This window comes from Anguilla rostrata, chromosome 9 (assembly GCF_018555375.3).
Source record: "Anguilla rostrata isolate EN2019 chromosome 9, ASM1855537v3, whole genome shotgun sequence".
In the NCBI taxonomy this organism is placed as follows: Eukaryota; Metazoa; Chordata; class Actinopteri; order Anguilliformes; family Anguillidae; genus Anguilla; species Anguilla rostrata.
This window is the reverse complement of record NC_057941.1, coordinates 26,716,288-26,817,861: the sequence shown is the minus strand read 5'-3', so window position 1 is coordinate 26,817,861 and position 101,574 is coordinate 26,716,288. Positions and strand designations below refer to the sequence as shown.

Below are 101,574 nucleotides of genomic sequence, written 5' to 3'. Positions count from 1 at the left end.
TTACAATTGCCCATATTTTCTCAAGTATTTTGTTTATGTAAATAAAACCCTGCAGTATATATATATATGCATATTTCAGTTGAAACAATCAGAATTCAGACAGATGAATGACTGTAGTTGACAAATGGGACATACCTTTTTCTTTTAACATTTTTAATGTTTTTCGCAGTCCAATTAAGGTAACCAAAAATCCGCAGAATTTAGAGGCTGATTTCAAAACTGTGTCGAGCCTGCATAGCCTAACAACTCATTTGCACCACGGTCTCTACAAACCTGAAAGTCTCCAAAAAAAGAAGTTCCCACCTCTATACCAAAGGTGTAGAAAGAGAGCACTGGAGGATTGCTGGCAGAGAGACAGGTGATAGAGGATGGAAAGTGGAGGATAAAGCGTACTGGAGGTGAAAGCTGAGGCTGAAGGAAGACAGTGAATGGGGAGGTAAGAACAGAGGGGAGGACAGGGGAGATGCAACAGGCACCGGGTATTATGGAGGAGAGGGTAGGGAGAAGGAAGGCTAAACGACCAGTTAAGGCAGATTGACCGAGAGAAAAAAATGGCAACATTTTACTGGGAGAGTGAGATTTGTAAACGAAAGTGAATAATGACAGGAGAAAGTGTGTGTGTGTGTTAGTGAAAGAAAAAGAGAGATGTATACAGTGCCGTCCATAAGTATTTATACACAATTTTTTACTGTTTTGGCTCTGTGCTCCTGCACTATTCACCGACTATTCACTTTAATTTAAGCGTATTTACATCCATACTGGGTAAACCATGTAGGAATCGCAGCCCTGTTCATACATAGCAGCACCCTCCCCCAATTTCATGGGACCAAAATTAATTGGACAATTGGCTGCGCAGCTGTTTCTTTGCCAGCTGTGAGTCCCTGCATTATTAGTTTATGCACAAGAAAGCTAGCAAAAGGTCTAGATTTGACTCCAGGTCTGGCATTTGCTTTTGGAGTCTGTTGCTCTCGTCTTTCAGCATGAGGGCCAAAGGCGTGTCAATGCCAGTAAAGCAGGCCGTCACAGGGTGGAACAATCAGAATAATCCGTATGTATGTATGCGCATACCAACATAAAATTGTTTACGCCACTTAAATTTGTGTGTTTGTTAACTTTATTAATGTATTTTGTCAATTAAAATGTACTTGAATTTGTGAGAGGAAAGGATTGAGAGAGGAGAATGGAAAGAGAAGTGGGGGACAATGGCATTAAAGGGAGGAGACACCATAGATAAGGGAGAGAATAGAAAAAGAGGGAAGAGGAAACGCCAGCTGTTACAGAGAACCTCCCTCCCAATAGCACAGCTATTTATACCTCATACTAACGCTCTCTCACACACGCAACTTGGTGAGTTTTAGATGCATTATTGATATTTTTGTCCATCTTTAGTATCGGGCCTGTCTCCACTGTGCCTGGGTTAATGGTCCCTGTTATCGCAAAGCTCCCCCAATCTTTCACAGATAAATGTGACTGTGTGTGTCTGCATGCGTCCCCATGCGAGGGTGTGCTTGGACGCATGCATTTGTGCTTGTGTACGTGTGCACGCATTTGCCTTTGTGTGTGGTCCACGCTCGCTCATAGACACCATTAGCCTATCTCTATGCGAGCCTGTAGTACTCACACATGCATGTCATGCGTCAGTTTGTTTATGTGCAGTGACAGATGTAGCCAAGAACCTTCTGGACAAAAAGACTGAGCTCTGAACAGAGAAACATAAATTCTTTAAATAACTCTGCAGTGGTCAGCAACCCTGACACTTCTGACTGCGAACACCACAAGGCAGGGTCAGTGTAGGTCTTACTATCAAGTATAAATACTGTGCGCGCAATGCATTAAACTGACATTATTCCAAAATGACTGACACTATAAAACCAAAGTCAGAAACCATTTAAAATGACTGGATCCATTAATCACATGGGGACTTCACCATATGCACAATTGTACAGCTGTCACGAACTGTAATAAAACAAACCCAGAATTCCATATTTTATTTGAATTAAATCAAATGAATGTCAATTAACACAATTAACACTGCATGTCATGTAAATTACTTTCAAATGAATAGCTACTAATGCTATTAAGGGAAAATTAAACCAGTTTATCAAGGCTCATTAAACGAGCCAAGGGACACAATGTTTTTGGACAAAATAATGGATTTATATATAGACCATAAGGCCTGTAAATGTGATAAACTGAAGTCATTTGCTGAGGTGTGAACAGAAGAGAGTTTCCAAAGATATTGTTCAGTTATTTTTCCTGTTGGAAAATCACAGAATGTGATGATGGTGCATGGCTCATCCCAATCCAGAGGAACAATATATGAGAAACATGAAGATCTAGAGATTAGAGAAGATCTGTTCTCAGGCTGAATATGTGAGTGAGAGGGTGAGTCTTCTGTTGATTGTTTCTTCTGAGAGGGAATGTCAAAGCAAGCAGTGTAAGCAAGAGGTGCTAGACGGGGCCGAGTAAACAGGACAGTGTTTTTGTATTTGTTTAATAACAGCCTGTTAAAAACCTGCTGCCCCCTTTGGCTCTCCTTCTGTCTCCTGCCTCCTTTTTCTCTCTCTCTCTCTCTCTCCCTCCCTCAGGACACCGCCCTCTTTTCACTGCCCCATAGGCTCTCTGCTCCATCTAAAGATGCGGCCATTTCAGGTTGAAAATGCGTTTTGCTTCTATTTTCCCCATGGCTGTTTCTCCGCTTTATTTTGAGGTTGCCTCTCTCTTCTTTAACTGTTACTTCACTTTTTCCTTCATTCTTGTCCTGTTCTTGCGCTGAATTTCACTACAATTCGCTCACACTCAAACTTGCACTGCTCCTCCATGTCTCACAGCCCATAGGAAAGCAAAATCCAAGATGAGATCTCATAGTTGTTTCATTTCATTTCATTTCTCCTAGACACAAATGAGCTATTTTTAATACTAAGGTGAGACCAAAGGCTTTTTCTCCTACTTCTCAAATTCAACTCAGGAGAAACAACCATATATAATCTCATTTATGTCTTACTCTGATCAAAACAAGAGATCTCTAAATTATCTTAAATAAGACTAATTTAGGTCTCCTGAACATGGGACCATGAGATCAGAGAAAGAGCTCAAAGAAAACTCAGCTATGACACCTAAGATCTCATGATTCTTCTCAAATATGTCTCAGTTTTCTCATAGTGACCTCATGAGAAACAACCGCATCTCAATTCAATATCCATTCGTCTTACTGAAGTCTCAAATTCATCCTCTCATTATCTCATCTTCTCTCCTAAGGGGGTTTTAGGAGCAACAATTCAGATTGAAGCGATCCCAAAAAGATGTACAATTGAGATCTTACTACTTTCTCAAGAGTTAAAGAAAAGACTATCCTGAGCAAAAGATTTTTCCTCTGGGAGTACTTACCCACTGCAGGCCTAGACCTTGGCGGCACATAGTCGTCGTTATGATCATGTTTGACAAAGCCCCATGATTCCTCCTGCAACACTCACAAGGGCTGGTGATGAACTCATCACTCAAAACTAGCAGTGAAGGCGCATAGCACCTAGGAGCTAATAACTGTGTGGGATAGCTGTGAACCGAAGAGAGTGACTCCTGATCACCAGGATTCCACCCAGATTACCTGATAAGAGCTCTGGTTTGAATTGCAGGCTTTTATCAGCTTGTGGTTCTAGAAGATGAGCTGGATAATAAAAGTATGTTTTAAACCTGAAACAGTCCTTGCCGGTTTCTCTCCCACGCGGAGACTGGTGCCAAAAGCGGACAGTCTCATTCCAATACTGCAGGAACGTGTGCCTGCACGTACTGCAACACCCAGCGGTAGCATCAAAATCATCGGCAAGCTGTTCTATTAGTCTGCGATTCATCGCTAGCTTAAATATATTTCCATGTTTTATTTTAAAACCACCTGCACTTCCAGCAGACAGAGCAAGGCTTTGGTTGCTGTATGTTTTTACCAATTGGCTGTGTTGCCTATGGCTAGGAATCTACACCAGCACGGGACAGGGGGGTGTGTTCTGTGATGCATTAAAAACAAGTTACTCACTGGAATGCTGCTACTCCATAGGATTGTGTGTCTGCTATTTTACTCTCCCTGTTGGAATTTTGTCCATCCTTGTCTCTACCTGGTGTCCTCTGCCATTCACTCAGTCCGGGTCCACTTGTATCATCAAAATTATCAGGAAGAGCTGCAGCTTCTAAAATTATCAATCTATAATATAATGTAATAGAAATGCTTACATTTTACAATTCACCTTCTTTGCAATACAACACTACCTTTTTTATTTTCATGTTTTCAGAATACCCATGTAAAACGGTACGCTTTAGTATAATTCAAGTAATTACACGTAGGCTAATGAAAAATACTCATTTTGGCAGCTCCCAGAAAAACCAGATTTCACTTGCTAATTTAAGATCCAGGACATATTTTCGTAACTAAAGGGGTTTTGTGTGAGAAGCACTAGTTGGCCAATGAGCACATGCCGCTTTTCCGTTTATCACCAGTTTCGCCTGTGGTGGAAGGAAAAAATCAGAACAGCATTAGTCACCTTCGACGTAGTTCACTTATCCGCCAATTTAATGATCAATCAAACTTTAATCTAGTTGACATCAGTCACATTGATTTCGTACTACTGATTTTCTTAGTACAATTCGTACAGGGTTCAGCAGCGGAATACTATTATGAGTAAACCACTGAGATAAACTATAATCGCAAGTATCTATTGTGTTCCGGAGACAGAAGCAACTAATTGGAAAAGAACGGGGTGTATTGAGTTCCTGGAATAATCGGGTAATATCTGTGCTGCTCCAACCCCCTGCCATAGGATTGTACATCGACCAAGAGCAAGATACCGCGAGGGAGGAAGGAGAGGGGGAACTGTAGGGCACCGCGTCCATGACAATTTCAAATTGCTAGGTAGAGCTAGCTAGCTACCTGCTATCTAGCTAGCTGCACATCGACATAAAGAAATCCTGGAAATGGGATTTTTCTTACCTCCTTTAAAAATAAGCTGACCCTCAAATAACAATAAATGCAATATTATCTCAACCAATGGTTCCGTTTTCGCTATAGTTTATCGACGAGGACTGGAAATTTTGCTGCAGCTTTGGACGGGCAGAAGAGAGAAGGGGGTGACAGCCGGAGAACTGGAACACATCGCCGGCTTCCGGGGATTCGGAGCGGCTTCAGGGAACCGCATACGTCGCGAAATCTGGAAAGACGAATTTGAACACTCAAACGTAGCTCGGGATACTTGCGATCCAGGAAATCGGGGAATTCCAAAATGTCCAGGAAAGTACAGAGAAGCGAGGTGTGCGCTGACTGTAGTGCACCAGGTAAGAAGCTAGCTAACTAACACAGTCTGCTACGAAATAAGGCGTTGTTTGGGACGAGATTGGGTGGATTGGCGGACTGGATGTGTTTGGAGAGTCCGACGCGTGAGGTCACTGTACCGCATCTGGGAAGCAGGAAAATGGCCGAGACGCCCTGGCAGAGATTCGGCCTAAATGTGTCTTGAGTTTTATCGTTACTTGTATTTACTTTCTCTGCAATGGGCAATCACGGGTTAGCGCTACACGAACGTTATCCATTTCATATTTCACAATGTATTTCAGTCGGTTTCAGTACACTCGCGTGTAAGTTTTCGTCATTCGTTTGTTAGCACTAGCTAACTAGTCGATTAGTTACTTGAATGTGATTCCATTTGGAGTAATGTCGCTTATGAGCTTGGAGTAAGCTGCTCATTTATTGATAGATGTTTGGCCAACCAGATGCCCATTTGTTTAATTTCCGTGCAGATCTAGGTACGTTAGCAATCTTAACGTCGTTAGTCTAGTCAAGGAGCTACCGATAGTTGGCTTGGTAGCAAGCTTGATCTTCCAGAAACGTAGCTAGGCAGCACTACACTATAGAATAGCTAACGTTGACTACTACTGCAGAATTAGCTACAGCCTTGCTAACGTTTAGCTCTGTTGGTGAACAATTCGCATAGCTGGCACAGTACAGTATAGACCTACAGAATGAGTGAGCGAAAACGCATATTACCTAGCTAGCGCTGCATGGACACATTCTTGACTCGAGCTGAAATATCATTGTCGCTTATAGCTAGTTAGTGTGTGTTTTCTCTTTGGCGTTCAGATTGAAAAGATTTGTTAGCTGGCTTGCTACCCGTCTTTCATCTAGTTCGTTGTAACTAGTAACAAAGTAAAATCAGAGTTTGGGCTGTGTTGTGCTTCTATTGCGGGGTTGAACTTGACTCCTGTGCTCTAAGGACACAGGCGAAACAGCGGACTTTGTTAACTTCAAACAAATTCGGAAAATATGTTATAAAAATTGCGTGTGAACACTATTGGCGCATCAAGAACAGTGTCAAGGCACTGTTTTGGACTCGCGACCACAGGGTGATTTGGTTAGAATCCTTTACAGTGCTGCTTCTTTACTTCGGAATCCTCCGCCAGAATGGGACAGAGATCATTTCGAAGAGACTGAAACGTTCTGTCTGTCTGAATGGCTAAGGCAGTGGTTCTCAAACTCGGTCCTATGAACCCCTGTTTATGCTGGGTTTTTTTTTCAACCACAATTGTAATCCCAGAATTTAACAAACTGTTCAGTTTTAACAAGCCTAATATGCTTTTCGTGTTTTGAGAGATTACCTTCGTAAGCCACATTGTCAGAAATAGCTATGCATGCAATGAAGAATAGAAGTCCCATATGTACATTGTGTTTATTGTTCTGTATTGCCAATAATTGCATAAAAAGTGGTTGAACATTTGTAACTGGTCTAAAGACTAAGGTGAATAAAAACTGGTGAATCCGTAGGCTCCCAATTGGTGAAAGTATTGACACATGGTCACGAGAACTAACCATTAGATAGACTAATGTAAAATTCAAAGCCAAATGAAATTACAGTGAACCAAAACTTGCATTGTTGTAACAAGTTTTATGAAAAATGAAACAACTTGTGCTCAACTGCCTTAATTGAGCAAGAGATTGGCTGTAACAAAACCACAGGGGTTTCCAGGACAGAGTTTGAGAACCAGTGGGCTCGGGTTTATGAGGATTCTGCCCATGACCAAGTAACTGTTGGTCCCACATTTATTAGAGCAGCTAAGAGCCAAAGAGGATCAATTTCAGTGCAAATTGACTCTTTAGTCCTGATGTTGAACTAAGGCTCTGTATACGCATACCATTTATATTCTTGGCCAAGAATTGACCAGTAGAGTTAAAACAACTGATGTACCAGACAAAGGGACAGGATGCAAAGACAATGTGCTAGACAATATATTAATATTTTTTTTGTTTTTCCCCGTGTGCTCATTATCTTCTATGCAAAGGTCTTTCTGGCAATGTCAGGTTCACAGATGGAAGCCAAAACTGCAGCAAAAAGAACGGCTAAAGACCCCACACCACTGTGCTCTTGGTGTCATTTGTTTCAGTGCCGCTCCCCAACTTTCAGGCCCGCTATCTTCCGCCCCACCCTGTCCCACCCCGCCGACCTTGACTGCTACACGCAATCTCCGTTCCTCCTTGCCCGTTCCCTGTGCGTTCTCTAGGCTGTTCCCTTTCTCCCCGACCTCCTGTGAGAGTGCCACCCCCTCTCTCTGACACGCTAGCCCGCTGTGTGCGCCATTTCCCCACCAGGGCCGCTTCTCTCGACTCCGGCAGCGGCTCCCGCCAGGAGCTCCTCGCTCCCCGTTAATGGCAGGCAGCGCCGTCGCTGAACGCGTTCTTACGGGCGGACAAGTTGGGTCCTGGAGAGCCTCGGGGGTGTTTCTCGTTTCCATTTCGCTCGCTGCACTGCACCTGATGGGAGGTGAAGTCCGGAGCGAGGCTCCGCCGGGGGACGTTCAGACTCCTTCAGGACTTCATCTCCCAGCAGCCCCCGCTGGTTCAATACTTCTTGTTACGTGCCAACACAGAAAGTGCGTGCTGCATCTATCCGAGGTGCCTGATCAGCGGCCGACTGAGAGACACCTTTTAAAATCCCCCGGTATCTGTATGGCCTGGGCTGTTTATGGTCTATTCCCAGCCGGCCCAGCTGGTACATGAAGTTTGTTTTGGGAAGATGGCAGGAATCTGCAGGTGGGGCCTTAAAATGGACTCTTAGGGGTCAGGAGCTGCCTGTGTTCTTGGTGATTGAGTGCGGTGCGTAGAGCGTGCAAGGCCACCATTTGTATGGAGAGGGCCGCTGGATCACACTTCCCGTGTGTGTGTGTGTGTCTGCGCAAGCGTGTGACATCGCATTAGTCACACACAAAGTGGAACTGAGCAGAGGCGCATGGAGGGGGACGAAGCGGCTCCTGTGACACGTGAATAATCGCCATTCCCGACTCCGTGCTGCGGAATGAAAGGAACCGGATCCGGCTAATTAAAGAGCCGGCCTCTTCCTCGGCTCAGCGCTCGACGCCCTCCCGCTGCGCCAGCTGCCTCGGCTGCGCAGGGCTCCCCCGGCCCACCCCCCCACCCCCCGGCTCCTTCGTACACGCAGATGTTAACTGAGCACAGCTGATGCTGCGTCGGCCTTAGCATTGACAGGCTTCCTGCTTCCTGTGTTTAGAAACGAAGAGGTCTTTTTTTAGCTGGATGCTATTATTTTGCCCTCATTCTAAAACTTAACCGTGTCTATCCCGTACTGCTTTTCCAGCCAAAAACGTGCAGCCTGTCCTGTCACCAAAGTGGCCATGTCACGTCACTGTGCCTGCAGGCTATTCAGTTTGGTCGTGGGAAAGCAAGCATGTAAGAAATATATAGTTATAGTTATGGTTCTGATTAATTCACTTGTGGTTCTGAGAAGTTTACTCATTCCCACTTGGTTCCTGGACGCTGTTGTTACAAAACGTTTCTGGACTCTGCTGGCGTCATTAGGGTGTTGTCTCTGCGGTCTCAGTATACACAAACATCATCTGTGTGTTCACTGACCGAATGTCATGTTTTGTATACATACGAAAATGTCAGCGTCAGTGCTGTGCGTGCGATGCGTGTGCACGCACAAGCGTGCGTTTGTGAGCATAGTTAACGTGCGTCTGTGGGCTGTGCATGCAAACTGACTGCGCTGTGCTGGTGTCCAATGGGAGTCCAGCTTTCATTTGCCGTTCCCCACAGGAAGCCGCACTGAGCGTGCCCAGAGCCTCGTTTGCCCTGCGGGAGGGAGAGCCGGCAGCCGGATTATTCCGGGCGTGAATTGGGCTTTAGTTTCAGCGCTGGCAGCCGGAGGCACCGTTCTGTCGCTGAGGGCCGCTGTCAGGGGTCCTCTCTACCTGAGAGAGCCCTTCACCCTGGGCCTGGTTACCCCTGGCAACCTCTACCTGTCACGGGGAGTCGCTGTCTCCTGGGGCCAGAGGAGGGAGGAAGGGGGAGGGGTTGTGTTGAAGCCCCTCTGTTTGCAAGGATGATGTCATCGATCCTGTCGCTCTCATAACAGCAGAGGCTGCAGTTCCACTTACTGATTACCTGTACTGTGATACTTGGTTGTTTTTTTGTTTTTTTTTGGTTAAATGTCTGTGGCAGGATAGAGTTTGGGTTGGTGGGAGTAAGGTCAGCTCTGTGTGTTCCCTGCCTGTGTCTGCTGGGTTCATCTCCTGGCCTCTGCTTTGAGAATGTTTCTCCCCAGTTGCCTGTGTCTCTACAGAGAGCCAAGTGGGTTTTGGTATGGCTGTACCGTTTCACTGAGTGCACCTCTGCTCCAGTGATGAAGGTGTTCGTTGGGAAGTGCTTATGATGAGTCTGTGAAATGTATCGCTCGCTTTCTCTCACATTCTCTCACACGTCTGTGTACCTTGCATCATGTGCTTGCTGTTGAAAAGGGGGGACTGGGTAGATTGTTTAATACTTGATAGCACTATGGTGACTGTATATCCACTGATATGTGGCACCCCCTTATTTTTGCATTTGAAATTCACTTCCCCTCTCTCCCTGGCTCTTCACCTCTCTCTCCCCCACCCTCCCTCTCTTTCTCCCCCCCCCCCCCCATGCCTGATCAGACCCAGGGTGGAGCAGCATTAACAGGGGGGTGCTGATCTGTGATGAGTGCTGCTCTGTGCACCGCAGTTTGGGCCGGCACATCTCCGTGGTGAAGCACCTGCGCCACAGCGGCTGGCCCCCCGCGCTGCTGCAGGTAAGACCGGGGAGGGGCGGGGCCAGGCTGGGGAGGGGCGGGGCCCAAACTGCCGTTACCCCAGTGAGGGCTACTCCACAGGCCTGGGGTGCGGCTCAGAGGGGCTGGGGAGGGAGGGTGGGGAGGGGAGGGGCCAGGGATGGGTGGGGCGGGGCCTAGAGTACTGTTACACTGGGGAAGCAGTGGAGGGATGAGGGTGCTCCACTGCCCTGGTGCTGTGGAGGTGGGGGTGGGGTGGGCCTCAGGGGGGCAAGGTGTCATAGGGGGCTGGAGTAGCAGTCTGGGTCAGAAGGACGTGGTGGGGGCGGGGCCCGGATCAGCATCACACTGATCAGGTGGGGCGTGAGGTGTCAGAACGTGCGATGGCTCACGGCTGTGTTGTGCTGTCTCAGATGGTGCAGACCCTGGCCAGCAACGGGGCGAACTCCATCTGGGAGCACTCCCTCCTGGACCCGGCTCAGGTGCAGAGCGGACGGAGAAAACCCAACCCACAGGACAAAGTCCAGTAAGAGCGCACTCAGACGGGTCCCAAACACAGTCCCAAACACAGCACGCCACACTGCTGCAGATAATGCTGGCTGCTTTACACTGCAGTCGCTGCTTACACTTTTGTAGAATTTAATGGTAAACCTCTGTTATTTTAAATGTGTCAGAGATGTGATTTTTCTGTACCCCTGAGAAATTCAGAATTCAGACCTGAAAAGTCTGTCGGAAGCAGAGGACTTGGTTATGCATAAACATGAAGAGTTTATGTACTCTTTAAAACCAGAGGAGAGAGTGCTCAGCAATAAAGCCAAATTCTAGATGCCCCAGTAGAGATATTTAGAATCTGAAAATCAGCATTTCCAATTTAAACATAAAAAATTCTGATTTATCACATTTTATTTTATTTTTAGCTCACAGATTGTTATTAGTGAAAATCATGTACCATAAAGTAACTCAGACCATCTTTCTTAGGCATTGAGCTTTTGAGCTACTTTAACTTTTTTCTCTCGCTCTCTCTCTCTCTCTCTCTCCCTCCCTCTCTTCTTTCCTGCAGCCCCACCAAGTCAGAATTCATACGGGCGAAGTATCAGATGCTGGCGTTTGTACACAAGCTTCCGTGCCGCGACGATGACGGCGTCACCACCAAGGACCTCAGCAAGGTCAGAGTTCACGGGCGGTCAGGGCGGGGTCAGAGGCAGCTGTGCAGCGAGAGCCTTCCCAGGGTGCCCTGGTTTAGCGCTCTCCTCTGGGCTGGCTGTTAAAAGCGAAGCGATGACGTCATCGCTAATGCGCGGCTAGGTGCTTGTGCGTGGTAATACTGGCGGAGTCCTCTGACCGATGGTCCGTGTCTTTCTCAGCAACTGCACTCGAGCGTTCGAACCGGCAGCCTGGAGACCTGTCTGCGGCTGCTCTCACTGGGGGCCCAGGCCAACTTCTTCCATCCGGTGAGAGGCTGCCCAACACAATCGACGCTGCATTCTCTCTCTCTCTCTCTCTCTCTCTCGCTTTCTCTGTTTCTGTCTCTGCCTGTCTATCTCTCTATTTCTGACTGTCTCTTGGTCTCTGTCTCTGTCTATCTATCTATCTCTGTCTCTATCTCTCTCTCTCTCTCTCTCTCTCTCTCTCTCTCTCTCTCTCTGTCTCTCCATCTCTATATCTCTGTGTCTCGGTTTCTCTGTATTATGTCTATCTATGTTTGTCTCTCTGTATTTCTGTATGTATGTATCTATCTATACATCTATCTACCTCACTATCTTTCTCTGTATCTAGCTCTCTGTTTCTCACTGTCTATCTCTATCTTTCCATATTTCTATATATATCTCTATCTCTCTGTCTCTCCCTCCCGTTCTCTCATTCCTTCTCTCTGTCTCTCGCCCCCTCTTTCTCTGGGCTCCTCTGACTCACCCTGGCTGTGGCCCGGGCCCTGAACAGCATCCTCTGGCTGTCACTTAGTGTGCAATTAGAGCGCTAAACTGAGCAACTGCACGGGGGGGTGTGGGGGGGCGTTACAGCCGGGCCAGGCGCTTTCTCCCAAAACACCTGCAGCACAATCGATGCCGTCACCCGGGCAGTTTGAGTTGACCCCGCCCCCTTTCCCTTCTCTGGCCCCGCCCACAGGAGAAAGGGACCACCCCCTTGCACGTGGCGGCGAAGGCGGGGCAGGTCCTGCAGGCGGAGCTGCTGGTCGTGTACGGGGCGGATCCTGGAGCCCCCGACATCAACGGGCGCACGCCCCTGGACTACGCCAGGTACCCCCCCCCCCCCCACGTCTTAATCTTTATCCTTCTGGCTCTCATTCTACTGAACTGTCACTGACATAGCGCCATCCACGGCGACCGCTGGCTGCTGGCGCCTCGTCTTGGTCCAGACAGCGTCTCCAAGTTAACCGGCCTGACATTTGTAGCACAGTCAGCCAGATATTGTGATGGCTAGCCTGCTAGTTTGTGCTCGGTAGCTTGGTAGTTTTTGAACACTGAATAAAGGTAACAGTGAGTTACAGTGAGTTACAGTGAGTTACAGTGTGGGAGAAGCAGGTAAGGCTCAGCTGACGCTAAAGCACATGCAGCAGTCATAGTGACGCAGGCACTTTGATGGCAGGTGTCATAATAGGCTGCTGTGATTGAATCTTAATACTGTGTGGATCTCTGTGCAGATCTCTGTGCTGTGTAAAGCTCTGAGTTTGATTCTGTGCTGTGTGAATCTCTGTGCAGATTTCTGTGCTGTGTAAAGATCTGTGTTTGATTCTTTGCTGTGTGGATCTCTGTGCAGATTTCTGTGCTGTGTAAAGCTCTGTGTTTGATTCTGTGCTGTGTGGATCTCTGTACAGATCTCTGTGCTGTGTAAAGCTGTGTTTGATTCTGTGCTGTGTGGATCTCTGTGCAGATCTCTTGCTGTGTAAAGCTCTGAGTTTGATTCTGTGCTGTGTGGATCTCTGCAGATTTCTGTGCTGTGTAAAGCTCTGTGTTTGATTCTGTGCTGTGTGGATCTCTGTGCAGATCTCTGTGCTGTGTAAAACTCTGTTTGGCTCTGTGGATCTCTGTGCAGATCTCGGTGCTGTGTAATACTCTGTGTTTGGCTGTGTGGGTTGCTGTGTCTGTGTTTCTCTGTGTGGGTGACGCTGTTCTTCCTGTGTCTCAGACAAGCAGGGCAGGTGGAGCTAGCCGAGCGCCTGGTGGAGTGTCAGTACGAGCTGACGGACAGGCTAGCCTTCTACCTGTGCGGCCGACGCCCAGGTGAGCGTTCCCTCCGCCCGCGTCGCCCGCGGCAACCAGCTGCGGTTCACATTGTTCTGCACTGAGATCCTGGTCCGTCAAATGTATTCACCGTATGCTACTGTCCTGCAGATCACAAGAACGGCCATTACATCATCCCCCAGATGGCTGACAGGTAGGGCTGGGGTTTTCAGGTGTGTGTGTGTGTGTGACTAGAATGACACAGAGTGACAAGGGAGTGTGGGGGAGGGTTGACTTTGTTTCTGTTTTCTAATTTCTAATTTCAACACATTAATGTTGTAGAATAACACATCTTCCTATTCTAATTCTTTAGAATTTTTAACAAAACCTGCCATAACTTCCTGAAAGGAAAGGGGAAAACAAAAAAAAAAGGAGTCAGGTCCATAAACCAGCAGGTGCACTGTTCCACTAAATGTCAGTGTCCAGGTCTGTAAACCAGCAGGTGCACTGTTCCACTAAATGTCAGTGTCCAGGTCTGTAAACCGAAGGTGCACTGTTCCAAATACAGTGTTCTCGTGTCTGTGCGACCAGCAGGTGCTCTGTCTCACACATTAGTGTTTATTTAGAAACCCTGCAAAAGGTGCACTGTTCCACTAAATGTCAGTGTCCAGGTCTGTAAACCAGCAGGTGCAATGTTCCACTAAATATCAGTGTCCAGGTCTGTAAACCAGCAGGTGCACTGTTCCACTAAATGTCAGTGTCCAGGTCTGTAAACCAGCAGGTGCACTGTTCCACTAAATGTCAGTGTCCAGGTCTGTAAACCAGCAGGTGCACTGTTCCACTAAATGTCAGTGTCCAGGTCTGTAAACCAGCAGGTGCACTGTTCCACTAAATGTCAGTGTCCAGGTCTGTAAACCAGCAGGTGCAATGTTCCACTAAATGTCAGTGTCCAGGTCTGTAAACCAGCAGGTGCACTGTTCCACTAAATGTCGGTGTCCAGGTCCGGAAACCGGAAGGTGCACTGTTCTGCTACAGATGCAGCAGTACGTTCTGTCTGTTGATCTTCAGTTCTTCTGCTGGCCAGTAGGTGGCTCTGTCTCACACATTAGTGTTTATTTTAGGAAGTGGGACATGTTGAAATCTGCACCCAGGCGCTGTGCTGCCTGCACAGTGTGAATGTTCTGTGCGTCTCACTGTATGTTGGGGGTTGGGGGGGGGGGTAGGTAGGGGACATGATGTCTCCAAATAGAAATTAATATGGGATCTGTCCCTCACTCTAGCTTGCTGTCTTTTTCTTTCTTTGTCTCTCTCTCTCTCTCTGTCTTGCTGTATTTGTCTTTCATGTCTCTGCCCTTGTCTCATCTCTCTCTCTGTCTTTGTCTCTCTATCTCTTGCTCTGTCTTTGTCTCTCTTTCTCTCCCTCTCGCTCACTCGTTTTTTTTGTTTCCTCCACCTCGCTGCGCTTGTGGAGGCAGAGCTCGTCCTAAGTGCCCAACACAGAGGTATCTCTCTTTCTCTCTCTTTCTATTCTCCCCCCACCACACCTTCCTCTCTCATCTTTCATGTGCTCCCTCCATTTTTGCTTCCTCATCGTACCCTCCTCCCCTATCCTTCGCTCACCCCCATCCTTCCTCCATCCTGTCATCAGTATTGGGGGGAAAAGGGGCGGAGCTCTGAAATTGACCGAATGCATTGATTGATTGTAAAAGCAGCGGCGTACTGGCCTGTGTGTTGAGTTGAGGCGTAGCTGTGTGGGGAAGGCGGTCCTGCTGCCTGTGTAGGCTTCCCACTCTCTGTGCTCATGTTTTTCACTGTTAGCCTCTCGCACAGGGTCCGTAGGTCGCTTTGTGTGACGAATCAGAAGCGTGAGGGGTGGGGTAGGGGGCGGGGTTAAAGGGATGGGTGGAGGGAGGAGTTACGGGGGTGGGGGGGAGAGATGTGCTGTTCTGTGCTAGCGTGATAGTGTCCACTCCTCACCCCTCAACAAACATCTCTCCTCCCCATCCTTCACGGATAGACAGTTGTGTTCACTGGCCTTCTTTTCTCTCCTCCTCCATATCTCTCCATGTCCCTCTTTTTTCTCTCTCTCCTTTCGATGTCTTTTCAGCCTTGACCTGTCAGAACTGGCCAAGGCAGCCAAGAAGAAACTCCAAGCGGTGAGCATCTTTAAAAAAAAATTTGAACCATGTCCATCAGGCCTGGCAACAGGCTATGATATCCCTGTAGCGCTAGGGTCTCTCAGTGCAGTTCCTGCTGTACTTCAGTTAGCTAATCAGGTGACTGTGATGTCACAGGATATTTTAGGGGGGGAGCAGGCATAGTCGTGGTCCAGGCATGTCTGATGAATCTGTGGGGTTTGTCTATGGGGACCTGCATTGAGTCCCTGCTGCGCTCGCTAATGGACCCTTGCGCTTGTCTTTGGCTGGTCTTTGCGTTTCCTCTGTGGGTTTGCTGCTCGGCTGCGTTCGCGGGGCGGGGTCGTGTGCGGCAGCTGAACAACCGTCTATTTGAGGACCTGGCCATGGACGTGTATGACGAGGTGGACCGCAGAGAGAACGATGCGGGTGAGCTTTTCCCCCTCCTCCTCCTCCTCCTCCTCCTCCTCCTCTCCTCCTCCTCTCTGGCGTTGCGTATGCGTCTCCGTCTGCACGCTCTTCCAGGTCCAGCTCCCTCAGGTTTATTCGGACTCCTTCAGTTCGAAGGAGGACTCCGACAGGGTTAACAACACCGAGTGAGGGAGTGGGGAAGAGACAGAGCTGGAGAGAAGAAGGGAGGCAGAGAGAAAGAGGGACTGAGACGCTAAAGCACAGCTTCCCCAAGCTGAAGTGTGCTCTGCTGCAGCTCTTAAATCCAGAGTTTAGAGCTGGATATTTCAGTATACCAGTATACATAGACTACAATACAATAGACTAATTCAGCCTCAGTGACTACTGAGGCATCAGTGTGAACTGTTATCTGGGGAAGGTTTTCTGCAGGGTACTGCGCCCAAATACTGACCTTATCCTTATCCAACACAATTTAGGAGTTTGATCAGAGTTTTATTCCAAATTCCCATGCATTTAACCATATTTGCACCCTGATGAACAAACATGTCCACCGAACAAATAAAAGAATAATATTTGCTAGCCGTATAGATTTTAAAAAGGCATTTGATTCTGTTTGGCACGCAGGGCTATTTCTCAGACTTCCTCATAGTGGTGCCGATTGCAAAATGTCCGGTGTCATATAATCAATGTGTTCAGGAAACAAATGTGGTGTAAAAATTGGAAATGAAAGAAGGGAATTGTTCAGCCGAGGGGGCGGGGCGAGTCCAGCGCTCTTCAGCGTCTGCATGAAGGAGCTGGCCAATAGGCTGGAGCCCCCTGCAGGCCCTGCCCTCACCCTGCAGCATGCTGGGGTGGAATTCCTGCTCTTGCCCACAGAACAGGCTCTCCAGCCTGTGTGATCTCTGTGAAAACAGAGGGGTTGAGGTTCACTTATTTTTATTTTTACATTTTTTGGCAATCAATTATGTATTTTCTTGGTTGTCAATTATTTATTTTTTATTTTTTTGGTGATGAATTATTTAATTTTCAAAAAACACGCACGCACAAACCAAAACAAGACAGCACGGATGGTTGTTGCGGGTGCATATAAATATTTTAAATATGGTGTGGTGTGTATATGAAATACATCTCCCGTAATTCAGGAAATTGCGCATCTGAGAAGATAAATTGCATGTAAATTCTAGTCCTGCAGATTTAGCTCTTATAATGATAAAAGTCAGTTGAACCAAACTACTTGTCGCACACAAGGAATATTTTTATATTCGCACTACATTTTTTAAAATATTGCAAATGCGACCATATTGGCACACTTACAGCCCTGTACCATGATTGTCCTACCAGTGAAGCACCATTAAATTCAGAGACAGAAAAAGGAAATTAATATCTGTAGCTGGTGGAACCTTCCATACAGCTATACTCCCTGGTTTTCTGTGGGTATTGGCATGGAAGTAGCCAGAAAGTATCCACCAATCACTGTCACTGTTATTGGTTGTTACCAGCATGTTCTGCGATTGGTAGATCTTGTCCGGTATTTTTTCCCAGTTAGTGAAATGACATCACGGCCCTGCTGTCCTGTGTTAATCCTTTTTGGCTGATTGTCCCTTCCTCCTCTGTCCCTGCAGTGTGGCTGACCACTCAGAACCACAGCACCTTGGTTACGGAGCGCAGCGCTGTCCCCTTCCTGCCTGTCAACCCCGAGTACTCTGCCACGCGCAACCAGGTAACCCAGCGCGAGCGCAACCTGGTAACCCAGCGCGAGCGCAACCAGGTAACCCAGCGCGAGCGCAACCAGGTAACCCAGCGCGAGCGCAACCTGGTAACCCAGCGCGAGCGCAACCTGGTAACCCAGCGCGAGCGCAACCAGGTAACCCAGCGCGAGCGCAACCAGGTAACCCAGCGCGAGCGCAGCCAGGTAACCCAGCGCGAGCGCAGCCAGGTAACCCAGCGCGAGCACAACCAGGTAACCCAGCACGAGCGCATCCAGGTAACCCAGCGCGAGCGCATCCAGGTAACCCAGCGCGAGCGCATCCAGGTAACCCAGCGCGAGCGCAACCAGGTAACCCAGCGCGAGCGCTCAAACAGCTGACGCACGGCACTGTGGTGAGGTCAGAGGGGATAAATTTGGAGGTTATGTATTGATGTATAACATGTCAGCATCTATATAATGCTGCGTTCTGGGTGAGGAGTAAATATAATCCAGTTAAATAGTCAGTCTATATCATTAATCAAAGAGAGGAGTCTGTAGAAATTCGACTAACTAGTTAGCTACACTGCCTGTCCATCTTGCCATCAAATCATTGAATGTTTGCAGCCAGCTAGCTAGCACGTTGTAGTGTTCCCTTATGAAGTATCAGTGCGGACAACGCGTGAACATTGTGCCTAACATTATATATTTTCCATGTGAGTACTAATTTCTGCTCGATGGCTTACAAACCTGGCTAGCTAATGTTACCTGGGAAGGCTGTGGCGCCGGAACAAATACAAAATGTTTAAATGAAAATGTTTTTATCTAATGTTTTTCATAAATGCAGCTTCCTCACCTTACAGTTAGGTGAAAATTCCCTGCGCGTCCCACTTCTAATGAAGGGCTCGACGGTTTGCTCTCACCTCAGCTGTGCGAGCGGACTGCGCACGCTCCACTTCACACTCTTTCTTTTCTTTTTTTCTTTTTTGTTTGGTCCTAGCACCGCTTCTGCTGCAGCTTTGTAGCGCAAGTTATTTTCTGAAGACTTTTTACAGAAAATAAAATTTAAGTGCTGGGGATGAAATTGGCCTCAAAACATTGCAGGGGTTATGTCCCTAGTCTCCACAGCGAAAGGTATGCTCAGGGGATGAGGACCCGCGCACAGTGATGAGGTCAGAGGAACACTGATGAGGTCATAACCAAAGTCATGAGGTTATGAGGGAATGAGGCCTTAGGAAAAGTAAGGTCAGAGATGCAGTGAGGACTGATTCAAAATAGGAAGTTAGTTAGCTTTTCACTCATTTTGGTGGAAGCATTTCTGAAGCAGAGAGAGGGAGTAAAACTTTCCAAAACCTCCAAATACTCTCTCCCTTCAGCTTGACCTCTTGCTCATTTCAAACAACATCCTTCAAGTGTGTCCCTTCTGCCGTCCTTGTTTGTGATTGGTCAGAATCCCAGCATAAGCTATTTTTCTGAGCTGCAGTTGATTAACTGGAGCAACATTCTGGCCCTGACAGTTTGTTTATAGGATACTTTTTTGTGGGTGAGAGAAGGAGCTGAAGGCAGTTGACATAACAGTCTATATATCTGTGTGTGTGTGTGTGTGTCTGTGTGTGTGTTTGCTTTCTCATGTCTGAGCGTGTGTGGAGCCTCAGACTGGGGAACTCTGTTATTATAAATCGCAGCTGCTGTGACAGTGGTTTTTCCACTGTGCACTGCCAGCAGAGAGAGAGAGAGTGGACTGAGCAGAGAGAGAGAGAGGGGATGGAGCAGAGAGAGAGAGAGATGTGGACGGTGGTTACTGGACGGGCAGAGAGAGAGATGGTTAGCAGAGAGAGGAGACTGAGCAGAGAGAGAGAGAGAGGTGGATGAGAGAGAGAGAGAGAGAGAGAGTAGACTGAGCAGAGAGAGAGAGAGTGGACTGAGCAGAGAGAGAGAGAGAGTGTGGACTGAGCAGAGAGAGAGAGTAGACTGAGCAGAGAGAGAGAGTAGACTGAGCAGAGAGAGAGAGTAGACTGAGCAGAGAGAGAGAGTAGACTGAGTAGAGAGAGAGAGAGTACACTGAGCAGAGAGAGAGAGAGAGAGAGTGTGGACTGAGCAGAGAGAGAGAGAGTGGACTGAGCAGGAGAGAGATGGGTTGAGCAGAGAGAGAGAGATAGGGCTGAGCAGAGAGAGAGAGAGAGAGAGTGTGGACTGAGCAGAGAGAGAGAGTAGACTGAGCAGAGAGAGAGAGAGGACTGAGTGAGCGAGCGGATCAGCTCCTGCTGTGGTCCGTTCTCTCCCCCGGGAGCTCCTGTAAGACCTCATGAGTGACCGTCTCTCTCTCCTCTCTCTCAGGGCCGGCAGAAGCTGGCTCGCTTCAACGCTCGGGAGTTCGCCACCCTCATAATCGACATCCTGAGCGACGCCAAGAGGAGGCAGCACGGCAAGGGCCTCACCAGCCCCACCGGTGAGAGGGGAGAGGGGCGCAGAGGGGAGGAGAGGGGCTGGGGGTGCTGGAGGGAGACTGGGAGGGTGAAAGGGCAAGGGGTAGGGGGGGTTAGGGTTAGGGGGGTGAGAGACAGAGGGAGTGGGGGGAGAGACGGCGTGTGGAGGGTAGGGGAGGAGTGAGAGAGGGGAAGGGTAGCAGAGGGAAAAAAGGAGGCAGTGGGGGAGGTAAGTGTAGAGAGCTTTTAAAGGGATGGAGGAGAGAGAGGAGGCACATGCGAGGCAGTCTGACTGTTTCTGAGGGAGAAGGAGGAGGGAGGACCAGGAGGAGGTCTACGGGGGGAGGAGGAGAGGACGCGAGACAGCAGTGGGGGGGGTGTGTATGAAAAAACACGCTAAGCACACGGGTTAACAGACAGACAGACAGACAGACTGACGGACTGAAGCGCTGCAGAGGGGAAAGCGCTGATGACCGAATCAGATGAAAGGTAATGGAAGCGTAGCCTGGACAGCCGTCACCAACGAGGAGCGCCTGATCGCTGAAGCATGTCCATGGCATGAGGCATTAGCAGCGTTGCCGTGGTAACGTGCCATGCCCCTCCCTGCCCGCTGTAGACCCCCTGCAGCTGGGCCTGAGCAACGATGACGACCAGCACGACTACGACAGCGTAGCTTCGGACGAGGAGTCTGACGGCGAGCTGACCACACAGAACAACAACACTCAGCGTAACAACAGAGCCAAGGTAAGAGGGGCTCACACACGTGCGCAGATACACACACACACACACTCAAGCCAGGAAGTCTAGCGTATGCGTATGTATACACAGGAAGCCACTGAAATCTAAACAGAGCAGTTGCAGAGGGAGCAGAACATATGATGAAGCCCTTTAAGCGCGCACACACACGCACGCACGCACGCACGCACACACACACACACACACACACACACACACACGCACAGGATATGCGTATACACACAGAGTGCAGTTACCCATGGTGTTCCTCTCAGCCTGTCCCAGCATGCCGTGCAGCGGCAGCGCGGCTGCTGCATATCCTCTGAATGACATCACCGCTATTCTGGGTGAGGGTGCCGAGAGCGTGTCCACAGCAAACAGCATTCCAGTCCGTGCCCCGGAGGAGCCGGTCTCAGACACACCGCACGCAGGGCTGCTCAGACACACCGCACGCAGGGCTGCTCAGAGAACACCGCACGCAGGGCTGCTCAGACACACCGCACGCAGGGCTGCTCAGACACACCGCACGAAGGGCTGCTCAGAGAACACCGCACGCAGGGCTGCTCATACACACCGCACACAGGGCTGCTCAGAGAACACCGCACGCAGGGCTGCTCAGACACACCGCACGCAGGGCTGCTCAGAGAACACCGCACGCAGGGCTGCTCAGAGAACACCGCACGCAGGGCTGCTCAGACACACCGCACGCAGGGCTGCTCAGAGAACACCGCACGCAGGGCTGCTCAGAGAACACCGCACGCAGGGCTGCTCAGAGAACACCGCACGCAGGGCTGCTCAGACACACCGCACGCAGGGCTGCTCAGAGAACACCGCACGCAGGGCTGCTCAGACACACCGCACGCAGGGCTGCTCAGAGAACACCGCACGCAGGGCTGCTCAGAGAACACCGCACGCAGGGCTGCTCAGAGAACACCGCACGCAGGGCTGCTCAGAGAACACCGCACGCAGGGCTGCTCAGAGAACACCGCACGCAGGGCTGCTCAGAGAACACCGCACGCAGGGCTGCTCAGAGAACACCGCACGCAGGGCTGCTCAGAGAACACCGCACGCAGGGCTGCTCAGAGAACACCGCACGCAGGGCTGCTCAGAGAACACCGCACCCAGGGCTGCTCAGAACACCGCACGCAGGGCTGCTCAGACACACCGCACGCAGGGCTGCTCAGAGAACACCGCACGCAGGGCTGCTCAGAGAATACCGCACGCAGGGCTGCTAAGAGAACACCGCACGCAGGGCTGCTCAGAGAACACCGCACGCAGGGCTGCTCAGAGAACACCGCACGCAGGACTGCTCAGAGAACACCGCACGCAGGGCTGCTCAGACACACCGCACGCAGGGCTGCTCAGAGAACACCGCACGCAGGGCTGCTCAGAGAACACCGCACGCAGGGCTGCTCAGAGAACACCGCACGCAGGGCTGCTCAGAGAACACCGCACGCAGGGCTGCTCAGAGAACACCGCACGCAGGGCTGCTCAGAGAACACCGCACGCAGGGCTGCTCAGAGAACACTCCGGGCCTCAGTCACAGAACCGTCTGAAACTGTGCGCAAGAACTGCTCCACAAACATTTCTACGTTCATCTTCTTTGTGTGTGTGTGTGTGTGTGTGTGTGTGTGTGTCTGAATTTGTTCTTTGGTGCGATCAAAATCTGTGTGTGTATGGAAACGTGTAAAGAGCATATATACAGAAGAGCTTTCTATTTAGAATGCTTTAAATAGGGGGCGACAGCTCAGGAGATAAGACCGATTGTCTGGCAGTCGGAGGGTTGCTGGTTCAAACCCCACCCTGGGCATGTCAAAGTGTCCTTGAGCAAGACACCTAACCCCTAACTGCTCTGGCGAATGAGAGGCATCAATTGTAAAGCGCTTTGGATAAAAGCGCTATATAAATGCAGTCCATTTACCATTTACCAATTATTTATGCAAAGTCAATTTTAGTTAGACCTATTAACGTGTTCGTATTAACAACCGAGTGTTTATCAGTGCAATTATAGGCCTAAATAGGCTATTGATTTTAAATACATTTACTAAACTATCTGAATAATTTTTGACTAGTTTTTCTTTTCGTTTTCAGTGTTGATTTCATTTTCAGTTTGGTTTTAGTTTGTTCTAAGAGCGGGTTTGCCAGTTTCGGTTTAGTTTTTGTTTTTTCAAAAACAAATTTTTATTCTTATTCCAGTTTACGGAAACGGGTTTTCCTGTGCAATAATAACCTTGTTGGGAACATACGTAATTAATTAATTTCATTGATGAAGGTTGCTGGTGATAGTAATTGATGGCTGTTCACAAAAACCCACAGGCATGCAGTCAAAGCCAACACGTTACAGTGCCATATTTGCTGCTTTTGATTACTTGGCCAATCGTACCTTTGGGAGAGAGCGCATCTTTTAGGACTGCAAAGATATGTTTGCAGAGAGCGATGATTGGCTGATTTTGCACACGACCCTCTATGCGGCAAGCTTTTATGGGTTTGCTAGGGTGTTTCTTTATGCTAATGACATGAACTGGCACGTGCATTGAATTTATGAACCGTTGGTATTCATTATCTGATACTCTTGGGATACGCACAGAACTGAAGGTCTGCGCATGCTTCATGAATCCCGTGTTGGTTTTTCAAAGGAACTTTTCTTAAGGAAGGAAAGTAAGAGTTAGATTTGAATGATTGATGAACGGATGCAACAATGAAAGCGTCGCAGTGAAGTGTAGAATGCAAAAACGTTAGCCTTAGCCTTAGCCTCAGCCACAGTTCCTGTATCAGGCATTACTGTGGCATTAGTGATTCCACAAGCTGTTCCAGGAGCACTGTGAGCATCATGTCATGCGTCATGGATGCAGTCTGCGAAGCTGCTCTTTTGTTCACAATGGCATTGCAGTTCGCTGTCCGGACTCCCAAAGTCTGTTGGTTCGAATTCTGAGGGAAACACTGTGGTGACAACATGGAGCTGGAAGTGCAGTGCGGATTGTTGATGGCTCAGTTTCCTGGGGAACACTGCTACCGTACACTTGAATTTTCTCTGGAAATATTCAGCTGTATAAATGTGTAATGCGTAAAAATGCTGAGTATTCCTGTCGGCCCTGATACTTGCGCCTGCTTCAGTGAATGAAGGGTCCTGTTGTTCTGTTGAGTTGGGGCCTTCTCCAGGACCGACTCGGTTTAATGGCCATGCGTTTGGTGGCGGTGATTAACGGTGCGCGTGGAGGAGTAATTAACCATGCTTGTGTTAACCGTGCATGCGGTGGTCTCTGTTTACAGATGCTCATCTCCTGACTGAGCGTCTGCATGTTTACTTAATTTACGGCACAGGCTTGCTGCGATCTGATTGGTGGGGGCAGATATCTGCAGCTTAATGTGATTGGCTGGGGCTCTTCATGGCTTCACGCCTCGCCCTGATTTGTGCTTCCTCTGCTCTGTCGTATCGATCGCCCCTCTCAGCCCTTCCGCGTGAAACAGTCAGCACTTCAGGGGCTGAAACATGAATTATCTCACTGTTACAGAAGTGAATTGGCGAGGTCATTTGACTAATTGTGAAATCTGCGTGTGATTTGTGACTTGCTAATGTGAACCAGCAGTACTTGGCTGGCTCGTTGGCTAGCTTGCCAGGCAACGTTGCCGTCTAGCTAGATAGCACCTGTTAGAACCGGTTTCGGTAACTTGCGGTCAAATTTCAATCAGTTGTTCAAACCAGGCATTTATATTGTCTGTTCGGGGCCACAAACCAGATCTGTAGAAATAATGTGAAAACCAGTTATTCTGGTCCAGAACCGGGCGTCTGGCAAGCTTATATTGTCCCCCCTGTAGATTAGTTGGATGATGATTAATGATATGTGTGTTGAGGTGTGCGGTAAGGATGGTTAATGATGTGCAGGGTTAACAATGTAATGATGTGTGGGGTTAACGATGGTAATGATGTGTGTGCTAATGATACATGTGGTAACGATGATTAGCTATGCAGGTGTTAATGCTGCCTGTGGTAATGATGACTAATGATGCTTGGGTTAATAATGCGTGTGGTAACTATACGTGCTCATGATGCGTGTAGTAATGATGATCAGTGATGTGTGTGTTAAAGGGGAATTGCACTTTATAACACTTCTGCTTCTCATGGCTGATATTGTCCTTCTAATGAATGTGTCGCCCTTCATTTTTCAATTAGTTATTTCATTTTAAATGTCTAACGTTAGAAACAAAGACCTATTTTTTTTGCGTAAGTCCACATAGTAGTATGGTTTCCGGTTTTTTCTTCTTCTTCGATTTTTTTTTTGCGGCAATTCGAGAAGAAGCAAAGCAAAACATTCTGTTAACTTGTTGAAATCGAACAAACTAACGTCTGCTAGCTTTTGTTTGATGCGATATCGGTGTAATAATGAGGTGCATTGTACCAGGTTGTTATAATGCCCCTGTTAAACTTTCCTTGAAAGCACATTTTCATAGTTTTACACACAATACAACTTTGTACAAGACATGGCTGGATGTAATCAGACACCCCAACATAACAGCCACACAACAATCCCATGATCAAAAACAAAATCTCCTTTGTCCTCAGACATTTTCAGTTTCGCTAGCTAGTAGTCATGCAATACTATTACTACGACCAACCTGATGTTATTGTCTGCAGGTACGCCCACATCAGAAGTCGCTCAATGATATGCATCCTCGAGTTCGACACTAAACTGCCTGGGTCTACTTCCTGCATTTGTAAAGGAAAACAACAAAACAGCCTAAAATATTAACATAATGAAATAACAAATTGAAAAATGAAGGGCGACACATTCATTAGAAGGACAATATCAGTCATGAGAAGCAGTGTTATAAAGTGCAATTCCCCTTTAATTCTGTGTGTGGCAGTGATGCGTGTCAGTGACACGTGTGGTGGTGATTGACGTGTTCATTCTGCGCGTCTCGGTGGCGGTGATTCATCCCTCCCAGAGCATGGACTCCTCCGACCTGTCGGACGGACCCATCACCCTGCAGGAGTACCTGGAGGTGAAGAAGGCGCTGGCCGCCTCCGAGGCCAAGGTGCAGCAGCTGATGAAGGTCAACAGCAACCTGAGCGAGGAGCTGAGACGTCTGCAGAAAGAGGTAGAGCCTGGGAGGAGAGGGAGAGAGGGGGAGAGAGGGAGGGAGGGAGGGGAGGGAGGAGGAGAGAGGAAGGAGGGAGAGGGGGAGAGGGAGGGAGGAGGAGGAGGGGGGAGGGAGGGAGGAGGAGAGGAGAGGGAGGGAGGAGGAGAGGGAGGGAGGGAGGGAGAGGAGGAGGAGGAGGGAGAGGGAGGGAGGAGGGAGGGGAGGGAGGAGAGGGGAGGAGGGAGGAGGAGAGGGAGGAGGGGGAGGAGAGGAGGAGAGAGGGAGGGAGGAGGAGAGGGAGAGAGAGAGAGGCAGGGAGGGAGGGAGGAGGAGAGGGGGAGAGAGAGGTAGGGAGGGAGGAGGAGAGTTAAGGAGGAAATGAACAGAGAGAAGGGAATAAGAAAGGTTTGGGAACAGACAAGAGGAGGGTAGAAGAGAGGGAACAGGGGAAGGAAGAAGGTAGAAGCTAGGGTTTTGTTGGTTGGATGTTTTATTTGTAAGGAAACCAGGTGTGTCTGTGTGTGTGTTCAGAATGTGCAGATATATATTCAGTGTCCAGGCTCTGTGTTTCTATTGTGTTCAGTCTTGGTCTACAGCCTTTTGTCTGTGTTGGTTTTCAAAAACTCCATTTTAAACCCCCTCACATTTTTGTTAACATTGTGTTTGTTTACATTAAATTTAGACTCACCCAGCATCTCATTTTGGAATAGTGTCTCACCACTTTCAACCCTTTCAGAACCATCAGACATGTCCCACAATTCATTGTGGTTCCCCTGCTTATGTAGACTGTGAGGTCTGTCAGATCTGCGCTTGTAGTGCTGTCCCACGAGAATAAGCCTTGCAGTTTTGCACTACGTTTCCCACAATCCTCTACGGCAGCAGTAAAGAACACTGGCAGTGACAGCCTAGGCTAAAGCCAACAGCTTCGGCAGACAGTTCACGCACGTTGCACACACTACTTACCAGTTGGCCTGCGGAGACCGATGTGTAATTGTCCTATGCCTGTTGTGCTGTACAGTATGTGTGTTTTCCGGTGTGAAATACACAATCAGGTGATGTCAACCCCCCCTCCCCCCCCACTTCTCCTGTAGATCTCGCGGATGCAGATGGAGAACAGTGTGTTGCGGGGGGGGCAGGCAGGGAGGTCTGGAGTGTCGGGAGGGGGTGGCGGGCCGGGGCTGGGGTCTGGCGGGGTGCGAGGAGTTGGAGCGGGAGGAGGTGGCGGAGGAGGAGGAGTTGGAGTGGGGGGGCCTGGCGGGATGCTTTCCACAGGCCCCTCCCACAGGCGGGACAGGCAGGCCTTCTCCATGTACGAGCCCGGCGCCGCCCCCCACAAGACCCTCTCCCCAGCTCTGGACTCCCTCGCCGGCCGCCTGCACCCCAGTGTAAGTGGAAACCACAGCAACGGCGTTGCTGATATATCTACCCCACTTCACTGCTTGTGCAACTGTTCTGCTGCCCTGACCCCCCACACAAGGCGGAACCCTACTGCTCACAGTACTGCCCTAGCACACACACTACTGCCCCCTACTGCTCACAGTACTGCCCTAGCACACACACTACTGCCCCCTACTGCTCACACTACTGCCCTAGCACACACACTACTGCCCCCTACTGCTCACAGTACTGCCCTAGCACACACACTACTGCCCCCTACTGCTCACACTACTGCCCTAGCACACACACTACTGCCCCCTACTGCTCACAGTACTGCCCTAGCACACACACTACTGCCCCCTACTGCTCACACTATTGCCCTAGCACACACACTACTGCCATAACACAATCACTACTGCCTTAACACACTACTGCTCTAACACACACACTACTGCTTCTACTGCCCCCACTACTGCCTTGACACACACACTACTGCCCTAACACACTACTGCCATAACACACACACTACTGCCCCCACTACTGCCCTAACACACTACTGCCATAACACACACGCTACTGCCCCCACTACTGCCCTAACACACTACTGCCATAACACACACGCTACTGCCCTAACACACTACTGCCATAACACACACACTACTGCCCCCACTACTGCCCTAACCTACGCACTACTGTCCTAACACACACACTTGTGCCCTCACACACACACTACCCCCTTCCGCTCACACTACCACCCTAACACACATACTACTGCCTTAACACACACGCTACTGCCCCCACTACTGCCCTAACACACTACTGCCATAACACACACGCTACTGCCCCCACTACTGCCCTAACACACTACTGCCATAACACACACGCTACTGCCCCCACTACTGCCCTAACCTACGCACTACTGTCCTAACACACACACTTGTGCCCTCACACACACACTACCCCCTTCCGCTCACACTACCACCCTAACACACATACTACTGCCTTAACACACACTACTTCCCCTTCCCCCTGCCCTAACACACACTACTTCCCCCTTCCTCACTTTATTGCTCTCCCATTGCCTACTCTACTGCCCCCTACTGCTCACTGCGTGATACTAATATTATATTCCAAGTGTTGGTATTTGAGACTGGCTGTTGGTTGCACTGCCTGTACCATTAAAAGCACTCTCTCTCTGCCTGTGCACTGTAACTCACCACAGCTAGAGGGCGCACTCTCTCCTGCTGCTTTTAGGCACTAGTCTCAAGGGAAACTGCGCTGCAGTCTACGCCTGTCCGTCTGTCCGTCTGTTTGTCTGTACTGACAGCATAGCCGGCCAACCATTGGAGCATATGTATTCTTAATTTCCTCATTTTTATTTGCTAAAACATTCCATATGTCATGTGGATTATTTTTAAAAATGTGGTTTATATGTGTTGTGTTGGGTCCCATTCATTTTGTGTGTTTGTGTGTGTTATACAATAGTCAGATACAGTATGATCTGTGCTGTGATTTATGACAGTCTGTGATACACGACCTTAACCACTAGGCGTAATTTAAAATTGTCAGTAGGAACTAGTGAAACACACGCTTGATGTTGCTGGAGGCAATTTTAGTTTGGGACCCAAGGTCGGCAGGAAATGTTTGCGTAATGGAGTAATGGAGTATGTTGCCATGACGTTCGCCCGTGTTACTCACTGGGACAGGGCATTGCTAGTGAATGAGTTGGTGCCGTGCTGGGTGTGCTTTTAAAAACAAATTAGTGGCATGGCATGATGGCCTCAGCAATCTCTGTGGCCTGTGGGTGTGGTGGTGAGTCTCCCCTCTTAGCACTGACTGACCACAGAGCTCTGAACACTGAAATCCAAATATTAACTGACCACAGAGCTCTGAACACTGACTTACCACAGAGCTCTGAACACTGACTAACCCCAGAGCTCTGAACACTGACTAACCACAGAGCTCTGAACACTGACTAACCACAGAGCTCTGAACACTGACTAACCACAGAGCTCTGAACACTGACTAACCCCAGAGCTCTGAACACTGACTTACCCCAGAGCTCTGAACACTGACTAACCCCAGAGCTCTGAACACTGACTAACCACAGAACTCTGAACACTGACTTACCCCAGAGCTCTGAACACTTGACTTACCCCAGAGCTCTGAACACTGACTAACCCCAGAGCTCTGAACACTGACTAACCCCAGAGCTCTGAACACTGACTAACCCCAGAGCTCTGAACACTGACTTACCCCAGAGCTCTGAACACTGACTTACCCCAGAGCTCTGAACACTGACTAACCCCAGAGCTCTGAACACTGACTTACCCCAGACCTCTGAACACTGACTAACCCCAGAGCTCTGAACACTGACTGACCACAGAGCTCTGAACACTGACTTACCACAGAGCTCTGAACACTGACTAACCACAGAGCTCTGAAGCTAGCTGATGAAACCGAGCTCTGAACACTGACTAACCCAGACTCTGAACACTGACTTACCCAGAACTCTGAACACTGACTTACCCCAGAGCTCTGAACACTGACTTACCCCAGAGCTCTGAACACTGACTCACCACAGAGCTCTGAACACTGACTTACCCCAGAGCTCTGAACACTGACTAACCCCAGAGCTCTGAATACTGACTTACCCCAGAGCTCTGAACACTGACTAACCACAGAGCTCTGAATACTGACTTACCCCAGAGCTCTGAACACTGACTTACCACAGAGCTCTGAACGCTGACTAACCCCAGAGCTCTGAACACTGACTTACCCCAGAGTGACCTGAACGCTGACTAACCCAGAGCTCTGAACACTGACTTACCCCAGAGCTCTGAACACTGACTATACCCAGAGCTCTGAACACTGACTTACCCCAGAGCTCTGAACACTGACTTACCCCAGAGCTCTGAACACTGACTAACCCCAGAGCTCTGAACACTGACTTACCCCAGAGCTCTGAACACTGACTTACCCCAGAGCTCTGAACACTGACTAACCCCAGAGCTCTGAACACTGACTTACCCCAAAGCTCTGAACACTGCAGTCTGAACAGCTGGACTGATTGCTCTAAGCATCAGCTGACACGATAGCAGACGAAATTAGAAACATTAAAACTTTTAAATGTTTTGAACGCTGTATGCATTCTTATCTATTCTGTTCATACAGTTCACTCTAATTGGCTAATTTTTATTGTATTTAGTGGCACTGAAAAAGGCACGTATTTGCATTGGGAAATTGGTTTGGTAAAAAACCATAGGAATTGCTGATAGATACTGCTGTTTGTCTGGGATAGATTGCCTGCAGCTGTCCGTTTGGCTGCGAGTTTAAATGGGGGAGACCCTGATGGCCTGTGACTCAGAACCATCAAGATGTCTTTTCTCCTCACTCTCTTCCCCCCAACCCCCATAACACCTGTTCTCCCGCACCCCACACACGCCCTATACTCCACACCCCCTCCCCCATACCCACCTTGAGTCCACCTACACTCATGGATCCCCCCCTCCCCTCTATGTCTTTGTTCCCCCCAAACCCCCTCCCTCCTGTCTTACCTTGCCCCTTGCTCCCCCCCCCCCATGCTCTCAGGTGCAGAAGGGGGTGTCCACAGGCCTCTCCTCCTATGGTGGCCTGCACCTCTCTGGCTCCACAGAGGTGGGGAGATACACGGTGAGACATCCACCCCTCCCTCTCTCCCTCCTTCCTTCCCTCTCTGCCTCCCCTTCCTTCCATCTCACGGCCTTACTTTCCTACTATCCTTTTATGCCTTCCCCACCTCCCTGTGCTCGCCTGTATTCTGGTGTTCCTTTCGTCCTCCTTTCTCCATTCTCCCCCTCTTATTCCCTCTCCTTCTCCTTCTCTGTCTCTCTCTCTCTGACACAAAGCAGTAGGCTACGCTTGGAGTGATTTGGGTAAGGCTTGGCGTTGCGGAAGTGATTGTGGGGGCTTAGGCAGGCGTACCCCTGTGAGGGCTCAAACCTGTGGCGGTGATGATGATGATGGTGGCTCTGCTGTCGTCCTCTTTGTGCACAGACCCCGAAAGGAGAGAAGCCTGGCAGCAGCACAGACAGCGACTACGACAACACTCAGACATATGAGCTGTCGCTCAGGTCAGTCGCTCCGCTGCAGTTTCTCTTCTATTTATCGCTTTTATTATTGTCAATGCCCGGAGGTTCTTAGTTTTTTTTTTCCCCCCTCTGCATTTGTGTGTCTGTGCCCGTATGTGTGTGTTTGTGTGCGTTTGTGTGCGTGCATGTGTTTGTGCACGTGTGTGTGTGCGCGTGTATGTATGTGCGAGTATGTGTATGTGTGTGTTTGTATGTGCGTGTTTGCGTGTGTGCATGTGTTTGTGTGCATGTATGTTTGTGTGCATTCATGTATCTGTGTGTGTGTCTGCACGCGTGTGTGTGTGTCTGCACGTGTGTGTGTGTGTGTGTGTGTGTGTGTGTGTGTGTGCGTACAGTGTGATGCGCAGCAGCGAGGATGACAGCCGTGGAGAGCTGGAGGAGGCGGGGGGTGGAGACGGGGGGGAGCCGGACCCCACCCTGCCCTGCACAGAAGACGTCATTCTGAAGACTGAACAGGTGACCAAGAACATCCAGGAGCTGCTGAGGGCTGCACAGGAGTTTAAACACGACAGGTAAGGCCAGGACTCTCTAAAACTCTAAAAACCCTAAAAACACACTCCCTATACTCGGAAAAACAACACTTCCCATACTCTCCCAAAGAGCTGTCTCAATACTCTCAGAAAGGGCACTCCCAACACTCTCAAAAAACAAACTCTTAATGCACTCCCGGTACTCTCTAAAGCCATCTGCTGTTAGGGTGTTTGTGTGTCTCAGCTTGCGTTCCAGTGCACGTGAGGATGCAGCCCAAATCATCGTTTTGTGGGAAAAAAAAAAGATATATATATTTGACACACGTGTGCACATGGGTGGTCCTCAGCTCAGGTGATTGTGTGTGCACATGGGTGATCCTCAGCTCAGGTGATTGTGTGTGCACATGGGTGGTCCTCAGCTCAGGTGATTGTGTGTGCACATGGGTGGTCCTCAGCTCAGGTGATTGTGTGTGCACATGGGTGGTCCTCAGCTCAGGTGATTGTGTGTGCACATTGGTGGTCCTCAGCTCAGGTGATTGTGTGTGCATCTGTGTCCTCAGCTTTGTGCCCTGCTCTGAGAAGATCCACACTGCTGTCTCTGAGATGGCCTCCTTCCCCAAGGTAAGGCCTTACAAATCTGTCTGCTACACAAAAGCCCTCCTCTGTCTCTTCCCTCTGCCTGTCTCTCTCAAACACTCGTCCCTCTCTCTCTCTCTCTTCTCCTCAGTGCTCTTCTCTGTCTCTCCAATCTCCTCTCCTCTCTGTCTGTCTCTCTCAAACACTCGTCCCTCTCTCTCTCTCTCTCTCTCTCTCTTTCTCTCTCTCTCTTTTAAACACTCGTCCCTTTCTCCTGTCAAAAACACCCTGTATTGCTCTGCTGCATTAACACTGTCTGCTTATCACTCAATCTCTCTCTCTCTCTCTCTCCTCCCTCCCCTCTCGCTCCAACCCCTCCTCCTCTCTTATCTCTCGCTCCCTCTCCACCCTGTCTGCTTCATTCCAAACCCCTCCTCCCTCTCTATAATGCGCTGGCGCGGTGCGCTGCCCTCCTGCTCTCCCTGCTCCGCCCCTCCCGAGGCGCGCTGACGCGGGCTCCGCGCCTGGCGCCAGTGCCGCAGGGGAGTGCCGCAGGCGTGCCACGGACCCGGGCGCCGCCCCCGTGGACTACCAGCTCCTCACCCAGCAGGTCATCCAGTGCGCCTACGACATCGCCAAGGCCGCTAAGCAACTGGTCACCATCACAACCCGCGAGAAGAAGCAGTGAGAGGGGAGAGGGAAGGAGAGGGGAGGTGAGAGAGAGAGAGAGAGAGGGAAAGGTAGTGTAGGAGATAAGGGAGGAGAGAGAGAGAGAGAGAGAGAGAGAGAGAGAGGGAGGGAGGGAGGGGAGGAGGAAGTGTTCCAGGAGATAGGAGAGGGGGGGGGGCAGTGGGATAGAGCAGAAAAAAGAAGAGGAAGAGTGGAAATGGAAGGAAAGAGAAAGGATAAAGGAGAGAGAAATTGAGAAATAAAAGAAAATAAATAGCACTATGTTAAAGAAACACGATAGAGGTATCACTACCAGTGAGTTTAAATATATTATATATATTAAATATATTAAATATATAAATATATTTCAGAACTGAACACACTAAAGAGAAAGCACTAAGATGGGCAGTGGACTACAAGGAAGGACAGTGATTTATTTCTTTATTTCTCTCTCTCCATGTTGAAATCCCCTCTGAACTTCTACCCCTTTCTGAAATGTACAGACATGTGGAGGTAATGTAGAGACAGACAGACAGACTAACCGCCTGATTGGGCCTTGAGGATGCCTGGGCGTGGCCAGGACCCTGGTCTTCATGGCCCAGATCTCAAAGGGTCGATAGCATTGCCAACTGAACTGAGAATCTTTCCCTCTTTCTTTCGATTTAATCTTAATTTTTTTCCATTTTACTTTCTGTGTGCATTTCTGTTGGCCTATACCTCTTGGGACTAAAGTACTGACTTAAAAAAAGAAAACAAACACTGGAATTATTATAGTTTTTATTATTGTTTCGCTTCATTATCGTCATTTTGTTATATTATTTTATTATGTATTATCCGTTAGTTCTCGTTGGCTTTTTTTGTTACGCCGTGCTTGTCGGTTGTCGTCGAGGGGATGAAAGGTCTGCTCCAGCTGTACAGCGTTGCCGAGGGGCCGCCCTGCCTCTCTCAGGCCCCCTGTTTTAACTGGACGGGTCTTATTCCTCCAGCACTGGGATTGGGTGCCCAAGGCTACAAGCTATCCCCTCCCACCAATGGACTTGTAAAGTTTTGTTTTTAACCAGTGGGCAAAGGCCAGCCTCCGGATGACCGCTCTGATCCGCCAGCGAAAAGCCGCATGACTGGAGAAAGGGAAGGGGGGAGTGAACGACGGAGAGGGGGATGGAGAATGACCCTTGTTTTTAGTGGAGCTGATTGGTGGCACCCTCATTACCCCCCCCCCCCCATCCTCTACACAAAGCCCCTGGATCTGGGTGGGAGGGGGTTGGGAAAGGATGTTCCAGCCACATGACCTCGAAAGCGCTCAGTCGAACAAACAAACTTGATCAGGCCCCAGGAAGACTCTCCTCCCCGTAGAGTCGAGCTGAGGAGAGTAGCGTGCCCTGTGGTTTCAGCCCAGGGATGGGAGCGGGGTCTGAAAGATGGCGGGCTGGATGGGACGATGCCTGGAGGGGTGCGCTCAGAAACGAGGCGATGGGATACGTGGCCCGCGGAACGCTCCGCCTGTGGGATCTCCGCACACACGCACGCACGCACGTCATTGGTCGAACGAAGAGTCGGCTCAAGTGACGTGCCTCACTACAGCGCTGTGTGTGACTCTGCTTCTTAAGTCCGTTTGTGACGGAACACTGATTTGGGAGAGTCGTCTGGCAGAATGAGGGAAAAGGCCAGTTCTGTGAGCCAGTGCTGTTTAGCGCGTAGCCCTGCCCCTCTGCTAGCATTAGCGCTGGAGCTCACAAACGCTCAGCGGCTTCCTCTTCAGAATCGCCCCGGTTTACATGATGCTTCCGTAACCAAGTCTTATCCACGTTGCTGCCAGTTTTCGTGGTTCTTTTTTTTTCTACATTCGTTTTTTTTTTCCCCCAAAGGGTGGGGGTGTGGGTGTGGGTGGGGTTGGTTTTTGTAGACTGTGTCAAAGTGGTGAGAGCTGGTTTGTAGTGGTAATGATCAATATTGCTTTTACACACGTCCTGCAAAAACTAGCTTAGATACTGTAGTTTGAGTGAACACATGGACAGCACCCCCTCTCCTCCTCCCCCCCCTACAAACTCAGTGCCAATAATGCCCCTGCCCTCCCCATCCCCCCCTCATACTACCCCACACCAGCCATGCCTGTCTATCATAGTCTGTTCGTCATGGAAAAAAAAGAAATCGAACAGAAGAGTAAATTTGCATATATGCTGTATTTTCATTATACATTATTTTTATAAGCTATGGGTTATGAAAAACTGTTTTTGTTAGCCATCCCCTCCAAATAATCCATGTGTGCCCGCTGTGGTTTGTCTCGAGGAAGAGGAGGAGGTGGTTTCCTGGCACAGACCGTCGGGGCGGCCGAGGTCCCAGGCCTGGCTCAGACTGCCGTGGGATGCTTTGTTAGCCAGTGGTGCCCTGTAGAGGCACATTCGTCCACTCATAGCTTCCTCCAGCCAACAAGTAGAGTTCCTTTTCCGCGTGGACTTCCCCCGAAGCTGCAGTGCCTGCCTTGTTAGACGTCATGTCGTGGATACGTACGCATAGCACTGATAAAACAGCCGTTCAGACCACACTGTTTAGTGAATAAGGTTTGTGAATAAATGAGTTTTGCGCGCGCGCGCACACACACACACACACGCAGAACCCCAAACCCCTGCTCAGACCGCTGTGACACTGCAGGCTATGGCGGTGTTTTCGTACAGTACGTATCCTGCTATTCTACATGGGAGATTATGGGGGGGGAGGAGACTATGTCTTGGAAGACAGTTTGAGTTAACCTGTACAAAATAGATTTAAAAGTGTTAGAATAAAAGTTATGGACACAATTGTACATTTGTAATAAATAAATAACCTGTTAATTGTCTGAAAGCTCTGTGTTTGTTTTGATTGTGGCTATCTAAATGTGCAAAGAAATATGTGGTCACATTTTTTTTCTCTCACAAATCAGATCAAAGTTTATTTATATAGTGCATTTCACGAACAATTGTCACAATACGCTTCACAGATAACCCTGGCCTAAACCCCCACAGGAGCAAGCCTAAAGCAACAGTGGAAAGGAAGAATTCCCTGTGGCAGATGGGAAGAAACCTCGGAAGGAACCAGGCTGGGGGGGGGACCCATCCTCCTCTGCTCGAGCTGAGGTGTAGCTTGGTGACCAACATGGTCAGTCTGTCAGTTGCCTGCTCACAGACTGTCTGCACTAGTGAATTACACAAGCTGTTGCCTAATTTGTGTATTTTTGCATTTCTACTAGGCTTCCTGGAAATGTTCAGCAAAAATTAATTGCATCTCTAAAATTCACACTTAAGCTTTCAGTAACATGAAGTGCAAATGTGAACGGGTACATGTGCAGTGTGATACAGGTAACCACGCAAAGGAAATGAGTAAATGAGGAATTAAATGTATATTGACTGCCAGCTATTCCACACACGTGTGGTTCCTGAGTTAGGCAATTAACATGCAGGCTGCTGGGGCTTAGAGGGCAGCTGGGCTGGCCCAGCAGTGTTATACACCTTGGCAACCATGGGTAGAGGAAGAGGTGTAAGTGACTTTGGAAGAAGGGTAGTTCTGGTACATTTGGCAGGAGCTTCAGTGACTTCTGAACTTAGTGATGTTTCACAGTGGCCTAGGCGATATTGGTGTGGAAGCCAGCGAGGAAATACACCAACGCGGGGTAACTGGTCAGAAGTGCATACTTATGGCCGTACGTGTGCATTTGGTTGGGGATGCAAGGCAAAACAGATGAGCAACTCTCGCTCGGTTGACAGCGAATATCAAAGGCATGAACAGGTAGTATAATAAAGAGCAGCCCTTTGAGAACTTTACAGAGAACTAGGATTGGAGTTTTCTTTATGCACTTGCCTAAATTATTTGGAGAACACAAAGAGCAAGCCTGAAGTTGTTATAGCAAACAGTTTGTTACTGCTACATGTTTTTGACTATTTTTATCACACATACAAATGAACAAAAGTGATGTCAAAATCCAACTGCTCATGGTAAAATAACAAAAACATACAGGGTGATAATACCTCCGATCTTTAATTAACTTTAATAATGATTTCCTATCACCGGCTGTTCCATTTTGTTTACCACCTCTATGCAATGAGCTCTCTGAAAACCCAACATCGGGCTTCATGTCTTTTTCCAGAGCAGCTGGCACAGGCAGTAAGCTGGCACCTGATTGGCCAGAAGAGTTGCTGTTGCATGAGAGGTGGCAGGGGGTGGGAACACTTCTGACCAAAGCTCTCCCTCTGTGGAAGATGCCAAAGTCAATACTACAGAGTGGCTGGCAGAGTTGGGATTTGAATGCAGACCATGGTACTTAAAGGCTCAATCTTTAACTGGACAAGGCACCAACAGCTCCACAACTGCGTCCATCAAACATGACTGTCGCACAAATAATACATCAGTAAAATTCAAAAACGGAAATGAGAAAATGACCTTTACCATCATATGCTCAAGTGTCGGTGAACTGGGGCTGTGGTTACAGGTTAATCCATTGTGTGCGTTGCAAATTTGACCTGTTAACGTCACAGATAGTGGTACTGGAGCTTATGCTTCGGAGTTATTAAAAGAGTATGATCACAGTTCTGTGGTGGCAAGATGAACAACACCCAAGCAAAGTGCCTTAGGTTAATGTATAGTTCATAGTATATAATGTACATATATACATTCATGCATGCACTGTATAGTTCTTTTGGTATTACATATACAGGTACGTTTCTGAAGTGCTGATATAACCACAAATACATTTGACTATTTCTGGTGAGGCTTACAACACGGCACTGAATTCATTCTCAATGATACATGTTAAGCATTTTGAGGAGATGGTAGAAGGCACAGTTCATGCATTTGAAGTTCAGTTTTATTTGATCATGTTGCAACATAGGGGCGGGGGAACGGGGTTGGGGTAGGAGAGAAGAGAGCGTTCGATCGCTGGTGGGCACTGCTAATGATTGATGGAGGCAGTGAGATTGGGTGATTGGGGGTGGGCTGGGTTGAGGAGGAGGAGATGCATTCAGCGTACCTCAGAGGGACAGATTCTACGGGGCAAAAGGACAGAAGTGGCTAGCGTCTGGTCTAGTGTGCCACATTTTTCCATTTGCTCCAGTGCTGAAACCCCACTGACCCGATTGGATGGGGAAAAGGGAGGGAGGACTGAGGGGCACTGAAACAGGGTTCTGCGGAGCTGTGCGACGGTTCGGATTAAACCCTTTCCCTCAGCGATGACCACCCCGCCGATGCTTCCCGTCATGTGGGACCTGGTGCTGTGCCTGCTGCCCTCTCTGGTCCTGCTCCTCACCGCCCTGCTTTTCCGTTGGCCCCCAGTGCGGGCTTGCACAGGGCAACTGGTTCGGCGAGCTGGCCGGTTGCTGTGGGCGTGGTTGTGCTGGTTTCTGGAGCTCCCATTGGTCCCTGATGGAAGGATGGACAGCGAGGGGCCCCAGCTGGTTTGCAAGCCCACGGCCCTGGCCCAGTTCCTGCTCCGGCATTGTGGGTCCCTGGCCCGGCCTAGCCTGGCCTCCTGGCCCTGGGGGGACCCAAACATACAGACGCTCTGGAGCCTGGCTGGACCCCTGGGAGCAGGCGGAGGGATACGGTTTGCCAGGGACTACCTGCAGGTGAAGGACGGCGGTGTGGTGGCCTTGGATTGGGCAGTAGGACCAAGGGAGGAGGCAGAACCGTGGAGGCTAGGTGGGGCAAAGCAAGAGCAGGGGGCAGGAGGAGGTGTTGGGCGAGGGAGGGCCCTGAGCTGCCACACATCCTGCCCCCCCATCCTCATCCTCATTCCCAACTCCTGGGGCAGGGTAACCCCCCACCTGCTCCGGCTGTGTGCCCTGGCCCTCCGACAGGGGTACTACCCCGTCGTGTTCCACCGTCGCGGTCAAGGTGGCTGCCCCCTGGTCACCCCCAGGTTCCAGGAGTTCGGGGACCCCTCCGACCTGGTCCAGGCCGTGGCCTACCTCCGTTACCGCTACCAGTCGTCCGCTCTGCTAGCAGTGAGCGAAGGCTCGGGGTCCGGCCTGCTCCTGTCCTACCTGGGGGAGTGTGGGTCCTCCTCTTACCTGATGGCCGCCGCCTGCCTGTCACCCGTCCTGCAGGGCCAGCTGTGGTTCGAGACGCCCCTGAGACCCCTGTACCGCTGGGGCGTGCTGCTCTACCAAAAGCTGCAGCTCAGCAGGTAAGTGCCCCCCCAGCATTCTGGGGCTCAGTGTCAACATTGTTTTACCAACGTTGACCCTGTGGCCCCGAGAAGACTGGCATGCTTTGGTTGACACTTTGCAAAAATCTGTTTGGTAGAAAGTAGTGAAAAAGTGCACAATGTCCGTGGATGTTTGTGAGTAACCATGCAGTTAAATTAGGAGAGGAACGTTGCTGTTTAGTTTTACAAATGTAAATTTTTGGCACTTTGCATGGGATATCTAGAAAACTCAAAATCTCAGCAAAACTATCTGCATGGATAGGTTGCACTCCAGGTAAGTAGAAACATAGCTTGATTTATTTTTTGGGTGAACTGCCCCTTTAAATTGACATGCTATTTAAAATAGCCAAGATGTGCTTTTAAAAACAAAGTTGCAAAAGCAGCCACAGAGCAAAGTTCAAATGTGAATACTGAGGCTTATGTAAGAGCGGAAATCATGGAAAAGCGCCATATGATGGATAGTACAGAACGATAGGGTGCTTGCTTGTCATTGAAAGTCACTATAGAGTCACTGTAGAGTGTTTGTAGCCTATAAGATTTAGCAGTGTTCCAGTGCTGTCGGAGTACATTAGCTCAGTTCCCTGCAAAGTTTTGACTTATTTTTCTGAAATGTGCTCAAAAGACCAAATGTCACTTTTCTCTTCCGTTCTTGGCACAGCATTTTGGGAAACATCAGTTAGATTTTAACTGCATGCGCAAGCGGGATGCTTATATAACCACTTGAGAGCTGAACATTTTTCCCATGTCCATATCACCTCACTCAGTTGTCAAAACTATTACTTAATGACTTGAGCCTACGACAATCACAGTGAGAATAGGCCACTGTAAAAGGAAATGGTTATAAATGGTTTTAATGTTGGCACTGTAAAAAAAGAAAACGTATATTATCATTTAGGTTTTTCTAATAAGACATTGTGTTTCCACAGCTAGTGCTTTGTGCTTTCCCTCATAGGTATGCTAGTGCTCTGAGCGCAGTGATGGACGTGGAGCGGCTGCTCACCTGCTCCTCACAGAGGGAGCTGGAGGCGGCCATGTTCTGCTCTGGGGGAGGCAGCAGGGTGGCAGGGCAGAGCGGGGGCAGGGAGGAGGTGGCCTGGGGCGACTACTGGGAGCGCAACGAGCCGCTGCGGGACGCGGACGAGGTGGCGGTGCCCGTCCTGTGCGTCTGCAGCCGCGACGACCCCCTCCTGCCCCCCGCCTCCGCCCTGCCCACGCAGCTGTTCCGGAACAGTCCCTACTTCCTGCTGGCGCTCACCGCCCGCGGCGGGCACTGCGGCTTCGCCTCGCGGGACAGCGACGGCGGCGCTCCCTGCTGGAGCCACGAGGTGGCGCTGGAGTACTTCCGGGCCGTGGCGGAGTTCCTGCGGGCGGAGGAGAGGAAGGCCAGCGGGACGAGGGGGGCGGCGGCGAGGGGAAGCCCGGCACCGCAGTGGAGGACGGGCGCCGCGGCGACGGCCCGCAGGCGAAGGGCTATGGTCCTGAGGAGAGCGAGGCCGCCCGCCCGCCCGCCGGTCTGCTTCACCGTGGGCTCGGAGGGGCGGGGGGACGGGGGCAGCTCTGGGGAAGAGCAGGACATGTTCACCTGGCACAGGTCATACACACGCTGACCAGACTCAGCTGAGCTCGGCCAGACTTTCCATTAATCTGAAAATACTGATTTTAAGACCCTCAAATGTCTCAACCACAGGCCGGGAACTTTGGTTTGTCGTAAGCGTACGGGCAAAATGCAATGTGATCGTAAGACCGTTCTGTAAATGAGGCCCCTGGTGACTGAAAGAGGGTGTTTCTGAGAAATTTACACCTGAGGAAGCAAACCCTGCTCGTCCAGTTTTGCTGGAGATAACCTTCAGTGCCAATTATGCTGTCGCCCCCTGGAAGAGTTCAGGAAGTGCAGACTAAGAGTAGAGCCGGCCGGCCTCAGAAAAGGGGAAGACGGGAGGGGAAATGCGATCATGCAGCGCGCCGAGGCGAAAATCACCAGACGACAAGATCACCAGACGAAACAGACGAAAGCGGGACAACCCATGTCCCTTTCGTAAGCACTTTTGACATCGAGACAAAGCAAAATGGGGACCTCCTGCAGCGAAAATAGCAAACGGGACTGCACGTGCGAACATGCACATTCATCAAAAAAGGGGCACTCAAAAATAGATCGCATTGGTTTGCTGACTGGGAGCAAAATGAAATGTATGTGCTGAAAATAATGGGCAGTCCACAGCGCGGTACAGCTGGCCAGGGCCTGGTGGGCAGTCAGAGCTGGGAATAGCACCCGCTCGATTCCAAACGCGCTGATTTTTTTGTTTACCGGCAGTTCCGAGCGCAAGCTAATCACGGAGGAAGCGCAAGGTTTCGATCGCCACTGTGGGGAGGCGGCACACGGGCACGGGGGACCATATCCGAAAAACAGCCCTTTCAGTTAGCTGTTTTTTTTCATTTAAAGCTTGGGTTGTTGTTTCTTCTTTACTGTTTAAGAGGGAAAATAAACAAACGCGTTTGGAACAGAACATGACCAGATGGGAGACGGTCTGCTGCGCTCCTGAGGTGTTTACGAAGCTCACACGCACAAATACATCACTCATTACTGACCTGTGCCCGGAAAAACAGCATTTTAACTGCCCGGATGAGCCTTGTTTACATTTGTATTTAAATAACTTTATTTGTATTTTAATCAGGCAATTATATATTTTAAAAAAAACAAAAACAGTTCTGTTATATTATTCAAGTATATCCATTTGATATTCACTCTACCAGCACTTATAATACTGGGGTCAGTCACTTGGTTGTCGCTAAGGAGACACACTGACAATGAATGAAGAGGCAGAACTCGAGATGTACTAAAATTACTTTATTACAGTTGATTCTTTGTCCAGTATCCCTCTGCCAACACAAGGAGTAATTACAAACAAAATATTACATTAGACCCTTAAGTCTTTTTTCTTTTCTTCTAATTTCTGAAACCTCTTTTATACATTTTCAATTCACTTTGTTTTTGTCATTTTATGAATAATCTTTCTTTTATGTAATCTTTCAGACATTCAGTAACAGGTTTTTCACAATCTATACATTTTAATACAGGTTATATATGGGTTGTAATGGTAATGCTGAACCAGGTCAAATATGATCTTCAAAGAAAAATAAAAACAAAAAAAAGAATACTGACAAATACACTGTACAGAGACGCTCCTCCAACTTTCATTGACCCCGCCCACAACCACCCTCACTGCTATCCGCATTTGCCGGGACTGAGACTGACAAAAGTTGTTCAGCCAATCACAACCGGTCTACTCACGCATCAAAAAAAAAAGAAAAAAAGTTCAGAGTTCCGTAGATGGAACCAATGCAGTGGATGTGTTCATTGGCAGCTCAGTTATGGCACAGTGTCTGACCAGAGGGGCGGACATCCGTTCCTTTTTTTAATTATTCTTTTTTAAAAATCAGGTTATACATTCATCTGCTAAATTTCTCACCTCCCCCTTTGCCATGGTCTCAGTCAGCAGGACACAAGGGAATGTTAATAAAAAAAATAAAACGATAGTAGTTTTTTTAAAACAAAGAAATTTGGCTACAGAATAAAATGAGTGAAGATCAATATTTAAATACGGTCTCTCAATCTAAAAATGTAGACTTAAAAAAACAACGCGGGGGGTGAGGGAGGGCCCATAAATTTTGGTAAGGATTGGGCAAACCCTCCCAACCTCTGGACCCGTGAACTTGAAAAGGTACCCAATAACATCAGAGAAGATATGGAGGATAAGGCTGGGGATTTCTTATTGATTTCTCTTGGGGGAGGGGGGTATATCTGGGGAAATTTTCGATGATTGACATTTCAGGAAGATCCTCAAACAATTCAGAACGGTCCTTCACCCAACAAAGTGAACCGTCCTCTCTCTCCTTTATGCCCCGTCTTGCACTTACACAATTATTTCGCTTCTAGGGGCGCAATGATAACCACAGATTCTTTGCTTGAATTCAAACTCAAATTCAGAAACTTGTGGACATAGTAAGTACTCATTTGACCTGTGGTCGATGCTCTGCTGAAGCATTTCAGATGATTATGTTTCACTATGGGCAGTCCTTTCGTTTATTAGCGCTGCGCTGAGGCGGGAAGCAAGTGCGCGGGAGAAGGCCGACGGCAACGCGCCGCGGGGGGGATCTCAGCCACCCCGCCGGCGGTGGGACCGCTAACGGAGTCGCTCGGACTAGCATTTCGCGGTAAAAACCCACAAGCGAATGCAGAAGTTACGTCCGGAACATTCGTATGGCTTAAAGCACCTCGGGGGGGGGGGGGGGGGGGGGTGAAAGGGTGAACGGAGCGAGCAGCACGAAGAGGAGTGCTGAACGGCAGGAGGGCCAGTGGGACTGGCGAACGGTCGGGGGAGAGGTGAAGAGCGAGAGGGCCGACTGTGGAATGACGCAGTGATCTGCGAGAGGGGTTAGTGTGAGGTGACAGTACTGCACGCCGGTCAGCAAGAAGGAAAAAAAAACCGCTTCGGAGAGACCCAGGACCAGTCCCCCTGCTCATACCTAATTTTACACCACAGGGAAGAGCTTGCCTGCTTTTGGTTAAATTCCCTCCTTAATATATGCGTGTGTGTGCGTGCCTGTGTTTTTAATTATTTTTTAAATATTAATGTTAGAAACCAAGTAATTATCTTTTTTTTGTCTTCACAATACAAGCAAATTTTTCAGTTTATTTTTTACTTTTGCTTTTTTTTAATTCCACTTTTTAAATTCTAAATATACAATATAAACATTTTTCCTATACACCCCACTCAAAACTAACTGTATATCCACATCTTTTCCCACTTTTCAATTCCTTACTCTGAATTTTCTTTAGTCTTCTGAATGTTTATATATAGCTACATATACACAACTATATATATATATGTATATACATATAGCTGTGTATACACATTTTGAAGTCTGGTGTTTGAAGGTAGTTGCCCTGTGCCAGGGTGTGAGAGGAAGAAGGCAGATGGGTAGTGGGCAGGACTGGCAGGGGCACTGCAGGGGTAGCCACACACAGCCACCCACCCACCCAGAACAACATTCAGCGGTCACAACCTGCCCCCCCACCAGAGGGCCTGAGAGAGGGAAGGCCACAGGGGACAGACGGGGGGAGAGACAGAGAGAATGAGAGAGAAAGGGAGGGAGGAGAGGGGGATTTGGGGATGTTATCAATGTCTCTTTTGGGGGTTTTTTTCTTTTGCAAATCATTGGTTAAAAAGTGCACACTAACCATCCCCACAGTAGACAGCCCAGATATGTTCGCAGGTAAACCTCTCGGCATTTTACAGAGATGATGCTAGATACAGTTGCATGGGTAAAAACAGAATCCAGCCAATGTTGTTCATTCAAATGTATATTTTTGGCATCAACTAGATTGCAATAAAAACCTTTTAGTTCCTTACTTTGGCATCTTGACATTTTGCGCAGATTAGAGATTTAGAGATTTAGAGAAGTGTCTTTCTGGTCACTGTGTCTGAATCGGGTCTCGCCGGTCACCACAGGAAGTGTGGAGGCTGAAAGACAGCTCACTGTGCATCAGGCCTGCTGTGCCCGCCCTGCCCTGCCCTGCCCTGCCCTGCCCTCAACTGCACATCAAGTGAACAACGCACATCAACACAATGAAAATGAATGTCCCACATTACTGCTCTGAGACAGACAGACGCACACACGCACGTACGCACGTGCGCTACACTCACACACAGCCATACAATTCCTAGCACACAGTGGTCTGAACGGCAGTGGATGAGGACAGCAGCAGTACTGGCCCTCCGCATGCAGCTCACAGCTCCTGCTCATTTCACATGCATTTTGCAGACATGTTCATGTGCCTGATTTGACTGAGAGCCTTTTTGCATCGTACTAACCCTGAGATCCACAACATTTCTCTCTGGCCTGCAACTCCACCTTATATACCCTGCTCTGTGCTGGTATGGAAACCACGCAAGCAAACTTTACACAGATCACATTTTCCAGTTCCTACTTCCTTCTACATCCTGCTACATCATCCTGAATACATCGCTTTCTCTCAAGGACATGATTTTTTTTTCTGCTTAATCAGCAAATGGACTTTCAAACCCAACTATGTATCTGGAGCCAGTATTTGGCTTTACAGCTCAACAGTCTCTCCTACTACCAGCTGTCAAGGAGAACAGAAGCTCTTGATGAGTCTAAGTTTGAGATATGCCCAAGTCCTCTGCCTCTGGCTGAGACATGTAAGGTCTGAAAGGAACAGCATTTCCTGATGAATCAGAAAAGAAGCACATGCTCTGCCTACTCCTCACACAGGAGGCAGGGTTTCACAGCCTCCTCCTGGACTCTCCAGGCCCTGGGCTCTGCTCTAGCTCTATGTGCGGCTCTGGCCTTCTGCTCCTCATCTGCAGTGCTGCTGTGCGGACACGGCTCGTGGAGGAGTCACCGCTGCGCTGCTCCACACCTCTGTAACCGTGCGGAATTAAACACTCTGTCAGGCGCGTTTACGCCCCACCTGTGTGTAAGCGAAACACGACTCCATACGCACCATAAGCACCAGGTATACTAGACATTCTAAAACCCCCTTTGAACAAAACTAAGAATAGTACCTCAAAACAATAATCAAATAAAAAATAAGTGCCAGTTTTTCCACACAAACATTCTAATTCCCTGAATATCCGACAGGGCAGTCCAGCCTTAAGCATCGTCACCTAACACCGCTCAACAAACAAATCAACCTTGTGCGGTCTGAAGCTCACACTGCCGACTGCCCACACATCTTTCGCTGCAACACCTGCACTCCCACTTCCTGCTACGCTTCCTTCCATTGCACTCCTTTCTAAACGCTGCTGGGGTATCCCAAATCATCAAGGTTCAAGCAACTGCCATTCACTGAGCTGAGACCACAGCTGATCACAGATGCCTAATTAGTGTGTTAAATTAGTAGTGTATGAATTAATCATGAGTCAGGTGTGAACTGAAGGGCTGTACCCATGGCAGCAAAGCGCATTGCACACTGCCCCCTCTGGTGATGCAGTGAACTGCAGTAAATGACCTTCTATCATTTATGCATTTTGGCCTCTAATACAGCCCTAAAGGCATGTTATGCCTGAGCAGCATACTGTCCAGACAGGCTGGATACCAATGTGTTGGTGTTCTTTTTCTAAAAGTCTAAATGTTCCGCCAAGTAAATGTAATTAAGTGCTGTACGTGGGCCATGTACTCCAAACCGTGAGCGACTGGCATTCCTCGCCCATCCCCACTCTCACTCTCCAGGCCATCAGCTCCACAGCGACATTCAACCGACATCACGTCTTTATCAACAAACAATAAACTAAGTTTAAGGGCTTCAGAAAGAGCTGACGCAAAACAGTGGCCTGAGATTTTGAGTCATCATGGGGAAACGAGCTCCAGATGACTCAGAGAGTTCAGTTAGCAGGGCTGTTCTGTGTGAGGAGGGGCTGGACTGAATGCAGCGGAAGGTCACACGCGGTGCATGTGGTGCGAACGTGGCGCTAAGTGAAACTGCGTCTTATCGCTTTGTGCCCAGGGAAACACTGCGGCTTTCGCCACTCTCCCTCCAGCCTAGCTTTGCTTCCGGCGCTTTCCCTCGTCTGCGAAAATAAAACCCTGGGACTGGGCGGCCGCCCCGCGTTCTGTGTGCAGACGCGGTTTTAGTGTTCTGGAACCTCAGCCCGTCTCATGGACACGGGCTCCTCCAGTGTCCTCTCCTGCTTTGGCATGTGCTTTGGCACACAGTCCTTGTGTTTTGGCTACCGATTTGTGAAATGTAATGAGGCGGTTTGGTTTCCATGACACCCACGATGGTGACCTCACGATGGCAATGATGTCATTAGCAACTCCTACCTCCGCTGGAGATGTACAGTACATAAAAAAACAACTATCAACTAAGATACTTAAATTTATGGCTCCTTTATAAAAGTGTGTTTCCAGTTTAAAACAAGTAAAAACTTAAAATGTAAAAATTAGTATTCATCCAAAACATGTTTCATAAACCAAGCTTTGAAACACAAAGAATTCAAGCTGAGCAATTAGTGTTTATAAATCTAAAAAAAAGTTAAATCTCACTATTGGCACTCCATGCCTCTCAGCCCGCTAACTGGGCTAACGCAGCGTGCGCTGGACTCTTAGTGACGCTAAGCAGGCGCACCTGAGCTACATCAGTTAAAGAGCTAAGTTGTAACAGTTGCAGCTGAGCTGTTAACAGTTGTTGATGCAATCTCTTAGAGGGGTTAGCAAGGTTATTTCAGTGAAGAACCCTGACCCTAAAACATCCAGGTGATGTATAAAAGTCAGTGCAGGGTAGGGCTTTTTTGGGGCCCATATAGATTACGTAGTATCGTCACATTATCTCTATAACTGCACTCATCTCACTACCGTTCATGTGGATATTGCTAGTAAATGAGGCTGTTGTGAGACATTCATGCTTTTGTATATTCACGTGTGTATTTTGCCTACATTACTTGACTACCGAAAAAACAAAAAGTACCAAAATAGGAAATCTCGAATTTTGATGACCACCAAAATCATGGAGCGGGCATGTGCGTGCTCCACGGGGAGTCGGCCGCACCGCTCTCCCCCGGACAGGGCAGAGAAGTGCACGACTCCGGAGTGCACTCAGGCCTGAGTGAGACCTGACCAGGGCACGACACAGGAGACGATCCAAAAACCCCAACTGCCCTGCTTCACAGCCAGCAGACACACGGCGAAGACCTGCTCACAAACACAGCTTCTCACTGCCTCTGCGTTCCGACTCCGTCACCTTTCCCTCCGGCTGCTTAAAGCCCTCTCGCTTCAGATGCCACAAAACCAGCCACGGGGCTTAAGAAAGTACTCATCTGAACTAATAAGCGGGTAAGGGCATTTTTTTGGATGCAGAATTCTAGTTTGGATGCAGAATTCTGATTTGGATTCAAAATTCTGGGTTGGATGCAGAATTCTGGTTTGGAAGCTGGGTTTTGAATCTAAATCAGAAGGACAGAATATGGCGGTTTGGATGGGCCCTAGCGCTGTGAAAAGGGGTACCCTGCCTGGTGGGGCTGCAGGCTGGGCTGAGACCGTGCTGCTGTGGGCTTCCTTACAGCTGTGGGGAACACAGGGAGACTTGTGCATTTCACACAGCGGCTCGGAGCGCGCTCACACACACTGCTGTCCCTGTGGGAGGCATGACTGGCTGCCCCTCTGCATGTCTCTGCATGTCACACAGGGGCTGCTGTGTAACACGAGAGAGGGCGGGCAGGTGGGGAGGGATGAGAGAGAGAGAGAGAGGAACAGGAGAATGGGAAAGAGAGAGAGAGAGAGGTGCGTGGGGAGGGGGGGGGAGCGAGAGCTGGGCCCGCCGTCGCCCCCCCTTCTCCAGGCCCCGGCGGTCCCCCTGCCCTGCTCTGGAGCTGTGGGCGTGTCTACGTGTAGGACAGGTGTGACCCGTTGGATATCTGCGAGGCGATGCTAGTGCTCCTGCTCATCCCCTGCTCACTGCGGCCCCCGGAGGCCGTCCTCCTGAGCGCCTGGGGGCTGTTCCGGGCCGCCCCCGACGCCCTCGGCCCCGCCCCCATGGGCCCCGACGAGGAGTGGCCCCAGGGCTGGGGGCCCCCGCCCGGCATGCCGTGGCCCCAGGCCTGCTGCGAGGGCCCTCCCTGACTGGGGTGGTGGTGGTGGTGGTGGCTGCCGTGGTGGCCCCCGCCCCCGCCTCCTCCTCCTCCGGCCCCGCCTCCCCCGCCCCAGTGCGGCCCCTGGGAGCCGCCCGAGTGGTGGTGCGCCCAGCTGCCGGGGGCCCCGGGGAAGCTGTGGCTGAAGGCCTCAGAGGAGAGGTTGGACAGCACCATGTTGCTGAAGCCCAGACGCATGCTCTCCGAGTCGAAGGCCTCGATCTCCCGCGCCTGGCGCTCCAGCAGGCTGCGGATGCGCTCCGAGCGCTCGTTCTGCAGAGCCATCATCTCCTCCTCAATCTGCGCAGCAGCAGGGCAGGCATTAGCACTGACACTCTCATCCTACATTAACAGTGCTACAACTGTCACATGAGCAACTTACTCTAACTCTCAATTACTGTCACTGTAAATCACCCATGAGTGACTATTACTACAAGATTAACTTAATCTAATCCTTCATTGTTACCTGTCCCATGAGAGACTATTACTACAGGAGTAACTTAGTCTAATCCTCCATTAATTCTAACGTTAACCCTTGCTGGAATCCTAACCCTAACCCTAGCTGTAACTCTAACCCTAACCCTAGCTGTAACCCTAACCCTAACCGTAACCCTAACCCTAGCTGTAACCCAAACCCTAACCCTAGCCCTAACCCTAGCTGTAACCCACGACACACTAATCCTACCGCTTTGTTAATCCTAACCTGTAAACCTAGCCCACCAGCTACCTAGCTTAACACGACACACTGAATCCTGCTTTTTTAGCGTAATAACCGCCGCCACTAGGCAATCCTCTTCCAGGAAAAGAACACGGTCAGTAGATCTGAGAGCCCGCCCACCTTCTGCTCCAGCAGGGCCCGGCGCAGGGACACCCTCTGCTCCAGCTCCTTCCTCTCGCGCTCGTGCTGGGCGTCTGTCTGCATCTTGATCTTGCTCTGGTAGGCGTTGAGCAGCTCCAGCTCCTGCTGCAGCTGCATCTTCAGAACCTGGCATTCGGCCTCCTGTGCCTCGTCCAATCGCAGCTGAGGGGCGGGGCGAGGGGGGGCAGAGGAAGGGCGTGAAGAGAGAAGGAAAGGGTAGAGGGAGAAAGAAAGAGTGCGAGGGGGAAACAAGACAAACGAGGTTGAGTTAAGTGGTCGTGCCTTGCGCTGTAGTCCAAAAAGTGCTGTATGAGGTAAGACCAGATGGCTTCTCTGTTGCCCTGGCTTGACTGTGCTTCTGCACCCCTCCCCCAGCCCCTCCCTGTCACTCACAGCCTGTGTGGACAGCATCTCGTTGATGGAGTGGTCGTACTGCTCGGCCAGGATGGCCAGCTTGCGGGTCTGCTCCTCCTTCAGCCTCTTCAGCACGGCCTTGTGGTCCGATTTGGGCGTGGTCTCCAGCAGGTGGTTCCGCAGGGCCTTGTACTGCCGGGTCTGGATCTTGCAGGTGTCCTGGAACTGCTTCTTGATCTGCAGCTCTTTGGACTGAGAGTGCGGGGGGGAAGAGAGGGGGGGGACACAGAAGAGATGCAGGGAAGAGGGGGGGTAATGTTTAGATTAAAGCCTCTCTTACATCATGAAATGCACAGAGAACACTAAACTGGCCAAAGAGGATACAGACGTATTACTTCCACTGCTCCATGACCCGTACAGTTCTATGAGTGGATACTACTGACCCATGACTCTTAATATTAATGCCACACGTTATTAATACTAATAATAAACTACTGCAGTTCCATGACTGAGCAAAAAATGGGAAAAGGCTGAGTAACTATATAAAACTAGGCTTGGGCCCAAGTGCACTGGAGCCAGGGAGAGGGAGGGGAGGGAGAAGAAGAGAGAGGGAAAGAGGGAGGATGGGAGGGAGAGAGTGAGAGAGGGAGAGAGGGAGAGAGGAGAGAAGAGGGAGGGACTGAAGGAGAGAGAAAGGAGTAAGAAAAAGAGGGAGAGAGGGTGGGAGAGGGAAAGTGTGAGGAGGGAGGTGGTGAGGGAGGCGAGCACCTTGAGGCTCTTGGGCTGCTGTCGGACTTCCATCACGTGCTTGCGCCGGAGCTCCCTCTCGCGCCGCTTGTTGTACTCCAGCTGGTTGGTGAGCTCGGTCTGGTGCTGCAGGCGGATCAGCTCCGCACGCATCTTCTGGATGGTTCCCAGCTGCCGGAACTCCAGCTCCTGCATGGACTCGTGGTGCCGCAGGAGCATGGCGTGCTCCAGGTCCTTCTGCGTCTGCCGCTTGTTCAGCTCCTGGAGGGGGAGGGGGGGGTGAATCACACTCTGGTCTGCTTCAGAAAAGGAAAGTGCCCATTCCTGGCCACTGGACATCTACGCTCAGACCCTTCAGTTATGGAAGAGCTTTAAGTAATGAGAAACGTTCCATTTGTTTCGCTTTTGACTGTGAGGTTAATGTGTTTTTTGGCTACTTTCCGTATTCAGCAGCACTAGAGCAACAAAGAAAGAAAGTTCCTTGTGACAGGAAAAGTCAGCTGACCCACAGATTCATCCATGTCAATTCACCAATTTTGTACTTAGGGATAAATCAGGACGAGAGAGCCAGAAGGGTTTGAGCGGAAGGATAGGTGATGAAAGGATTTCCGTGTTTCAGAGGTCGTGGGCAGCAGTTATGAGGTCATCAATATGCGACTGCGCACAAAGAAGCAGAAACCTACCTACGTAATTGACAGCCCACAGAGCCAATGGCGGTTATTTAATAGTCGCTTTGTGTGGTGCGCATCTCAAAATCTCTAACAAAGATTACTCTCCCCTCCCCCCCAAAAAAGAATGAAAATAAAACCTTGCGGTGAGATCAGAAACTAGAGAATGGGGGCATCCGTGAAGCCCTTCCGTCCCCTGCGAACAGCGGGCGAAGGGGCGAGCCCCCAGGGGGCGCCGTGCTCACCTCGCGCACCAGGTCCTGCTCCACGTTGTGGCGGGCGATGAGGATGCGTCTCTTGAAGCGGCGGCACTCCAGCTCCAGGTACTGGCGCTGGCGCCGCTGCAGGTTGGCCTCCTCCTCCGCCTGGAAGTGCTGGAAGTTCTCCTTCTGCTTCGACAGCCACTCCTGCTTCTCCTTCTTGGGCGTCGACTGGTTCTCATTCAGCTCCTGGGGAGGGGGGGGGGGGCAGAGATAAACAGTGGATCAGGAAACCTGATGTTTTTTGTTCCAGATTTTTCCAAAATTTCCCATTCCCGAAATACCAATTCTCATCTTCCTCCACTAATCAGGAAAAGCGCAGGCAGATGGCTTTGGTATAGCATAAGATCATACATAAAGAGATTTCGTAGTAAGATATCTGTTTACAGGAGAGGATTCACAGCCGTAATGCTGGTGGCCCACAGTGACTTTCAGCAACTGAAAATCTATCAGAATTTGTTGATAATTCAAACAAAAAGACAGGAATATCGCATACCTCAGGAAACACAGGAACAACAACGCAGCTTCCTTTCACTTCCTCTAAGCATTATCCTACACACCCCAGAGTGCTCTGTTCTGCTTTCTGTCATCGGCTCTGCTCGATGTCTACAGCTCGAGTTCAACCAACTACAACACCCAAATCTCTTTCGCACTGCACCCCATCCCAGCACACTCTCTCCTGACACCAGTTATTGGCTATGTGCGGCACTTCAAGTGCAATAATGTGCCCGCTGGATTAAATCCGTGTGATGAGCTCAGAGGTCGGGGCGGGAGGCTCGTACCTCTTTCAGCTGCTCCTTGCGCAGTTTGTACTCCCGCTTCTGAGACTCCAGGAAGCTGCTCAGCTCCTTCTTCTGCTGGACCTGGATGTGCTGCTGGAACTTCTTCTCGTCGTTGGCGAAGGTCTTGGCCTGCAGACAGAGACACCCCCGCAAAGACGCGAGACACGAGCGGAGGCACACAGAGTTGAGACAGACACAGGTTAGAGAGAGAGGAGGGACAGCGTTAATGAACCGGGCCCAATCAAACGTCTCTCCTAGCGGCTAGAACGGTATGCACTGAATGGCTTGGCTGGCATCTCGAGTTAGCTGTCACACGCTCAACAAATGAGCACCGTTAAGCTGACTGGCACAAACATCTTTGATCTACGTGGATTACAAAGAAATGGTGTCCCAATTAATTTCAAAAATGGCCGCCAACAACACAATACATTTGCAGCTCTTGTGAATAGAAACAGGGCGAAATTGTCACGGTGTTGGGTCATTAGCTGCACTGACGCTTGCTGCATGTAAACTGAAGGCCAAGCCAAACTGCGAATGAGCATTATGTACATGCAGGTTAAAAACAGGCCAACGCGGGCACGCAAATGAGACAGAAAGAGGGGCTACGCTACGTCTTTCTCCATGGTGGCCTGGTGCTTCTTCACCAGCTTCTCCATCTCGGCGGCGAAGCTGTTCCTCTGGGTCTCCAGCTCCTTGTCCAGGCGGAGCCGGTGCTCGTCCATCTCGGCCTTCAGCTTGTTCTCCAGCGCCATCAGGTGCTTCTGGTGCTGCCGCCGCATGCGCTTGTAGCCCGACATCTGCTCCCGCAGCTCCGAGTCCTGCTCGTGCTCCTGCATCTGCCGCGTCACCTGGGGGGGGAGGTGGGGTCAGCCAGTGGCCTGTTCCTGGAGGGCCACTTCAATTTCATGTCTTTGTTTGACCAATTACCCCTGGTTTAAGTGGTGGCTGGTTCACTGGACACAATCAAGCAGGTTTCGTACAGGGACACAAGAGCAGTCTTGGGTGGTCATTCAGGAGATTATCAAAAAACATGGCTATATACACACCTGTGATGCATATGTACCATTATATTTTCTAAATAATCCATGTATTTACTATACATTGCAATATAGTCGATTTTAATAGCAAAGATATAAAGGCGAAGTGCCAAAGAAAAAGGGTGAAAGTAATGGGAAGGGAGAGGGGAGGGATGAAAAGGTAGAGGTAACGGTAGAATGAGTGGGGGGAAGAGAGAGAAAGACAGTGGGGCAGCGAGACAGAGAAAGCTAGAGAGCGTGAACGGTTAGCGTGAGAGAAAGAGAGAGAGAGAGAGAGGGAGGGAGCGGCTCTCACCAGCGAGGCCGTCCGGATGGTGGCGAAGTGTTCGCGGTTGCGGTAGTGGGGTTTCTGGCGCGGGGTCTGAGCGGGGGGTGACTGCGGCTCAGAGGGTCTGCTGTGGGGCTCGGGGTCCTCCGGGTAGCTCTCCTCCTCCTCCTGAGGAGCACACACACACACAGCACTCAGCACACTCCAAACACACTGCGCCACCAGAACGACCAGCACACGCTGAGTAAGAAAAGAAAACACTGCACCGTTTCCAGTCCAGTCACTCTTATTACTACGCTGGAACTGTGGAGCCAGTGTGGTGGATATTCTAAGTGTCTCGTCTTGTAACCAGAGGGCTCCAGGTTTGATGATTAATTCACAAGTTGTAATAGCCAGTTATTTCGCTCTAAATTTTTTAAATTATGCAAGTGGACACCATGAAAACTGGGGCACTGAACAGTTGGAGAAAAATGATAGAGTAACTGGACACTGAGTCACAGACCGGTTTGAGATGACTGACTGTGGGACACTGACAGGTTTGAGATGACTGACTGTGGGACACTGACCGGTTTGAGGTGAATGACAGAGCTGTGGGACACTGACTGGTTTGAGGTGACTGACTGTGGGGCACTGACCGGTTTGAGGTGAATGACGGAGCTGTTGGACACTGACCGGTTTGAGGTGAATGACTGTGGGACACTGACCGGTTTGAGGTGAATGACTGTGGGACACTGACCGGTTTGAGATGACTGACTGTGGGACACTGACCGGTTTGAGGTGAATGACTGTGGGACACTGACCGGTTTGAGGTGGATGACTGTGGGACACTGACCGGTTTGAGGTGAATGACGGAGCTGTGGGACACTGACCGGTTTGAGGTGAATGACTGTGGGACACTGACCGGTTTGAGGTGAATGACTGTGGGACACTGACCGGTTTGGGGTGAATGACGGAGCTGTGGGACACTGACTGGTTTGAGGTGAATGGCTGTGGGGCACTGACCGGTTTGAGGTGAATGACTGTGGGGCACTGACCGGTTTGAGGTGAATGACTGTGGGGCACTGACCAGTTTGAGGTGAATGACGGAGCTGTGGGACACTGACCGGTTTGAGGTGAATGACTGTGGGACACTGACCGGTTTGAGGTGAATGACGGAGCTGTGGGGCACTGACCGGTTTGAGGTGAATGACGGAGCTGTGGGACACTGACCGGTTTGAGGTGAATGACGGAGCTGTGGGGCACTGACCGGTTTGAGGTGAATGACGGAGCTGTGGGGCACTGACCGGTTTGAGGTGAATGACTGTGGGGCACTGACCGGTTTGAGGTGAATGACGGAGCTGTGGGGCACTGACCGGTTTGAGGTGAATGACTGTGGGACACTGACCGGTTTGAGGTGAATGACTGACTGTGGGACACTGAGCGGTTTGAGGTGAATGACGGAGCTGTGGGGCACTGACCGGTTTGAGGTGAATGACGGAGCTGTGGGGCACTGAGCGGTTTGAGGAGAATGACTGTGGGACACTGACCGGTTTGAGATGACTGACTGTGGGACACTGACCGGTTTGAGGTGAATGACTGTGGGACACTGACCGGTTTGAGGTGGATGACGGAGCTGTTGGACACTGACCGGTTTGAGGTGAATGACTGTGGGGCACTGACCGGTTTGAGATGACTGACTGTGGGACACTGACCGGTTTGAGGTGAATGACTGTGGGACACTGACCGGTTTGAGGTGGATGACGGAGCTGTTGGACATGACGGTGTGGTCTCCGTCCATCATGTCCAGCTCGCTCTTGTCGTCGGCGGCGTCGGGGAGGCTGTTGACGGAGCTGCTCTGGGAGCTGGCGCTGATGGACATGCTGGGGATGGACTGGTTACTGCCCACACTGCTCACCGTGCCCGTCCGACCCACGCCCTGCTCCGGCTCCTGCAGAGGGGGGCAGTACCAAAAGCACATGCGCGCACACACACGCATACACACATACACACACACGCATGTGCATACACACACACATGCACATACATGCACACACACACACACGCACAAGCACACACATACACGTTGAATACTGCTCTTGCCTAATCTCTCAGTCAACTTGCGTATTTTGTTTAATAAGCAGCTCTGGACAACTGTTTGCTAAATGAATGCACTGTAACCTAACCAGAGGGTGTGGAAGCACAGCTCAAAGTCATATTCTGGGCGGGATGGGGGGGCATAACATTATATAAAGACAGCCCACAAAACTCTGGGTCTGTGGCATAAATGCACGTTATGTATTGTAATGAATATGAGTCACGAGCAGCAGCAGTTTCCTGTGTCATCAGCACACACAGACAGGAGAGCAGGGTTTCATTTCCTTCCGCACACGCGCTTCTGTCCCAGCGCATCAAACCCTAACTGCTGGACCAAGCACCGCCGAGGAGAGAGAGAGAGAGATTTAGAGAGAGAGAGAGAGAGAGAGAGAGAGAGAGAGAGAGAGAGGCGTAACGGGGGCGAGACAGGAGGGAGGGAGAGGAGACGCGCTGATGAAAGAGGGGAGGCGGAGCGCTGGCCCACCTCCTCTCCGTCCGGGGCCTCGGCGGCCGGCCCGTTGTGCGCCTCCTGGAACAGGATCTTCTTCATCTTGCGGTACTGCAGGTTGTCCAGCTCGCGCACGGCGTCCTTGGTCCGCAGGATCAGGTCCATCAGGACCGACTCGGGCCGCTCCCGCTGGACAAAGGCATGCTGGGAGAAGGGGCGGAGGGAGAGAGGGGGAGGTTTTACGTTTCTCACTCGGCCCGGTTTGTTACTCCATCGCATGCCGTGCTGCAGTTACAGGGGCGTTTCATTTCTGTTTGTGTAAAACCATATAGAGTTCATATGGCATGCCCATAAACTATTCTAGAACTGGACAGCACTGAGACAGGGAGAGACAGAGAGACAGAGCAGAATTAAGAGGGCAGGATGGTAGAGGACAGAGATGAGACTGAAAGGCAGTGCAGCACAATGGTTAGAGAAGGTAGTGGGTTCATTTTCCAGCTGGGGAGTTGCCATTATGCCCTTGAACCTGCTTTGCTTCATCAAAATATCCAGCTGTACAACTGGATTGCATGGAAAAATGTCATCTGTGCAAGTTACCCTGGACACCGCCATAATGTAAAAGGGTAAGGACAGCACTGACTGTGGGTTAATCTTCCCACCTCTACTGACTCAGCGCTCACACTATAAACACAGGAGGGGGGGGGGATGACTAGCGAATGAATACAGCACAACTACGAGGGGGGGGGGGGGGCTCCAAACGGACCACACCTTCAGCAGATCCTCAGAGTCCGGCCTGTCCTGGGGGAGTTTCTGAAGGCAAGAATCCACAAAGTTCCTAAAGTAATCGGTCCTGTGGAGAGAGAGGGAGAGAGCAAAGAAGAGAAAGAGAACCTTAGTTCCTCACAACAATGAAAGAGTACGACATGGACTAAATTATTCACAGCAACCACATCAATAACAGGATTACTATAAACCAGAAAGAGGTCTTTTGTGGTTTTCCTGCAGCTAAACATCACTGCTGCAATTACTCAAAGTGCATGTATTTGTCATCTTAAAAACAAACTGAGATGATTTTGTGAAATGAAGGTGCGGTACAAATGAAAGAATGAATGCATTATATTACAACGAAAGTATCAATGAGGAAAAAAAACCCATCATAGCAAATGATGCTCTTATAATTTGCATTCTAACTATCTTTCCATAATGGCCTCGAGCACCATTCTGGATTAAGGGCTTCAGCTGAAGGAATTACCATAACAAAAACGATAACAACTACAGGATGAATGACAACACCACCAGCATCACCATTATGATCACTGATTGATAACAACAGATGTTGACTCACCATTCACTTGACTGCAGTGTTGGGCTCTCATTCTGCGCTATGTGGTATAAGGCACTCATCGCATTCATATTGAACAGCGGCGGTTTCCTCTCAGCTGGAAGCACACAGAGCAGAGGCTCATGGGTTACGCGTGAGGGATGACATCACACGCCAGCTGCGCCGAGCGAGTATCAGGCGAGCTCATCACTCTGCCAAATCCACCGCGTGAGCACCCGGCAGGTCGAGCGCAAAACCAGCTCTACCGATGTGAGTATACCACAAGTTCAGTGCTACACCGCCTCTACCACACACACAGTTAAAATGCTTTTACTCATGAAGCCTGAATACACACACAGGGGAATAACACCTTGAGACGAAGCGTCGCAGGTAAGACACGCCCTCTGAGCTGAACCGAGGCCTCACCTAATTCAATGCAGGTAATTCCCAGAGACCAGACATCCACCTTCCCATCGTACTGGCCCTCATCCATGGCCAGGATCACCTCTGGGGCCATCCTGAGAGAGGGAGCGGGAGAGACAGTGTGAAGTTCTCTGGCACTCCCTATACTCAGTGGTGCTCAGAGACACGAGCAGACACACATACACAGAAGTCTGCTTTGTTTTTTTAAATGTTTAATATGTTCCATATTTCCATACACAATACAACCAAAAGTTAATATTAAACTTGTGAAACACAGGATTGGGGTCAATATAGGAAATGAACTGAAATTAAATGAATGGCCTGAAAAATCCCCATAATGGTCTACGAGAATCATGTTAATGAATTCAGGGAATTTCAGTCATTTCCTGAATTGACTAAACCGAACTGGAAGAAATTCCTGGTAAACTCTGGGGGAAGATAAACCACTGAATGCTATGGGTGACTTTTCGCTGAGAGTATAAGCAGAGACCAGAAGAGGTGGCACATTCCACAACTCATGGTAAGAGTTCATCCAGCACACAGATATACCCTGCACTTAGCAAAAATGCTCGTTTATCATTCTAACAGCACTCCTACAGAGATTCTGCAATGTGCTCACAAGGAGGTGTTTCACACATCACAGTCCTCATAAGTCCACAAAACGTCACTCACCAATATGGCGTCCCCACAAAGGAGTTGGCGGGAGAGGCAATGGAGGCGGAGCCAAAATCGGCCAGCTTCACCTGTCCGGGCTCTGTCAGCAGGATATTTCCAGCCTTGATATCTCTGCAACGTGGGACAGGAGAGATCAGCTAATTAAGAAAACATTTAAATGTAATAGCACTTCCCAGATGCCTAATCTGTGTGGACACTGCCTAAGGAATAGCTAAATAGAGTGTTTAACTCAAACATACAATCCCGGGCTACTGTAACTATATCAGAACAACATTCGTTTAAATGCAGACATTAAATTCATACTGTGATTGTGAATGTAACTGCACTCCCCCTCTCTACCCTGAATCAAACGATCTCTAAAAAAACAAAGTCACAGAGTATTGTACTGTGCTATATGAGCTCTTATATCTGGGACAATCATGTCATTACTCTGTCACCTAGGGAGAAGATGTTTGGCTCCGAAGGTCTGCTGAATGAAATTTTAGCATGTCTCAATGTGGCAACAGGTATGTGAAACCTGCAAAAACACGGCGTGTGGGAGTTCCTTTGATAAGATCCTGTCACCTGGAATTCCTACCCTAGAGATCTCAGCGATGTTCCTACAGCTGCTTTCCACTTCAGTTGTGCAAAACTATGGTGGACCTTCTAGTGCACTACACTTCCCCATCAAAACATGCTACTCCCAATATGTCACAGCAGAGCCAGGAAACACGCATACAACACACACACACACAAGGACACACTCATGCCCACAAGCACACGGCTAACCTGTGAATCATGTTGTGGGAATGAAGGTAGGCCAAGCCCTGCAATGCACCATGGGTAATTGCAGCTATTTCTATTTCCTGGAGTGGTTTTTTATGAACTGAAGGAAAGAGGAACATAAAGACAGCAGTCAGTAAAACAAAAGCATAAAGACAGAACTCCGTGCAAAAAATAAAGATCGCACTCAATACAAGAAAAAGCCCTAGAGACGATCCAAACAATGTACGTCTTATTATCGCACTATTACTGGAAAACTGATTTCTGGGCTCTGAATGAATATCAAAACCCTTCACGGATATGAGCTAATCAGCCAGCGGAGTTATTTAGTGTAAAGCACAGGGGTTGCGATTATTAAAAACAGATTAGACGCTAAATAAAATGGTGGTCACCTTCCAGCAGGTCCGAAGCTGAGCCTAGACAGTATTCCATGACCAGCTGAGGAGAATGGGAGAAAATCAGGGGGAGGGGTTATTTATCCATTCACATTCAATGTTACATAGCTCACATCAACTGAGTGCTTCTGTCTTCTCAAAACAACACTGGAACACTGGTCAACCAGCATTGCAATGCTCTTTCTCTACACTAGGGGGCTCAGTATCCCCCTTTATAAAAATCATGATCTCCACTCCCTTGTGGAAATGGAATATAATGCAGTACATTGTAATTATACACACTTTTTAAAATGAAATGATGAGTACACTTCGCAGCAGTCTATTTAAACAAAAACATATTACAATATGTGTGAGCGCAATAGTTCACAAACTTGCCCATACATTGTGATCAGAATCAGAATATATTTTATTGATATACAGTATTTTCAGTATATTCCATTTTGATGAGGACTTCTGACAGTTTAACCAATAACAACAGAAATAATATTCACCAAAATATGACTGTTTAATTGGCGAATCATCAATTTCAAACAAATTTAAAGACTAGAATCATCCATTTCAAACTAATTTTAATACTGGAGAAACAATTTGCTTGTTTAGAACGTCAGGAAAAGTCTGTGCTCCTAAACGGTACTGTTGAGCTTCTTATCCACCAAACGGTGGCAGTCCGCTGGCTCTCACCCAGGCAGTGTGCTCACGCAGGTAGCATCCTTTGTACTCTATGCTGTTCGGGTGCTGAATTCTCTGTAGGAACTTCACTTCTTTGATTATGTCCTGCCATTTCTGTACAGAGAGAGAAGGAAAGAGGATATTCACATCACAACATAAAATAAAGTGTATAAACATAAAAACTACTACACCCAAATAGCTGGGGCGATTAAAGCTCTATTCTGTGGCCAGTTGAAACAGCAGAAATTTACCAGTGCCCTACATATAATATAGTTCAAAGAAGTACTTAACCACAGAGGTATACATTCATTCATCTGATTTGGACCAAATGGCTAATGAATAATTAGGCCCGATGGAATCAGGGGAAAGGGGTTTAGGAACACACTCCAGGAAGCCTCCTGCATTTTGCAGGCCTCAGCTGATCCCAAGCAGACTCGGGCCCAGCACTGGTCAGGTGATCGCACCCAGAGGGTGAGGCTTTGAGGTTAGCGAGAGCTCTTGCTCTCCCAGATTACATCTAATCTGATTATCTGCTAATCTGAAATTACAAGTAAAGCAGAGCAGCGGACGGCGGCTTAATGACCTCGACCAACTCGGCAGGGGGTTAAATCGCACCTCCGTTTTGCACTTTCATTACGGTCACCTTTCACTGGCAACCAAAACCCATTCCACTTCATTTATTCACCTGTTCACTAATCAAATAACACATCCCAGGGTCCAACTGCATGTGGGTCACCCTTTAACTCTGACCAATCAAATTGCCATCTCAAACTGTTCTAGACGATGGATAATTTATCATCTGTGCTTATCATCGGGGGCGCTGAGAGAGCCTCACCTCGTTGGACTGCTTCCCGCTGTAGGACATCTTCTTAATGGCCACCACCTCTGTGGTCCGGATGTCCCGGGCCTGAGGGGGGTGGACACACACAAACGACACGTCCGTCAGTGTGGTTACTGCGTTAAAGCCAGCACGCATACATTCAAATACTCAGTGGCAAAACTACCTGCTTGAGCAGAGAGCGAACATTAAGAAACATTCCTTGGTAGTGGCCTCATGTGGTGACCTGACGCCATTTTGTTTTTCATGCAGTACACTTGCGTCTTTCTCTGGTGGTAGCCTCATGTAGTGAATTGATATTACTTTGTTTTTCATACATCAGGCACACTTACTTTTGTATCTATTTTCACCTTTCACTGCACAAACTATCTTTACATTTTGAGAAAACTGCTATATAGTTCATGCAGTTATTACTAGGGATGTGGACAAGGACAGACATGATGAAGCTGGGATCTTGAGCGAAGGGGCGCGGCCACAGCAGGGAGGCGCTAATACGTACGAAGTACACAGCCCCGAAGCTGCCATGTCCGATCTCGCGCAGGTCGGAGAACAGCTTCTCGGGGTCCTCCTTGAAGAAGAGGTCCGCGATCTCGGGGTCCTTCAGGCTCCCCGCCCGACTGGTGGAGGGCATGCTGGGAAGGGGGCGCCGCCGCGGCCGCCGGGGACTATCTGGGCCTGCGACTGCGACTGCGCTGCGACAGCCCCCGCCGATGGCTCATCTGCAGGAAGGCGGCCTTGTGCGCATGAGCACCTGCAGGGAGACGGTACATTACACTCTGTTCCGCTCCACTTCATTCCTTTCCCACCTTCATTACGCGCCTCTGCCGAATGCTCGCTTCTGATTGGCCGCTTCAGGCATTGTTATTCAGAAATATCAGACCACTGCTATGGGCAACAGAGGTTTTATCTTAAAATGCTTAAAGTGCATATCACTCCACAGAAAGAAGGGCGGTTAATTTTCTAATTTGCTAACTTGTGACACCTGGAGTCAAGAAGACTATTATTCCATCAGTAACTTGCCTTGTATCATACTACAGTACTCCCATTAGACAATACTAAATAAATATTTTGTGTCAAATTATTGACCGATTTCTTTTGTAAGTTAATTACCCATGTAATAAGTGGGATAACCCACACCAAACTCACGTCTACACGATTTTGACTACACTTACAGTACATTCAATTCTGTTATTTGCACCTGCTTCTCTTCAGAAGAGCCACACAAAGTGAAAAACTTAAGTTAGCATCAGTAATACAAAAGCAGCAGCACAGAAAGGGTACAGTTCAGCTGAAGAGTCCCTCACAGAGCATAGATAGACTCTCATAGGGCACAGTTGAGCTGTAGAGTCTCTCACATGGGACAGTTAGACTCTCATAGAGCACAGTCAGGCTCTCTCATAGGGCACAGTTGGGCACAGTTAGGTTCTCATAGGGCACAGTTAGGCTCTCTCATAGGGCACAGTTAGGCTCTCTCATAGGGCACAGTTAGGCTCTCATACGGCACAGTTAGACTCTCTCATAGAGCACAGTTAGACTCTCTCATAGAGCACAGTTAGGCTCTCTCATAGGGCACAGTTAGGCTCTCTCATAGGGCACAGTTAGGCTCTCTCATAGGGCACAGTTAGGCTCTCACATAGAGCACAGTTAGGCTCTCTCATAGGGCACAGTTAGGCTCTCTCATAGGGCACAGTTAGGCTCTCTCATAGGGCACAGTTAGGCTCTCACATAGAGCACAGTTAGGCTCTCATAGGGCACAGTTAGACTCTCTCATAGAGCACAGTTAGACTCTCTCATAGAGCACAGTTAGGCTCTCTCATAGGGCACAGTTAGGCTCTCACATAGAGCACAGTTAGGCTCTCTCATAGGGCACAGTTAGGCTCTCTCATAGGGCACAGTTAGGCTCTCTCATAGGGCACAGTTAGGCTCTCACATAGAGCACAGTTAGGCTCTCATAGGGCACAGTTAGACTCTCATAGGCACAGTTAGATCTCTCATAGGCACAGTTAGGCTCTCTCATAGGGCACAGTTAGGCTCTCATAGGGCACAGTTAGGCTCTCCATAGGCACAGTTAGGCTCTCTCATAGGGCACAGTTAGGCTCTCACATAGAGCACAGTTAGACTCTCATAGGGCACAGTTAGGCTCTCTCATAGAGCACAGTTAGGCTCTCATAGGGCACAGTTAGGCTCTCTCATAGAGCACAGTTAGACTCTCTCATAGAGCACAGTTAGACTCTCTCATAGGGCACAGTTAGGCTCTCTCATAGGGCACAGTTAGGCTCTCTCATAGGGCACAGTTAGGCTCTCTCATAGAGCACAGTTAGGCTCTCATAGAGCACAGTTAGGCTCTCTCATAGGGCACAGTTAGGCTCTCATAGGGCACAGTTAGGCTCTCTCATAGGGCACAGTTAGGCTCTCTCATAGGGCACAGTTAGGCTCTCACATAGAGCACAGTTAGGCTCTCATAGGGCACAGTTAGGCTCTCTCATAGGGCACAGTTAGGCTCTCTCATAGAGCACAGTTAGGCTCTCACACAGGGCACAGTTAGGCTCTCATAGGGCACAGTTAGGCTCTCTCATAGAGCACAGTTAGGCTCTCTCATAGGGCACAGTTAGGCTCTCTCACAGGGCACAGTTAGGCTCTCATAGGGCACAGTTAGGCTCTCTCATAGAGCACAGTTAGGCTCTCTCATAGGGCACAGTTAGGCTCTCATAGCAGCTAACTGCAGAGCAGTTCTAGTACAGCAGTGGTAACCAACCCTGTTCCTGGAGATCTACCATCCTGTAGATTTTCACTCCAACCCTTACAAAGTGCAATTCATTCAACAGCTAGAGGTCGGTCTTGGTGAGCTACTAATTAGTAGAGTCAGGTGTGCCAAATTAGGGTTGAAATGAATGCCAACCGGACGGTAGATCTCCAGGAACAGGGTTGGGTACCACTGTAGTACAGGGACTGAAAGTAAAGGTCCTGACAGGGCACACAGCAGCGGAGCTGAGTGCAGCGGGACAGGGCACGCAGACGCCTGCGCAGAGGGGTAAAGGGCCTGTCCCGGCTGACCCCGCGCTGACCTGAGGCCTAAACGGGGTGTTTAATCCCACCTGGCCTCGCGTGCAGAGCGAGCGAGCGGTGGCCTCAGAGCGAGCGAGCGAGCGGTGGCCTCAGAGCGAGCGAGCGAGCGGTGGCCTCAGAGCGAGCGAGCGGTGGCCTCAGAGCGAGCGAGCGAGCGGTGGCCTCAGAGCGAGCGAGCGAGCGGTGGCCTCAGAGAGCGAGCGAGCGAGCGGTGGCCTCAGAGCGAGCGAGCGAGCGAGCGAGCGAGCGGTGGCCACGCTAAGCCCAGTCCGTCTGCTGACGAGAGAAACGGCTTCTTCAGCCCTTATGCCCCCCACCAACAAAAAGCACATTGTGTCCAAGCAACCGACGCCCAATGGCGTGCATCTGCCGGGCACTAACGGGGCGGGGCCAGTGAGCCGGTGACTGGTGGCGGCAGTGGGGTGAGCTGAGCTTTCCAAACACCGTGTTTTGGTTTGGAACTGGAGTAGAAACTCCTTTTTAACCGGATGCCACAATGGGTTACTGCTACAATTTCAAGACCACCCTCATAAACAAATGTTACATTCAGACAGAATGATGTATCCAGATTGCCTTCTCCACTAAGCCGTGTTTCTAATAAATAGGGTGACAGAGGAAATGATGACAGAAGGATGCATAGGTCACCATACCAAACAGAGAAGACAGGAACAGAACTATTGCAGTATGGATGTTTGAGGCGTCATTCTGTAATCATTTAAATTACCCCTTTCATTTTTATTGAATGTCGCCAAACATTTTAAAATCCATCAAAAGGCCAATGTCATCACAAAACTGTCAGTTTGTCTGGAAAATAGGACAGGTTGCATTTATGGTAATACAGGCATGCAGGCAAAAAAGCCTCTGAACTCTCTGAAGTGTCTCTGAAGTTCTTCTCATTGATTTACAGGGGTGTGCCACCATCTAAAAAGTCAAAGCAACAAACTTCTAGAATATTCTTTTTACTTTTCTTTTGCTTCAGTAACTTGAGTGGGAGGTCCAGAGGACAACAGATAGAGTTATCGCCAGTCCTGTCTCGCAGTTCAACCAATCAACATGTTGTTAGTGGTCTTCAGACCCCATATATAACAAGCCTTCAAACGTCTTTCTGAAACACTTCTAAGAGGGGGCGAAGCAGGCGAAACAGGACAGTTATCACAGCAAGCGGGGAAATGGTGAGGCTGCTTATTTAAACTAAAACAAAGGTCACATATCCAGCTTCCTTCTCTCTATCATCTCCCTCCCTCTGTCCCCTCTCTCGCTCCCTCCGTCTATCTATTACTCCTTATGGCCGTGTGACGCAGCGTGTGTGTGTGCGTGAGAGGGGAGAGGGGGAAGAGAGAGAGAAGGGAAACGGTAAAAAATCAGCCTAATGCATTGTGGCTGTTCCTTATAAAGAAGGTAATGACCTATAGCTGACAGACTCAATGACAAATTGAGTCTATCAAAAATAGAGTCCAAAACGTTGGAAGTATTGACATCTGGTTGGTTACCAAACCACCATGAGCCTGAGGAGAGTAAACACAATGCAAATGGTAATGAGCCAAACTGCCATTACCTCAAAATCACTCTCCAGACAAGAATCGCAGACCCACTTAAATGCATGTTTTCAATTACCTTGAGGGATTGAGAAATCTGGGTGGAGAGAGCATGAGCGCACACAGTGGATCCCCAGCACAGAGTTCGGACAGCCCTGCTCTGCAGCCTATATAGATACTTGGGATTTCAAAAAATAAATAAATAAAAATAAATGAACAAATACCAGCAGTGGGAAACGCAGTGTCCATTTTTATTGCTCATGCAGGGGGAATGTCACACGCTGACATCACACATTCTTGTGGTAGGAAATGGAGAATTCTCCACTGCGAAACTGGTTCCTCGCTCCTCAGCCCGCTCAACTGCACGGTGTTCTTTCTGTAGTTTTTTGGGGACACGGTGCGCAGCTTTATTCCTCAGCAGTGTTGCTTTAGGGTTTAGTGTGCAGAGGGTAAGGGTGTGAGAACCCCTTTCACCGGGTGTCTCGTGGCGTGGCCTGTGGAGCACTGTGCACGCGCTCATTACGAGCCGCGACGTCGGCGGTTCGAATCCGACCGCGCGACCTTTGTCGCACGTCTCTCCCTCTCTCTTCCCCATGCTTCCTGTCTCTCTACACTGCCCTGTCCAATAAAGCTGAAAAGCCCATAAAAAATTATTAAAAGAACCCCTTTCACAGGGAGAGACCAGGCCCCTTTGGCACCTGAGTCTGATAAGGCCTGAATGCCGGCACGCAGCCAGTCTGATGCCATTCACACTGCGCTACGAAATGCTGAGCTGTTCCCCTGGCAACCTTCAAGCATTTCTGAACACTACAGCCAGCTCTCAGGTGACAATGGAACAAAATGTACAAATCTAAACACAAGGTCAAATAAAACGAAATAAAATCTAGTTTAGTATTCATTTTTGACCCAAAGGGGGGTTTGTTTGATAATGTCTGATTTCATGCACAATCCATGCTGACAACTGGAGGGCAGCACTCCCACTGCAGAAGTGGTCACCACAGAGCGTACGGCAGGACTGCAGAGAGAAGGAGGCTCCACAAAGCTGTGCCCTGAGTCCTTAAAGCACGACTGTGCTGAAGTACTGTGGCCCAGTTTAGCTCGTAATTTCACTCCAGACTTTGCCACAAAGCTTGGCTGAATGACTTTCAAGCGGCTGACAGATATCAAACATTTCTGGAAAACTGTCAAGCTAGAACTGCGCTACCTTTGTGTCACACAGCAGTAATTGGCCAAATCAAAAAAAATAAATAAACAAAAGAAATGCCACAAAATGCTGCAGATAAGGGAGTGTGGGGCGGGGCTTCTGGCTAAGGCGCTCATTCTCAGCGCAGTGAAGCGGGGAGTGGCCCTGGCTGAGTGGGGTCGGCCGTCAGGGGCAGCCCAGCAGGGCGCTGCATAGCTGCAGTTTTAGTCAGTGTTAGTCAGTGTTAGTCAGCGCGGTCCTCCCTGCCTCACTGGTCAGCTGGGCGGTCAAAGTCTGGTCATCCAACACAGTGACCGCCGCTGCTGGACAGCAGGGTGAAAAGAAGCAGCACCCACACAGAGGGCAGAACCTCACCTCCCAATTTCATACAAATTCCCAACAACTTTAATAATATGCATGTGTGTGTGTGTGGGGGAGGGGGGTTGTGCGCGTGCACACACACACACACACACATCTATACACAGACACACACACCCTGTAATATGCATGTGCACAGGCTAGGACTGGCCATTTTCTAAAAGGGAGGCTCATAAGGGGATGTTTGTGGGGGCCATAAATGTTCTTGGGGGAAAATTCTGAAACTAGAATGCTCATCTGACAGCAGAGAAAAGGCTCATGGCATCAATCAACATCAATAAGACTTCATATTAAATTACGCTGCTCTAGGAACGAATGTTAAATCAAGGATCTCCAGCGAAAAACTGCTATTCAACAGTAGCTATTTACAGCCAATATCAAATCAGAAATTATATAAACAAGCTAACATAGGTAGCTAGTAGCTGATTTTAATGCTTAAGTTAACTAGCTGGCTGACATTACTCTGCAAGCTAGCTATAAATATGTCCAGGATAATAGGTGGCAACCATTAGAAGATAACTTATCTCTAGCATTAACCAATTGATACACTGAAGCTATGGTTATTCTACAAATGGTCAATTAGGTAAAACATTTATTAAAACAACAGAACTGCACTCTCAGTGTTACACCAGCTTGCCCACTTCTTCAGAATCGTTCTGAGCAGTCATATAACGCGTTGGGGGTGGGGGGCTGCTATTGTTTACTGGTATGAGAAACACTGCAGGAGACAAGCAGTAGCATGCATGAAAATGCCTGTTTCTGTGTCGTAGTTTTCACGCATGCACTCACAGCACACATGCACTCACCCCACACACACACACACATACACACACACGCATGCACGCACGCACGCACTCCACACACACCCCACACACAGCATGCACACTCATCCTACACGCACACATGCGCACACACACACACACACCACACACATACACACACACAAATCCTCACCCTACATGCACACACACTACTCTCTGTGAACTAGGCATGTGGACTGGCCAAACACTGACATTTCTTGAGCAGATTCAGGCCAGGTATACCTGCACAAATTCCAGTGAAACAAAAGACGCTATTCTGACAGTCCGTGAGTCGGCGCGGTGCGTCTGTCTAACCCTAACTGTGGCAGGGGGAACAAGGCATTAGTCATAAACCAAACACGACTGGCCTCGTTTGTTACCTATAATTCAGGGGAGACGACGGGAAAAACGCAATGAGCATTTTTAGTCAAATGAAGTACCAACTTGCGATAATTCTTTATAACGGACTATAACAGGTGAAAGGTTATTCATTTCATTACTTAACAGACAAGTCTGCAACAGTGGACTTTCAAAGGAAGGTGGACCGCTGAGACAGCCGATGACCTTCGGTGCTCAGCCCAGAGACGGCCGCCGCCTGACCTGAACAAAGACGAGCGGCGCGCTCCACGCGCGGAGGATCGGCCCCACAGCAGGAAGTGCGGAGAGGTAAATACACCCACGGCTGGGAACCTTCGCTAATAATTTTATCTCTGAGATGTAGAACCTGCGGGAATAAACGATAAGAGCGATAAGAAGGCTCGGAGGAAGACGTGCCAGGCGGCTCTGTGAATCTGGTCTTGCAGGCAGCCGTTAAATGTAACCTGAGCGGTGGGAGCAGGACACGCTCTGGTGTGAGCACGCCCGTCGCTTCCCAACGCCGCCACCGCGCTGAGCGCTACGCAAACGGGCCTCAGCTGACTGGTGACACAGCTGCACCTTGAAGGCGTTCCGAGAAACGATCCCATGCATTTTACCAACGGTCTGCCTTCAAAGCACAATGACAATTCAGCACTAAAACAAAGTGCATATGAATCCAACATGAGTAAAAATTCATACTGAGCATTTCACTGTGTGGTTTTAAAGCAGTATACTATTTTATAAAAATAAAAAATGAGAATATTACATGTAAAAAATTTAAAATGATTCGTTTTTTTTACTTTAAGTTAATTGCAGTTAATTAAGTGGACGTATAAGAGATGTACATAATTTATATGTTGATCAGATAACCTTTAAGGGTTGCATTAATGATTACATCCTACCCTAATACTGCTCATAACTATAAACAAACATAAACAAAAAAGATCCTTGTGTATTTAGCAATGCTAAAATTACAGACATTGACTCAGAGTTTTGCTTCAGATGAATGCATGTTAAGCAGGCTTCTTAGAACACATTTATGTTATAAGAATTTAGAGTCCATTTTATAAAAACAGCAAAATCACTGTGAAGGCAGAACTGTGAAAGAACATGTTTTGGTTGCAGAAATAAGTCGGCTTTTGCTCTGCTTCGCTTGAGTCCATAATAGCCGTTTTGTGTGTAAATGTCACATCCGTAAAGGTAGAACAACGACACACATTGCCATTAAAATCATTACTCAAAAGCAAACATTTCATCAGCAGTCAGCTGATGTCCTGACAGGTTTGGAAAAAAAAAACCTTCATCGCAGCTTGAATGCCACCAATCAGAGAAGAGCATCATTCCTAGATGTGCAAACGGCTTCATTTCTCCAGGAAGTGAAACTCAAAATGCTGCAATTTTCACGTGAGAGAGAGGGAGTGAGAGAGAGAGAGCGATAGAGAGAGAGAAAGAGAGAGAGCGAGAGAGAGAGAGAGAGAGAGAGAGAGAAGGAGGCAGAAAAAGAGATAGTCTGCTTATAACAGCTTAGGTAGTAAAACCCAGGATTACAATCCTGATTCAAACAACCAAACCACAATTCCACACATACTCCACAGAACCAGTTTGTATAGCTGTGGATTCTGCATCTACTCACTACAATACTGATAAAGAATCTGCTCTGCTCACGTCATAGGGAGGTAAACTACGCTGGTTGTCAGTTGTAATGAAACATCTTGTCAGCAGTACCTGTATCCAAAAATTCAGACACTTCCCACACACCAGGAACAAGTGTAGTATGTAGAAGTGGCACATAGCAAGGCAATTGTAGAAAAACAGGTTTTCTATTAGTAAATTACAATTTTTTTTCCATGCATGAATGAAAAAGTTACAAAACAGTGCTCATACTGTGGGGGGGGGGGGGAAATCATAGACATATTATTAAAACAAAAGTTAAAAAAAAAAAAAAAAGAACACTGTGACTGTGACATCACCCATTGACTTTCCATGGGCTTGCAAAATATGAACTGCATGTTCTTGCGGGAAAAAATTATTGACTTCATATTTTGACCGCATTGGCACTACTGACTTACACTGTAATGGGAATCTGAAATACCTACACTGCAGCCAACAAGACCAGGTCACCTCGCTTCAAACACAAACCCGGTCTTGGCTCCTTGGGGAAAAATGTGTATACAATGTTCTTTCTTTACACAAGGTGCTGGATCTGGTAAGAAATGAATCCAAAAATGTAAACCTAACTACAACGTTGGAACAAAAAATTTGCATCTACGTGGAAGATTCTTTAAAGATTCGCCAGTGAACCGGCTAACTGGTGACTTCACTAACACACGCACACGCGCGCACACACACACACACACACACACACACACACACACACACACAGAGCATACGAGAGGAAATTAGCGGTACAATTAAATGTCTTCAGGCAACATGACTGATTGCATGAAGCACAAGCAGCATGCATAAACTTGCCATTAAATAAAAGCAGCCTAATAGCACTGGCACAAACAGCACACAATGTGAGCCTTCCAGCGCACACAGGCCTGCTTCCTCTACTCTCCACTCCAGATCAGGGACAGCGAACGGCCCTTTTCCACCAGGTTACAGGCCCTAAAAGAGGACAGGAACTTATCCACAACGAGGGCTCCACAGATCCTGGAGCACGCTCCCATCTGCTTTCCCACCGCACCTCGAGAACCGAGAAGATCACGCACAGTAGGAGGAACAGACAGGAAAAAGTGACTCTTATGTTTAAGATGCATTTTGGTCTATTTTTTTAGTAATCCGACTTCAGCATTTCATTTTTTTCCCGGCACTATGGAACTAAGTGGTTATGTGCCCAGTTCAGCTAAACACACACACATCTTTTGGAAGACCTTTTTGTATTTACGGGTCACGGACTCAAACTCCATTATTTATCCACCAATCAACTCTGGAATCGTTGTACTGGTGGTGACAAACTGTCTCAGTGATTGCTAGAAAATCCTTTAAATGAAAACATGATGGACAAATGCTACTGTAAGGCTGAATGTCATGTGTGCACTGTACTAGCACTGGAAAGCCAAATGAAAGGCACTTCCAAGCATCCTTACATTGCCACCTAGGTGTGGCAAGCATACTTCTGCAAAATGGCTGCCACACATCACCAATCATGAGCCTAACCAGAGCACGGAGATGTTTTCCACACTATGCGAAGGAAATTATTTATGTAAATGTCAATAAGGTCATACAGTATAAAGATATGACGATAATGCCATTTAATAGTAAACTTAACTTCCTCAGATTCACGTCCTTCACTGCCTCCTTTTCAATGTTGCCACATAGTCTACACCTTTTATAAGAGGGGTGCAGCATTTGGTGATTAGAACTATCAGTCAGTTAGCTGCTAGATCATCAACAGAAGAACACCAAGCCCTAACTGCTTTAAGCATTTTAGTGGCAAAACAAGCAGCTGCGAAAGAAGCCAGTCGCTTGTTAACATGTAACCGATGCCTGGGAATGATCCAGTAACGCGAGAGCCATTGCGCAACGGAACATGGTGTGGGGAATGGTTTGGCTATTTTTCTGGTGGGTGACTGGCACTCTATAAAACAGATCCATCCCGGACGGTGCCAGTATCGACTGCGGCCGCAAAGCTGCCCCCCCCCCCCCGGGCGACGCACAACTGGCCCTAGCGCCACCCGCGTTTCAATTGGCTGGGACGACAGCACCTCATCACATACCACCCCAGCCCCCCCCGTCAGGTGCCCACAAGTCGAGCTGCCCAACTGCAGAGTGATAATATGCGTGGCATCTGGCATCATGTGATTCGGAGGAGATATTGCATGCTTGTGTAGGACACCCCGAATCAGTAGTGGAGGTCTGTGGCGGCAATGAGCGCTGATAAATATGATTAACAAGTATCAGCCTGTATATAACAGAAAATATACTATACAGCGATAGAAAAGATTGCATTAAGGCGGGTTAACTGTGTAATCAACTGCAAAAAGTGTTCAGTTAACTGCTGAGTAACAATAAAAACCAGCAAACCCTCCAGGGCTACAGTAGGGATTCCTGGATTAGCAACTCAATAACCCACCTATATGTGCCACGACACTCAACTCTCGATGGTGGTGGCGGAAAGCCAAGGACACTGACAGATACACGCACACACACACACAGCTGAAATAAAAGCTTCATTTATCGCGCGGCGCCTCTGTGGAGGCAGGCGGCCCCACCCCAGCGGAGCTCTGCTCAGATGACCAGCCGCTGAGACAGAGCACAGACCGTGTGGAACCGACGCCCGGATCACAAGACTGCCATCCCTCTGCCCGGACAACAACAACTCCCGGTCCCAGGGCGCCCCCGCAAGGCCGCCGGACGCGCTCCGGGCCTGCCGCTACACACCGCTCCCGGCGTCAAAAGACCCTTTTCTGATTTCGGTCAACTCCCTTTCACCTTTTGGGAAGCCCCCCCCCCCCACGCCCAATGCCATCCGGTTACACATAGCAGAAGAGCTCACTGTGAAGGAGCACGTGACGTTTAATCATTTCTTTGCTTTTTTTTGTTTGCAATCCTTGATTGCTAACAAAAAAAAAAAGGCGGCAAAAAATGTTGACAATGTCATCTTAAGCCAACTGCACAGAACATTCAGTGAGGCCAGTATGCCCTGCGGAATTGTTCACCGCTTGTTCAGAGCTGAGCACATCATAAGGCCTTGCAACGTTAGTTACAGAACGGGCGAAAGCAGCTCTTGCATCAGTACTATGAAGAAGGTTAAGAGTGATGGAAGCGATGAGGGAACTTCCATTAACAGTTAAGTTGCAGGCAGCTGGCCCAGTATGACGCTGAGAAGTAGCTAGACAGCCCTTCTATAGGCACTGGACGTAAAACCGTGCTCCTCCTGGCGCTGCCACGATAATATGCTTTTTATCTGATCGGAGTGTCTGCTCCGTTCGGTCTGCTTTCTCACGATCAAAATCATAAAGCATGACACTGGGCTCAGGAACACTGCTGCTGTTACTCATGGGTGCCTCAAGATAACACACCTTGTGTGTTTTCCCACAAACATGCACGTTTCATGAATGAATGGACATCTCTCAACTAGAAGCTGAACCACGTACCCATGTCTTTAAGAAGGAGGATTTTTTTTACCTTCTTCCTGCTTAAAGTTTTGCATTAATTTGACCCCCAGTGAGAAATAACCTGATTAAAATATGTGTTCAATTTCTAAAGCACTGTGATTGAACAATTTTTTAAAATTGTTTTCTATTTTTTACAACTTTTTCTGTTAAAATATTAAGTCCTCATCTTGAATATCTAATAGGTGCAGTTTTTTAACACCACAATCAGGAAAGGCGAGGGCATGTAGTAGGCCTATATTTAAATATGAAAAGACAGTTGTCACGCTAGCCCATGGAATGTATCTTACACCAACTCAATTGTGTTCAGCTAAACATAACTTCTTGCCAACTCACAATAACAGAACAATAAATGTTTGTCTTTCAGAATTTTATTATGACACTTGTACCAGAAGCGGAATGAAATAAGCTATATAGGCTATATAGATATATATATAAATAATGTTTGGACATTCTGATCAAAATGAATTTTTGCCACACAGGCTAATAATAGAAAAGCCTTGGAGCGGTTTATGTTTTATTGATTCATGTTACGCAAGCTACAGTAGGCAGAATTAATCTTTTGATCCGGACTGTGAAAAAGTGGGTAAGCCAACTAGGTAGCTAGGTTTTTCCAGAACACACGCTTTGGCTGCTCCAGTGCTCCTCAGAGCTATCCAATGACACCACTGCACTCCTAACAGCAATGCGGTCATCGCCCTAACTATTACAACTGTATCACCTTTTTACGGTACAAAAAACACAATTATGTAAATACGTTTCCTTCTTAAAATCAATACTACAGCAGGACTAAGTAAACTATATAAGGAGTGCACAGGGTTCACATAAACCGAAACCAACAATGCCACACCCCTCTCTATGAAGCGTGGCACCCCTCCCTATGAAGCATGCGTCTGCTCGCGACAGGCACAGCTTATTATTCCTAATTAAGAGGAAATAACCCATTTAAAATTGGACAGCTGAGATGTAGCCCACACAACAGAGTTTAGGGAAGACCGGCAAACTTAAACGCACACCGTCCAGCAACCAACATGCTCTCACCGCAGGAAGAAAACAATCAGCTATACAACTTAATAAGGCCAACCACTTCTGTAAACAAACTGGCTTTTATACTTAATCTCTAGTTACAACCTGTTAACATACAAGACAGCACCTTTAGTGACCACATTATAGTAACATTACCATAGTGGCCGTGAAAAATGTAGCTATATAATTCCAGTTTATTGCAGAGACAGCTTGTCGTGGAGGATTATAAACCTAATTCGGAATGGACTTCTTTATACAGACGACTCTGAAACAGTCAGAAAAATTAAATAAATAGATTAAAAACAATGCCTGGATAGTTATTATTGCAGTCAGCAAAGGAAGTCAGGATTTAAAAAGCACGGGTGAAACGATGTGTCTTTGGTACTGTTTATAAAGCAGTCACCCTCGTATCGGTCTGAGCGAGGCGTTCACACACCTGAGAGTTCCCCAGGAGCACGGTCTGACCGCTGGACGATTCGAGAGCCGCAGGTCTGAGTGTGCGAGCGGGTACCCCCGGTTCAGCCAGATTGGTCAGGCAGAATTCAGGCAAAGTAAGAAGGGCTTCATAGGTTAGCAGCAGGATTTTGTGCTCAACCCTAAACCCGATGGACAGCCAGTGTAGGCTGAACAGCACAGGGATGATCTGATCACAGGAAGGTGGATGGTTAAGCACTTCCTGACACACTCAAACTTGCTTGGGACTTCGTCAGTGACGTTGTCGACCGGCGGTAGCCAGGCCTGTTCCTGGAGATGTACCTTCCTGTAGGCTTTCATTCCAACCCTTACAACGCACACCTTATTCAACAGCTAGACATCTTAGTTGAGCTGCTAATCAGTAGAGACAGGTGTGCCAAATCAGGGTTGAAAAGAAAACCTACAGGATGGCAGATCTCCAGGAACAGGGTTGGTTACTACTGTTGTAGACAGCACTGCTATAGCAGTCTGGTTCTGAGGTAATAATGGCTTGTATGATGGCATCGGGGAGGGTCAGTATTGCGTAGGTAGCCTAGTCACAACAGCAGCCTCCACCCCCTGCTTGCCAAACATTAGGCTTTCTGTTACTCTTCTCAGAGGCCCAGGATTTCCCACAAGGCACTTCAGTCATGAACACTCCATTTTAAGGGGTTCTGCGAATATGCATTCATATTTCTGCCATAATCAGACACGGTCTGGCCAATGACTATAATGAGGCTTCTTGAATGCATCGGAACAGAAATCTCAAATCTGAGCAGCAAAACTGAGCTTTATCAATGTAAAAAATCTGCTTTAAAAGTCAAACTGAGAGGACTCCATGAAACAGCAGTAACTGCCAAGCTGTAGGCCCCATGAACTAAAATAAGCAGCTGTGACCGTACAATCAAATATTTGTGAGGGTTGGACCAGTGGAAGTTCCTGGTTGGCAGTTATCACGTAAAATGAAGGCCAGAAAATGGGACAATCTGATAGCTAGCAAGAAGGTGAATGAATGTCAGGGTATTTATTTTTTTTTTGGAGTGACTGGGATTTGTACAAGCTGGCAGGAAAATTTTTACTTATGTAAACTGTCAGTGTTTCTAAATTTTGTAGAGCCTATGCCATAGTGTCAGCACCTTATAGCTGAAACTAGCAGCAAGGTCATTTTGTTGATACCAGCTCCTTCAAGTAGTATATTTTCCAAAAAAAAGAGAAAGGACAGAAAAAGACAAACCAGAATGAAAAAACGCTAATTACCCATGGGTTGCTCGGCAATGGTGGACAGATCCACCGCGTAATGCTACAGCGTCACAGCCACAACATGGGGGGGGGGGGGGGGCAGCAGCAGCAGCGCTGGGGCACCACACACAAGCTGCAGGAATGCAGTGGGACAGGACAGGGGAACAGGAGTGCCCAAATTCTTTTCGCATGACCTCAGCGCCGCGTTTCTGGGCTCTTTTATTCCAGTCGGTCGGGTTGCGGATTGCGGCGGATCCCCCGCTCGCGAGGACTACCGCCATTTCCTCCTCTTCCACCGTCCGTCCGCTCTCCGCTGTCCGGGTCACGCGGCAGTGAGATCAGGCTGTTGGGCCCGTCTGGGCCCGTCCCTCAGAAGAAGGCTCACACCGTACCACCCCATGAATGAGCAGCTCTACTGCGTTTCCCAGCAGCACACTCTTCTCCGTGCGCCACTCCACTGACAGGCACGGCTCAGCAGGCACACCCAACGGCACAATGACCCGCATGCTAATGGCAGAACGCTAAATGACTGCTCCCAGCACATCTGCCCTTTTCACCCGCAGAGGCTGTAATCTAATCCTGGACAGAGGGTTTACAGTGCAGCTTTGATATTAATCGCTATGACTTCCAGTTCTACAAAATGACAGAGCTACACTACTTAAAACAAAACATGGCAGCCCATCCGTACGTAAATGGCACATATACTTTTGACAAAAATATTTCACAGCCATGTTTGTTTGTATTTGTATTGTATTGTATTATATTTAACAAGACATGGCCTATATTGTAGGGCTGCTGGTTAGGTCAACCTGTTAAGGCCCTGTTCCAGGACATGGAAGAGCAAATCCAGACCCTGCCAGGGCCGACTGCGCCCAGCAAGCCCACAGGGGGACGCAGAATTGGTGCCAGTGTACATGCACGCCCATATAATGGCCCATATACTGTATGTTGATTATATTTTTCAATATCATGAAATATACATTTCAACATATTAATGTAGGTTCTATTTCCATAAAGCTTGTGCTCTCTTCTCCAAAATTGCACCTGGCCTGTAGGGCCCCAATACTACCCTGAAGACAGACAAAAAACTCTATTTGTGGCACAATACAAAAACAGCAGTGTGTGTCTGTGTGTGTGTGCGTGGCGTTTTGTGCATCCAATGACAATAATGTAGGCCCTTTTCTGACTGAATTTACCCAGAAAATACCAAATGAACTACAAGACAGATTAAGAACACATTTAAAGGGTATGGCTGAAAATAACATTCATTATACTCTTCCCAGAACAGTGATACATGCCCTACAAAACTGCCAGATAATGGACAAAGTGGGAAACAAAGCGGCCATTCTGAGCTGTGCGACGTCTTCACCTTCTGCTAAACCCCAACAGCAAATAAAGGCGGCAAATGACACTAAACTCAGACACTAAACCTTGCATTTGTCAATGACGTGCGCCGAACCATTTCAGGTATTTAAGGTATTCTTTTCTTGTTTGTGACAAACACAGCCCCACACAAACACACACACACACACACACACACACACACACACACACACACACACACACACACACACACACACACACACACACACACCACACCCACACACACACACAAACACACACACACACACACACACACACACAGCCCCACGCAAACACACACACAGCCCCACGCAAACACACACACACACACACACACACACACAGACACACACACACACACACACACACGCAGAACCACGCAGCCCTTGACAAAGCGAAGCGTTGTTTTGCTGGTGGCTGGACTTCTTTTCACTCTGGAGGCGTTTCCAGTTTGCTCAGCACCTGAGCACCACGGGCCGCCAGCGCGAAATGCGCCGTCGACGAGACCGAGAAAGCAGCAGCACAGCAAAAAGCCGGACAGGAAGCTCCGCTCACCGCACAGGACGCCTGTCACGGCTCCTACTCCAGTCCTCAGTTTAGCAGAACAGGAGCTCCAGCTCATTCACCATCGCTCATACACTCCTCCCTGACAGATCACACAGGCTAATATGAAACGTGCGGCCTGCGTGAAACTGCATACGGGTTTTTCACTCAACAGTGTTCACTTGAAAATGAATCTGAATTGGTCACATTCCTGCCAGAAGAAGATGGTGCGTAACATAGGCTACGTGCAGTAAATTCTACTGTTCGTTGCCAGTTGCTGCTGCAATCTTTAGCCATGATGCAAACACTATTTGTCTCTGACAATGAACCAGAACGATCTGACAGCATTCGGCAGTTGCAAAACAAATGTCACACAGGGACTAACAACACCCCCCTCCCCACCCCCCCATCCTTACGCCAATTCTGTCATAACGGAGACAAAACTGTTTACAGACTTCGCACTCTGATTAACCAGAATGTCCAGAAAATCGTTCCGTTATGGGTGGCTGTTTTTAATCCAGCTGGAAAGGCAGCACCGGTCCGTACTGCAGAGAAAAGGAAAGACCTGAGAAAGATCGGTCAGCCCTTAACCTGAGCTTTGGTGGAGCACCTGTGCCTCAGGGTGCGACGTGCACGGCACCACAGGGAGTCGTGTGAAAGTGCGCACGATGCACTTCCTCTGACATCATAGCATCACGTGATGTCACTGTCCTCACTGAGGCAGGCAGGAGACTTCACAACACCATGATGTACGTCCATTTGCCAGAAGCAGGATCCTAGCCCAAATCCTCTCAAAAGGATTTATATCTATTCTTAGGCCAAGAGGCATAAAATGTACAAATAATTCTGCACTGGTCTCAAAAGGACCACAAGGAAATGTGTTGTACATATTTTTTTTTAAAACCAATACGGGGCTGATACTACAGGCATAAAACATAATATTATCCCATGTAATATATAAAACTGGCTTTACTTGCATCATAGCATTTCATTTGGGGTTCCCCGAAGAAAAATTTCCAGTTTATTTCCCTATAAAAACACAGTAATTGTGTGTGTGTGTGTGTGAGAGAGAGAAATAAAGCCATGTATGGTAGCCAGTAGCTTTATGGACATATAACTGCTATGGCTTTCCTGGATATTCGGATTCATTTCACCGTGATCAGCTCACACACAGTGTTCATAGACAGTCGCTGAGGGAAACCGCAGGCATCCAATCAACCGCAGGAGTCCAGTGCGATGAGGCGGGCAAATCCCCACCTGCTAAACCTCCCTCCCTGGGCGCCGTGACAGACCTCTACATAAGAGTGGACTCACACCAGATCAGCCTGCCGCGGGGTTGTGCGGCAAAAACGGCGGTCTTCCCATTCGTTTGAATGGGGGTAGTGCATTTAGGCTGCGGCAGTGGGGACCGCATGGCGTGCCGAGAAAAACCGCAGCGGCCTGCGGCAAGAAAGTAGAACCAGAATCAACTTTTGCCGGAGCGCAACCCGACGTCACGCTGCAGTGGCCAATCACGTAAGTTGTTTAAATTACCTTGCAGCGGTCCGCTGTTTACCGAGCAACTGTCAGATGAATTACTGACGCGATTCATTTCCTAAGATTTGATTTTATAATCGTCATCGTGATTTGACAGTACCGGGTAATGGGACGAGTACTGAAACAATAATTACTAGCTAAATATCAATTCCGAATGTCGGAATTAAGCTGTATAAAAGATTCGCTATTTAGCAGTTCTTGCATGTTAGTTTATTGTGCCTAGCACTATGGAGTTCATGGACCAAATGATGATACTCTCCCAGTTGTGTCCTCGCTTGGTTTATTTTGCGTGCCCAGCTTCGACGTCTGCGTCTGGCTGGCAGTCTACGCTGCAAAATAACGATAGCAAGAAGCTTCCTTCGGTTTGAGTTTTTGTCCCTTTTTTTTTTTTTTGAGTTAGCGGACGGAAAATGGAGGGGGGGCGGGTTAAAGTTCACAACAGGACGTCACACAAATGGGCCATGTAGTGACACACCCACACCACCGCACAACCCTGCGGCAAGGTGCCGCATTGCCTGATTTGGTGTGAATGCAGCCTAATGTGTCTTCCTGTGGGGAGTTGCTGACCACAGCGGACAGAGCTGGGCTCAGTTCCATTCCTATTCAGTCAATTCAGAAAATTGGCTGAAAATGAATGAAATAAAATCCTCCTAAATACATTTTTCCATTCATGAACTCACTTTGATTTCACTTCCTGAACTGGCTGATTTTACATGGAGCTGACCCTACCCCTGCAGGAGCTGCTGCCGCGGTCAGAATTCGAGCCCAGAACGTGGTGCCTCGCTGCACTGAGAACCGGTGCTTTAGCCGTACGAGCCACCTGCCCGCCTGCTACAATGTGCTGAATTATTATTCTTTACTTCCTTAAACCCAAGCTCAACAGGATACATTCACATTCTAAAATCTCCACAGTCAGGAGTGAGACCCCCATAGTAACTCACTCCCATATATGGGCAGTGGGCAAGGCTCCGCCTGCTGCATCGCACACTCCGGGTCTCTTACGCGAAAATGAAACCTCTGCGGAGGACAACAATTAGCTTAGGAGTAATCTTATTGGCCGAGCAGTCAAGCGTGAATCAGTTGGGCGCTTAAATACCCTTTGCAGCAAGAGACTGAGCCAGGGTCTTTTTTTGTGCTGAAAAGAAAATGTTCTTTTCTTTGCTGCTGACATCAAATAAACCCAGCAAGTTAAAAAACGGCAATCTTCCCCCAACTGCTCAATTTTTATGTCTGCTAATTAGTAGAATCAGGCGCACCAAGTTAGGGTTGAAATGAAAACCTACAGGATGGTAGATCTCCAGGAACAGGGTTGGGTAACCTCTGTTTTACACGATCCACGACAGAACTGCCGGCTTAATGATCGTCATTCAGGCACCTATGCCTTACCACCCTGGGGAGAAGCGCAAAGACCCCATCTTACACAAGAAGAGAACATGAAGAGAACGACGCATTCAAAATGCTCAGCCACGCCAGCTCATCTGCTTGCTTAAATAAATGCAGGTAAACAGACTGTAATTTGGGTACTTTGGCCATTCTTCATCAAGGTATGTTCAGGCACAGAATCTCAGCTCCAGGCACATCAGCACACCGTCCCGTTAGAAATATGAAGCCCTTTCTGAAACCGAAGCGCCGCTTGCTGCCGTATGCAGTGCTTCTGATTTTTTTTGTTGACTACCTGACTTTGGTTCACTCGGGAGGTGAACTTGCTTCTTTCTGACCAATCTTGCTGAGATGGAGAACCTAGTATCGTTGACTGGGTTAGGGGCACGTTATGCACAGAGACATCCGGCACTCCTCCTTCAACAGCTAGAGATCTCACTAAGCTGCCATTCAGTCGAATCAGGCGTGTCAAATCAGGGCTGAAATGAAAACCTACAGGATGGTAGACCTCTAGGAACAGGGTTGGGCAGCCACAATGTAGACCTACATGAAGCAGTGGCTCAGTACTACACAGCTCCCCACTAGCAGTGCTAGTGCTCTAAAATCACAGCTACACTTCAGTCCGTGAATCTCAAAACTGAAAAATTTTAAATGCCCGTCCACAAATGAACGTCAACGGCTTTTCCTCCACTTTTCATCTATACTTGCTGGAAAATCCAGTTTCAGAATTTTGTCCACCTTTCAATTTGGACCCCGTTCTGTAATCTCAAAGCTAATCAAACAAGATTGCTTTACTTGACAGAGGTCCACTGTCATGACTGTAATTTTGTACTCGCCACCACACTAACACACAACCACATATATGGACACAGGGTTCAACAATACTGCTCGCCTGGGACGAGTTAAACCAGGTGACAGACAGGTAAAACTGCTCATCCACTCCATAGGGCGAATGACGATTCAGGGCTGATTCACAATCGAGTTAGTTCAAGTCTCTGCTTGGCACCGCAAAGTTAGCACAGAAGTGGTGTTGTGTATGAGACAGAAAAAATGTTAGGGCAGGGGTCAAGTTACTGATAACATTAGTACGATAGACATCAGCCAAATATGCCAAGAAATTGAAGTGTCATCGACAATTACACAGCACACGGCAAATATCAACAACCGGCTGAAGACAAGCGTCAAAATATAACAGCGTCTCACTTTAGCCTATGAGGCATCTCGTCATTTTTAAGAATGATGCAAAAAGTGCAGTAAACTGGCACAGCACACTGGCATTTATGGCGTTATGCTTTTAATTTCACTTCTTTCTCCACTTAAGTTAATTAACGCTTGACACTATATATTGCCTCACTCCTGAGCTAAGGTAGTACAATGCTAGTAGGCTACTTGGCTAAACATAATCTCATCAATGAAGCTAGCTAACATTAGCTAGTCATTTCTGCTTTAAACTACCAGGGCCTACGAATGAAAACGTACTCAACGGCTAACTACAGCACATTTACTTCAATGCGAAAAATTAAACCTTGATCAATGTGCACTGTCCCTTTTAAATAAACAGTGTAGATAAAATTAGTCACTAAAACACAAAATAAAACAAAAACACAACCTTCACAGTCACTGTGGTGAGCCGTAGCAAAGCACAGCCATGTTGATATTTCTGGTTTGTGTGTCTCCAGCATTCACAGCAATGTAGGCCCTTTCATGGCTGGATCTCTGCCACTACTATTTCTCCACACAGTTATTCATTGCTCATTGCTCATTGCTGCTAGCACACTCAATTCCTAAATAAAATGCTTCATCTAAGATGAATCTCCATCTAATGCTTAAACGGTTGACTTTTATAGTTCACTTCCTGGTATTAATTTGGTATTATTTCAGTTTAGCTGTATGCTTTCGACCATTTGTGTGTGCGATGAGGGGCATTTTAGGAATTCACAGAGGCTTCTAACAGCATGACAAAAAAGCAGTGCATTTGAAGTAGCCTAACTCCAAAGCAACTGGTGAAGCAACATTGTGCCTCCAGTGGTTGTACTTTATCCAGTAGTGTAGTATATTATCCAAACATTCTTCAAAAAAGTTCATTCTCATTTTGGCTTAGAACTATTTTCTATGGCACCTGCAACCTGAGACCACTGTGCTCAAGTCCAGGAGAATGGGAACAATGTAAGAACTGATATTCAAGCTCATAATTCTGAATAAATGCTACAAATTTAATTTGTTCACAGCCTCTGGAAACACAGTGTCCTAGTAAAAGCTGCTCTGGAGATACTTCCAGTGTGTTTTCTTGCTTTAGACCACAAGCCCATAAATGAGCCAGCACCAGCCACTGTAAAGCCAGCTGGTCATCAGAAGCCACTTTAAGTCTCTAAAATATTGCTCATATACACATAAGAACTGTCTGAGCTCATCAAGAACGCACACTAAAACTGAAAAGATATTTTTAGTGAACATTTCATTTCAATCACGTTTTTCCACTATCTGATGATACCAGACAAGTTAAATATAACACATGCTTTGTGTATTATGCACTTCCTGTCACAAGTAAACTCTGAATCTTAACACTGAAGTCTGGGATTGTTTCATATAACCTGGTATATTTCAGTTGACAGCAGAAATCCCATCAACTAGATGGCAAGTTTTCACAGCACCTACTTATCTAACCACTTATCATAAGAAATAGAGCCACTGCCCAACAGACAATGTCAAGGGCATTCTCAAGATGTTTCACTAGGCATTAACAGCCAATTTATTCATCCATTTCCAGCCCCTGCTTTCAGCCCCAGTTCAGTGTTTGGGATATAAAGCAAAATCTACTAAGAGTGAACATTTATATATTCAATCACTGAGCAAACCAAGGATAGCAGAATACTGAAAATATAAACCTTCACAGGAGGAAGAGTGCCAGCCTGCCAGATCTACACAACAGCAAAATCTGGATCTACCTGGCCATTAGGGTACTGTATTTAACCTGTCGAGACAAGAGGTGGGATAAATATCATTAGAGACACAAGAGCTTCTGTGGATTGAGGTTCAAGGCCTCTCCACATTAAAACTAAACATGTCATGTTCATGTGTCTATAGGAAGCTCCGATCCAGCCAAATTCAATTTTGTAAAATCATGAAAAACAAGGAGGGGGGGAGGGGGGGGGGGGGGGACGCCAACTGGTAGCAACATTTAGCCCATTCCGAGCCTTTGGTAATATGCGATGTTCCAGTTTAGTTCTAAAAATAGCAGGAAATGACTGATTTGACAGTAAAAGTGGCTCCGTTTTTGCCGCTGTGTTTTTACACTCCACAGCGGTTAGGCCTATCCCAACCCCCCCCCCCAGTCATTTTTATTTGGGCGTTACGCCCTTAGCCTCGGTCCCTGGAAAATGGCAGCTTCCCCGAGAGGTCCTCGCAGTCTCAAAGCTGTGATCTAACTGCGGCCGGGACCTCCTTGCTCAACTGAGCTCAGTTACTTAACCCCTTCCACATTACGCTACTTAACCCTTTCCTCACTTGCCCCGGAGCAGTGTTTCAGTTCAGGGACACTTTTTTCCCCATCAAAATTTGTTGATTAAAGTTGCAGAGGCATTATGAGAGTGGGGTGGGGGGCTGTTAGGGTGAGAGTTCAGGGATGTGGGGTTTTATAAAAATAGATCATATAGATATCAAATTGTAACTTCAAACTATTTCTAAAACACTGACCAACTACACACACACAAACACACTGAATCTGAGACCTACCTATCTTTTTTAGGAACAGACATAGGTGCAGCCAAATGACTTAAGAAATTCAACTAGAAAACACCAGAAATCTCACAAATTTATTGTAACGTTCCTCTACGGTTGGTGGGATAGTCAGGTACGACAATCCCACCAAGTAGATATTCAAATGCGATGACGCATGCACAGGAACTTGCACACTGAATGCAAAAGAGCAAGCATCTAAAATCCAAAAAGCATCTTTAAAATTAGGTTAGATATGTTGCTCAATATTACACTGTCAGACAACATTGCTGGTTGTCTCTAGGCAGTCCTCTTTTTCCAAAATTCACTTTCACAGGATTATCTTCTAAGAAATCAAGCACTCAATGTGCTCTAGTAATAGCTTTGTTTCGAATGGAACTCCGGAATTTGGAGTAGGAAAACAAACTTTTGCCATTCAATATAGATGTCGCCAAATCCATCAAAACTTAAAAATAAAGGATAGACACTAGGTTGCAACCATATTCTATTCATAAACAGAAAAATACTGTATTTAAATTTCAAGTGGGGAAAACTGAGATTGAGATTCAAATGAAAGAATATAGGCCTACTCTTTCTTATCTTGTTGACATAGCCTATTGGCGATTGAGTTTATGCTGCATTGTATGTTGATGGCTTTAGACTATAATATGGGTATCATTTTCTATCATTTGAAAATAACAGTGGCACTTTTAATTTTGAAAGAAAACCTGCTTGTTGGTAATCATTTGATGATTACATTTTTAATATCATTCTTTGTTAAATAAATTAAAATTACATTTCCATTGGTAAAGATATTTTTTCTTTGATTTACCAAAAATCTGAACCGAATCTGACACCAAAACTGAACTGATACAAACCATTAGTTTTGTGAACCATTTCATCTATACTAAGTTCACAAAAGCAATTTATTCCTTTAGAAAATATTCTTACTAGGACTGGCAGAGAGTGCCAAATGCTAAAATGTAGCTACATGAACACCAACACAAAAACAAAACAGGAAGTGTTGCGTTGAAGTAAAACAGTTGGAATTTACTCCTGAGGGGATTCAGCAGAGTTTTTTCTGGGATTCCACAGCGAAATCATAAATGACCTGGTATATGGCAGTGCACTAAAATAATGTGTTTTCATACAAATTCAGAGAAACAAACCAAGTCAGCAAAATAATCCAGTTCTGTTTTGCAATGAAACCTGGAAATAAATCTGCTTGATCTGTTGTTTATAATCCTGATAAAGTGTGGCAAAATTATTAATACAGATAATAGCTCATCTGTGCCTTTTCTGTTCCACAGACATTATGACTTCACATTTCATGAGATGATGAAAGGATTTTGTTTTTATTTAGACAGCAGTGCAGATATTTCAGAATAGGGTTCAACAAGTAACACATGGAACTTCATTTCCCAGAAGTGCCCTGGGCAAGGACCACATACAGTTATGTTGCTTTAACCTCCGATGATAGGTGCAATGCATTGGAGGTCCATTATCACAGACTAATCCATAATATGGCCAGGAATTCCTGCAGCAGATTGACATAGCCACCAATGCACTACAACCCTCACCCACCACGGCAGCCACACCGATGCCCACCCCCTACCTCAATTACACAACCACTTCCTCAAAGGCACAGCACGGGAACAAAGCAAGACAGCACACTGCCGAGGAAACTTGCGAAACTCTGGAGCACACCAGGGACATGGGGACCAGGTCTAGAATACGGGTATAAGCCTCCGCCCTATTGGACAAAAGACAATGGAGCTAAAGCTTCCTGGACAAGACAGAAGACAGGCTAATGATAGCACTGCTGAGGTCAGGGGGACACAATAGTGTGGGGGGGGGGACAAGGGGCTGTCTCTCCCAGACAGAGGCACCATTCAGCCCCCATACCCCCCTTCTCTTTCACACACCAGAGTCTGCATGCCTTTATGCAACTCGCTCACACACACCCCCCATACAATTCCCCAGGCTGGGTGTGACACTGGCTAAAATGTGTGTGCACTGCTTGTAACTTGGAAACTTTCTCCCAGCAAGAGCTCGCCTAGTATAGCTTTCTTTAAACTGAAGCACACCCTACCCCACCCACAAAAACAGATCCAAAAATGTATTTCGACGAATGAAGATGAATTTAGAAACATTATATCTGGAGGAAAATGAACGATAGCATAACTTCATCAAATATACCTCGTAATCGGTCTGTAATGTAAACATGGTTAATTATTCGGGATAAAAATATTATGTGAAAAACACATATCAACCGTTCTAGGCCAGTAGTTAAAAGACAGATCCCGTTTAATTCACAAAATATACGTGTCCATATAGTCAGGCTCAACTAGCTATACATACTGTACCATGCATAAGGGAAGTTATGGCCTAGCTTCCTTCCCAAGAACTTAATATCAAGAAACGACCGACTGGGGGCAAGTAAGCAGAAATTGAGCAGCGCCACAAGACACTACTTTAATAAGTTTTTAATGACGACTTCGAGTTGACAATCAACCCTGGCGTCGGCTTCAAAAACCAGATACAAACATAGCATTCGCTAGCTAACAGTCAGCTAACTTGTGACAAAAGGCAAACCGCATTCTGTTTTCTTAGCCCACTCCCTCCCAACAAAAGACACAATATACACCATTTTAATTTGCTGAATATCAAAATGGGACCACAGTTGGGGTGGGGGTGAGAGGAGGAGGAGGATGGCGAGAGAGGGAGGGAATAAAAAAAACAAGAGAAGGGGGGTCAATCGGTTGCCCTGCCTGGTACGGCGAGCTTGGACGTTCGTGATCAACGGAAGCAGATGGCTAGCGTTAACCACCACCGACTAGTGAAGAAGCGAATGTTCTGACGTTAGCGAACCAACACAGGAATGCTTCGGAAGCCAGTCATATTAACACCGAACACCACCCAAGTCGATATTTTACCATAACCACAAATGCACTGTTGTGTCAACAGTATATATATGGTCTAATGTCAGACAGGTAGCTACACTAGTCAGCTAATGTGAAATGTACCCGATGTACTGTTGCGTTGAGTCGGTTAACGTTAGTGGGCCGTCAGAAAAGAAGGGACGAGTGGATAGCTAGCTTATGACATTAGCCACAGGGAAACATCATAACGCGATAACAGTGGCCAACGGCTTGTTGGCTACATGAAGCTAACTATCTAGGTATCTAGCAAGCGAGCTCATGAGTCATTTATCATAGCGACTAGCTTGCTAGCGTGTTAGCTACCCAATGCTCATTGACAGTATTCTCCTCACAAATAGCGACTAGCTGCTAGCGACCTATGTTCAAGTGACCCCCCTCGTACACACAGTCAAAACACCCTGCATCCAAAAGGCACATGGGTGACGTTACGGTTTCACCGTGCGACACTGCACCAAACCCGTCGTAGATACAAATATGGGACAACACATAGCACATAAAACATTTAGCTAGTTAATTAGTTAGCTAGACAAGTTAATTAAATGTTTGCCTGCTTCATCAACAGTGTAGTTATCTACTCGCAAAGAGCACCGACTGACTATGGGAAACTAGCTAATAGTTCGCTAGCTACCGAGCAAGCAATAGTTACACCCATCATCGCCGACATAGCCATACAAACCCATAACAAGCTAACTTGGCTAACGCCTGCTAACGTTAGAACAGCAATGTTATTTGCGCCCGGGACTTGGGTATTTACCTAGCTAATGCTAGCTAGATACTTTCAGGCATCTAATTACAAAAATCATTGGGCCCTCACCCATTACGAATAATCTAATACCAAGCAATAGCGTACCGAATGTGAAGCGGACACTTACCCGTCCGACGGGCCAGGATTAAAAGGAACAGGAGCGAATACCGTATCCAAGGAGTAGCTAGTGCTCAACCCGTTCGGGGGGAGGAAGAGTGGAGCCGAGATTCTGGTTTAGCACTCGTTGTTCTCCCTGCGCTCCCCGAATTGGTCTGCGATGTTGTTGCTTTGCCGAGTGCTGTCAAACCAAACTGCTGTTGTTGTTTAGCGTATTGTAACTCTTCTCCAAGGCCAGCCGTGGCCCAGAAGCTGGCTTTTCAGTCACAGGCAGGTCCCAAAGATGGCGGCGGTGCGTTCCACCTCCTCCCTCTGTGACAAACACGGGGAAAAATATGAAGGAACACCCTGCAAACTCACTAAAACTAACCTGCGACCACGCCCTTGCTCCAGTCCATGGGCTTATGTGTCGCTCTGGTTGTGATATTTGATGCGGGTGTGCTGTATTTTCACTGTTTATTCGGGGGCGCAGATTTTCTGTCCCGTCGTCTTCCCGTCTGTTCCTGGAGCCCCAAGCTCCGTTTGCTCGTGCTGACCGAATCCTAGTGGCCGCAGCGCGCGGAGTACGGGCGGCGCGGCCAAGTCCCGCGGGGCGGGGACATCGCGAGAGGGAGCTTGGAGTGGGGGTTTTGGTGAAGAACATGCCTTCAGAGTCTGACATTAACTGATCAATAATCTTTGGCGTCATATTCCTCGCATTCACGCATAATGTCTATGTACAGTTTATCATACCCAGATACCCAAGCGCATCATTTTGAGTAATCTTGACTAGTTTTGTAAACTCTCTGTGTTACAAAGTTCTGCATGAATGCTAGTCATGGGATGTTCTTCTCTAAACAGGAATACGGAACGATTGCTCAGTAAAATAAGTTAACTCTCGATGACATTGTTAGGCGTAAAAACCGACTGAACTCCCAATGTTAGAACTGTGGAACATCAAAATTAATTGTGTGCACTTAGATATGCCACCATAATTTTGGACCCCATGATCACATTGGGCCCCACCACCCCAGAAAAATCTATGCTCTAATATTTTTTGAAGGCTACTGTCAGTCTGTGCCCTTGGAATCGTCCTAATTCCATTTATGCCACCCATGTGGACACTGCTGCAATTTCTCAAGTTTAATTATATAACATTTTTACTACTTTATGTACAGTTTCATTTTATTCTTTAATAGATAAGAATATTCAACTTTGTTTTTAGGTAAATTATGCTGGCACTATACCAATGGACATTTATGGTCTTTACACAAATGTGACACAATGTGAATGTGTAAATGACTGTTAGAAAGGACATGCATCATACAATTACTAAGATATATGGAGTGAGTAGGACAGAGAACTGACTAAGGTCAGGTGGGTGACAGTCAATCAGGGCAAGAAAAGAGACACATTTTTCATTATAACTCTCATTAAGCATAATTTGACACAAAGAAAATCGACATGTTAAAAGAACAATTAACAGATTAGGATGCTGAGCAACAAAATGGTCAAAGTGGAGTAAAACACAGGGTGAAGAGGGGTGGTGGGGAGTAGATGGTGGTGTGAAGTCAGGGCACAAAGGAGGTCCAAGAGAGTGTGTTTCGAGTCCTACAGGGAGACTGCTGAACTGAAGGTTTGTAACAGGACTTAGACACCTCCAAAAATGACATTATATTCTCAAAGAGAGAACATGGAGAAGGAAACAGCACACAACTAAACATGCTTGTTTATGTATTTACTTACTTATTTACTGACTTACTTGCTTAGCCTACTTATTTCTTTTTGTGAATGAGTGTGCATAGGAGCACATTTGAATATGTGTGAGTGTTTGTGGGTGGGCATGTTTCAATCCTCCCATGCTTAGCTCCTGAGCTGATTAACAACTAACACCAACCTTCTGCAAATAGCTGTGTTTCCCAATGCTGCTCTCCTGCCCTTTACAATAAAGTAATTATTAATACAAGACTCAGGTGGCCTCCTGCTGTGTCTGATCACTCTATTAGCCTAGATGCCCCTGAGTAGAGAATCTCCCAGCTGCCCTCAAAAATAGGCAGTGCCCCCTGCCTAAATCTCCCACCTCAAATAATGTTTTTGTATGATTAATGTTAGCTGTCTGCAGTTCTGTCATCAAATGGCACGTCTTATCACTGAATGACTCTAATGGGTTTAAAGAAACTGAGTTCAGTGTGGAATCTTTAGTTTCTACAGTACATTGTGCTATGTTACTAGTCCATTCCTCAGATCCTGAAACAAATCTTGAGCACCATTGTGCACATAAGATTAAGGTCACCTGGAACTGACTGCTATGAAGCATACAGTACTCTCAGAAAGGGAATAAAGCAATATACCCATACCCTTCAAATCATTATGAATTATTCACAGTGCTGTGGTGGTTTGACTTCATCTTTGTTTTTGTATTTTGAAGCCTAAGTTTTTCTAACGACCAAGAACACATGTAACAAGACAGAAAACAGTGTGCAAGGAATACAGGGTGAAAGAAAGACTGCCATTCTCCACCCAGCAGCAGGCAGCCAATGGGCATGCAGCACAGTCAAGCTGCACTCCTGATTGGCTCTCTTCCTGCCCCCACCACCCTGCCAATGAGAAGGAAATGTGCTCTGTCTCTGTATCCAGGCGGAGGGGAAGCTTATTGAAGCTCTGTCATGAATGGGAGATATAGCGCAATATGGAAGTAGTGCTTGTTATTGTTAACTGTTTCTTTGTGTTTTTTCCTTTGATTTCAAAGGCCATTCTGTGACCTGATATTCCACCAAATTTATCACATTACATTACATTTTCCCCAGGGGAACAAATATTAAATGATCACACATACATGCAAAAGATAAATCAGTGCACCAAGATTTTGAAAAATTGGGTTTATGAAGCATCATTCAGGTGAATGATAAACTGAATTTATTTCAATAAATGAAATGAATTTATTATTGCACCATTGCACTGAAAATCAAATACAAATGAACCACACATAAGCAGTACGAATAAACAGCTGATAGTTGTGTTCATGTAAATTGCTCCATCTAAGTACCATATAAATTATGTCTAAAAATAGGTATGTAAATGTATAGTACATATACACCCACCGTCTGTACTTGTTACTAGAAAGGACAAGGAACAAGCAAGACACCCAACTCGAGGTGTAGGAAGCAGCTGTTAAGGACTGCTCTTTCAAGTAAAAAGAGAGGGGAAAAAACAGAAATGAACTCAGGCCTGACTGGAACGCCCTCCTGGCCCTATCTCTGCCTCCCGGCATTTCCTGACACAGGCCCCTCATGACCCCACACCCTCAAGGGACTTGCTGTTGACTAGGCACTCCCCTCCCGCCTTACCGACCGCTTGCTTCTCTGCTTTGCTGCCATGTCAAGGGCGGCCTGAAGAGGGCGCACTCTGCACAATGAGAGAAAAAAAATATTTTTATGCAGCCGTAGATCCTGGTGTGAGATGGCAAACTCTAGCGCTCTGTTTCCGTATCCAGTTGCGGGGCTGGGAATTCAAGCATAACGTGCATAACGTTAACGCAAATTACACAGTTTTGTCTCCCTAAAGTGAAATCACGCCGGTAAACTAGGAAGAAAGACGAAACTGCTCTCGTTTATGTAGCTGCCCTTGCGCTATGAGTCAATACACAGAGTCCCCCAGACCCAGTCTGCGAATCGCACTGACAGCACAGCTGCTTGTCCTAGCTGCCTTTGATAAATTACGTGTGATCAAAGGACGAATTTTAAAACGTACATTTGTCTATTACCTTTGCCCAACTAATTTGTTATACTTGCTGTATAAATGCTATTATGGATTTGACAACACGTGACAAATATCTGAAATTCCTTTGAGAATTGGTTATATGTAATCAATTACTTTCCGTTTATTTATCAGACTGCTTGTTAATATCCACCCCTTTCATGATCAAGGATAGCTGTCCTATTAAAGCTATTAGTTATTCAATCAGTTCTCAAAGCCAGTGCGACTGGCCTGCAGTGCCATGAAAAAGTATTGGCCCCCTTCCTGATTTAGCTATTATTGCATATTTGTCACACTGAATGGTTTCGGATTTTTAGACAAAATATAATACTACACAAAGGGAAACTGAGTAAACACAATTTAAAAATTATTCTTAAAATTTATTTAATGAAAAAGGTAATCAAACACCCATTATTATTATTATTATTATTATTATTATTATTATTATTATTATTGTTGTTGTTGTTGTTGTTGTTGTTGTTGTTATTTGTTTGCGAGTCAACTACATCGTAGCATGTCCAATGTTTTTCAACACTAACAGTGTTCAACTCTCAGAGATAACATTTGATCCCAATGAGGACCTAATTTTATCTGTGAGAGTTGAACACTACACACTATCCCTAGATAAGTGTGTCTGCTAATTTCAATCTACTGAGTCAAGATGCGCTAGGTGCTATCTTTCCAACTTGGCTTGCTAAATGCTGCCCAGCTCCCAATGTTGTGCTGGCCCAGGGTCTGGGCTTTAGGCAGTAATGACATGAGGGACATGGATAGTAAAGGCATGTAAGAGAACATGATTTCACCCCTGAAGAGCATGCATGCATACCTCTCGCATATGCTAAGAGTCAATTTATGTTTGTGTCTTTAATATGTATTGATTATGATTGGCATGTGAGCAATTACCTGGCTCACTGTGCTATTGGGAGTTAAATTATACCTGTGCTGGTTGAATCCATCTATGCTCCCATGATCCCATCCTGTGACAGCTCTCATAGTGATGCAGTTGGTTTCTCTTGCACGTCTTTTATTCAATTTATGCATGAGAAGTGTAGGGCTATGTGGCTAACGGTTGCTGTGGTGTGCCAACAATCTGACATTGGAATTTTTGTTCTTTGCATGCATCAGGAAAAGCTACAACATTCACCACCAATAAAGAGATACAATACTGCACATGCAGGCACAAGCTGAATCTGTTGCAGCCTCACAAGTTCACTTTACTGAGGTTACATGAAACTGTAAATGAAGCAACAGCACAGTCCTGCAACACTATCTGTGAAACTGAAAAGATTACTGTTTTGCAACCAACATGAAAGCAGTGTGATTTAATGCTTACAGGAGTTTTTCCTTACTGATGTTGACATGCTGGTTTCGCACTGGGGCCTCACCAACGTATTTTTTTCTCCTCAAATTGTGATCGGCAGGCAGAACACAGCCCAAAACAGGCCCTATGTGTTTCAGGCCAGGGGAGATGCTGACCTCTATTGGCCGATAGCGTCAGTGCATGGTAGTGCTGGAGGAGTGAGGCTTCATGAGTCCTGCAGTGGATGGAAATGGCAGTTGCCTAAACAAATCGCAAGGTTTTTTACATTCTCTGGGTTTGACTCTCCGCAGCAGTTCTCAATGATTGGTTCAAACCAGTTGGTTCAATTTTTGTCCTCTCCCAATTGAAGATCAGAACAAAATAAGGATGTTCTTGCCACTTTGCCATTGTCAGTCTGAATTTCCACTGTAGTCCATCTAACTCTGTGCCCCTCCCAAACTTATTCAATAGAAGGTAAGAGAAAGTGACCTTGTTCAGGCAATGGTACTATCCTGCATCAGTTACATTCATTTTGGGTCCAGACTCAAATCAACCACTTCATGCTTTGTTCTTAACTTTGATTTAGAGATTTAATGAACTATTCATTGTTTTTCAGTGCTTTAACTTTGTGTGCTTGACACTAATAAATGAATTGAATTAAAAGGCGAGAATTAGAAAAAAGCATTACATTTTCTTATATCTATCAATTACAGACAAAGGGCCTAGTGGTTAGTCTAAATCCTCTTACCTTATCGAACCTGTGTTTTGTCGTTGTTCCAATGACCTTGATATGCACTTTTATACGTCGCTTTGGATAAAAGCGTCTGCTAAATAAATGTAATGTAATGAATCTGGAGCCTGATTTTTCATAACAGATTTATTCAAATAATTATGTTCAGATGGAATAATAGCCTGAAACATCTGAAACCTGTCTGGCACTACAGTTTTTTTTAAATCCCTGCATTTTATAACCTTGATGTATTCCAAGATGATATAACATTCTTTGGAGGCTGTTTGATGTTACTTGTCAGCTTAGAAAAAGGCAAAAATGGCTTCATCCGGCTTTGAAAGCAAATTGCCTTACATATAACAACCACTAGATGGCACTGCAGAATGTGAGACTGAACCTGTTGGACAGTCTGTGAAACGGAAACGCCCAGCAAAGGCAGTGGATTTGTAGATTTCAAACACTTCAATCGGGAGGCTTTTGTCAGATTTTTATTGGGAAAGGTTTCAAGGCCGTTGTCCATTTTCTCGGTTCTTTTCAGACAGGATAGAAGTAGCTTGACTCATGCCATGAAAACATAGAACACCACAGGAACAGTATGTTCCACATTGAAAAAATAAAAAAGCAATAATATTAGTGCAGTGGGAAATGCTATTTAGAAAATCTCTTCTATTACTTCAAATGAACTACATGATTTGTCTATACAAGTCAGGCTTACTACACTGTTTAAATATACTATATAAAAAGGGTGTGACCAAGTACCCCGTGAGAGGGTCTATACTGTTACCAGAGTGAAAATAGTGATTGAGTAAATTAATTATCTTAAAGTTGATTCAAAATAGGCTTCAGTGTGAAACAGTGAGAGTGATCACTACTGAGCAGGGTATTGTGGGAAGTGCAATACCCCAGGGGTTGGGGTTGGAACTTCTGGTGTTTAAATAAATTACCTTGATGCGGATGTTGGTGACATTTTTTCCACTCCCCTTTCATTAGTGGAAAACAATTTCCCTTACTTATGTGCTAGCGATGTAGGATATTTTGAATGTTTCCTTGGTGTAATATATTAATGAATCAATTGATTCATAATTCCCACTGCAAAGCTATGTGCTTTCCTCAGCATATTTATTCTGGACAATAATTTTCATTTTCTTTTCTCCCTCCCCTTTCCAATTTGGATCTTGAATTTATCTTTTTCTCACTGTATAAAAAGGAAAAATATTGATGATGTATGTCACTGCTGAAATAATAAACCATTTATTTTAAATTAATTTAGTGGCACTGCAATACAGTACGTACATAGAAAATTTGCAGGAGATGCAAAATATATGTTGAAACAAAGAGTTTAGAAGTTACAAAGTATTTTGAGAACACATATTTAAATAATTACATTCAATAGAATCCAGAACTGGGCAGACTCATGACATATGTAATATCACTTGCCAGATGTAGAGTTCAACAAGTGGGCAACAGCAATTTTATGTGTGGAATTAAATTACACTGTGCACATTATAAAGAAACTCTTAATAAGCAAAGATTATTGTGAATTTAGAATTTTTTCTTTTATGGAATCCTCAAGAAATAAACAAATTTCAATCTGAATTTTATCACCAGAACAAAAGAGAAACAGCAACAGCTATAGTGGATAAAGACAAAATGTGTATTGTATAAAGGAAAATACATGAAAATATGAAAATAAAATAAAATTGTTTAAATGTCATGTAATGTATGTATGAAAACACCCCATAGAGGAATAAAAACAAATTTCATACAGACATAACTAACTATTTTGCTCCCCAAAGAAGGGAGGGAGACCCTTCCAGGCAAGGCTGTATGCACTACAGACAAAAGAAAAAAATTTATTTTATATGGGCTTTATGTTCTGCTCTCGTCATTAAAGTATAATTTTTTTATATGTTTGATTTACATGAGCCTGTTGTCCAAAATCACAGCCCTAATGGAAAAAGCTTCATTCAAAATGTAACTGTACTCCAGTAAAAGTACTGCTAATTTATTGAAAAAAATGGCCATTAATAAATAAAAAATGTAACTGAGCAGAAATAAAACAAACTCCATCAGAATTTAGATTAAAACTAAAAGATAAAGCACATCAGTTTTTTGTGTGTGCCTGATACAAGAATATAAGAATTATATCCAAATATGTGGCAATATAAGTTAATTAAATATTTTTACAAAATCCATACATTATTCCATACAAGTACAAGGTAAATACAATAAAAAAGACATACTGTTTGCGAATGCGCAGTATAAATATTTACAATGATTTTGATTTTGCATGTGGTTTTTAATGGTAATTAATGGTTTTTAATGGTCTTGCCTGTAATGGAATTGACCATGCTATTTATTCACTGGCATACCCCTGCTCTTGGCCACCCAGCTAGTTTCCATGTCGTCAAGCTGTACCAGCTGCAGTGACGTATTCTGTCTTGGTAAGGCCAGGGACAAAGTCTTTTAACAAACTTTCCAAGCTGAATAACATCAATGCCTCTCCATAAACCACTCATACGTCACCCAGACAATGCATTTCACCCCTTTGACTGTGTTGTTGATTTGCTTTTATTGTTGAGTTATGTTATGCTATCTTATGCTATAAGTTTAAAATCCCTTGAAGTGTATTGGCAATTTCAAAGCCTATATTGTCATGAGACATTTAAAACTGATAAATGAGCTCCAGCCTTCGATAATTATCCATCTTCAGCGAGCAGTATTTGAGTATCTGAGTTGTTTGCTGAAAATGATCCAGGTTTGCTGAAACTCAGTCAACATTTTCATCACAGAAAGGCAAAGAATGTCAAATATCAAAATGCCCTTCAAGATATGAAAAGGTTCTTACTGTCTTTGTTTATTTACATGTTTTTAACAATAAAGAAAATTTTTAGCAACTTCAAAATCCTGATGTCATTCATGGCTCATGGTTCAATGTAGTATTGCCAGTGTGCTTTAACAATCAAAAAACTTGCCTTCTCGTAAGTGAAGCGCACCTTGAAAAGTCATTGATGGCTGCCTGGTGTTCACCAAAAAGCGTATCCGCAAGTGTGTGTCTGTGCAGGTGTGCAATATTTTGAGAGTAATGGGTATTGTGGCACTCTAATGAGGTCTAGAACATTTCCTTCACACGTTTTCCTTTCTTAGCCTTTTCTCTTCCTCTCCCCAGAGAGAAAAGGAAGAAGCAGTATTTTCTCCACATAATGAGGCCTGTCGGATCCAGCCAGAGGGTTCCGAGGAGGAAAGCAGCATTGCTGATGTCAGTAAAGATGGAGGTGAGGAAATTCATTCAGTGAACATCGGGGAAAAGCAGCATAAGCAGGAACACTAAATTTCCTCTTTTGTTTTTAACGTACAACATTTCACTGGGTCCAGAGACCCAAAACTGCTCCAAATGGCACCATTACGTATTGACTGAGACCGCTTGACATCATTTTAGTCGATTCAAACAACCGTCAGAGAATGGCAGCCCTTTGCAAAAGTAGGAACAAAGAGAAGAGCCTTCTGAAAGTAAACTGGGAACGAAGGACTAAGCGACGAGCGCTGAAAGGAGAGAGGTGAACTAAAGAGGCGGAAGCGACGTTTCTCCTGAAAGCCTTCGCCAGAGAAGTCAGAACAGAGCCACAGCGGAGCAGCGTTTGAAGGAGCCTTAAGTGTGTTTGTGTCTGCGTTGGGCGGGGGCGGGGGACTCTGATTCGCCGCAGGGCGCCAGTGAGAAGCAGGAGTAGGTGGCTGGGTGGGTAGCGGGGCTGAAGGAGAGGAAACGGCGGGCTGCGTACGTGCCTGCCGGTCTGTGCGCCGCACCGCGCGCCCGAGCGGGCCCTGTCTGCGCTTCCTGTGTCTGAACCTGTCTCAGTACCAGGCTGCGCGCCGCAACAATGGTGTTTGGAACCAGGCCTCCTGAGAGAAGCCTCTCAACTTCCTGTTCTTATGACACCGCTTCCTGTCTGGGCTGTGGGCAGGTGGGGGATTTGAGGCGGGGGCGGGGGGGGTGGGGGGGGGGGGGTCACGGGGGAGTGGAATATTCATTACAGCCCTGCATGAAAGAAAAAAAGGAAAAACATGCATGTGCACATGAATTATTTCTCAAATCATTATTAGTCTTTGTTTGATGTCTGGGAGAGAAACAAGATGTTCTATGTAGGGCAATAACAAAGAGCGAGGTAGTTCCGGCACTGTTGCTTATTATTATAAAGAAGGTAATAATGATGGTTTATTATTAGTACCAGGAGCAGAAGGAGTTGCAGTGATAGTCCAACTGCTATTTATACAAGCAGTAGGAGTAATAGAAGCTTAGTAAATGGTATAAAGTTTAAATATTGAAAGTAAAATAAAGCAATTGTTTATGCAAGTTAAAAATAATATTCTTCTTATACACAGAGTCTTCGTGGGTGATTAAGAACCTCCATGTTTGTCATTTTTTCAGAAATTCTGATGACGGCTGAACTACGGCCAAAATGATTATGTTCCTAACCCCGATTAGGTAATAAAAAAAGAAAAGCATTGAAAAGCATTGTACAAGCAAGTGGTGCTCTTCCTTTGCGTTCGACTCCTTGTATTTTTGTCGCTGTCATCTCAGATGATCGCACCCCTCCCCTGCTTCCGAAGCGGAGGTGTTTATTGCTGAACAGACGCCTTAGACAAGTGTCTCTGAAAGTCCACTCTGCATTCCTCTCATTTTGTTGAAACGCACCTACATTCAGATTCAGAAGCCCAGAATCTTTTTCCTCTTTCCCCAAGAAAGAAAAATGACTTGTGTGGCTGTGTTCTCCCTCTCACTGTCAATGTGCAGGGTCAAGCTCGGGACTCTGAATGACGGGAATGAGAGAAAGGAGGAGGAGAAGGAAACGATGATACATGAGGAGGAGGAGAAGGAGGAGAGCAACCCCGCCTTGAAAATGTTTCTCCATTCATACTCCCAATGCTTGAGGCAGGTCCTTATAGAAATGTAAGAAACTGAAAATACACACACACACACACACACACATACATGCGCACACACACATATGTATGGAATAACTTCAAAATTCAACAAATTGGCAGTATACATTATTTCCAGCAGAGGAAGTATGTGTTCAGTTCTGACTGGTGCCAGTGTTGTCAAATGCCTTGGATTTCAATCACCCAAAATATTCCTCAAAATACCTCATCTTATTATGACTCCATGGACTTTCCCCCATAATCTTCTTTTAAAATCCTCCATATGTCATTCACTCCTGTACATTCTTACTCTGATCTATAAATTTTCAAATATCTTGCACTGGGGATGGGAAAGGGGTGGGGGCAGTGGGGGGTTATTCCCACGCACGGGACCTTCCTACCCTCAGTCCCACCTTGTTCAGGGGTCTGGTGCACTCTAAAGTGGGAAACGCCTAACCTCAGAGCCGGGGACACTAGGGAAACTCCCGCCTCTGGACATCTTCCAAATCTTCGGGCCTCGCCCTTTTGTGGCGTCGCACCAGAGATAGTAAACATACCTCCTCCTGTGCTCTGCAGGTGAGGTGCTGCATGACCCCACACGGTGTACATTGTAGAGAGGGTGTTTGTGTGACACTGGCAGTTCTGGCGTCTGTTGGTAAATGCATGTGGGCTTGTACTGTGCTTCCTCTAGGCAGATACGCCAGGCGCATGCAATGCAACGTGCAGTGTCTCTACCTCCCCCCTGATCCCAATATAGACTGTTAATCAGAAATGATGTGCTATATGATGTACTGTATAGCTATGTGCTCTTGAAATGAAGCCAATAAAAATGTACTATAGTATATAGACATGTATAGAATGCATTTCACAGATGGTATGAATTAATCAGATAAGAATTGTGCCACATAATAATTACTTATAAAATGTACTGCTATTATTTGAATTAATAAATAATAAATAAATAAAATTAATACAAACTTGTCATTGTCTTGCTCTACCACTCGATGGCAGTAATGTATCAAAATTAACAGCCACTGTATCCATGTAGTAAACCACCATTTTAAAGGGCACTTTTGTACCACAGCTAGATTTATCATTAGCTCGCTAAAAGGACAAGCGTGAACTGTGTTGGCACAGCAGGAGGAACACTTTTAAGACTGTGAGATGGGTTTTCTGGAACCTTTCATTTGCTACACTGAAAACTGATTAACTAGCAGCCATTTTGAAAGGGAAGCAAGTTAAGTGCACATTTTGGGCCAGTCAATCAGATGATCTTGGCGAGGCGGATTTTATGTATGAGAATGTGTTCTCAATTAATTTGCCTGGCTAAAGATTTGTAAAGAAAGAAATAAAATGGCAGAATGATCACAGAGGTGCCACTTTAACCAAGAAAGAAAACCTAATTATTACAAAACATAATTTCTCTTCAGAGCTTGACTCAGATAAATCCCTTCCGTGAAACACAGTCTGGTTGACTGTGGGCACCACATGTGATGTGAATGGTGTGGTCCTGTGAACAGCGTGACTGAGCTTTAGCAGAACTACTTTGAGGTCAGGAGCTCATGTCTTTACACTCGCTGACACTGCATACATTAGAAATATAAACAGAAACAGATATTTCAGAGTAAATACCATACATAAGGGTGAAATAGCCATGCCTCCACCTAAAGATTAAAACCTGCAACCTCCGGTTGCGAATTCAATTTTCCTTACCAACATCTGACGTTGTTTCCCAGGTGGGTAAATTGATTTAAAGTTGTATTCATATTTATTTTATGATTTTTTAATTCATAAATGCAACATCAATAAACATGTATACATGCATGTATATACTGTACACTGCATGCAAACACACACACACACACATTTTGAAATGAAAGAACTGATCTTAAGCTAAAAAAAAACATACGCCAGAATTCTAACTTTTTCCCAAAAAAGACAAAAAGACTAATAGATTATATCATGTACCATGTGTATATGCTGTGCACACGATTGCCACCTAGATTATATGGTGAGGACACAGACACCACAGACCAATAAGACTGGGGTTG

General features: G+C 47.2%; 3 protein-coding genes across 6 annotated transcripts; 2 read left to right on the top strand and 1 right to left on the bottom strand.

The window, feature by feature from the left end:
- Nucleotides 1-4,465: 4,465 nt before the first annotated feature.
- Nucleotides 4,466-33,052, top strand: git1 (G protein-coupled receptor kinase interacting ArfGAP 1). Its single transcript, XM_064351426.1, has 21 exons — nt 4,466-5,316; nt 9,961-10,094; nt 10,487-10,599; nt 11,134-11,239; nt 11,438-11,524; nt 12,198-12,328; nt 13,218-13,312; nt 13,424-13,466; nt 14,728-14,754; nt 15,360-15,408; nt 15,744-15,816; nt 17,421-17,518; nt 19,820-19,931; nt 20,525-20,652; nt 25,588-25,740; nt 26,814-27,107; nt 30,691-30,771; nt 31,135-31,211; nt 31,565-31,741; nt 32,260-32,321; nt 32,746-33,052. The coding sequence occupies exons 1-21, from the start codon at nt 5,265-5,267 to the stop codon at nt 32,961-32,963; spliced, it is 2,310 nt and encodes a 769-aa protein (XP_064207496.1). The 5' UTR covers nt 4,466-5,264; the 3' UTR covers nt 32,964-33,052.
- A 4,803-nt stretch (nt 33,053-37,855) lies between these two features.
- On the top strand, nt 37,856-42,719 carry LOC135263424 (protein ABHD15). Its single transcript, XM_064351419.1, has 2 exons — nt 37,856-39,095; nt 40,069-42,719. The coding sequence occupies exons 1-2, from the start codon at nt 38,140-38,142 to the stop codon at nt 40,721-40,723; spliced, it is 1,611 nt and encodes a 536-aa protein (XP_064207489.1). The 5' UTR covers nt 37,856-38,139; the 3' UTR covers nt 40,724-42,719.
- A 5,282-nt stretch (nt 42,720-48,001) lies between these two features.
- On the bottom strand, nt 48,002-89,404 carry taok1a (TAO kinase 1a). 4 transcript variants are annotated; one of them, XM_064351415.1, is made up of 20 exons: nt 88,849-89,404; nt 61,842-62,093; nt 61,340-61,411; nt 60,517-60,618; nt 59,833-59,878; nt 59,447-59,543; nt 58,676-58,789; nt 58,007-58,098; nt 57,605-57,698; nt 57,028-57,109; nt 56,296-56,463; nt 55,462-55,665; nt 53,766-53,906; nt 53,045-53,281; nt 52,434-52,562; nt 51,637-51,840; nt 50,745-50,984; nt 50,016-50,228; nt 49,602-49,784; nt 48,002-49,063 (listed from the first exon to the last, which is right to left on the bottom strand). In XM_064351415.1, the coding sequence occupies exons 2-20, from the start codon at nt 61,971-61,973 to the stop codon at nt 48,518-48,520; spliced, it is 3,096 nt and encodes a 1,031-aa protein (XP_064207485.1). In that variant the 5' UTR covers nt 61,974-62,093; nt 88,849-89,404; the 3' UTR covers nt 48,002-48,517. The 4 variants fall into 4 exon arrangements, with proteins under 4 accessions (XP_064207485.1, XP_064207488.1, XP_064207486.1 ...); XM_064351418.1 differs by lacking the exons at nt 55,462-55,665; nt 56,296-56,463; nt 57,028-57,109; ... (7 more) ...; nt 61,842-62,093; nt 88,849-89,404 and adding an exon at nt 55,329-55,373; XM_064351416.1 differs by lacking the exons at nt 55,462-55,665; nt 56,296-56,463; nt 57,028-57,109; ... (7 more) ...; nt 61,842-62,093; nt 88,849-89,404 and adding an exon at nt 54,539-54,560.
- Between the last annotated feature and the right edge of the window lie 12,170 nt (nt 89,405-101,574).

Excerpts from the sequence above, each read along its gene's own strand:
- git1 (XM_064351426.1), top strand. The coding sequence starts at position 5,265 with ATGTCCAGGAAAGTACAGAGAAGCGAGGTGTGCGCTGACTGTAGTGCA. Across the intron at positions 12,329-13,217 it reads ACGCCCCTGGACTACGCCAG|ACAAGCAGGGCAGGTGGAGC; the intron begins GTACCCCCCCCC and ends CCTGTGTCTCAG. Across the intron at positions 15,817-17,420 it reads CCGCAGAGAGAACGATGCGG|TGTGGCTGACCACTCAGAAC; the intron begins GTGAGCTTTTCC and ends CTGTCCCTGCAG.
- LOC135263424 (XM_064351419.1), top strand. The coding sequence starts at position 38,140 with ATGACCACCCCGCCGATGCTTCCCGTCATGTGGGACCTGGTGCTGTGC. Across the intron at positions 39,096-40,068 it reads CAAAAGCTGCAGCTCAGCAG|GTATGCTAGTGCTCTGAGCG; the intron begins GTAAGTGCCCCC and ends TTTCCCTCATAG.
- taok1a (XM_064351415.1), bottom strand. The coding sequence starts at position 61,973 with ATGCCCTCCACCAGTCGGGCGGGGAGCCTGAAGGACCCCGAGATCGCG. Across the intron at positions 57,110-57,604 it reads ACACTGCAGTCAAGTGAATG|GACCGATTACTTTAGGAACT; the intron begins GTGAGTCAACAT and ends CTCTCTCCACAG. Across the intron at positions 52,563-53,044 it reads AGGCCACCATGGAGAAAGAC|GCCAAGACCTTCGCCAACGA; the intron begins GTAGCGTAGCCC and ends CTCTGTCTGCAG.